The following is a 110682-nucleotide window of genomic DNA, read 5'->3' as shown; positions in this document are numbered from 1 at the left end:
CTCAAAGGGGATTTTTTAATGGTACCTTTTGTAAAGTTGCTACCGGCACCCTTGCATGAGTGATCGTTTATTTTTATTGTTTATTTTGTTACTGTTATCCCAAAGCATTTTGTTATCCCAAAGTTGCCAGATACTTGAAAGTGTTTGTACAATTTATGATTCAACGACTAGTTTTATCAATCACTTTTTCAAAATGATAGGCTAATGTTTTGGCATAACCCGGGGCATAACTATCAGAGATTTTATTTATGCTGTTTCAGCCTCCTGACAAAACCTAGGAAATAAAGCCGTTCATAAATCATAAGTTCATAACATGATAAGGTAGCCTGCTTTGCATTCACCAAAGAAACGCAAGGTTAATATATTTTCATTTATTGCCTGGTGAACAGTGATATTCTGTATTTAATAAGTGTACAACAAAACATTGGCAAAATTGCATTGGTGGTTCATTTTAAAATTTATTGGGATTGTACTCTCTTCATGCCATAGCCCATAGCTTATTTTCAAAAACATTATGCTGAAAGTCAAATCAACCTCAAATCGATGCAGCTCTAATGCAAATTTTTCCAATGTTTTCATTTTTGCTTGCTTTTGATTCTATTAATAGGGCTCAGAAATTACTTCTAGTTTTTACAAGAGCCTGCAAAAATTCCAATTTTTTTACATTCTAAATACTGTAGAATAGAACTAATTTGAACTTGAACTTGGTAGAAAATTTTCTAAACTGGCAACCTTTGTTTGATCTATTGTAATCGGTGAAGCGTAACCCTGCAATCGTGCGAAATTTGCTGTGTCATGATGAGTGTGATCACTGACGACCTTTGGTTTCTCATGTGAGCTGCCAGAAAACTAAAAAACTTCTAATATTTTTATGTCCGATCAGTGTGCTGTTTTAAGCGTTCGCGGTTTCCTTAAGAATATGAAAACGAAAGATGTTTGAAAGGCAAAAGAAACACTTGTACAGACTCAACGTTTGCAGATTTAGGTAGGATTCACTTGCTGCACCCTACTGTTGCACATTTGTTGAGCTGAGCTTTCTTAGCATTATCATCCATTCGGGCATAATCCGATACCATTTACATAGCCTTTTCAGACCATCCCTGTTCCCTGTCCATTATCAAATTTGGCATTATCATATTTAGTAGGCCTACGGTATATAACAATCTTTTGTCTCTTGATTTTTAGCGCTACCGCTATGCTATAGGCTAGCCTATGTTGTACTTGAAGCAGATCTCAGGTTACAGTTGCAGTGTCATTTTTTTGAAAGTCTATGGCTACCATGAGCAAGGTTAACAGTTGCCAGAAGATATTACATAGCATGATACCTGATAACTTAAAAAGTAAGAAAGGGCGATGTCAACTCATCAGGCCTTGTTTGCACAAGGCAAATAGGCCTACTGACTACATACTGGACTTTTCTGTTTGTCAGTCCATGTGTTTATATAGGACATTTCTTTTATGCTTATTCACTATTATTAGTAGTTTCGTATGGCATTTTCACACTTGAAGCTCACTATCTTTTAGCCAGTTTTTAAACAACTTTTTACATTATTATTTACTGTAATTCTTTCAGGTTGACAATTTGTATAATTGCTATTAAAAACTTGACTTGTGACAGTAGAAATTCAGGATCACAGATAAAACGAGAATTTTTAGTACAATACCAACCAAAACTTCAACAACTTGTCTATACAATGTCTAGTAAGTATGCTACCATCTTCTTTCAGTATCAAAATAAGCTGGTTATTTTTGTTAGTGCAAACTTGCTATGTGTCCTAAAAAGCTGAGACTATCTGAACTATCATTCTGGATCTAATACTTTTCAATTAAATGTTTTGACTACAATGTTCTGCAAGAAAACGAAATAGTTTGACATCAGATTAAATGAGCCAACATAGTCCGCCTTGATAGCTCAATTGGTGAGCGTGTGACTTCGTAAACAAAGAAGCTTCAAGATCAAGCAGTGCTGGTTCGACTCTCCATTCCGCAGCACTTAATGAATGGAAAAATTCTCCGGCAACAACACTTCAACAAGCGGAAACTTCACTCTGTCAATCTCGATGACTGGGTCTGTGTCAGTAGTTCAAAGCTTCTACAAGTATGTGAAACTGCAAGGATTAAGCTCTGCGAGAAGCTTTCCTAGTCCAAGAATAAAGATTTATATAATCAATCAACATAACTAATATTCAAGTACCATAACTAATATTCAAGTACCATCTTCAAGCCACCTAACGGAGTGGAAGGTCTGCGCGTCATGGATGATGAAACTAAAGACTGGCTGCTCTCTAGCAGCCTTCCAGTGTAGTCCGGGAACATCGTGAATCTGGGGTGGTAAAAGGATAGACCCTCGGCCCCAGAAGCTCAGACGACGACGACGACGACTAATATTGTGATACGGTAGGCCTACTCAAATAACTTAAATCCTAGGCTATAGATTAATATAAATCAAAGTATTTTTCTTCTTGCGAATGGTCTTCATCTTTTTCAAGCATTGTGGAATTCAATCAAAAAGCTGTGTGAACTTTTTTAATTTTGAGAAATGAAGAAGTAGAAGTTTTGCAATATCTGCCTCACCTTTAGAGTTCTGTTGCATACGAAATGTCGTTTTTAAGCTTGTTGCCTGGTTTTAGTTTGACTTGACTGTGCAACATGTAGAATGTAGTTAAGGTCCTATCTTATCATGTTGAACATTTAGATCAATTTGATCTTTGCGGTCGGCTGCATGGCCGAGTAATGAGAATGTCTGCGCGACATTCAAAAGAATGTTAAAAGGACATCACATCTGCGATCACTGTGTAATGTATGTTGTCACAATGGGCGCAAAATAAAACAAGATTATTATTATTCAAATAGGCTCAATTATAGGCTAACCATGTGCTTTTAATCTAAATTGAGGAAGATTATGCATTATGCAATGTTAAAGAAATTCTCTTTGGAAGCTTATTTCCGGCATCTACATAGAGGCTTGGAGGCATACTTTTTACATGCTTCCGCTATTTTTGCAGTTACACGAATTGTAAAAGGAATGGTACAGAGCGATGTGAAGTTGCTTGGGAAGACTGTCCTGGTCACTGGAGCAAACATAGGAATTGGGCAGGAAACTGCGCTGGACATGGCCAGAAGAGGCGCTCGAGTCATTATGGCTTGCCGGAATCTGGAGAAAGCAGAAGCAGCAAAAGCAAAAGTAAGCTTTACTGGAGTAATGGTTTTATTTCCGAGATGAGTATGGTAAGAGTAGAGTATCTTGCGGCACTGAAAGAAAAGTTGATGCTTTTGTCATTTTTGTAAAGCAGTTTGTTGTGGAATATAGTGCTTAGCCAAATACTTCATGAAAAGTATTTTTCAGATTGTAGATGAAATTAAAAATGAAGATTCACTCAACATGTCATTATGACTCAACAATGTACTTAAAATAACAAACACCTTAACATTTCAACTTGATTATATATATTCCTTGCTGTTCGTCTTCCAGATCTTGGAGGAAGTTAAAGAGGCTGATCTTGTGATTAAGAAACTTGACCTGAGTTCACTTGCGTCTGTACGTGCATGTGCTAAAGACGTGAACGAAAGTGAACAAAGACTTGACATTCTCATCAATAATGCAGGTACCGTGGGTTTGCGTTTATATTCGTAGTTTTGATGCAAATTTTAAGCAATATTAACATTGTACATTTATTGCATGAGGCACATTTCACAGTTTTTGGTAGTTAGTGCATAGACAGGTCAGACTGGCTTGTTGTAGTGGTGCTTTGTTGAATGTTGATGGAAAGCATGTAGAATTGTGAATAAGGTCAAAAAATTGGCTCAGAGGAGGACATATGAGTGCATGTGTCCCAAGCTATATCTGCTGGACGCCTGAGTAACTTTACTTGAGATAATTTTCCAGATGATTTATTTGTTTTTATGTGAAGTTGATTTATTTTGTGCCTATTGTGACAAGATACAGTCCAATGTGGAAGAGCATGTTTTCTATTGATGCAGGAGTAATGATGTGTCTGTAGGGATTTGCTTATGTCCTCCCTGGAAGACGGAGGATGGATTTGAGATGCAACTTGGAACCAATCATATCGGCCACTTCCTTCTCACCAACCTGCTGCTTGATTTGATCAAGGTGAATTGAAAATAGTTTGTAATGAAGCAGAGGCATGTAATAGACCACTAGACCATCCATCCAATGTTGTAGGTTATTGAACAAGCCAAACTGGTTTTATTATTGCTTTGAGTTGATTGGCTCGAGACCTAAATGTAAAGATGGCAAGGAAACAAACACATAGGACGGTCATTTATTTATTTTTTTGATGCAATACAAAACGTATATATATATATATAAAAAATATAAAAAGACCTACAGTGTGCACTGTGCATTCAATAAGAAGTTGCAAAATACCGTAGCCCTAAAAAATGCATGAAAAACTTTAAATTTTACAACACACAAAAGAATTAAAAGTGACAAGTTTCCCGAACTTTCAACTTTGAAAGTCTCACATTCAATAACTTAGTTGTGATGTCATTGGAGACGTAGTAAAGTAAAATATAAGAAACCGCCTCAGTGCGACCATGCAGACTGAGGATTCAGAAAAAAATTAAATAAAAACAGAGAGGTAATAAAATACAGACATACTACTTCTGTACTACAGACATACTAATTTTGATCAATCAATTCCAGTTTCAATTTCCCAAGGTTTTACAAAAGTTACTAGTGAAGTGAATTTTTTGGCGATTTTATCCGCATAAATATTGGACAAGCAAACAAAGTAACCGTAGCGGGTTTAACATGATCTATTGCATACAAAACAAATAACATATTGACTCAAACGTTTTCGACACGTACGTGTGTCCTCATCAGGCATTAAATCTGCAATAAACATAAAATGAAATATACGGTAGTAAGATACATTTGACTTTGCACTTTTACTGTAACGACACTCTGGACTAAAAAGCACAAACTGAGCAAAGGATACAAGAATAATTACGAGTAAATTATACGGCGGGAAACAGATCACATGAGGTCAAAAGTACTTTCAGCTACGAGGTTTTACTTTGGTGTAATATTTCATGCATGTTGTTACATTCCCCGCCTAAACCAAAGCTATCCTTTATAATGCCACAAGCAAATTATAGAATTGTCGTTTGTACTTTTTGCTTTCAGAAAAGCGCTCCCAGCCGAATTGTCATTGTATCCTCACTCGCACACAGAGCCGGCAAGATGAACTGGAACGACATGATGCTGGAAAAGGATCACAACTCTGCCCATGCTTATGGTGCCAGCAAACTTGCTAATATTCATCATTGTACTGAACTCAGTAGAAGACTGGAAGGTTGGTTGAGCAATTTCGAAAGCTTTGTTGCTGAAATTCTACAACGTTTCTGTTGTTTGCAATCTGCATGATACTGCGCATTAGTGCGCAATGCACATTACAGATTTACTCTAAAACACTTCACACCACGAGTAGGGTTAGTTCAAATATCAATATTACTCCCATTCCATCTGCAACGTTTGTTGGATCGGGTGCAAGCAAGGGCGTTGATGCCAACATCTATTCTTTTGCTTGGCCTGCTTGCACCCGATCCTACACATGTTGCAGCTTGGAAGATGGTGATATTTCAGACAAACCCCAATGTCCATTGTCCATGAAATAGACCTGTGGCTGTTTCTCCAAGGATTTAAACGAGAAAGCCCAGTCTCGAAATTTTTAGAAATCGTTTTGAACGAACCCCAACAAATCTGACCTGCAACGTTGAGGTGCATTCAAATTATAGTTTGTCATCGTTCTTTCATTAGAAGCCACCTTGCATGGAGTGTGACGATCCCGCCTTAACATTCGGATGTTTGTTTCAGGAACTGGTGTCACCTGCTATTCCCTCCATCCTGGGACAGTGAAGACCAACCTTCAACAACATTTAGGTGATGTTGGTCACTTGCCTTTCCTATGGAGGGTCTTCATGAAAGGGGTCCGTCCTTTCGTGAACCTCACAGGGTTGACCCCCAAGCAGGGGGCGCAGACAAGCATCTACTGCGCCATCGCCCCCGAACTTGCCAGCGTATCCGGGAAGTACTACGAGTGAGTAGATTAAAAAATTGAGGAATGTGATTCTGGCGAGTTGTTAATTGTCCGGCTTCAACATCTGACTATGTGGGGAGCACAAAGCGGTAAGATCAAGGGACGATGGTTCGACTCTCCGGGTGTGCGCTTGACTGGTTGCTTTTATAATCCAGTTTATCCACCTCCCAGATAGAATGCCGTGCACGATCCGAGGCTCACCTCACGAGTTTAGCTACAAATTAAAAACCATCTTACCATACTTCGTCCAGTGGAACTAACAGTCGCTGTTCGGCGCATCTTGCAATGTGTCGTCACAACCACGTTGATGACGTCATGTTGTTCAGATACTGCGCCGAGAAAACACCTTCGAGCGATGCGAGGAAGAAGGAAGATGCTGAACGACTATGGAAGTTATCGGAAGAATGGACGCGAGAGAAGACCGCGGAAGGATCCACAGAGGACCAAAAAGTGACGAAAGACACCGTGGAAGTTGAAAGAGCGAGAGGAGATGGCCTAGGGGATCAGGAAGAAGGAGAAAAGAGAGTTGTTGAAGATGAGAAAGCATCAGATGGAGACGCGGATCATAAGATAGAGAAAGAAGGCAAGCGAGCAACCACATCACCATGAACAAATTATTGATGAAGTTCATTGAATGTTCCCGTACGCACGTACACCATTGCAGGCGTTTCTGCGTCTTCAGCACATTGTTTACAAATATCAGCAAAAGCACGCAGTTCCCTGTTCTAGTGTCTGTCACGCATGACTGCCTTACGACAGACACGTGACCATGACGTAATAGTTTTATTTTGCGTCACCTGAATTGCTTTGCCACTTAGGGATTGTAACTTAGATCATGGGGATGGGAAAGTACATCTGCGTTTGGCTTATCCGCAACACCAGAAGGGCAACACGTTTTTTTCTGATTTTCAAAATAATGCGCTTTTTATGGGTGATAAAAGAAGTGAAGTTGGTTTTACAGTAATTTAAGGTTTTTAGTTGAAAGCAAGCCAGCAGCAAAGTGAAAAAAATGTCAAATTGGCAATTGACCCTTCTAGTGCTGGTAAAACGATGAAGTTGCGCGTCCCTTAACCCTTTGAGGACCCTGAGGACCGTTGGTACATATGTGTACCATGAACTTTTTCTACGATGTCTAATCATTTTCTTGTAGTTATCAAAAAGTATTTGTCTCTAAACGTTTCTTAAATAGATAATCTACTTATAAAAAAAAAAATTTTGGAAATTTTATTTTGTTTAAGCTTTGTTAACTGGTTTTGTTTGGTGAATTCGTCAGGGTTTGAAGCGGTAAACTTTGAAAGATCAACAAGACAAGAAAAAAATGTAAAAAAAATATAATTTTTATTCTACATCAATGTTTAATGATTAATCTGACTTATCCCATCAGTAAAACCACAAAAAAAAATTGAAAAACATGTTGCTAGACAATGCTAAACTTTTGTGGTACACATATGTACCAAAGGTCCTGAAGGGTAAATTCTATTAGTCTAATGGAGGGATATAGTGATGTGGGAAAAACATAAAAATTAAGACTGTTGTTGTGAAATTTTAATGTAAATAGCACGTAATATTTTAGGAATGTATTTTAGACCTAAATCAAATGTAGTTATTACTATCTGAAGCCTTTACAAATTGTTTCACCTAACGGATCATCATCTATTTGAATAAGACCTTCTGATGATCCGTAAGGTGAAACAATTTGTAAAGGCTTCAGATAGTAATAACAACATTTGATTTAATTCGCTCTGCTTTGCCTTTTTGCTTGGCATTGAGCACTTTTTGTAGTATTAATAGTTTTCATTGTTTTATTTTAGACCTACATGCAAAGGTAAATTTAACTGATAGCATTATTTCCGGTTGAAAATTTTCAATAATTTGGCGCGAATTATGTCAATACTGTATATACAAGCAATTATGATTTTCGTCGTCGTCGCCGTGTGAGCCTCTGAAAACAGCCCTACCTAACCAAATAACTTTACAGACTTTTTGAAGTTAGTTTTTATTTCGCAGAGTAGCGATGAGCCATGAATGTAGAAGTGTTAGCTGTAGAGTTAGGGTATTCAACAGGTTATAGGAAGTGCTAGTCCAGCCTAGGGCATCTCAAAATCACTTGAACCTAGTATGCAACGGCTAGGCTAGTCAAGACTAAGCTCAATACTAGTAAAGTTTGTCTCCAAAGTAATACTGTTGGTTTTTTTTTAAATACAGCTTAGGAATATCAACTTTTCAACAAAGTTTGAAAGCATTTTTAAAAATTTGGGGTAAAAACATGCTCAGAATGCACCAAATTTAATGCGATTTTTCTGGGAGGAGACCCCCCCCGCGAAGTCGTTCGCCTTCGGCGAACTCAGTGGCGGGCTTCGCCCCCCCTTCACTATTCATTGCAGCCCCACTGCTCACAAACAGCACCAGCCGCCACTGTGTAAAACCATACCAGCAATGATGCTAAACACATTACCCTTAAAGGACCGATGGTAGGCTACACATATGTACCACAGCGTAACTTCTATTTGAAATAAAAAAAAATTATTTTTTTTTCGAATAGGCTACCTCTTTAAAATGATAAACCTGTAGTACAAATCATCAATATTTCAATAAAACATGTCTCAAAAGTTTATGGTCCTCAAAGGGTTAATGTACTGTCCTTATTCACCATTCTATATTCCGGCTGCTAATATTTAAAATATGTTTGTATTTTCTATCCATACCACATAACGTTAAAGTTTCCAGAAATGTTGCCGAAACCCTTGTGCCTGAATGTGGAGCTAAACCTTATTTTGAGAATCATAGTTTCTAGCAAATCCGATTATTAAAAGTGTTATCGTTTCTTCCCGCCTTTTGTGTTGTGCAACCAACCAGTACCACTTGGTCAATCCTTGCAACGGTTTGTCATCCTACCAAGCAACTGCAATGCTGTCGTGTTGTTCTGTTTAGAAGCAGCATCGTGACGTCACTGGCATATTGTTTCAGACACTGTTCAAGAGTCGTCTGCTATCGATGTTGATTTGGTTTATTTTGCACAGCATTATGTTTTCTGACAACGTGATTTTAATTTGCCACGAATTAGCCTTTCTAAAAGCGATTGTCGCAAAAGACAAACCTTCCACCTCAACTGATCTTGACACGCGTGATCTCGGTAGGCAAGCTTTACACGTTATCAAATTTCCAACTTTCTGCTTACAACTTTGGTAGAGATTCAACCAAAACATTAAACCAGCAACATTAGAATTACCGAGGGTAGCAAGAATTCACAGGATGTCAGACTGAGCTTATCAGGCCTCGCCATTGGAGCCTTCAACCACTGCGGCGATTGGTAGTTCAGTCGTAGATTTCTCGACCAGCAGTGTTGCCAGTCGGTTGAATTCTTAGCTTATTGCATGAAACCAACCAGATGGCGCGTTGTTGAATCTGTGTGTTTATATTTTATTTTGTGCAAAGCCAATTAAGGAATTATTGGGTTTGTTGGACGACTTTATGTCCGTTAGAAAATTAAAGAGAAATACAAAGTTCTGTCTGCTAGCCAACTCTTTTTGCGCCATCCAATCCATGGTTAACATATTTGGTGTATATTTGCTGGTCTATCTGCCATTCAGTGGCGCCGGCAGGGGGGGGGGGCAGGCGGGGCAGCTGCCCCCCCAATGTTTTGGGCATCATCTTTTTAATTTTTTTTTTATTAATACATATTAATATTATTTTTTAATATTTGGATCCCAACCTCAAGTAAGTCAACTCTAGTTGCAAGGGGGGTGGGGGGTAAAGCTCTCTCTCTCTTTAAAAAAAATGTTTAGGGAAAACCTTGATGACTAAATTGTACAGTAGATAAAAAGATTTTCTACAGAAGCAAAGATATAGACTTTTTAAAGTTTTAACTAACGTCACATTGATGTAGAAAAATAACAACCTGTTAAATTTTTGATACCTCACACTCCCATGACTTCTTCCGCGCGCATTTTGGCATTGGTTGCTTGCAGTGATTCTTTCACACAAAACGTTTTGTTTTAGCAGTTTTGAGTTGTTCAATTCTTAAGTTGTTAAGGAGACTCAATTTCTCCAATATTTATCATTTATGTTTCTTCTTTAATCTCAGCAGAGTATAAAACTTGTAAAAGTTTTTCATCCATACAACGTCATAAATGAAATTATATCTCAAATCGGCGTTATGACGTGACATCATCTAAACATTTTACCGAATAATAAATTAACAAATTCGATCGTCAAAAGTGGTTTGGTGGTGGTAAATATTACGTAATGAAAAAAATGTGATAAGGTTGGAAGACATTACGTCATGTATTTTCAATACAAATTGAAGTTTAAAATTTATTCTTTTGTTCATAGTCGTAACTCGTAATCCACCTTCAAAGCGGTACTACAAAGAACAATTTTCGATAAGGGGGGCATCAAGAGTAAGTCGACATGACTTTTAACCCTTACGGCCTTAGAAGGTTGGGCTCCTGGAGTCTTGCTCAGTTTGGGGGGGGTGGCAGGCCCGTAACTAGGGGGGGCGAAGCCCCCCCTGCAAAAACGTTGGCACCCCCTGGAAAAAATTATGTTAAATTAGCTCTGTTCGCTGACTGTTCAGTTTTACACTCAATTTTCTTGTGTTTAATTGTAAACATTGTGTGTTTAAGGGTGTGGTAGAACCGGTGGCGTAGCCAGGGGGGGGGTGGGAGTTGCAACCCCCCCTTTGTCACACGTGTGACGTCACGATATTGAGATTGATGCTTAGTCTAAAAAAAAATTGCCTAATTTTATACAAAACTGTATTAAAAGAGCGAGTTTTGCCAATACCAAACATCTCAGCCAGGAATTAGCAACAAGAAAACATAGAGACTTAGCTTTATTTCCGAAAAATGCCAAAAAAAACATGATCTTATCCTTTTGCTATGCCACCGGACAGCACCATTTTACAGGAATATTCATACCCACATTTTTGTTGAAAATGCTCTCAGAATGCACCAAATTCAAAGTAATTTTTAAAAAAATTTTGGGGAGGCCCCCCGCCGCTGCGTCGTCAACCCCCCCCCCCTTTCAAAATTTCTGGCTACGCTACTGGGTAGAATGTTGTCTCTAAAACAAAGTTTGCCTAATTTTTAAACGAAACTGCATTAAAAGAGCGAGTTTTGCCAATACCAAACATTCAAATATCTCAGCCAGGAATTAGCAACAAGAAAACATAGAGACTTAGCTTTATTACCGAAAAATGCCCTAGAAAACATGATCTTATCATTTTGCTATGCCACCGGACAGTACCATTTTACAGGAATATTTATACCCACATGTTTGTTGAAAATGCTCTCAGAATGCACCAAATTCAAAGTAATTTTTCAAAATTTTCTGGGGGAGGTCCCCCCAGACCCCCCGCTGCTGGGTGTCGCCTTTGGCGAAGACGCTGTTGGGCTTTGCCCGCCGCCCGTCAACCCCCCCCCTTTTTTCTAAATTCCTGGCTACGCCACTGATTGTTTCTATGATAAACTAGTCTAATGTAAACGTTGTATTAGGCCTACGATTAATGTTCTTGCGTGAATATACCCACATTGTGTACAAACGTCGTTTTCGTACATGATTCGGAAGGTAAAAGTTGGGCCCCCTCTAGAATACTTTTTGCCCCCCTGCTGCTCCAAGCTAGTTACGGGCCTGGGGGGGGGGGGGGCTGTCGATTCTTCTTATGCTTGAGGAGTGATATCTCTGTTATTTTGGCACGGTTTCAAAATTTGGGATTCACTTTGTAAAATTATTCACGCTGAGCATATCCGAAAATTAAAACTATGTGAATTTTAGAACTGCTCATATACGTTGTAATGTTGAGGTCACTTATGAATGTAATTTGTAGCGTGAGTTTACACATTATTTTTTGGTAGAGTAATGAAGAACGTGCATTGTAATGTTGTGATTAATTTTTTTTACATTATTTTACATACAGCCAATGCCCTTCACGCTGTGAAACAGTTAGGATTAACAAGACATGGGCCAAATTAATTACTTTCATCCAGCTGGTGGGAAAATGTTTCACAATAGAATATGAAATATTTCAGAGAATGTGCTGAGAAATGCCTTATATCTTTCAATTTATAACCTTTATTCGCTCAAAATTTCAGTTCAATAGAGGTGAATAAAAGTTAGGAAAAGTCAATAAATCTCGTAGTCGCAGCCTCAGTGGTTTTAGAGATAGGCTACAACTGTTGATACAAAAAAGTTGAATTGACAGGCCACCCCCCAACCTTCAAAGGGTTTGCATTGAGTCAACAGATCTATGCCTTAAGGTTTACGTCAGCCCCCGAGGTCAGTAAAATATAAGGTTATCATTATCGTGATTGTAAGCCGCGGGAAATTTTTTCTTTAAAAAACAGATTCCCGGGAAGCTAAACATTTTTCCAGCCCTGGTAGAAAACAAGAGAAATTAAATAATATACCATTGTCTTGCACCAGTGGCGTAGCCAAGGGAGGGGGGTTCGGGGGTTTCAACCTTTCAAATTGATATAATTTCTCGTCAAACTGTGCAAGGATGCAAGCCATCTGCAACTACTGAGATCGCTTGTTCGATCTAGATTGACATCTAAACAGCTATTCGTTATACAAAAATTGAATATATCAGAAGTATAGCCTAAAGTAACTTCATTATCTCAAAGCTTTTTGTTTGACACTCATGAAAATGTATGACCTCCATGACGTTACATTTTCTAAACTTTAGGTTGATTTCAGAGCATAAAAGTTAGTGACTTACCGGAATAAAATCGCTTTTTGAATCAACCAAGGAGAAAATTGATAAATAATAAAACTGTAATAATCTCGCAAAAAAAAGCAATCAACCTAAAACAAAGTTTGCCTAATTTTAAACGAAACTGCATTAAAATTGCGAGTTTTGCCAATACCAAACATTCAAATATCTCAGTCTGGAATTAGCAACAAGAAAACATAGAGACTTAGCTTTATTTCCGAAAAATGCCGAAGAAAACATGATCTTATCCTTTTGCTATGCCACCGGACAGCACCATTTTACAGAAATATTCATACCCACAATTTTGTTGAAAATGCTCTCAGAATGCACCAAACTGAAAGTAATTTTTCAAAATTTTTGACTACGCTACTGTCTTGCACTGTCAATATTTTGCCTCCCCATTGTTGAAGGTCTGGCGGCGCCACTGCTGCCATTGTTAATATTTAGTGTTGGTTCGGTTTATTATGAGAAGTCCAAACACTGTTTTTGTCCGACTCAGCGTTGCCGCAGTAGTTTTAATGAATTGGTAGCTTCCGATTGGCCTTGTCATATTTGACGTCATAGTTTTTGTTTGCAAATTATCGTTTATAATAGTTTGATCTTGACGATCAAAATACACAAGTGCGAACGAACTGCGTGGTCATCTGGCACTGTGCTATCACAAACCAGTGCAGTCCAAAACGCCGTTAGAGCAACAGACTTTGTGAGTCGTGCAAGGCCTGGTGCGTTGCGCTTGAAATGGCTTTGCCCGTGGTAGGATTTCTTTGTGGGGTTTTCTTTGCCTGCCTTGCTCTTTGCTATGAGCTAAACGCATCAAGACGTGTTCCCCTTACGACCATCAGCACTCTTGATAACGCACCATGGCCGATCTTCATAGCAACTGTCCATACAAATCTTCAATATATCAGCTAAAGTTATGTAGGCTAATAAAGTTATAGCCTATATATGTTTATTTGTTTTGTAACATTTTTTATTTTTTTTTTCCCTTTATATCATAAATTTTTCTGAAGGTGTTGCGACCGTGCCAAATTTTTTTCAACTCAATAACTTACTTCGATCACAAGCACGTTTTAACGTTTGCGTTTTGTCGCTTCTACCTTTTTCTTGACCTTTGCTATGTTGATGTGTATTGTTTTGATATGATGGTCAGAAATAAAAAAACAACTGAACTGAGACTTATTCTAAAGACGGACGAAAGGCACTCCCCTCAAAGTTCAAATACATAAAGAATAGTTTTGTCAAGTAAAGTTGTTGACTGCTATACATCACTCAATGAAATCCATATATCGCAAAGTCTTTGACAGGTTTTGTAGCAAATTTAAGCCATTAACGTCCAACCTGTCTAGAAAGGGGAAGAAATAGCGAAATCTTAAAGCAGGAAGTGATGTCACGCGTCCCTGTTGTTCATGAAATGAACATCCAGTTGCAAGATCAATCAACGCTGGTTCGACTCTCGGGGTGTGCATTTGGCTAATGCCCTTCCAGGGTTAGGCTTTCTATCCAACTGGAGTTAATGAACTTCACAACACCAACACTTGCGTCTCGAACTGCCTCGTCACATTAATATCAGCGAGCTTTAAATCTCTTCTCGCATAACTTCAATAATAATAACTTGAATTTTGTAAATTTGCATTTAGTCTACATTATGGTTTCTCTGTTCGCGCGCTTTCTCAGTTCGCCCTCTCAATCTCAGCAAGCCCGTTTTCATAAGAGCTTTTCTTACAATGTTTAGTTTAAGTGACTTTTTGTTGCTTTAAGTTCTGATCGTGTGAGACTGGTTTACTATGTTCGTTTTATATTTATGGCTTCGGTCGGGGTTTCGGTTTTGCAAATGTAGACTGCTTCATTTTTTTATTTCATGAAAGTCTAATAAATGGTTGTCTCACCTGGTATGGATTGCAAAGTCTAAAATAACACTGAAGCTAATAAAAATAACTAAAGGAAGGTCTCCTTCAATCCGGGTGTCCTGATCTGCCTCAGCACTTTAAATATCCGAGGAACGAAAGGTTCGCACTCGAATCAAACCAAGCAATGATCCGGTGACGTAAGATCAATCATTTTATTTTTCGTCATTAATAGTCCGGGGGCAGAGATGATTGACCTTGCATTGTTGTATTAAGTTTTTTTTACTGTTGATTTTGGTAGCCAAGAGTCTCTATTTTCAGAAACTGCTTGATGACATGTTGTCACCTTTGAGCAATTTGAGAAATTCAAGATGGCGTCCAAGATGGCCGCCATCACCTAGAAATGACCATAACTCCCTACCTATTCACATTAAGAAGGTGATTTCTGTCTCTATACCTAGGTTGTAGAGGTCAAGCTATCCATTAGAACTAAATATTACGTTAATATCGTATTACATAATAGTAATTTCCAAAATGGCGTCCAAGATGGCCGCCATTACCTAGAAATAACCATAACTCCCCACCCATTCACTTTAGGAAGGTGATTTCTGTCTCTATACCTAGGTTTTAGGGGTCAAGCCATCCATTAGAACTAAGTATTGCGTTAATATCGAATTACATAATGGTAATTTCCAAGATGGCGTCCAAGATGACGTCCAAGATGGCCGCCATTACCTAGAAATGACCATAACTCCCTACCCATTCACATTAAGAAGGTGATTTTTGTCTACCTAGGTTGTAGGGGTCAAGCTATTCATTGGAACTAAGTATTATGTTAATATTGTATTACACAATGGTAATTTACACAAGAGATTTGCCATGTGATGATAATGCAGCAACAGTATAAAGACGTCGGTGTCATCGGCAACAACAGTGATTTTTCATTTCTCATTTTGCGCGGCACAACTCAAGACCAGTTGGACATTGATGTTATCTGTTTCTTCGTGTGAAGTTGACAGATCTGCCCGTGAGATGACAACTCCACCTTCGTTGATTTCGATTGGCACCGGATCTGCTCCTGTTGCCACTAACTTATGATGCTGTGTGTTGTCCTCATGAAACTTCTTATCCTGGACAAAATCATCAACTATCAGTTACATCAGTTGCTTTTTGTTTTTGAAAGAGGTTAGTAGAATCTTCTGCGCTGGAAGTTTACTGTTGACTTGCAACTGACGAGCCCTACTGACACCAGTTGCCCTAGATCCTCTGGTAATACTCTTCATGCTGTAATCATAATATCTGTCAAATATCAGATACACGTCCTCGACCCGTAACCTTTTTCCTATGGCATATATAAAGTTTGATATACAGTATAGTCTTTCACAGACCAATCAATCAGTAGGCCAAGGAACTACTCAAAGTATTGCTGAGCCATCGAGTACACTAACATTTGCACCACCAGCAACTTTATCAGACACCTCAACTTGGAGAATTTTCTTCAAAGTAGATTGATATTTTGCAAATCGCAATCCTCATATCTCCAATATCATCAAACATGGACGTTGAAACTGGCGCAAGTTCATGACCAAGCACATCCTTAATGTCAATGTCCCGCCCAATAACCAGTAAGCCAATCACCCTTGCGCAAATCAAATTGGTATCAAATACTTTCACAGCTCCGACCTTTACATGCTTCCTTACATGATCCATAGTAACAACCTTTTTCGTGATGGTTTCATAAAGTCCCTGCGGTAACCGACTTTCAGAAACTGTCATTTGTTCAGTCGTGATTGTGACACTGACAGTATTGTGGACATTGACTTTACTTGAACCGATCTGGCCGCTAACTACATTGACTATACCACTGGGGTGTGCCGCTAAATCTAAAGGATTAATGCAAGTGTCGAGTTTTTGTCTGATTCCATCTCGGTCTTTCTTGTCTTTAGCAATCCTGGCTTTTGCCTCTTCTTTGTGTGTTATTACCACTTCACTCTGAGTGTCCTCATCCATCATGTCATCCAGATCAGATTCCAACCTGCTGCATGCATGCAAACTAAGGGCCCATACTTTCAGCGTTACTGGCTTAAAGCGTGATGCCAACTATCGCCCCAGGAGCATGCCCATACCGCATGAAGGTCGTCTCAATCATCATATCGCTCCAGATGCCATTCCATAAGCCAGCAGAATGGTGCATAACATGCTCACCCTTCATAAAGTGTGACAACACCTCGTGGTAGCCGTTCCATCTCACGAAGGTAGCACAACCTATATCTCGCATAGTTCATATGCCCCGCAGCAAAGAAGTATGGTAGCATTTGCTTGTAGTTTGCCAAATGATGGGCCAGTCACTTTCGCGCTCAGTCCGTACGAAAAGCATGGTGAGCAGGACAGGTTTAATCAAGACATCGATCCAAAGTTTGGTAGTTTGACTCTTGCTGGCTTTGGTTTCGAAAATTTGAGGTCACCACTGCAATATGTACATAATGGTTTATCTTGAATGATTCCGCGAAGTGCCTCTTCAGCTACCATTCGCAATGCTCTGACGTTCTGGGGAAACTTTTTCCTTGTGAGCATTTTCAACACACCGTCAAACACAGAGGACATTATATCTGACAGACCGGTATCAGCCATCAGTGACCCGATAGATCCAATGAAGCTCATTAGAGAGTGCATCCCTCCCTCCAGTAGAATAACAGTTGAAAACCTGTCTGGATAAGTCCACTGAACTTTTAGAGCAACCTTGTACAGCTGCAGATCACAAGTAAAAACTCCGAACTGCGTTGCCCGACATTGCGTGTGTAGACCTGTGCACAGGCCTTTGATGTCATCATGGTATCTGTGTGTGACGGGATCATATCTATTAAGAGAAGGTAAACAGCCGACGTCTTTGGTTGTGCTAAATGACCCTGTCGACGTGCATCCCTAGTATTGTACCCATTGTACTCAGGACAATCTGGTGCGCTGTTCATGTCTTGAAGGAACGCAAAGTCCATCTCACTGGCTCTTCCCTTTGAAGTCCCTTTATTGATTCCTTTTTCAAATTCAAATTCCCTTTTGATTTTTTTTCAATCAAGTTCCCTTTGATTGTAATTGTAGCCTTATTTTTGTACTATATTTCACATAATTTTTTTATATCTGTTTTCTAGGTTTGGTGGCTGTGCAAATTATAAACAGTGACATCCAAACACTATTTTTGCATATTTTAAACCTTTTGGTTTTGCCATCTTTCCCTTTTGTTGGTGCGAAATTCGTGTGTTTACTTTACCGTTCTCTACATGTTCGCGCCAGCAAAGAAAAATAAAATTGAATTGAATCAAATTGAAATTGAATTGAAATTACTTGTGCCAGCATACGCAAGGGATGAACTGATTGTTTGGGGGTGTTCTGTGACATCGGAGGCTTCTTGGGACCATTATATCTCTTTATTTCGACGTCATACTCGAGTGCCTTAATCATATCTTCGTTTTTCACACGTCTAATGGTGTCTTCTTGAACTGTTTTACTACTGTTACTATCTGGTTGTGTGATCAGCATGGCAAGGGAATGGGTGGATGACTTTCCGTTGGGAGACGATGTTCATCTTGGATGCCATCTTGGAAATTGCCATTATGTAATACGATATTAACGTAATACTTAGTTCTAATGGATAGCTTGACCCCTACAACCTTGGTATAGAGACAAAAATCATCTTCCTAAAGTGAATGGGTAGGGAGTTATGGTCATTTCTAGGTAATGGCGGCCATCTTGGACGCCATTTGGGACGCCATCTTGGAAATTACTATTATGTAATACGATATTAACGTAATACTTAATTCTAATGGATAGCTTGACCTCTACAACCTAGGTATAGAGACAGAAATCACCTTCCTAATGTGGATGGGTAGGGAGTTATGGTCATTTCTAAGTAATGGCGGCCATCTTGGACGCCATCTTGAATTTCTCAAATTGCTCAAAGGTGACAACATGTCATCAAGCAGTTTCTGAAAATAGAGACTCTTGGCTACCAAAATCAACAGTAAAAAAAACTTAATACAACAATGCAAGGTTAAGGTAAAAAATGGCATTTCGCTCCCAGACTATAACGCGTCCCGGACGAAAAAGATACTAACTACAAAAATCGATAGGATAGACCTACCTGCACGTTAATGAAAGGGAAAAGGTGGCAAAACCTTGAAAGGTTTAAAACGTGCCTGAATGAAAAATTACGTAGTAAGCTATATAGCCTATCAGTAGTTAGCACGGCCACAAAGCCCAAATAGCAAAAACAGAGAGAAGCACACATGTGGTAATGAATGACAGCCAAATGAAAAGTGAAAGCATCGATCAGAGATTAAACCGAAGAAGTAAAAGAGAATTTTCAATACGAGGATAAAGATCTTCGCATGACTGCTACCATTTTATACGTAAGAACTTGAACCAAAAAAAATATGCATTGGCCGGGAATCGAACCCGGGCCCCCCGCGTGGCAGGCGAGGATTCTACCACTGAACCACCAATGCAAGAAATGTTCCTACACCGGGAATCGAACCCGGGCCGCCTGGGTGAAAGCCAGGAATCCTAACCACTAGACCATGTAGGAGACAACGTTTACAACGCGACGCAAGGTTTCTGATGCTGAAGGAAACGATCAAATTGCAGACGCCGCTTGAAATTATATTTCTCAGTTGGTTTGCCGTGAGATGAAGGACTGAAGGTTATTCTATTACCATTAGTTCTAGCTGATGGGTCGATTTAAAGATTGAACTTTTCGTTGGTGCAGTCGCAACTCGCAATTATTAAATATCGGCAATATGCTGTAATCATAGTTAATATTTATTAACTATGCTGTAATGTAATTCAAGTGTATTTTTCTAGTCCATTTTATTTTTTTATTTTTGACTATCAAAGCGAAGACATCTCAACAATTCCAATACAAAATTGTTTTTTAAAGATATTTCAATAACAGACTGAGATGTGAACAGCCCAAGGAAAGCATAGGATAGCAAAGCAGGCTAATTACAAAATCAACAGATGGCGATGGCAGAGTTAGTAACTCCAAATATTTCATACGGTCACGATTAAAACGAGTAGGTAAAATATTGATTGCAACAACTCTATACAAATCTTTTTAATTGCCTATTCAAACACGTCAAAACAGAAAAAAACAACTTTGGCACTAACAAACGGATAGGAACAAACAAAATTAAATACGCAATGCAATATAAAAAACAGCTGAAAAACTTCAAAACAACCCATACGTTTTCTCAGCTATCAAACAACCGTTGTGTAAGAAAGTGGCCCATTTAGTGGCTTAGTCACTCCCAAAAGACCAGACAGTATGTAATGGCGTTGTGAACAACAAAAAAAGACGTTTAAATTTCGCATATTATCACGTCATGTTGCATCTTTGTGCTGCAACATTCTCAAAATTAACACAAAACCATCTTCAAACTGTAGGCTATGTCTTTTATTTTGTTTGTTTTTATTTGAATATGGACATTCTCGTCTGATACAAATTAATAAGAGGATGGTGATACAGTTCGTAGGGTGGCGGTTTTTGCAACTCAGGTCAGTTTGTTGTTATATCTGATAATCACAACGAAAAACAAAATATATGACAAACATAGCAGAGGTCTAAAAAGTGGAGCGACAAAACGTTGACGATATAACGTGCTTGATACCAAAGCAGGACAATCAGTTCAAAATATGGCACCGTCGCAACACCTTAAACAACCAACAACAAATTACGGAAAAGTGTGAATGACACTACAGCAGCAAGTTAGTAAATGACGTCATCAAAAGAGCACGTTTGAATTAGCCTACAAAGCATAAGAGCCTATTTTCGTGCGTCATAAACGTTTTTGCAGGCATGTAGGACGTAGGTGTCTTAAAAATTTATCATTATTTCACAACTCTGATTTATCACTTATCAGACCAAGTACCTGGCATAAGCAACTTTCCAGCCGCCACATCGGTTGATTCAACGTCTGCAGATGTTGAATTAATGTTAAACAAGAACTAGTTTGCTGACTGAGCCGCCTCTTCAAATTTGTTTGCCAGTTGAGAAGTCTTTCACAATTTTTGAAATACAATTACGTTGTGTCTTCGGCATTACAACGACACAAAGTGATTCCTCTTAGGGAATCAATACAATGGCAAAGCATGAAAACATGACGTCAAATGCTCTCGAACCTTCCGTGAAAACGTGAATTTAGATTGACATACATTATGAAAATTATTAACCAATAATGACAATTTTTTGGGAGCCATGTAACATGACGATGAAGGAGCAATATGAGAGACGACATATTTTGTCACCAATCCCTGAGTACGTCACGTGATATCTGAACAACTCTCTTCTCTACGTTTATTAACAACAACAAATAAAATAAAATTCTTTGCTAAATCATAATTTTTCTTTTACGCCAAAACCGGAGGAAACATAACGGTTGCAATATAGCTTCTACTTGACGTTACTTCTTCGTAAACTACTGCAAGTTTCATAGAGCGCTTGAAAAGCAGTTGATAAACATATATGTGCGAAGCTCCACAGAGCTTGGGGTTCACAAACATGTTCTCAAATGTAAACTTTTTGCACAAACAGAGAGTATGTGTTGGAGAAATGATCCTAAACAGCAAATTGCAGACAGTCTGCAGATAATTCTATAAAGTTTAACGTTGAATCAATGTAAAAACGACTGATTTGCTGTCTGGGATGATGGCGATAATGATGCACCAGAGGCAACATTTTGACAATTTGAATTTTTTTTCTTGGGTCTGACGGGTTGACCAATGTTACAAGCAACATGTGTAACCTACACTGCAGTAGTACCGCACTTGGATTGCTGCAGTACCGCAATGATACAAAAAAAAAATATCCAAGGTCATGAACTTGGAACACAGCCTCACACATACCTTGCACACTTCCGGCCCGGAGTTGAAAAAAGTGGCCAGAGTTTGGCCGTAGACGGAGGTACAGTAGTTCCATCACTAGATGGCGATAAGTGATTTCTAGTTGCCACGATGTCACCTTTGCTTGTCTGGTCGCACAGATAAAAGCATCGCCGAAAAGGCTGAATTTTCGTTTTCAGTTAGTTTTGAAGGGGCGTCGAACTCAACAATGTGACCTTTGTCCAACACAAGCACTCGATCGCAAGTCATGAATGTGGACAAACGATGGGCGATTGTGATCATTGTACTGTGGGCAAACTCTCTGTGGATGACTTCTTGTACTATTTCTTCTGTTGCACGGTCAACTGCTGCAGTAGCTTCGTCTAAAATTAATACTTTGCTCTTACGAAGCAAAGCTCTTGCCAGACATATCAGCTGTCGCTCACCAACTGAAAAGCTGCTCCCATTTTCTGCGACCACATGGTTGAGTTTGTCAGGCAGATTTGCAATTGAATCTTTCATGTGAGCTTGTTCTAAGGCAGTCCAAACTTCAGTCTCGGAATATTGTTCAAATGGATCAAGATTGTATCTCACACTCCCAGCAAACAACACAGGATCTTGAAGGATAATTGATAGGCGAGATCGTACACCTTTGAGTGACAGCTCGTTGATATTAATCCCATCAATCAAAATGCTTCCCTCTGAGAGTTTAACCAGTCGGAAGATAGCAACAGCCAAGGACGACTTTCCAGCCCCAGTTCGACCAACCACTCCAATCTTTTCATGGGGCTTAGTTTGAAACGATAAATCGTTGATGGCTAATGGCAGGCCCTCCCGATATCTCATGGAAACATTTCGAAATTTAATGACTCCTTCTTCCGGCCACTGTGGACGTGGTGCCCGAGAAAAATTCGACGTTTCTTGATCGGTGTGTGTGATGTAATAATTGATCCTCTCTGCACAAACAAAACGAGCTTCTAATTCTGTTGAAAGCCGAATGGTGAGTTGAAGTAAGGCGCCAAGGGATATCGCCAAAGTCAAGGCAAGTCCAGCAAACGCTGGGGTGACCGATCCTCTGTCAAACACAACAAAAACAGAAGTGATAACAGTGATGCAAATAGAAAGAAACTCAAGACGAATGGCGAGCCATCGATTGACGCATTTAAACAAATAGAACGCTTCGCCATTTTGATCCAAAACGAAACAAAACTTTTTGACAAATTGTCACATTTCTCATAGGCTCGTATTGTATCAAGGCCTGTTATAGTTGCTGTAATGTGAGCAAACCAGGGAGACCGACATAAGATGTCCAGTCGCATCATTTTCCTTGATGCAGGTTTGAATAAAACATACATAATAATAAAAATCGGCAGTATGACAATCAATGCATACCCAAAAGAAGGAAAGATGTATATGATTAAGCCAATAGAAAGCAGCACAATAATGATGTGCAGAAATACGTGTTCCATGACTCCAGGCAGAAAAATATCGAGCTCGTCCATATCCTTCTGAAATCTGTTGAGAATTCGACCAGTAGGAGTTGTTTCAAAGAACTCCATCGTCCCATGCAGCATACGATCAAGCAAAGCCCGATGCAAAAGGCGAGAAGCATGAGTGGTCATGCAAATGTAAACATTGCCTCTCACTACACATATCACACCTGCTGAAAATATTGCCACGAGGTAAACTATCAAGTAAAAGCTAAAGTCTGGGTTCAAAAGAATATTTTCTGTGTTTTGGTTTGGCAATAATGATGTTGTTTGTGAAGGAATCAACAACGACGAATTTTCAAAACGTGCAGAAACATTTAAGTAATCACCAGAACCTTGTTGTAACCAGTATGATAGGCAAAAGTTACTGAATAGCAATAAACTAGCATTCAAAATCAAGACTAATGTAATTAATATCCGAGCAAAAACACCCCCAGAGGATTTCAAGTAAGCACAATAAGTTGATAACCCAACCGCCTTGCCTCTTTCTTCAATAGTCATCAACTTTCCTGTCTCAAGGTTTTCTTCATCCTCTTTTAATCTGCCAGAATTTAAAGAATTTAAAATTTAAAGAAGAGTGAGAATTTAAAGAAGAGTGAGAGGGGGTTTCGGATTTAAAAAAGAAATTAAAGAAATTTTCAGAATATAAAGAAGAGTGAGAGGGGGTTTCGGATGGCGAGTGGCGACGGAAACCAGCTGATCATCGTTATTCCAGTCGTTTTTAGAACTTTTGAATGAAAATATTAATAAAATTTTCTTTAATATTGCTAAAAACAACAATTCCCTTTTTAAGACAAAATTTCCTTGTAAAATTGTTAAAAATCTCTAAAAAATCCTTCCTATCTTCATTTCCCTTTTTTATCCTTCGAAGCGTTGAAAAATCCCGATTTCGGGATAAAATCCTTCAAAGTGGAAGCACTGTCCCGAGTACCGGTATTCATTGAAATAGCCACAATAGCGTTGCCAGATAAGGAATTCTGCCCTAATTTGAGAAAACTTTAAAGCTGTTGAAAACAAAAACTTGTATTTTGGAATTTTTTTTTGTCCTGGGCAAAGATCAAAACCCTAACTTTATTCCTAACTCTGGCAACACCTGATTGTAACCATGGTAAAAAGTGGGTAAAAATAGCCACTTCGAAAAAAACGCTTTTTAAGCATCTTGTTAATGAACTAACTAAAATTAAAAGTCGGGCAAAAAGCAGTAGCCTATTTTCAAAACCAACTGAACATAAACAGTAATCAACCCAAAAAATTTTGAGTATTAACCATTATAATTTCTGTTTTACCCAATAAAAAGAAAACAACCCAAAATGTTGATTGCGTTCGCGTAGATGATAAACTGGAAATCGATCCAAAAATAATAGCTGATAGTTCTAACACCTTTTTTTTGAGCCACCTCGCGGAACGAGCCCTAACTGATAAAACAAATAATTTTGAAGACTTTTTAAGTAGGCTAATCGTATTTCCTCTTCTATTTTCCTTGAACCACCAGACGTGTACGAAACAATAGAAGAAATACACCATTTAAAATTAAATAAATTAGCAGGGATTGATGGCATCTCGCCTTATTTCCTTCGAATCTCTTCGAGTATCATAGCCTTGCCTCTATCCATCCTTTTCGACCACCCATTTTCAAATGGCATACTTCCAGATGTTCTCAAAATTGCTAAAGTCATTCCAATTTATAAATCTGGAAGCAAACTTGAAACAAATAATTATAGACCAATTTCTCTACTCGATATTAACGCCTACTCAATATGACTTTCGTGCCAACTGCCAATTCTTCAACGAGTCATCATGAACTCGCGAGTCGCGACGCACTTAGGCCCAGTGGCGTACGCAAGGGGGGGGGGGGGCATTGGGCCATGGCCCCCCCCTTTAAAATGTTTTAGTAGTTAACCACGTAGATTAAGGCATTTAATATGTCTTGCATTGCTCTGTCAAAGCAATTACTGTAACAATGTTTTTTTATAAACTAAGCCAATACGAAATACATGGCCCAATCCACCTACACCACCCCAGATATGCCAATGTAGAATAGCGTTCTGTAAGCCTATTATAGTGATGAGAGAGAAATGAATAAAGTCTAAACTAAAACCATACTGGGATATTATGAAGACGTCTGGGATATCAATGGCCAGTGGCGTAGCCAAGGGGGGGTTGGGGGTTACTTACAACCCCACTTTGGCACGCGTGTGACGTCACGATATTGAGAATGATGCTTTCAGTCTCTTTATGCTTGGGAATGATGCTTTCAGTCTAAAAAAAACTTGCCTAATTTTAAACAAAACTGCATTAAAAGAGCGAGTTTTGCCAATACCAAACATTCAAACATCTCAGCCAGGAATTAACAACAAGAAAACATAGAGACTTAGGTTTATTTCCAAAAACTGTCAAAGAAAACATGATCTTATCTTTTTGCTATACCACCTGACAGCACCATTTTACAGGAATATTCATACCCACATTTTTGTTGAAAATGCTCTCAGAATGCACCAAAATCAAAGTAATTTTTCAAAATTTTCTGGGGGAGGCCCCCCCAGACCTCCGCCGCTGGGTGTCGTCTTAAGCGAAAACGCCGTCGGGCTTCGCCCGCCGGTCGTCAAAACCCCCCCCTTTCAAAATTCTTGGCTACGCTATTCTCAATGGCTCCCCCCTTGAGAAAATCCTGCGTACGCCACTGCTTAGGCCTATGCCGATTGATGACATTGACGAAATTATGTTATGAGCTTTATGTTGGCAAACCATCAAAAATTAGTAATCTATATGTTGTTTTGATATTTTTCAATAAATTTTATCAAAAATCAATAGAATATTTGCGACCGTTACAAAGAATTTCTCCCTTTTTTCATTTCTAATCAATATTAAATCGTTATAATCTTTGTCATTGCAAAACTGTGAGCGGTGAGAGAATGCTGAGTAGGCCTAACGTTTGCATTTCTAAGTTAAGCAATTAAGCATTGAGCACTAGATTGCTGTCTTAAAAGAATTAAGTTGAACATAGCCTTATTAAAAAATTAATTCATTTATGATATTTTTTTGTTAGGAAACGAAACCTATGTGCAATGTCTTTTGAAAGTTCGAAGGACATCACACCAGCTCTTTGGGAAGTAGGCTACAGTTTGAAAATCACGGTAGGCTAATACACAAATAAAGCACAACTAACTAATTTTTAAATTTTGTAATTTATCAATCATGGTGAAAACTCGGAATCTTTCACGGACCCCCTGAAATCGCTTCGCGGACCCCTGGTTGAGAACCACAGTTGTAGTGTTTCGTCATAGAACCTATGTCTATGTAGTGTTTCGTCTATGACGAAACACTACAACAGTGATAAAAAAAACTCGCTAACAAAGCTCTATAATCGAATTTTTGATAAAATATAAGGTATGATTAGGAACTTAAAATAATCTTTATGCAATAAAACAGATTAACCAAACACAGTAGCACCTTGTTACTGTGTTTCTCGGCAGTTGAGTTACTCGAGTGTAGCAAGAACTCAGCGATAGACACGTGTTTCGCCCATGAGGCTGGGCCCATCAGTCAAATACAATGCTCGCTGTTCTATAGTGAGTAGTCAGGTAGGCTAGTGCTGGCGTCAGGAAGATTGCTCCTTCTCGATCTTGTTACTGGTTGGATAACAGTTGAGTTTTCATTTGCCTTACATTTGACAAGAGGTGCTCACATTTTTTGAGCGAGAAGGACTGTCTTGGACAAATTCATGCAAAATGACAGAGCACCATTAATGCTTGGCCGTCGATTAAGATTATAATATAGCAATAAACCATGGACTTCTAAATAGTATCAGGACTGGAAACTCAGTTTACAACAGTAGGCCAAACAGTTGGTACAACAGTTGGCCAACAGTGGGCCAACAGGGTTAGTTACTTGGCTGTTGGCCCACTGTTGGCCAACTGTTGTACCAACTGTTTGGCCTACTGTTGTAAACTGAGTTTCCAGTCCTGATACTATTTAGAAGTCCATGAATAAACTGAACAAAAAAAAAATGAAGGATGATATTTGATTAGCTGAGGGGAAACTTGTTCAGCGTTACAGAAACGACAAACAATAAACAGGTTTTGTTTGATTTACGGATTTCTGACAATGAGGACGATGTTTTGTGAAAACAAATTAATTCTCTCGAGCGTTCATTTGTTAGGATTGCACGAAGTTTAGATTTAACAAACTTCATTTCAGAAAACAAAGATTCACAACAATATGTTCTGCTATTTTTAATCACGTAGCTGAAAAATCAGCCAAGTCCAGTGAAGCATCGAAGAAATTTGAGTTTAATTTTGTTCGTAGCTGCGTATCTCGTACAGTAAAAGCACTTTTAGAAATCCTAGATTCTAAACCAACCAAACCAAACCATCCCGGGGAAAAAATTAACAATTTGTGAGAGTAAATTCGAAAACACTGTGGCATGATTCGCAAGAAATACCATCGACACTAAACAATGTTTTCACATCTTGATTAACTACAATATTGATGATAGGCTATAACGAAATGTTTTAGTTGGTCAAACACAGCAGCTTCTAATCAATGCTCCTTCCTTTAATAATCTCTGACGACTTTTACATTTTCATTTCTGCCGCATCTGATCAAATAAAACAGGAAAAGAATTCCCATCAGAACCAGAGCACCAAGGATAATAATCCAATCCATCATCCAATCCGCTTTGTATTGAATGACCTTGAGCAAGGTTGGGTCTGCAAAGTAAGCCAAAAGATGCAACATTTAGTTTGATATTACACGATTTCAATTGAATTGCAACTTTGAACCTTTCAAGAGTTAAAGCCTCAACCAAATACCGATGTAATTGTAAGGCTTCAAAGAGAATAGGGTACAGTTCATTATATTTAGCTGAATCATGACGAATGTGATCCTTGAAAAGGTAAAAGAAGTACTTGGACTGTCCGAAAGGAAGGTTTTTGTCCATACAAAACGAAAGAAAATCAGGGAGAAATTCAACTTGATACGAAACTTCATCAAAACAAAAGTTGCGCCGAAAATAAATATTTCTAAACTTGAAGCGTCTTTGTTTCTATCATTGTTAAAATAAACATTAAAGCATGAAGTAAACACCATTGAAGATTAAAATAAAAAAATTATTTCAAACTTTTGCATTTTCTTGAATCACAACTGAAACACTTATTTTCGTTTCGTGATCCCTGGAAATAAAGTTACATGTTAGTTAGCAAGATCAAGAGGCGCTGGTTCGACTCTCGGGGTGTGCACTTTCTCAGTCCAAGGACAAAGAATAGATCATTTAACCAAACATAAACACTAAACCAGAAACAAATTGCTGCATGGGCTTACCATAGCAAGACTTCATGTCGTTAGCAAGAAGTCTTCCACTGGAGCAAGAACACATGACGTCATCATCGACCATGACACAATCGTCCGAGCATCCTCCATTGTTCTAAAAGAAATCAAAACACGAAGTCTTCACCAATCAACTAGAGGTGAAAAATGATTTCAAAAGTTTTACCTGCAATCTCTCGGAAGGTTCAAACTTTTTCACAAGACGGCTTCTATCGCTGTAAAGACGGTTTTAAATTTCTACCATTTGTTCTTGAAATTCCTCAGTAAAAGTTATAATTTATGTTGTGGAATCGATTTACCTTTTTTATAGAAAGATAAAGAAAGAACTGCGCATGAAAGCCTAAGCCTGGAACAGGCATGGTACACAAAAAAGAAGTACTGATACCAATTTATTGTAATTTTTTGGTTTCGATCCGGTTGTGCTGAGGTGTCCTATTGGACGGAAACTGGTTCCACAACATAAATTATAACTTTTATTGAAGCACTGTTATGGGTGTCATCAGTCTAGCCAATTTGTTTTCTTAGTGTTTGCTTTTTTGTATTAGATAGACCGCCCATTTGAGGAAGTGTCTTAATACCAGTTCGTCTTTTTCAGTTAGTTTTTTCCACTTTTAATTAAAGAATTCAATAAAGATTTATTTTCGTTTTTAAATCAATTTTCTGCTTTCATGCCAAATGAAAGAGGTTATGGAAAATAATGTTGTCAACCGCGTAATGTGCGCGGCCTCATACGTGGTGATGCAATGAAGTAATAACAATTTGAGATCAACCTGGCCATGCGACGTTTGTACGAACGTACGTCATAACAAGTTTCGCCGACGTCAGCTTTTGTTTGTTTATTTGTTTATCTTTATCCTGCATTGAGGGAAAGCGGACTTGAGCGCTATGCATCGGTGTACGCCTTCCGACATACACCTGACCCACGCTGCAGCCGACTGCAATGTCTGTTTCCGGTTGTCTACTCTACTTATGACTTAAATTTGGTACTACCTATTACTCGAAACCGATCACTAGGTAGAGGCAATTATCGTAAAGTTTCTTGCCCAGAGATACAACAGCAAGTGCGGGTGGCTGGAGTAGAACATGCAGGCTCTCGACTGCGAGCCCAACGCGCTAACCACTCGGCCACGGTCAGCAACTGTGATGTCAGTGTGATTGACACGGTTCGACTACTATCAAGATCCCGGGCCGTTGAAAGGATGATTGGGCTCGGTGCCAATAAAGTTTTGGCCTCCAAATCAAAACACCTCTAATGTATACTTGGAACGGGGCTCCTTGGAAAAACGAGGTGGTTTCTTCAAGCATCCGGGCCCCTTGGAAAATTACAGCCCCTTTACTCACCCCAGACCCTGGTTTAAAAATCCCTCTTGGACCCCTCTGTCAGTGCCACTGTTGAGCTCTTGTGACAGTTGGACATGAAGACCAGTGCTGGTTGGTTTAAATGGTCAAAGGCTCATTTAAGCGATACATCAGCCTACATACTTAACTGACGAAATGTGTCCGATGAACTCTAAAATTTGTTCTGATGAGTGTTTTACCGTTTGGCAAGTTTCTTTCGTTGTTTGGAAGACGGTAATCTTCTTCGAAACGATCAATTGGTGATGCTCCATAGCACTTCGTCGTTTTTTACCAGAATTCGGACAAGTCTAAAGCAAATACTTCTGCATGAAACATTTATATAAAGTTGCTTGCTAAAGTTATTGCTGAACTTACAAAAAAAATGTCATGCTGCAATGGTAGTCAAAGTATCACTATAAAGTAACGTATTTTCAAAGCGTGACTCAGGATCAGTGGATGTGGGCTCAATACCCTGTCGAGTTACAATAAAGACTTTTAAAAGTGGAAGTGAGTTTTGTTTCTGCTGAGATGGAGCTAAAGTACCAACGCATTCTGTTGCGCCACCGCTTGGGTAGACTGGAACTATCTGCAATCAACCCAATGAGTCGAGATCAACAAATATTATAAATGTGCTCAAAGATCTATCAAAAATATGTCGTTCGTGTATATTTGTTGCTAACTTTGGTTTCACAAATTTGGTCGGTTGTGTTAAAACAAAGAGATATTTCGCAGTGGAGGAAGATGTTCAATGCTGGATTTTGTGTCCAAGTGAAAGACATGAATGTAAACTCAGCTCTTGGTCCGTCGAAGTTCTTCTTTATCATCACTCTGTCGTTTGCCTTGCACCTACAAACATTAATTGATTATTAAGATCTAACAGTGTACTGCCGGTAGTAGTTCATGTCTTTCATCATCATCAGTTTGTTCCTTCCTCGTCTGGAGGGTTGGATACAATGCGCCATTGTTCTCGACCATGAGCTGTGCGTACTGCACATTCATAAGTTAATTTTGTCCATTTTGTGATGTTTGTTGTCCAAATCATTCTTGGTCTGCCGTTACTTCTTTTACCGTTTATCTTCCCTTCTATTAATGATCTTTGTAATGAATTTTGCCTTATTGTGTGTCCGAAATACTTCAATTTTCTTCTTTTGACTGTTTATGTCTTTATTCAACTCAAATTCGATTTACCGCGAGATGTCACTCTTAAGCAAGTTATGCAACAACCAGAAACAAACTGATGAAAGAAGTTGTCCGGTTTGAGGGGAATTGAAGATCTGAGTTGAAGAACTACTTCAAGTCAAAAATACGACTTTTGAGATAAAGCAAGTTAAAATTTTTTCAACGTTGTTTAATTTTCTATTTCTATGCAAACATCAGCGTGCAGGGTGTAGTCAGGGGGGGGGGAACGGGGTAATTTTTTTAAGCTTTATTTCAATTTGTGCCCCCCAGACTCCCTCATTGGGTGATTCTCCTTCGTTTGACTCGTTGCCGGGTTCACTCACATGTGAAAAATACTAATTTGCTTCCCCTGGAATTTTATGCTGGCAACACTCCTGCCAGCGTGTGTAATAGCGACCATCATGCAACATATTTTGGTGATAACTCAGTTTTTACAAAGTGTGGCTTAAGTAATTCTACAGCAGATCTTCAATTGTCAGAATTGAACCAATTGAGCAGAAAATAAAACAAAATCGTCTTCACCCGTCATCTATGAGGTCATATCGTGGTTCGCTGTTCGGTTGGCTCATTGTTGATGCGTAACAATCCATTATCTGAAACAAACTTGCAATCATCAGCTATAGTTGTTAGCAGAAATAATTGTTTTCTTGTTGACAACCAAAGTTTGGCAGCTATTGGTGCCGATAGGTGTTTATGGGAATGTTATAGTTTTATTTATTGTCGCTCTACAACTGCTTAGGAGTTTTAGCGACAGGGTTCTTTTTTAACTTTGCATCAGGTTTACGGCGTCATCACATTATTACCCGACTTATTCTCATTGCGTTATGCAAAAAAGAACACAATCGATACTGTTTTAAAGTCTTCGGTATGACCCGACCTGGAATCGATCTCAGACCTACCAGCAGTGGAGCAGAGGCGAAACCAGTTTGACCATAGAGCTGGTTCACAATAGGTCTTAGTGCGTTGTGAATAATTCCTCATAGTCTGCACAAAATATTGAACACTCTGAACAGCAATATTTGAGCAACTTTTCGAAAATCTTTTAGCTCACTTGCACATTGATGTCGTCGTTGCTAGGAGACGACTCTTCAAACTTCACTGCGACGAACACCGGGTCAGGGACGGTCACCATCACATTTTCTATCTCCACATCGAATGAATCGCTCGTGAAGAAGCAAAGAGCTAGATCAAGAACTGATTCCACGGACGCGGGTGTTAGCTCGACAACGCTGCGATGCAATGATCAGTACAAGTTCAGACCAATCAATAGATTTCCTGCTAAGAATCCAAAGATGATGATAAACAATAATAACAATAATAATAATAATGATGATGACCATCTTGTTTGCTTTCATCCAACTGACAAAGTTCTTCAGCGACAGCAAGTAAATTTTGCTTTTTCTCATTTCTTTTATTTCATGACATGTTACAAACGCCTAGTTTGCTTTCTTGGTCCTTCAACTCATTTCGACAACCGGTAAAGTTTCTAGCATAAGTCAGGGGTTTTCAACCTGGGGTCAGGGCCTCCCAGAGAAATCAGACCTGGTCGAGAAACAATACGAAACATGGGCCCCAAAAAACAATTTCCAGCAAAATAAAAGCAAAAATTTGTATCATGCGTTGCATCATGTCTCTTATGCTGAACTTGGCCTATTTTCCTCAGTGTGAACCTGAATTTCTTTGAAGGTTAGAGTTTTACAGCGTAGCCTATCGTTATGAAAAAAAAACTTCTTTCAATATGAAAATCAACCAAAATCATTCGACTACCTTGCAGTAAAATGCACAACCTGCAAAGTTCCTAGCATGCTTGAAGTCAGGGGTTTTCAACCAGGGGGTTGCAACCTCCTTGGGGGGTCGCGTGCCGTTTTTCGGAGGAGCGCAAGCGCTTGAAAATCCAGTATATTGCTTTCAAAACGTAGATTATTCTCATTATTTTTTTATTATCCAGCCAAGCTTGATAGAAAATAGAAATAACAATCGGAGGAATGATAATGAAAGCCGTAATAACATCGCAAAAAGATGTTTTTGGTTTCAAAAGTTTACATTACAACAGCGAAGACATAACTGGATGTGGGCATGAATTACATTTGGTTAAATTTTGCATTAAATATGTTTTTGTTGAATATTTTTGTGGGGGTCGCGAGGCTACGTTGATTGCTCTGAGGGGGTCGCGGTGAAAAAACGTTGAAAAGCCCTACTTTAGGTTGTAGGGATTTGATATTTCATTGAGCTTCCCAATAATTTTGTGACTGTGATTTAAAATAATTTTAACATTTGAGGCACCAGGTTTCACGCTAATTGATAATATCGAACATAGTTGAACCTATTCGCTCAGCTGGCTTTGCATGTGGCGCTGTGTTATTGATAATGATACTATTATTTGAATAAAAATAACTCAAAACATAATTTAACCACAATCTACAAAAACATTGTTTAACAACTACCGGAAGGGCGGAAGCTTATATTGTGTTTTTTCTCACATTAAAGATTCTCACGACAACTGAACTGTTTGAAGAAACATTTTTAAAATATAGAATCCAAATATTTTTTTTATTTGTAATCAACTTCAGCCTTTTGTTATGAAGGCTTGTTCGCGGTGTCCAGGCTGTCTATGTTTAAACCCCACAAATATAGCACCAACTGTCTATTACGTCATTGAATTGTTACCTCACAGCGGGGACGATTGGAACGCTCGTCAGATTTTCATTGGCCATAAAGGAACAGGTCAACCTGATGAAACGATCTTTAAATCTTTGGATTGGAGAGGAAAGGTTTTTCTTGGGTTGATTACGTACAATATACGTGACGTTGATGACATACTCATCTTGCTGCAAAGTTGAATTATTTGGTGTTTACTAATCTTTAAAGAAATTATGTCAGAAATCAAATATCTTTTAACTTTCTTGTATCTAGAGTCACTTGTAGCAACTGAAGATAATGAAGTGAGGGAAGCTCTATCTTCGAGAATACCATTGTGCCTGATGGCCAAGACGTTGGCACTTGCTATGACGTTGAATTTGTGTTCGTTTTCAAACTTGGTTCCACAGATGACGCGTTGTCCGTCCTGACAGCTGAATTGCTTGAGCGCCAGACATTGTGCACAAAGATCAAGCAACGCTGTTTCAACTCTGGGGTGTGCGCTTGAGCAAAGGTTTATTAGCGATGCCTCTTTATTACATTTTCATGTGTTGTAAAGAAATGGAAAATAAGATTTTACTAAACTTAGTAAAGTTTTTGCATTTGTTCTTAAACTGACTTCGAACCACAAGATATGATAAACAGAAGACAAAGACAAAATTGCAAGAAATCGCATCTTATACCGTCACAGTGGGGGAGCAGTCGAGCAGACTTATATTGAAAACGGCGACATTGCCAGATGGTCGAACACACTCAGGAGGTACTCCATCGCTGCTGTCTAACCGCATAGGAGATATCACAACTTCTTCATCATCTCCAACAAGTAGATCATCCAAGTCATCGCGGTTTAAACTAAATAAAAGTTAAATTCAATCCATGGACACCACGATCAATACGCAATAATTTTCCAACAATTATCGGGTAGAAATAGCAGGGTGCTTCGACCCTTCAAATAATGAATTCCATCGGTAACGCGTCGATTACGTAGCCAAGAACACTGGTAGTGGCACTCCAAAGGGCGCCTCGACACCGCTCAAGAATATACTGTTGTGTATTTGGCAGGAAACTTAAAGGCATTCCTGAAGGTGGACAGGAATATTGGCTTCCTTGCTTTCTCGTTCACTCGTTTAATTTAAATCTTAAACCACCGGGCGTAAATCTGGATGCGAAAAAAAATGATAACGTCACAAATTATAATAAAATTTTATTGTTACGTCATCTGTCAACTTTTGATGTCAACTGTCAACAGAAATAAAAAAATTAGAAATTTTATCTCCGACCGAAGTTGATTGACGTATAGGTCTAGATACGGTCCATAGATAACTCATGGCAAACAAAGTGCTTGAGAAATAAGTCATTTTTATGTTGAACCTCACCTGAGTATGGTTCGTTCACCGCATTCCAACGAACTTTCAGCTACAAAGAAGCAAGTTGTTAGTTTTAGGTCACTGTAAATATGACCGAGCTATGCAATAATATTACGCTACATCTCCTTTATTGCACTTGTGCGCAGTGCTAAAGTGCGCATAATCGTAACAACGATTTTGTGAAGCATGAATACGAATTCATTTCTGCCATCATTCTCCATGATTTGTCTTAACTATTTACTTAAGACAAATTTTAGCAAAAGTGCGCATATTGCATTATCGCAGGTTTGGCGTTATTTTTCATTCCCTTGACTGGTGCTGTTGAGATTCAGTAACCTACTCATTATTTTGCAAGTGGAATTCCATAAATTGTAACTTGTTAATGCCCAGACAATTGCGTTCATGCCATCTAACCTGGTGAAGTTTCTACCTATTTGCAAATAAGTTAATTCCAAAGAATGTAGAATAGCTGAAGCAATAAAATCAAACCTTTGTGTTGTACTGTATACTTTGAGTAGGTATTTAAGTATATAAAGTCTGAGACAAACATTGAACTCTTAAACTAAACAGTAAATACTATTATTAATACAACAAAAAGTGTTCAATGCCAAGCAAAAAGCCAAGCAGAGCGAAATACGGCGATGTTGCTTCGAGTCTAGACTCTCGCAACAAAGTTTTGAATAATTATTTTAAAAAAGCTTCTGAAACAACATAAAGAGAAAAAAAGACTACATCATTAATTGTATTATTGTTGCCACAGCAAAACAGTAGAGTGCATTCAGAAACAAAAGGGTATTGTGTGGTTGAATCTGCTATCTGCTATTATGTCGTCAAAAATACTAAACGTTGTCAAAGATAGTAATTATTTATTTATACATCAACACTTACATTGGGCCAACGTTCCGTGAAAGAAAATTAAAACTATGATGTATAATTGTGACGTCATCATGTTGGCTTCACTTTTGGTGGAAATTTATTTCAATGTTTTTTAAATTATCTGCAAAATATAACAAACGTGTCAAAAATATTAGCAGAACGCTTTGCATCTGTGACATACGATCCCATTCTTCACAAACATAGGTAATTTGAAGTTTGCCGGTAAGGATTGTAGCTTTCGCAAAAGGGTCTTCTTCAAACAGTATTTGGTGATTTTGTAACAACTTGGAACTTTCACAATTTAGACCAGAAATATCTCTTGAGCTGCATCCACATGGGATGTTTCTCTTAGCTATCTGCTGCACAAGATGGAGAAAGGATTTGTAATTTCCTGGCATTAGATCAACTGATCTTATTTTGTTGTTCGGTGAAGCAGGCCCAGTTTGTCTTATGAAAATCGAACCATGGTTGAAAGGAGCGCTTCCACTATCATCTACAGAACTGCCAACACTACCAACTAACTGCACCAGCTTCCAACAAAATTTCAATAAAGTTCGGCAACGGTATGTTAACACCAAGATTGACTTGCCCTTTCATATATCGCTGCAAATGATTGTTACGTAATAATAGTGTTTCATCATTCTTGAAACTTGAACATTACTCGAAAGACAACGTTTGTTCGTAAACTGCATTGTATGAGCACACACCATACACCAGCCCTCAGTGAATAAATGCTCCATCCGCAAACCCGTTCCACAGCAGCAAAGCAAAAGAAAAATTAAGCAACAACATTTCCAATCTCTCGTAAAGCATCTTCAAACGTCCGTAGACGTCGGTTTGATGCAAAAGAATCACTCGCTGAACAGGATTCCGGTAAAACTCAAAAAGGAAGCTCTCGGATTAATTATGTATTGTCTTGATATTGTTGCAGAATCACATCCTGCAGCTACAACTGACGATGATTCAAGCTTATCGAGCTCTATCTGTCCAATGCATCAAGGAATATTGGAGCATTATATTTGCTACATAGAAAAATTGTGGAAAAGAACGAAGACTTTGATTATTGCGTGAAAGGGGTCTCCCGTATTTTGTGGTGCAAAGTCCTGACATTGTCGGGATTTGCAGTCCATGTGTAACTTTCAGTTTAGAGACAACTGTGTTGGTGGATTTTCGCCTGATCTGTGTGTCAAACGTACCATGTTTATTTCTCCTTCAACACCTACAAAGACAATAGTGTTATCAGATAGTTTAACAGTAGGCTAAATTTCATGTTTGGGTGTTGAGAATTCAAGAGATTTAAAAATTGGGAACAAGACTCACCATCGTCAAAAATTGCAAAAATATCGTCAACATGACGTACACATATTTTTAGATAAAAATCACAAAACACTTTAAATATTTTCGTTTCTATGTGTGCTAAAAGGAAGTTGGCCAGTGTAGTTTTCAGTGTAGTTTTTTGTTTTCTGTGAATGCTGTAATAAACTGAAATATGTTAAATTTGATTACGTTTCTCAGCTTCGTATGCTTATGATTTAAGACAAACTCTCTACCAAAGCTCTATCACAAATATAAACATGGATCACAAACCTCCATAGCAACCGGCTATTCCACATGAAATTTCATTGCAATAGCGGATGTTGTGTGATTGGTTGTTTCACGTCAACGTCAGCCTACACGTCACTGCGTTGCTGACGTCATGATAACACTAAAATACTTTTGAAAAATGCGTCTGAAACATGCCATTTTGTTCTCCAGATCGCGTACCACAGCGTCGTACATTGTTTCATAGCCGCACGAGACCAAAACATTTTGGGGGCAAGACAAAGCATTGCCCAAATTGTGCAACTTTAATGAAATTGCCCAAATGAACATGGAAAGAGCTATCATCTGAGCTTAGCAACACATATATTATAATTATTGCAAACAAAGCCACTTTTAAACTGGCTGCTGCGTCCTGGCTAACAGAAACATTGCACTTTACGTTGAATTTGCTGAAAAAGAAGAACCCGATAATAACACTTGAAACTTAATAATGCTAACCCAGAATAACATTTCAAAGAAGAATCTTCTCCAATATTTCTAAAGATTAAAGTATTTTCATGCTGTTTTTCAATACTCTTAACAACAGAGTTGATATCAATATTATTTGCAAAAAGTCTTTCAATATTTCTAATACTAAAATAAACTTTCCTATTTTATAAAAAGAATTAACGTAAGTTTTCAATCCTTCTAAAAGTCAACGATCTTTTACCTGAACGAGAAAAGCAAAAATTGTGGCCAGTGTTTTTAGGCATATGGATGAAGTTTGGCAAATAATTTTATATGCGTGGTTACAGATATTAGTTTTCTATTATTAAATTGTAGCGTACAAGTAATAAATCAATATCTTAAAAGTTTGCATACAAATGTTAAAACATGATGCAATGTTTTTGGAACTTCTGTGAAGCTGCTTTATGAGATCATATTCTTTAAACTACGTTGGTTTAATGGCTGCCCAAATGGCGCCATAATGCATAGAACCTGCATTGCACAATATTTATTAGTATGACGGGCAACAACGTCATATTATTTTGGTCGGAGGCATCAAAGAATTAACCAGAATGAAATAATTTAATACTTTGTGGGAGCCCAAACAGCCATGGTACAATTATTCAAACAAACAAAATTAGACATTTGAAGCAGACGCGTCATGTTGATTTGGGCATTTTCATGAAAGATTTGCTCAGATGCAAGTTAGCTTCTTATTTATGGCTTCTCAAATCAGCGTGGTACAGTTTTGAATACATAAAATTACGCTTTTGATTTTTTGTCACTATACAAAACATATAACCCACGAATCTGATTCTGCCAAACAAAAATTTTACAGTTGCCTACATATTTTTTGCAATTTGTAAATTTTCGAACTGATGTAATTAAAGGGCATTTTGTTTCCTAACCTTTTCCCAAATAATCGTAGATTTTTGCCTTAATTTGATACTTTTTTGAGCAGCTTTCCCCCTGCCACCGGCTCGTACGCCTATGCATCATTTTATTGTTCCGCTGCCCAGACGTCACCGCGAAGATGCTTCCACGCTTTTTACTCGATCTAAGTGTAAGAGAAATTGCATCCAGACGTTTTCATATCAAATAATATGATGTCTTTAACTGGACCCGGCCCCGATCAAGGGTCCAGATCAGAGGTCACCAAACTACGGCCCGCCACGTGGTGTGGAAATAACAACTGCACTACAACTGTTAAGGAAAAAAAGTTATCAAACTTTTCGTAAAGGACTGACGTTGCATGTTGGGCTACACGCAACTTGCTAATGATTTTTCCATATTGATTTTACATGTTGGTGTTCTGTTTTTACCATTAGGCCACCACAAATGGGGACAGCCTAGGCCAAATTTGGAAAGATGTAATGTTTTTCAAGAGCTCGATGCTTTGTAGTGTACCACAGCAGGGGATAACTTTTCCAGCAACCTTTCGATTTTCATCACAACTTTGCTATTCCACAACTGACTTTGTTATTTATTGTGCTCAATTCAAGTCAATGGAGATTCTAAATAGATGTATATCTTTTCGTAATTTGCACCCGGCCCGCAGCTGTTAATCTTGCAGCAATCCGGCCCTCAGACAAAAAAGTTTGGTGACCCCTGATCTAGATCATTTCTGCCAAAATTCTTGCACGCAATAACGAGAGAATGATTGATTGCTGAGTGTGATATCACAATTACAAATAATGAAGTGCGACAATCAAGCTGTTTGAATTGACAATCTTGAATTTATGAAGTGACAATCAAATTGTGAAAGTCAACAAAATACTTCATCTTGTACATTCTACAAATGATTATGCTAAAATTTACAACTCAAATAAACAGAAAATTTTGCTTGTAACTTCCAAACAATATAACACAGCAGCAATTAGTTGCATTATTATCTGAACAACCTTTTTGTTGAAGTTTTACTTCCTTATTAGGTAGTGTTGCCACTGCTGATTTAATTTTAATTGTAAATAATATTGAGAACCTTATGAAAGGACAAGGGTAATAGGTTCAATTAAACTGCTGTTAAATTAAATACTGGGTTGATGCAAATGCGTTTAAAATTAAAAATATTTACCCTATGAAATTTGATCTGTCTACTCTCAATATTACTTTTGAAATATGCATTTAAATTTCGTCGGCTTTTATTGAAATCGTATTCTGATTGGCTTCTAACATACACTTCGGGTTGCATCAACAAAATAAACTTTGATTATAGGGCTTCTGATCTAGTAGCTTTGGCTTAGGCTTACTTATTTATCACAGAACTCTACACTATTTTTTTAAACCATTGCAGGCCTTGTTGCTATGTAGTATACAAACCATCCACACAACATACAATAGGAATACTTGGTCTATTTAATTATTCATCCGAGGCCATCGATGCCTGGTTCAGGCAAGGCAGTTAAAAAAGTAACAAACCGAATAATTCGGTCTGAACCGAAAGATTCAAACAATTGTCAATAACCCATGGACATGTAGCTCGGGAAACCAACAAAATAGCGTAAATTTTACATCACGGAAGAAGAAAAATTATTTTCTATGCAACCCCAAGCTCGTGCCATGACCTCAACATGTGAGACTTTTTGCTGCGAAGCAGACTTGACAAACTACAGTAGAATTCGCCTATAGTGACTTTGGCTATAGTGACACTTCGCCTATAGTGACACCTGTTGCAAAGTCCCGTTTGCATACGCAACAGTTGAGTAGAATTCGGCTATAGTGACACTTCGTTTATGGTGACACTTTTTCCGCGGTCCCTTCAGGTGTCACTATGGGCGGATTCTACTGTACTTTCATCATAAAACTTTATTTGGTTTGAAGCGCTTAGTTTCGTGTGATCATGGTCAATTATTTTGAAAACAATCAAAGGTGTTATGTTGGTGCAAGTCGTTGTGATGCTATCAAAAAGCGTTGTTTGTTTTATCAGAATATCGTCGGTTTCTTTACAGCGCGTCTTATTGCATTATTACGCAACTGTGAAGCGATGCAAACGACTTTCCGATTGTTAATTAATCATTTTGAAACAAAACTTCGCAGGGAAGTGGCTGGCGACTGTTAAAAAACATTTTTGATAATTTCGATTATGACAAACTACAAATTGACCCAAAATGACCCGTTTTTTGCAAATTTAACGCGTAAAAAGCTAAAAATATACGCTTTGCAATTGTTAATAGATTTGACGCATCGAAGCGTTGAATTGGTGAAGATGCATTTCCCAAGACAAACTCTTGAAGCTGCTTTAATTCAAAACAGCACTTGGCTTGAACGAAGATATTTAGTTTGCCTCGTTGGAACCAAAATTTTATAAATGCTGCCAACATCTGTTCAAAGCTGTCAGCGGCGCACTCGAACGCGCCATATAAGTGAACACAATCAAGTTTGTCTTCAATTTTTCAAGAAAGCCTCAAAGATGTCGAACACAATTCTACTCATCATTTCAACCTCTCTCTTGTTCTGCGCTTCCAACGCCAGATGGATCGCTCTTCCCAGGAATCGTAAGCATCACTTGAGCTTTATAAACTTGAAATAGATTAGTGTTTTGATATAGGTTACAAACGATTAGTAATGGTACTTTCAAAACCAGTTAATCTTTGCCGCTTTCTGTTATGTTGTCATGACACAAACAACAAAACTAAAAGTATTTTGTGCTTCAAAATGAGCAATATTATTGAATGTTGTGTAGGCCTAACAGTGAATCAGTTTAGGTTAACTGATCAACGATGGTATTTTTCTGCATGTAGGTATAGGGATTGTAGATCATAGGGATGCGAAACTTCATCCGCTTTTGACTTATCCGCAACACTAGAAGGGTTACGTTCTTTTGTAATTTACAAAATATTTTACTTTTATGGGTTTTATAAGAAGAGTGAAGTGGGTTTTAAAGTAATTTAAGGTTTTTAGTTGAAAACAAGCCAGCAGTAAAGCGTAAAAAAAATGTTAAATTGGCAATTGACCCTTCTAATGTTGAAGGAACAACGGAGTTGCGCGTCCCGTAATGTACCGTCCCTAATGTAGGTATTGAAATATAGGTGTCATTGTAGTAGACAATGGCACGACGTTACGCCCTTCTGGCCTTGTCAGTGCAGTACGTACGTGAGCATGGTCACCGAAGATAGATACTCACGTATGATGAATCATAAACTACTATTGTCTAGGAACAATATCTTATTGTAAATAACAATATTGCTTCCCTAGTTTATTACCCTCTTGACATTACTTTCAGTTAATTGCATCGTCTCAACGGTAGAAGGCCAGTGGGGCTCCTGCTTCTTCAAGACATACCAGAACGGAACCCGGTTTCGAATCAGAACCAGGGAGCCGGTGATTATTGCTGAACCAAGGTTCAATGGGGCACCATGTCCTCTTCCGGAAGAAGATTTTATTTGTGAGCATAAAGGATAATTTATGCATTAATAATATCGAAACAATATAATAAACTAATCAAACAGAATCTGATCCCATTTGGGGCTCACATGAGAAATCTTGCGTATGGAAATTAAATTTTAGCTAAATATAACTGAACTTACTCGACAAAACAAAAATTTTTTCCTACAAAACTTGTGGCTGGGTCGAGATATACTTTTAGTAGAAGATTAATTTGCTTTTTTAAGCCAAATTATATTTTCAAGCTTTGAAGCGAGTGATATTACAAATAATGTCCATTATAGAATGTGAGTAATCATAATAGTATCTTAAACAATGAAAACACTTTTTTATCACTTTTAGATTGTAATAACAATACAGAAGAAGATGACACGATTTTTGCGGTGAGAGCCGGAGAGGTTTCACTTTCGAGCACAATTGCCCCGAGTGTTGGGGGCGTCTCCAAATCACCAACCCCTGGAAGTAAATCCCAAACTTCTACCACAATAGCGCCAACTTCTCGGAGTGGCCAAGAAGTGACAAGCAATGGCGGAAACTCTGCACGCGGTGGTTACTTCTACCACACGCGGGAGTATAACAATAGAAACGCCGGTGATGACAATGATCCATCGCGAGCCCGTCTTCGAGCCTTGCTGAGAAGGATGCGGCAGAGAAGTCGCTACAGCCAAAGACAAAGATGGCCGACATCGTACCATTAAAGTACGATGACGTATTGAAATCTTGAAAATCTCTAACAACTTCAACGTGACGAATTAATCACTTTGAAAGAAAAAAAAAGAAATCTTCCATTCTTTATTGGATTGCGTCACCTGTCTAGTGTCTATCAATGGCAATCTATTTGGCAACGCGACACTGGTTATTGTTTTTAAAGCAAAATATGAATCACAAAACTGATTTGTGATGTCACAAATGTTTTATTCTTTTAGTATGCCCTACGTCATAATTATGTTTTTGTATAATAAACGTTTTTTACCATTGTCCTAATGTAAGTAGCATAAGTTTTGAAGTGTGCAGCAGGCTGGACATCGAAAGTCATACACCATAGGCAGCTATAGCAATTACATGATTGATAAACCGACATACTGTAGTTATGTGTTTTGAAAACAGCACAAAATAAGATCATCAAAACTTTAGTGATGTTATCAAACAAAATGATCATGCAGAGGGAAACCATTCTTTGCAAGCTTCTACTGATCGCAGTTTCACATTAATAACTCTTCACTTAATATGATGAAATAACTTCAACAACTCGGTGCCCAAACAACCGAAGGCGTCTTGTTTGACTCAACGAGAAAAATTAGAACTCACGCCGAGCTTTTTAACTCGAATCTAAGTGCATTGCGACTGCGCAACTCTTGACGAAACAATCAGAGGAAAGAGCTTCACAATTTACGTATCCAGGGATTATTAAAGAAGAGCTTGAAACAAATTCAATGTTGACGTAGTAGATTTGTTTGAAGAAACCCTGGCAAAGACATTTCGATGTCAAGCATGACTGGGAATACAGGCTGCATTAACATTTTGTTTGATAACAATATTAACCGCTAGAGTGCAACAAAGAGCTCATCAGCAAACTCAAACTCTTTTTCTTAACTCACCCTGGAGCCAAGAACGAGATCACTTGATTATTTGTTTGCTCATTTAACTGTACTTGAACTAAGCTTGAAGAAAACATGAAAATCGGCTTCACTTTGTTTATTCGATTCCTTGCGAGTGGGATCGCGTGTTAGTTCGTAATCGCGGTGTGTTCAGAATAACATTGTTTTGTAACAAACCTAGCCCGTCATGAGATGCGTGTTGGTGTGAGCAGCGCAACATGCAATCGCTAGTTTAAAGGAAAGCAGCACTTTTTCTGCTTTGCAAGTTATTTTAATTCAACTTTTGTCGTAATTGTGGATAAAATGAAAATCAAGTTGGATATTTGTCTTCTAGTTTGAGGTGACGTCATGACTGTTCAACGCGTTGTCGATTTGTGAGAGCTATTTTTGAGGGGTGTGGATTTTATTGAGTACATTTTTGTGAACATGTTTTTCATCTTAACTTGGTAGAAACACGATTTCAATACGTTTATACATAGATGACTTACAAATAGGTAATCTCTGGTTTATTCGTGCCAGAATATTCAATAAAATAATCACAAAAGTTGTTATGACTTTGCAAGGCATTTTCTCCTGCCAACAATTCGTAAAGTTGTGACATTTGAATTAATTGTAGGGTGACTTTAACGAGTCCTGCAATCAGTGAAAGTCTCAAATCTTTGTCACGTTAATTTGCAGAGGAAGCGTTACCGCGTACCGAAAAGACTGCACGACTTAGAGAACGTGAGAAATTATCACTATTGTCATATGCAATCGCGGCAAATGGGTCTTTGACGCTTTTCATGATGATTTTCATTTTCATGAATTTGTAACTAGCCAAAAAGTTTTCTTACAAAGTTGTTACTGGGATTTAAGTTTGTTTGCAGCAGCTTGACAATATGATCGTTTCTAGCTAAATCATCAAGTTAAATTTAAACGGAATACTTAACTTTAAATAATTTTCTGTGAAGCGTCTCCTTAATGCAGAGCAGGTTGTGGAATTCTGCCTAAAGGCTTTGACTTCCACGTATAATAACAAATCCAACAAAGTTCATTCAAATACTGAGCCGTTAGTCTTCAATGAGTTGTCCTTATTAGCACAAAGAAGTAACTTTAGGCAAATAAGAAGTAATTCGTTCTAGTAGGACTACTGGACAACCTATATTTGCAAGTGCGAAGACCAAATTAAGATTCTTTTATCATATAATTCCATTTTTTCGACATGTCAGGCAGTTGTCGCTCTCCGCTTGTCTTTACAAAGAAGATATCACGTACAACAGCTTGATTCTGTTTTATGAGTGCCGTCTCTCCAGATCAAGCGCCTAAGTATGAGACAATACACCAGTGGTGTACAACGACGTTTTTTGGGTGTTCAAACTTTTAAGTTTTAAAAAGTTATTAAGATTCCAGAAGAAGAGAATAACTCGCCTATGATACTTGCCAAGACAAGGTTGGGTCAAGAAAAAATATTGCCAAATGTTTTACTATGCTTTGTAAAATGCATAAACATTAAACAAACCAGCTCAAACGCCTAATGTGTTTCACAAAACCCAATTTATTGTTTCTGATTGAAAGTTATTCTATTTTTATTTAGACTACAAAATGCATTGAGGTGCTTGGTGATCATTTACTGTGATTAGCAGAATAAAAAAGTCAAGCTCTTTAGCAATAGTTTAAAAAACAAATTTAAAAATACACAAAGATAAATTTTTGTTTTTATAATTTCAGAATAAACTCAGTTGCTTTAATTTGGTGATGAAATGACTAAACAAAACCGTCAATGAGGTAGCCAATGGTCTCTCCTTCTGGTCATCACAATTTATGCCGAATTTCAAACATCCCACACTTTCGTGCTTGTTGATTTGTATCAGCTAGAGTCTTTATCTATTAATCAGGAGACATGAAGTTGCTGTTTATTGTTGGGTTTGCCATTTTTTGCACCATTCCAGACCAAGGAAACTCATCTCCTCCAGAACACTCTCCCCATCCTGGACATTCCATTCCTCCAGGCCACTCCGCTCCTCCAGGACACTCGCCATCGATGCATGAACCCCTACGCATTCGTGAGTTTTAACTTATCATGGAAGTATTAATATTTTATTTTTATCATTGCCGCAGATAGAAACACAATAATATAGTACAATATATGCTATATAGCTATATATACTATATAGGGGAAGGTTACTGCGTGTTCCTTGGACAGCCAAAGTAACAAATGAGAAAGTTCTCAAACAAATTAAACCGGACATATCCCTAGAAGCCAGAGTCGTCAGGCAGAAACTTTCATATTTTGGCCACATAATGAGAAGCAAATTAATGGAAAAGGACATCATGCTTGGTTTGGTCAGCGGAGGAAGAGAAAGGTGGCGTCCAAAAACAAGATGGCTTGACACAATCGTAAATGACAGTGGTATGGGAGTGCATGAATTGAAGGAGGCTGCGCGGGATCGAGAGATGTGGAGAAAGATGACATATAGAGTGACCGAGAGTCGTAAACGACTGAACGGATAAAGAAGAAGCTATATAGCAGCAAACCAATCAAAGAGGAAATGACTAACCCTCACAAGATTTAAAACATGCTTTATAAGTTCACCGTCATACGTCCACAGGATGGAGTGGAAGAACAGAAGATGTCACACGACCATAGTCTGATTTCTTTGAAGTTGCCTCTCAATGTGGTCCAGAAAACAATTGTGTTACTCTTGGCCCTTACTCTTGGCCCGAAGATTCATAGAATCACGATGTTGGAGCAATACTTCACATAGACTACACTTATGTTATGTGTCACTAGAGTTGTGTTCCTAGGCGTTATGTGTCACCAGAGTTGTATTCCTAGGCGTTATGTGTTACCAGAGTTGTATTCCTAGGCGTTATGTGTTACCAGAGTTGTGTTCCTAGGCGTTATGTGTTACCAGATTTGTGTTCCTAGGCATTATGTGTCACCAGAGTTGTGTTTTTAGGCGTTATGTGTCACCAGGGTGTTGTGTTCCTAGAAGTAACTGAGATGGGGGTCCCGGACCATAGTGATGATAAAAATTCCGATAGAATTTTGATATAATAGAACTTGGAAAATTGTTTTTATTGAAAGAAAGAGAATATTTATGTTATATTCAAATTCAATTCAAGCAAAATTCTCTAATAAACACAGTAGTCAAAAGAATAACATTGAAGTATTTCGGACACACAATAAGGCAAAACTCGTTACAAAGATCATTAATAGAAGGAAAAATAAACAGTAAAAAAAAGGCAGACCAAGAATGGTTTGGAAAACAAACTTCACTAAATGGACAAAATTAAGTTATGAAAAAGCAGTACGAACAGCTCATGGTCGAGAACAATGGCGCATTGTATCCAACGCTCAATACGAGGAAGGAACATAATGATGAAACACAATGATTGAATATATAAAATGAATTAAATCAAATACAGTTATTACTATCTGAAACCTTTACAAATTGTTTCACCTAACGGATCATCACAAGGTATGAAAAAACATGCAAACAGCAAAGAATCGATAATTTTGAAAAGATATTAAATATTACAACTGTAATTTAATCTGCCAAAAAAAATCTCTAAACCTGTACTTCCTGAGAAGATATTAAATATTACAACTGTAATTTAATCTGCAAAAAAAACCTCTAAACCTGAATTCCTGAAAAGATATTAAATGTTATAACCGTAATCCAATCTGCAGAAAAAAAGCTTCAGAATTACTAAGGACAACCTCCATCCGCCACGACAAAGTTTCAATCAATTTGTCCCAATGGAAACCAAGCAACATGATGGCAACATCTATGACATCATAAAGAAGCAAAATGCATGTGTGATGATCAGCGCAACCTGTAGTAACCTGAACAAAATGAATAAAAATTGTTTTTAAAACCTGTAAAAATTAAATGAGATTTATAACCTGTAAAAATCAAATGAAATTTAATTTTTTCAAAATTATAACCTGTAAAAATCCCAAGGAATTGTGATGATGTAACCTGTAGTGACCTGAACAAATGAAATAAAATCTGTTTATAAACCTGTAAAAATTAAATGAGATTTATAGCCTGTAAAAATCAAATGAAATTTAAAAAAAAAAAACCTGTGAAAATCAAAAGGAATTTATTTTATTTTGAAGTACTTGAGTTTAAATTTGTTTCTATGACGACATTTGCCGACCAGTTCCGAACGCTTGTTCAAAAGGTGGCCACTATCAGCCTTCAGAATGGCCAGCTTTTCAGCCAAACATAGGCCACAATTGCTACGACTACCTCCACTATAAGGCCGAGCACAGCTGTGGATGGACCAAGTTATTTTAGGATCAACACCCTTGTCCTTAAGGTCCCAAACTGCCTTGGATAGTTCGGTGCTGTTTCGTTTAAAGCTATCCATGAAGGTACATTTATGGTTGGAAAAACGTTTTTTAAAAGTAGTTTCACAACAACCAATGTAATTAAGAACCTTCGGGCTGTTATCAATGGTAGCTTTGTAAACAACGGCCTTCTGCAACCATTGCCCATTCAAAGGACAATCTGGCCTCACCCTACAATTGCAACCAGGCTGCGATGGTACATTATCAGCCTGCAATATTGCTTTATTGTGGGAAGATATGACACTTGCAACATTCGGAGTACAACTGTAGCTCAGCTTAATAGTATTACGGTTGAATATTTTGTGCAATCTATGATGGGGTGGAAAGTGTATGGAAACAAGTTTGAAAAATTTCTTACCAATATTGCTATCAACCTGCAAGCTGAAAGAAGGGTTAAACCATAAAATTTTCCGGCTCCTTTTCCTAGATGTTCGTAAGTTATTAGCAGGGTTGTAGCAAACTCTCTCCGCAAAACCACTTTTCAAAAGGGCATCATTATAAACAGATGCGGTCTTATCAAATTCATTTTGGCCAAATGATGTGGCGGACAATCGCTTTGAAATCATAGTCGGGATTTGTCTCTTAATGTTGGGTGGGTGATTGGACTGGGCATGGATGTAAATTGGATCAATATTGGGTTTTCTATAAGGCCAGAATTTACCAGATAGCAAATTCAAAGCGACGTCAAGAAAATCAGTTTCAATTTTAAGCCATGTATTTTTAAGCCATGTCAGTAATATTTAAGCCATGTTGTTTAAATAATTGAATGACATTCTTTCTCAAACGATCAATCTTAGGGCCGGATAAATTACGCAAAATAGCCAGACCATCATCACGATATAAGCCAAGCATGTCTCTGTCAACAACAGCAGAAAGTTCGTTTAAAAGAAACAAGCCGACCAACTCACAAATCTCAGCACCATCAAATGAGCCCATTGTAACATCAAACAAACCATCTTTCTTAGCCAGCCCAAGTTTCACCACCATCAAAAAGCAACGATTTCCTAGCATGGAAAATTGTTTGTATGATACAATCATCCAAATCCATAAATGGTTTGGCAAAATCAATTGTTTTACACAAAAGTTCCTCCGTAAGGGATGGATAAAAATCAACAATGTCAAATTTCATAAAGGTGCATTGACGTTTAGATGGAATAGCCTTAAACCAGGATAACACAGAGTCTGTGTTTTTCCATTGATTCAGTCGTGATGCATCACGGATGGTTACGTTAATAGAGTCCAAGTATTGTTGTTGTTTACAAAGCTACCATTGATAACAGCCCGAAGGTTCTTAATTACATTGGTTGTTGTGAAACTACTTTTAAAAAACGTTTTTCAAACCATAAATGTACCTTCATGGACAGGTCTAAACGAAACAACACCGAACTATCTAAGGCAGTTTGGGACCTTAAGGACAAGGGTGTTGATCCTAAAACAACTTGGTCCATCCACAGCTGTGCTCGGCCTTATAGTGGAGGTGGTCGTAACAATTGTGGCCTATGTTTGGCTGAAAAGCTGGCCATTCTGAAGGCTGATAGTGGCCACCTTTTGAACAAGCGTTCGGAACTGGTCGGGAAATGTCGTCATAGAAACAAATTTAAACTCAAGTACTTCAAAATAAAATAAATTCCTTTTGATTTTCACAGGGTTTTTTTTCAAAAATTTCATTTGATTTTTACAGGCTATAAATCTCATTTAATTTTTACAGGTTTATAAACAGATTTTATTTCATTTGTTCAGGTCACTACAGGTTACATCATCACAATTCCTTGGGATTTTCACAGGTTATAATTTTGAAAAAATTAAATTTCATTTGATTTTTACAGGTTATAAATCTCATTTAATTTTTACAGGTTTTAAAAACAATTTTTATTCATTTTGTTCAGGTTACTACAGGTTGCGCTGATCATCACACATGCATTTTGCTTCTTTGTGATGTTGCCATCATGTTGTTGTTGTCATAGATGTTATAGATGTCATAGATGTTGCCATCATGTCATAGATGTTGCCATCATGTTGCTTGGTTTCCATTGGGACAAATTGATTGAAACTTTCTCGTGGCGGATGGAGGTTGTCCTTAGTAATTCTGAAGCTTTTTTTCTGCAGATTGGATTACGGTTATAATATTTAATATCTTTTCAGGAATTCAGGTTTAGAGGTTTTTTTTGCAGATTAAATTACAGTTGTAATATTTAATATCTTCTCAGGAAGTACAGGTTTAGAGATTTTTTTTGGCAGATTAAATTACAGTTGTAATATTTAATATCTTTTCAGAATTATCGATTCTTTACTGTTTGCATGTGTTTTCAGACTTTCTGATGATCCGTTAGGTGAAACAATTTGTAAAGGTTTCAGATAGTAATAACTATATTTGATTTAATTTGCTCTGCTTTGCCTTTTTGCTTGGCATTGAGCACTTTTTGTAGTATTAATAGTTTTCATTGTTTTAAAATGAATTAAATATTATTATGACGTTGTTATACGGATGATGTTATAACATTATATGGAAATCGATTGCATTCTATCCATCACGATTCAAATTCTCATTAGACCTAATAAATGGTACATGGTTAGCCTGCTGCAACAACAACTAAGTTTTGACAAACCCTCTTCCCCTAAACAACGTGCTACAAAACCCCCCGTGTCACTGTTAATTGGCCTAATGCTGATACCTTAATTTCATGGTAAAGTGGCTTCTATCAAATAACTTGTTTTCATTTCAAGCGGGATTTGACTGCTTTGTATCGCATTGGTCGAACTGGACACACTGCAGGCTGGATGAAGATGACCCAGCATTCTTCGGAATTAGCACAAGGATCCGACGAAGAAGTGTGCTGTTACCTGCGTATGGCGGGAGACCATGTCCAGCGATAAAAGAAAAACAAAGTAATATTTTAAATGTAACGTGGCTATAAGTTGTTATCTAACGTTTAAGTTACGTCGTTGCAGATTACCAACCTTTGACATCGGCTCTCAACATTTGCATTTGAGATAACTTTTATGTTTTAAATACGGATTGATTGATATGGACTGTATTAGTATTGTGTCTGTGTACAAGTCTCTACTCTGTGTGGTGGTAGAGATGAGCGTAGGTATCCACAGCAACACTGCATCCATCAATATAAAAAACAAGAAGTTTGTAAAAACTGTAGTTTATTGCAAGAAATGGTGCATTTAGTGCGCCCCAAGAAAGAGAACGAGCCAAGTAGCCAAGTGGCTTATTTCGAAAGTTGCAGTTTAGTAAATTAATAATCAACAATGTTGGTTGGCCTTCAACACTGTTTGAAAAGTGTTTAAAATAATTATGCATTAGCAAAAGGCAGAAAGAAAAGCGATTTTGCACTTTGAAACTGCTGTATTTTTTTGCTAAGTCTTCATCTTTTCAATGTCATATCATATGTTATGGGATGTTTTAAAATTATTTTTTAAACATTTTTCTTTCAAAAAGCACAAATTGGAATCTACATGATTGAAATCATAAAGATTTTGTTTCGTTTAAATAAATTTTACTTCTTCGGTTTTGTTTAAACTGATCTGTTTTTTAACCCCTACCTTCTGTTCTTGTAGTTTTGTTGTAATTGTGACGAAAACAAAATGCTCTGTTATTGACAATTGCATCATATTATAATGTAAGATGTTAGTGCTCCAGTTGAAGTTAGACACTTGAATCATAGTGATATTAGTATCATTATCATGGCGCAACATCAGTATTATTATGGGCTGATGAACCTCCAACTCCCTTCCACTCTGTGGCTGCCCCACTTGAAGCTCTCTGGCCGAGGGTGATCAAAAGACTTAGTCAGATATAGAGAAGAATCAGCAGCCGAAAGACAGAAGTCGAAAAAATGTGCGAATAGATGCAAAGTGTAGGCTGCAGGCTCGTTCTAGATATTTAACAATTTGGGCTGTTTGAAAACAAAGATGAGTGTGAGCAAACAAAATGGACACTTTCGTGATCAATTTCCTTAAAACAAAACAAACAACGCAAAGTTGAAACAAACCCTGCTCTGAAATCATAATGAATTATCAGTTGAACTAATGCTTTGGAACTGTACCAAACCCAGCTGAACACGACAATTAAAGACTGCTGTGTTTCGATTACACAGAAGTTAGAACTTCTTGGCTGCATTCCTCACAAATGACAAATTCTATGACAGAACAATACAACATTACGTGACAAATTGTTTCGAAACAATGCTGAGAGGAGATAGAGTGATTATGTTTTTTCTGGTAAGATTACAGCTTTGTGACGTACCTGAAGAAATTATTATGAGCTAGTCAAGGAAATAGAGGTGACAATTTCTAATTCTAATTGCGTTGCATTTTAATTAAAGGTTCCAAGAAAGATTTGATCAAGGAAAAGCCAACACTTATAAACCAAAATGAAACGCTTGCGTTTACTTGCTTTGGTCAGTCAGTCATTTATTTTTGTTCGGATACGAAACGAAACGTAGGTTACATAAAGAAAAAGAAAACATACAATGTGCATCCAATAAAAGAGTGTTATTTAACAACAAAGGTAACTTTGTTTCTCTGTTTTAGTTTGCCGCTCTCTCGGAGATTGCCTGTTGAGTGAATGGTCCAGTTTTGGGCCCTGCATCAACTTTGATGGTCTGGCCATTGCAGAGAGGTACCGAGTTGTTTTAGTTCCTGCATCCTTCCACGGCCGGTGCAGTCCGGTTAAGTCTCAAGTTCTTCTAGGTAAGAATCTCATTATCATTCTTTGTTTGTTCTAATGATTGCAAGTGCTAAATGCATTTTAATCACCGGGCCTGAGTCAGTGGTTCAAGACTTTAACAAGCAATTGCGTTGACAGGGGAATTCAGGGGTAGGCTACCTTTAGACCAGGGCCCAGAATAACTTTATGGGCCTGTAATCTTTCAAGGGGTCTGGAAACTTGAAAAAACCACCACAAATTTTTTGGATATAGGCTAATGCGTTATTCTTAGAAGTGTCTTGATTAATTGATTTGTGGCCTGAAGATCTCATTGGTAGCCTAACGGGCCTAAATTATCCTCTCAGCGGCCCTGTTTACCAGTATCCGAAACCGATAGGATTTAAGCTCTTAAAGAAGTTTTCTCATTCCGAGGATGAAGATTCCCGCAATCAGTCGAAGTCCAACCTCACACTTCCTGTTTCAACGCTATCACAACAAATCACTTCGCAATCAACTCAACATTAATAAAACAATGTTGTATTGCAGGTTGCATACCCGGGCTTCCAGTTCCGGCCTTTTTCAACCCAGCCAATCTTTTCAGTTTCGACAGTAGCTCTCAACCCACCACCCCAATCTTTACGTTTGGAGGATTAGATCTTAACACACTTGGGCAAACTGCACCGTCAAATCAAAAAAAGAAAAAGAAATGTAAAAAGAAGAAGAAAAAAAAGAAAAATTCCAGTGATAGCAGTGACTCCAGCGACTCCAGTGACTCCAGTGACTCCAGTGACTCCAACGACTCTAGTGATAGTTCAGATTCTTCTGATAACCGACCCTGCATCTCCAGAAACTCTTCTCGAAACCGCTCGTCGAGTGAAAGAAGAAGAGGCTCCGGATCTAGTGGCTCCGACTCTGACTGATAAACAATTTAAAATCTGTACATGAACAAAAGTTATAGTTTCCGCAGGACAGAGCTGTTTGGAGTTGAGAAGGATTCTTTTGAGAGTTATGGGCTATAGCTACAAAAGTTGCAAAAATATTGTCGTTTTATCAATTTGTTTTACTTTTTGTCAAAACTTTCTCTCTAAATTCAAGAAAAACCACTTATTTGTTTTATCCATGAGCTGCCGCAGAAACCAAAAAAATGTATTGAACTCTTTTACTGATGCAACTTTTGTTTCCACCTTTTTCTTGCTACAATCTTGCTTTGTTTATTGTTACGTCGTATTTGTCCGCCTCCTTTTCTATGTTTAAAAACTAAATTCGGATTCCCTAAGTAGCACCTGGCAACCCCTGCTGTCTCACCTCGAGGTGTGATCGTTACGTCATAATTACATTTGCGCCTTTGCGTTCGTTACTACGTTTCTTTGTGCTTTGAGTTTTGTTAAGTGGCAGTAGGCTACATGTAAAGATCAGCTTAACGTTTACAGCAACTATAGTTAGCGACTGGTAGTTAATTCTAGCTATTTAACGGTGCTGCTGTTTTTTAGTTGAATAAGAGTTAGCCTACTGCGTTAATGTACTGTGTGGTTGAAGCATAGTTGAACTCTGTGCAGCAATTTCATCTGTCGTTGCCGTTGGCCTATGTGGCCAAATCAGTGATTATCACAGTTCACGGTAAGCTTAACATCCTACTGCAACCTTTGTGATAGGCTAGGCCAATGTGAATTTTAGTGTCAATGGTTAAGTGTAATAAGTACCTCGTCTTATTTCCCGATGTTTAAATCAAGTACGGGACACACCTATGATGTGAAATTTATAGCATAATATTTTACTGTTTACCGTTTATATGTTCAGTTTCGATCTACAACGGTAGAATTTTCAATTGTTGGGTTTCTCCCTGTGCTGTTCCGTGCGCCACAAAATAGTCGGTAAGAATTCATTAGGCCTATAATTCGTCATCTGTAATTCCGCATTAGGCCTAATTCGTAAGTTTTGTTTGCTAATCGTTGTTTTGCTGTGTTGTCACAGAAACCTTCTTCTTCGTTTGACCTTCTGCTTGTTCGTTGTCGTCGCTGTCGTTGTCGTCGACAGTTGAATACATTTACCGTCACTCTGTGTGCGTGTTCGTACGTTACATTTATGACTTCAATGTTGTAGCCTAATTGCCACACAGCTTTGAGGCTGTCCGTCGTGTGTGACGTCACAGACATTGTTGGGCGCAACAACAGAGCGCTTAAATGGGTCACGTTTGGCTTATCGACAATTTGAAGAAACTAAAAATGGCATTATAGTTGACTGAACTTGTATGAATTTCTGGTTCTACACACTTGGAAGTTGATCACATATAGCTCAGTGGTTACGCGCCGGGCTCAAGATCACACGGCGCTGGTTCGACTCTCGGGGTGTGCGTTTGAGCAACGCATTGCAGGACTGCTCTCCATTCAGCGGCACCTAGTGAATGGAATAATTTCTCGGCAACAAGACTTCAACAATCGGAAAAACTTCACTCTGCCAATCTCGGTAACCGGCCCTGCGTCAAGTGCCTCTACAAGTATGCGAACAAGTACCAGGAATAACCTACCAAGGCTTTGTCAGTCCGAGGATAAAGATTCAAAGCCAAACCAAACCAAACCAATCTTTGCAAAGTTGCTTTAAATCATGATAAGATATTAATTGACCCAAAGATGTTTCATCAATTTTTAAATGGAAGTTTCAATGTAGCGACCGTGCCAAATTTCTTTCAACTTATTAACTTTTCGGTCACAAGCACGTTTTAACGTTCATGTTTTGTCTCTTCCACCTTTTTCATTAAACAACTGAACCGAATCTACTAATAGCCAAGCTTTTGGTTTAAAATTGGCTTTAAAGCAAACAACTGAACTGTTTCTGTGCCAATACTTCGGCGCTGTTTTAGTGAAAAGAAGTCTGTTTCTGATGAAATTTGTATGATAATTTTCCTTGAATGTTGCACAGCTCATCCCTGGTGTTGTTGTGGCACAATGGCAAGAATAAAGTTGTAAAAACAAAAAAGTTGGAGGTCAATTAGGCTCAGAGCACGGCGAATATTGCGATAATATTCTTGAGTATAAAGGTAAGATAGTAATTTGCATTGTGCAGGTCGGTATAATGGTTACCGCACTCAACAACACCCGGACCTCGTAGTACTATGGTATTGTCTCATATACAAAAGAAACATAAAAACGGGTCTTTCATTTGTGGTACGAACACAAAATAAATTTTGAAGAGAATTTGTTTACAGTAGGTTCACTTCCATTCCATGTCGAGGCAAACTTACTGACATCCAGTAAACACGGTGGGATAATCTCGTTGTGAATTTTTTTTTAATAAAAGAAATCGATTGAAATGACTTTATTTTTTCGAGCATAGGCAATGACCCTTTTAGGATTTCGAAAACTACAATAGGCAGATACTTTAAAAAAAGAAATGTATGAAAATAGTTTTACAAAAAGGTGTTTTTTCCTCAAAAAAGCAGATGTCTCCAAAACATGGATCGGGTGCAATGGCAATGCAGCATAGTAAAAATTCGCTGAAAGCCATCACCTTTATCTTTCCGGGCCCTAGAAAGATTCCTGGCCCTTAAAATTATCCAGGGCCGATTATAAAAAGCCCCGAATCCCATATCAACGCTACTGCCAACTTTACATCCAATTAAGTTGGCTGCTTGGCCGAATGATGAGGGTGACGTCGAGAGGGCCCACGGTTCGAATCTTACTAAGAGTGCGCAAAGGATCTTTGCAAAGCATCTAGTTATTAACATCTCAGCATCTAATCTATCTATCTAGCATCTAATTAAAATAATCGGCTACCAGATGGTTGAAGATGTTGATCAAGCGGGTGGTAAGGCAAAGAAGCAAGCTTCCACCTCCAAGCATGTTATTAGGTTCTAATATAAAAAAGTTTTTTTGAGTGATTGCTCGTAATGGAGAACAGCATTTATTTTTTAGCGTGGTTGTGGTGCCGCGATACCCCCCGAAGTATCGCATATGACCCCGGGGGTAATTTACCCCTAGGTTGGGAACCACTGATCTAATAAATAAAAAGTTCGATTTTTGGATCATTTCATTCATTATCGATAGCTCAGTTGGTTAACGCGTGTCTTCGTGAACGAAGAGGCTTCAAGATCAAGCGCCGCTGGTTCGACTCTCGGGGTGTGCCCTGGAGCAACGCATTCTAAGGACTACTTTCCATTCAGCGGCACCTAATGAATGGAATAATTCCCCGGCAACAAAACTTCAACAATCGGAAACTTCTACAAGCCTCTACATTCTACAAGTATGCGAAACTACCAGGAATAACCTCCGTTAGCTCAGTGGTTACGCGCCCAGCTCAAGATCGCGTGGCGCAAGTTCGACTCTCGGGGTTCGACTCAAACGAAGACTAAATAACAACAGTGGTTCGGCTTTCGAGGTGTGCGCTTGAGCAACGTACTTCAGGACTGCTCTCCATTCAACGGCACCTAATGAATGGAATAATTTCCCGCAACAACATTTTAACAATCGGAAAACTTCACTATGTCAATTTCGGTAACCGGCAGAGGTGGGCAGTAACTAGTTAAAAAGTAACTAGTTACATAACTAGTTACTTTTTGAGTAACTGTAACTGTAACTTCGTTACTTTTTTGAAAAAGTAACGATAAGCGGTAACTAGCTACTATTTTATCGTTTTTCAACAGTTACTAGTTACAGTTACTTGATTTCCCCAACAAAAATTGGTCGTTTGTTTTTCAGTTTATTGCAGTTTTTTTGTAGTGGTCAAATTATTTGTTTGGAAGAGATTATAGGCATTTGGCGACAAGAAGCGAGGTTGTGTACAGAAAGGAGCTGTGTAAACTGCGAGATAGGATTTTGCGGTGTACCAGCGACAGAAAGGAGGCCGCGTAAACTGCGAGGTAGGATTTTGCAGTGTTCTATACGGATTGATGTCTGTGACGCCACAATCCGCTGTTTGTTCCCCCACTAAGCTGTCTGTTTTTAGAAATTTCAGCTTCTCCTTTTTTGTAAAGCGATTCTTTTTTTGTAGATTGTGGTTATATAGCTTTGAACACAGGTAGACGCGGTAGTCAGTAGTGGAAAGTCAATATGGATTAGTTTTTGTCTAAAGTATCAGAGACTGAAACAAACCCCACTGGTAATGCCACCAATATGCCAATATCTGGACATTCTGCAATCAGAAGAGAAGGCATATATGGGCATGACGAGGAAAAGACTACAAGAACTTCGAAACAGCGACAAGGTGGCTGTCTGCCTGCCATTACAACCCGATTGTTGAAATCTTTGGAAAACAGATTTGGCCATGTTTTTGATGATAGTGACTGCCAGTTAGCTGCTGCTTTTCACCCACAATTCCGACTTTCTTGGCTTTACAAGGGTGAAGAAATGAAGACGCCTCTACATCCCTAAATCGTTAACCTATTACAGAACCACAGCAATTTCAACATCGACGATGCAGCAAGCAACAGCGACACTGATGTTGACAGGCATGCAACAGATGACTTTTTTGCTCTGTTATTTGAAAACACAAAAAAAAAGGAAGTTAGTGCCGCAAAATTTTTAAATGAATTTTTCGAACGTAACCCAAAAAAGGCAGTTACGTCTGATGCATTCCCCAATGACGCCATGAGGCGTTTGTTCTTGCGTCCGCCCCGTTAGCTCAGTGGTTACGCGTCGGGCTCAAGATCACGCGGCGCTGGTTCGACTCTCGGGGTGTGCGCTTGAGCAACGCATTGCAGGACTGCTCTCCATTCAGCGGCACCTAGTGAATGGAATAATTTCTCCGCAACAACACTTCAACAATCGGAAAACTTCACTCTGCCAATCTCGGTAACCGGCCCTGCGTCAAGAGCCTCTACAAGTATGCGAACAAGTACCAGGAATAACCTATCAAGGCTTTGTCAGTCCGAGGATAAAGATTCAAAAACCATTCAAAAACCAAACCATACAATACCCCTATCCCCTCCAGTGCTGCTGTTGCAAGACTGCTCTCCCTTGGAAAGGATATTTTGGAGCCAAAGCAAGCTGGACTTAGCGATCAACATTAATTTTGAAATATTGATGTTTCTGAAAAGAAATTGATGTTGTGACTCTTCGTTCATTTTAGATACCCGTATAAAAACATTGACACGCTCTATTGCTTATCACGGAGTGTCCTGTGCATGTCGTTTTTTTCAATTTTTTATTGTTTTCTATTCGGTTGGCGGACGTTTTGGTTTTGGGGTTAGATTATGGATTCTTAGAAGCATTATAGTATGTGGACAGCTAGCAGAGTGGTCGCTGTTTTGCAGTTAGGCAACAGCTACGAACAAAGTATCATCTTGCCCTTTATCATGTATTTTTCAACTTGTACTTCATAGAAAGAAGAATAGTTGTAGATCAGTACTCATATACATCCATTTTCTTTGAAAAGTAACTGTAACTAGTAACTGTAACTGTAACTAGTTACATTTTAAAAAACGGTAACTGTAACTGAAACTAGTTACTTTTTGAGCGAAGTAACTGTAACTGTAACTCAGTTACTTTCAAAGTAACTAGTGCCCACCACTGGTAACCGGCCCTGCGTCAAGAGCCTCTACAAGTATGCAAAACTACCAGGAATAACCATCAAGGTTTTGTCAGTCCGAGGATAAAGATTCAAAACCAACCATTATTATCTATCATCACTGTTTTCAAAGAACAACAGTGACAAACTTTGGACACAGACATTCACTGCTTCAATGAGATGTTTGCTTTTGTGACGTTTGGTCACGTCAAAACATCTTGATATATTTTACGTTTTAGTGTTGACTTCTGCAAAAACTAGCTACGATATAAAACCAGGGCCGTAGCCAGACCGCAGAGCAAGGGGGGGGGCCAACTTTTTGTTAGGGGGGGGGGGGCGAAAAAATTTAAATGATTTTGGCATTTAACCTCTTAAATACCGATATCCACAAAAATTGCAATATATCAGATTAGTGTTAAGACCAAAATTGGTCGCTTATTTTATCCGCTAGTTAAATCACGGCAACCATATTACAATGACCAACATAACACAGCAATTGTTGACTTGTATAAATAGCGGTACTTGTTATGAGCAAAAACTTTAACTGGCTCGAAGAAGCTATAGTGCCGAGGATTTTGATATATATGATTACATTCCGCCTATACACCCGTGAGCTAGTCTATTGCAATTGCAGTGGCGGATGTTTGGATGCAAACCGTCTCACAAACAAGTCTAAATCGATAGATTTCGATACAGAATGTTCAAAGGTCATAAGCACCAAGTTTGCCTGTCTTGGTTGTAACATGCTCCGTCTAGTGGGAGCGTCAACCCTTGGTTAACACTGAGAATCCACACTCACAAACGGCAGTGCTAGATTCAAATGTAGCAATATCTGCTGCAAGGTTGAACACTTCACAGATCAGAAAACTAGAAACAAAATTTATTTACACTGATTGGATTGAAGAGAAAAAATAAACACTGCTTAAAAGATTACGGGTTTATATTTTGTATGCGTTGTCTTCAAAAACCACTTGCTTTACCACTGCACATTTTGCGATTTATCACTGCACAAATTTGGTTTATCACTGCACAAATTGGTTATCACTGACCCTTAGAATTAGGTATGGTACCGAGAATAGCGACAGCTGATATCAAATAGCCTAATTTGTACCGGTTTGTAGGCCTGCTGGAAAACCATTCCCTCTTTGTTAGGTTATCATTCTTTCCCAAAACATTTTTATTTTGCACAGTTTCTGACAATTTTTCTACCAACCTAACACGTGTTGGCCTTGGTTGAATTGAACATGTTGAGGTTGCCAAAGGAGGGGGTAGGGTGGGGCGAAATTGTTTAATCATCTTAGCTGTTAACTAAACAAAACAATTGTAGTTAATTGGGCCTGGGTTGGAGCTCTGCAACGGGAAAGATGGGCAAATCATTATAATTGTAGCTGTTGCTCGAGAATGTTGGGATTTTGCCAGGGGGGGGCGAATTTTTTTTCTATAAAACAAAAGGATTTCCCAATGGATGAAGGCAGCAATTAATTTGAAATAATTGACTGAAAATACGATAAAAATTCTTGTTAATTGAAGATAAGACTGAGATAGCACACCCGCACATTTTCTAGGAATCCGGATGTAGCACAAAGGCACTTAGTGAGAATTGCAGGGAGGAATAAGTTGAATGTTTGTTGCCATGGTGAAGGATTAGCCGAGGTAGTAAGATTAGAAGTTGTTTAATGTCAAAAATATTTGGGAGACTCAACCTCGTGCAGGAATGCGTAAGTATGGCTGACAATACCTAAAATAATAGAAGGTGGCTGCTGCATAGCCGAGTGGTGAGAGCCGACGAACGGCAATCAAAAGGGCGCCGGTTCGACACCGCTCAACAGCATGAGGCTGTGTCTTAGGCAGGACACTTAAAGGTATGGACACTTAAAGGTATGTATATGAAGGTGGACACGAAGATTGGCTTCCTTGCCTTTCCATTTACTTAATCTAAATCTTCAACCACCGGATAGAAGGTTACTATTCGCTGTTTGACTTTGTAGAAGTTGCCATCAAAAATAGGCGAAAAATAATCATGTTTCAAGATTACATGCAATGTGACGTCAACAAAGCGTCAAATTCAAACTCACTAGCACCACCGCGTGATAACATAAACAAATTTAAGTTTTTTCGTGTTGGCGCTAAAGAGCACGTGGAAGCGCAGGAAAACATCAACACAAGGTTCAAAAATAAATTTGTTTTACTCGTTGGCACCTCTTCGATGGCTCAGTTGGTGGAGCGCTGGACTGTAGTGATGCTAATCTCAGAGATCTATGTTACTGGTTCGAAGAAACCTTTTTTCCGCCCAGAATATTAGTCAGACATAAGTAGCTGTTGAAACAGTGGAAAGATGTTGCCACTAAACTTATCCACAAACTCACAACTTTTGATTGTTTTACCCCGAAACAAGATTCATCGATGGCGCACATTGAAAGTAATAGCAAGCCTTTTAAACTGCTGGGGAAAACTTGATATCCATCGTACCCCATCCAATGATCATAGATATCCATCGTAGCCCATCCAAAACTTGATATCCATGATACCCATCCAGTACCCATCGCACAGAAACGTGAAGTCGACAGAAAGTCAATGAACCGAGTCTTGCAAATATTTTCTCAGGTGAAACTCAGTAAACATCAGATTTAAACAAACATAGCAGGAAAAAAGTAAAGGTGGTCCCATACTTGATTCAAGCGTGTACGTCGCTATAATAGCATCTGGACTGGAAGCCAAACCCTGTAGGCCTCCTCTTGCACGGCAGACAGGGTTGCCATTAGTGGTTTTAACACCAAATTTTAGAAACTTGTTTTTTATTACATTTTCTGATTAAAGTGTGGCACAGTCGCAACACCTGAAGTTATGGTTGTAAATGTAATCATGTTGTTGACAAAATCAGCCCAAAATACAATATTATGTAATGCATCATCAAGATTAGAGAAAAGTTGCCTTTTCAAACCTGATGGATAGGCTACTGCTCATTGATAAAACAGAGTTTTTTGAACTATTGACAATGCTGAAAATTTTTTTAAAAAACGCCAAAAACATATCAAAATGCCAAATTTAAAGTAGCCTGCCAAACGCGTTAAAAAATGCTCAAATTTTTAAAGTTAGGCGTTAAAACAGCCAAGATGGCAATCTTGTTTGCCGTGCAAGATGAGGCCTAGCGCTTGGCTTCCAGTCCAGCTGCTATTATAGTGACGTCCACAATCCAAGTGTTTGATATGAGAAGACAAGACTCTTATCGTACTAACGATTAGTACGGTTAGTTTTGGCACTAAGGAAAGTAGAGTGGCCAGTTTCTTTCTCTTGGCCGCCTTTCCTGCAGCCAGATGCAGCAACAACCAGCTGAAGCCTGGAGTCGAACCAGGTTTGCATAATTGAAAAGCTAACGCCTTATCCGTTGCGCCATTCCACCGGAGGAAATATTTTTTAAAAATTTAGAATTTTCTAAAAGTTCTCTTTACTCAGTTGCGCCTCTACACAGCTGCAATGCTGCATTGACACTGTCTGCTTTGTAAAGCGCTGAGGAGCAACGTATTCTGCGATGGATACAGCGCTATATAAAAACAATCATTATTATTATTATATCGAGCAAAAAATAATTAACAACTATAGTCTTTGTGTATATTTTGTGTGAGAAAAAAAAGTGTGGGTTTCGAAAACTGGAAATACAACTTCTTCCTTGTCGATTCTATGATCAGGTTCTAGTATTTACAATTAGGAGTTTTGCAATGATTCTGTGATTCAGTGATCACACTTTGGCAATTTGGATTCTCAAAATTATCATTTCAAACAAATATAAAGTGAAGTTAGCTTGAAGTTTAAAATCGAAATTACATTGGGCTTCAGTCAGGCCTCCAGTCCGCACCTTGTCAAGGTATGTGTATAGTAGCCTGTATATAGATCGCTATGGTAACAGCTATAATACAGCTAAGCACCTCTCCACTAGACTTTGTTAAAATTTCTAGTTTGATGCAACGCCTATGGATTGTTGATCACGTGACGTTGTCTGAGCTTCTGCATTGTGACGTCATATTTGTTTCAACAACATAGTAATGTGTCGTTATCATGGTCGTTACTCCAGCTCAGGTGATCAATTGCATCGATAAGTCTATTTTTGAATGTAATTGAGATAAAAACCTTTTTAATCTCTTGATCAGAATGAAAGCAAGCAGAATACTTTAAATATATGCGATTTCTTTTCAAGATGTTTTCGTAATCCAACGTTTATGTTAAATTACTACTTGACTTTGTTGGGTAACTCCTGCAATTTCTTTCTGGAAAAGATACAGTATACACAACAAAAGTTATGCAACAGGTTGAGCGAGAACTAGAATTGCTCATTACGCTGATGACGTAACAAGAGTTTGACAACATGATCCCCAGATAATTACCAGGTGGATTTTATTCAACTAGAGTAAAAAACATCTTTTTATTTGAATAGAAAAAAAAAAATCTTTCTGCGAGATGACATGTTTACATAGGCAGTTCTCAGCAATAACAGCACAAGACGCCAAACTCGAATATTATCTCAATGGAACGAAGTATTGATGAAACAAATGCAATAAACAACTATTCAAACTTCCGAACGCACCGAGTAAAGACATTGTTGTGGAATAATCAGAAGAGACTTTAATAGTCCGAGACTAAAGATCCGTACAACCGGTCACGCTTGTGGTTTCTTGCTGATCAATATAGTTCTAGAATTATAAACCGCGATAAACAATGCAAGGACATGGCTGCAGCCTCCGCTCCATAGAAGGTAGAAAGAATAACCGACTGTGGGGCTGGATCCCTCAAGCTGAGAAAGAATAACAAATCCCAGCCCCATTATCTTGTGGGGTGGCCCTCGGGGCGGCCTTCGAGGGCCTCTTCGGAGTTGCAAAGGGCTTTTAGGGATTCGTCTTCTTTTTCGTTTTCTTTCTTCTTGTGATGATGATGAGGAAATGGAAGTGAAATTGTCGTTTAAAATGCCAGAATTTGAAGATGAATTATTCAATACCTCGTTGACGACATCACCGCTGAATTCATCGTCATCAAGACTGATCTTTGTAGCATTGTTATCAACGCGATTAGACGCGATTTTGCTCCAATTAGCGTCGATGCTGTTCAACTCTACAGAGTTGTTGTCAGAAGTGATCACAACGTCATTTCCTTGTGAGGCAGTTTCGCGTTTCATGTCGAAGACAGAATCGAATCCTGTCATCGCGCTGTATATCTGCAGCTCGAATTGTTTAGCGTCACCAATTGTCTTGATCTTGTGGTTGGTGTACAGAGACAAGCCGGACAGAAGAAGTATAACTAAAAAAAGCACAAAAGTATTATTCGTACGGTTGCTATACGGAGAGTCAAAGTCGGAAGCATAACCGAGTAGGATGAGCCATGGTTCGGCGCTCACAAGGGCGTTGGTTCGACACCGCTCAAGAGCATGCGGCTGTGTCTTTGGCAAAACACTCAGAGGCATGCCTGAAGGTGGACACTAAGATTGGCTTCCTTGCCTTCCCGTCCACTTAATCTGAATCATCAACCTTTAAGCGTAAGGTTGGATATGACAAAACGTTTAAGTTAAAAGATAAAATTGCAAACGGTTATCACTTCAGTTTATGGTAATTTCACGATCCCATACAAGCAATGTAGTAACATCAAGAGCATATGATGTAATGAACATATTCAGCCAAGTTTAAACGAAGACCAAAGAACAACAATGGTTCGGCTCTCGGGGTGTGGTTTGTATCTTATCAAGCAATTCCTTACGTAGCAAGCAAAAGGGGATTTTCTGTAAATTCTGAAAAATCATTTCAAATTAGACAAAACATTAAAACTTATTTCCTCACCACTTATGGCTTGAATGACAGCTCCTGTGATATTTCGTTTTGTTGCCATAAAATCTAACTTCACTTTCTTGTCGGGGGCATAACATGAGGCAACTATGAGGTACAGGGCCGCCACAACTGTCCCCATCCCACCAACCAACAGCAAGCCAGCAATGGCCCGGATAATGGAGCTCCTCTTTTCCACTAAACAATAGAAGAAGTCAGACCTTACATGCGTGATTATATGCGATGCTTCTTTGTTGTAAAGATTAAACGCCATGTGAAACAAGACCCAACAAATTTTGACCTGAAGAGTTCGTTTGTGGTAAATGTAAAGGTGGTCCCATACTTGATCCAAGCATCGGGGGGGATGAGAAGATAAGGTTCTCATTACTAAGCCATCGGCACTAACGAGAGTAGTTTGGCCAGTTCCTTTCTCTCGGCCGCCTTTCCTGCAGCAACTACGCCCACCCAATTTATTACACTCTAGGTAGAGGTGAGCGATGTTTGTCAACAACCAGCGTAAACCGGGAGTCGAACCAGGATTGCATGATTGGAAAGCGAGAGCCTTACCCGCTGCGCCATCCCACCGCATTTTGTTTCGTTTGAAGAATTCGTTTGTGGTACAGAATGTAAATATGGAAGAGGGGAAGTGTGTCATTGCTCGAAGTGGCTGCAGTACTTTTGTCAAATTTACTTGAACTTCATTTTGCCTTCAATCTCCTGAACAGAGTTTGGCCTACTGCAGCTTCGAGCAATATTCAATGTAATAATCGACGTAAAAGTAGTTGAATAATTGTTTGAAACTTACGAGGAGTGGGAAAGTAGATTGTTCCGTCTGGGAGGTCAATACCAAGGAAGAACAATCCCTGGTTGACACAAAGGAGGATCGGCTCCCTCTTCCTCCTGTTCATGTTCCGGAAGGTACTCCGGAATGGAGAAACAGGAGCGCGGAGTTCCTTGCAAGCCTTCACAAAACATCACTTGGTGTTTGAAATGGTTGCTTGCAATTTCGGTGGAATTGGAACTTTATTAACTTCGTAACGAACTTCATTTAAAAGTAAATGGGATATCCAGACAAGTTAACTCTACAAAAAGTAAGTTCCAAATTTTGCATTAGTTTAGTTCTTTTAGTTTTTCTAGACCTCTGCTATGTTTAGCATGTATTGTTTTTGTGGTGATGGTCAGAAATAACAACAAACTGAATTGAGTTTAATTCACCATATCTGATCTTTTCAAACAAAGAATTGAAAGCAATTTTAATTCTCGCCACGGAGTTTCCAAAGCATAAAATAAAGTCGAGCTAACTCAATGAATGAAATAATTGCATTAGCACAAACGACATTTTAATACATCCACCTCTGTGCCAGAGTCTGATGGTTCAAGACCTTCGTTGCGCCAGACTAAACTTTCACGACCAAACTTAATTACTTTCCACGTTGCTTTTACAATAATCTCCACCAGCTGTTCAAACTAACAAGCTTCTTCAGCACCAATCAAATGCCTCACCTTCACTACGCTTGGTGACGTCATACCCGCGATCAGGAAAGCCGTCCCTGTGACGACAAGCAGCGCAGAAAGGGCGAGAAGGTTCTTTGCCATCCTTGGGAATTTTCAAACTGAAGTCGAATAACTTTTAAAAAATCAATTATTTTTGTGTTTTTTTTCAATTTATATCCGCGCGAGGCTAAATTTAAATCGACGGTTGTTGAATTTTGCGCCAATTTTATCGCCTGAGGATGACGCCTGAAGCCGAGTCATTGATACGTCACAAAGCTAGGTGGAAACCATGGCGATGCAGATTTGCAAAGAAGCAAAATAATCTGCAAAGTTAAAACATGAACGGCAGTGGCAAAAGATTCCTAAGGAACCAAAAACTAAAATTGCAACATGACAAAAAAATTACATTGAGACCTTTGGTAAGTTTTTTTAATTAAATTTTTTATTTTTTATTTAAATTTTTTTTTTTTTCAAAACTACAGTACAGCTTAACTTTTGCAGCCTAGGTCTACATGTAATGGTGGAATGTACAACCAAGTTATAAACATGAATACGGCATAAGGTTTTTATTAAATAAACAAAGTCAACCATAATGCATGTCCTCTTGGGGGGTCAACTGTTTCTCATGGCGGGGGAAGGGGGGCGGGTGGCGCAAGCTTTAGTCTACAACAATAAATGATAATTCGGATAATTTGTTTACAGCTGTTTTCCTTGGTATTGCCAGTCAGGTTGCCAGCATCGCTTCATTTCATTTTCACTGTATGAGTTTGCAAAAATACAGCAACACACGTTTTAAATTCTCCTTTAAAAAGTTTGGCATGTGATATCCGGGCTCTAGCTTTGCTGAAGCACTCAATAGTTTATTTCGCAATGTAGATATTAACGACCTGTTTTAACCTGATGCTTCGCGTTGTCTGTGGAAATAGCGAATTGCATTAACTTTCGAAACACAATTCCCTAGTCATGTGCTGTGACGAATCAAGCTAAAATCTTGTACATTGCGAAGCAAGCAACGATCATGCTGCCAAAAGCGAAACTCAATTTATTGCTAACTCAATAATTATGTATCAGAATTGGTCAAAAACACAAGTAGACCTACTTATGTGAAGCATTAGTCTGTATACCGAGCTAGCAAAATCCGTATTTTTTACATTTGTCTGCATACGTTGAATCAATGTGAAAGAGACAGAGTTCGCTGACTGTGTAGGCTACAAGCCAAGTATCACAGAGTATTTTGCGGCATTTCTGGTACCACCGCACATGTTTTTACATGTTTTTACATTTCTGGTACCACCGCACATGTTTTAACATGTTTTTACAAGTTACTTGAAAATAGATTGGATTCCAGTTCAGGTCAAACCGAAGACTTTAAAAACAGTACCGATTGTGTTCTTTCTTGCTTAACGCAGTGAGGATAGTCGGGTAATGATGTGATGACATCTTATAACTGATGTAAAATTAAAAATGAGCCCTGTCGCTAAAATACCTTAGATGTTGTGGAGCGATAAGAAATGAAACCATAACATTATTATTATTATTCATATATTTTTTTGGCGCAAACATGTAGACCTACAAATAACACTAAATAAAAAACGAAATCCAGCAGCCTCAGCTACAGCGCAATCCAGTTAAAAACTGAAGATCTGTCAACGGCGACTACGTTGTTGCGAATTGCAAGTAAGCTATAATAGAATTATATTAAATCAAAACTTAAATTCACATAAAAGGAAGTTTTGATCTCTCATTCTCCTTCCCTGGCATAGAGGGTGCGCATGAAGAACATGAGACTGACCAACAAACGATAACAAGACAATATTGCGTGAAACTGTAATAATATTGAACATAAATAGAAAAGACAAGATTAGAAATGAAGTCATCAGAAACAAAACTGGTATCAAAGATGTCATAGAAACAGCAACAAACCTAAAGTGGCAATGGGCGGGACATGTAGCAAGAATGACAGACAACAGATGGGCCAAGATAACCCCAGAATGGACACCAAGGTATGCAAGAAGAACTAGAGGGAGACCAAAAAGAAGATGGCGAGATGACATAGAAGAAAAAATTAGCACCACCTGGATGAGAACAGCAAAAGACAGAATGGTGTGGAAACATTGTGGAGGCCATCTGCCAGCAGTGGCATGACCGGCTGATGATGATGATGATTGCGTGAAACAAAATCGACTTTGAGAATCTTTACATTGCTATCTCTGCGAATACATGTCTCCTACATGGTCTAGTGGTTAGGATTCCTGGCTTTCACCCAGGCGGCCCGGGTTCGATTCCCGGTGTAGGAACATTTCTTGCATTGGTGGTTCAGTGGTAGAATCCTCGCCTGCCACGCGGGGGGCCCGGGTTCGATTCCCGGCCAATGCATAATTTTTATTTAAATTTAACGTTATTTTGTTTTTAATATCCACTACTTTAGAGCCATTATAACTCACCAACTGCAGAAGAGTTAGAAAAGCCATCGTCGTTCTCATAATTCCCTCAAGAAGGCACCACACACATTCTTTTTTTTTAAAGCTGATTCAAGTGATCTGTGTAAAACAATACAAATTATTTCTCTATGTTATGAGCTAAACGCATCAAGACGTGTTCCCCTTACGACCATCAGCACTCTTGATAACGCACCATGGCCGATCTTCATAGCAACTGTCCATACAAATCTTAAATATATCAGCAATAGCTACAGTATGTGGGCTAATAAAGCTATAGCCTAAATATATGTCGTTTTTGTTTTGTAACATTTTGTTTTTTTATTTTCCCTTTATATCTTAAATTTTTCTGAAGGTGTTGCCACCGTGCCAAATTTCTTTTCAGCTCAAAAACTTACTTCGGTCTCAAGCACGTTTTAACGTTCGCGTTTTATCGCTTCTACCCTTTTCTCGACCTTTTTGCTATGCTGACGTGTAGCCCTATTGTTTTGATATGATGGTCAAAAATAAAAACAACTGAACGGAACTGAACTGATCTCTCTATGGTTCAAAAATACAAGTTTAGAAAGATTTTGATGCAATCATAAAAACACTCATTGTGACAAACAAACCCTTGATCACATTCTGGGTTACAAAAAAAGAGCTGATCGAGTTTTCAATCCAAACGTTGTGAGTGTTGGGGATAATTTTGGCATCAACATCTGTCTTTTCTACTACTTCAACGGCTAACAGCAACGTCTGGAAAACACTTTGGAAAAATCCTTTCGAACCGGATTGTTACCCTACGTCTACGTCCCTAATCGCTTTTTGACTCCAACACGAAAAACAAAATTTTTAAACTTGTATTTGGCGCTGGTGTTGCTAAACTATTATTTCTATTATTTCTTTTATCCTAAACACTTTTAAGCGTAGTAAGCCAACAGATTCATGTTTTTAGTTAGCACAGCCACAAAAACCAAAAAAAAGCAGCAAAATATCAAACAGACACAAAGATAAGCACATTATGCAGCATTGCAACAGCCTACTGGAAAGTGTTGTGGATTGAATTTGTCAGTTTTTGTCAGAATTTAAAGCAACAATTTTCCAAAATCGCCGATAGAAGAGAAAAGAAAGCAGAATTAATGTCGTAACGGTTGATATTAAAGTTAATCCAAGGTCACTTTTACTATTCCACAACACAAAAGAAAGAAGTTACAAGACTACTTTAAACATGACTGTCACATTTCGTTTGTCCCAACAACGACCAAGTGTCATCTAATAACTCTGTATCATCATCACCATTAAGTTCTTTCCTCTCGTCGAGGGTTGGAGGCAATGAGGCGCCAAGTTTCTCTGTTGAGAGGTTTTTCTATTGCAATTTTGTAATTAAGTCCTGACCAGTTTTCAATATCGTTAGTCCAAATTCTTGGTGGTCTGCCTCTATTTCGTTTGCCGTTCATTTTTCCTTCTAGTAGTAGTTGTCTTTGAATAGAATTATTGCAAATCATGTGGCCAAAATATTTCAATTTTCTTGATTTAATTGTTTGTAGAATTTCCATGCTGGTTTGTATTCTGGATCGTACATCTTTGTTTGTGATTTTATCCATCCATGAAATTTTAAGCATTCTTCTATAAATCCACATTTCAAATGCCTCAAGTCGTTTAACCATTTGTGATAATAGTGTCCATGTTTCTGCATTGTAAAGTCACGTAGTCCAGATATAGCATTTCATAATTCGTTTTCGAGTGTTGATGTTAATTTTGCGTGTTGTTAATGTCTTTTCATTTTTACGAAGTTGTTTCTTGCTATTTCTATTCGTCTCAATATTTCCGTATCGCATCTGCCATTTTCAGTTGTTGTGTGTCCCAGATAGGTAAAGCTTTTGACTTGTTCGACCAGCATTCCGTCAATAGTAATATTAAAACGTGGTACAATTTCTTGTAATAATCATCGTTTTCGTCTTAACTCTGTATCAGGCTACCAATAATGAGGAATTAAACCGAAATCAATTCTAGTAGTTGTCGTCTCCTACATGGTCTAGTGGTTAGGATTCCTGGCTTTCACCCAGGCGGCCCGGGTTCGATTCCCGGTGTAGGAACATTTCTTGCATTGGTGGTTCAGTGGTAGAATCCTCGCCTGCCACGCGGGGGCCGGGTTCGATTCCCGGCCAATGCACGTGTTTTGCATCGCCCCTTGGCTGCTTTTTTTATATCATAGAACATAGACACATAATAGAACATAGACACATAATAGAACATAGACACATAGACACACATAGACACATAATAATTGACCGTTGTGGAAATCAAAATCCACGTCGATGACCTCACCTCGTCAGATCAACGCCGGAAAAGGTTTAAACAGTTAAATGGCATCCATCTTTTGACAAGGTTGTAAACTTTGTCATCATACGTCATCAAACCTCCTTGCAGGATTGGTTGGTCGGTTAGATTGCAGGAATCTTCATCCTCGGACTGACAAATCATCTGATGGTTATTCCTGGCGGTTTTGCATACTTGTAGAGGCTCTTGACGCAGGGCCAGTTATCGAGATTGCGATTGGCAGAATGAAGTTTTCCGATTATAGAAAGGTTGTAGTCTGTCAATTGTCATACACTACGTGCCGCGTTGAATAAAAATGTTTTGTTTTGTTGCCATGGAATTATTCCATCCACTATGTGCCGCTGAATGGAGAGCAGTCCTCTACGTGCGTTGCTCAAGCGCACACCCCGAGAGCCGAACCAGCGCCGCTTGATCTTGAAGTTCCTTCGTAAAATCAAACGAGCTCTCGGGGCGGCCATCATCATCATCATCATCGTCGTCATCATCATTAAATATCTTGTTCTCGTCAAGGGTTGGAGCCAATGAGGCGCTAAATTTCTCTGTTGTAAAATTTTTCTATTGCAGTTTTGTGATTGTCCTGACCGCAGTCTTTGATATCATTAGTCCAAATTCTACTACCTCTCATAAACACCCATACACCCCTAACCTTATACATCAACCTCATGCACCTCTTACACCCCACCTTGGGGCGGATAAATGGCAAGAATTATTTAAGTTTCACTGAAATTAAGATTGTTAAAAATAAAGCAGATGTGGTACTTGGAATCAAGTTCAGACTTCTGAATCAAAGCCAAAGTAAGATCAACAGAACAACTTTGACATATTTTGTTTCCAGTAATCAGGATTCAAAGTACATTGGAGACCCCGTGATGATTAGTAAGAATGACAAGACAAAGACCGAACAGTTCGGTCATAATTATCACAACTTTTCTGAAAGATTAAGCTTCAATTGAACAATATTATTCTTCGGAAGAAGCAAAAACATGTTTTTCAGAAAATAAAAGAACTGTTAAAAACTTGCTGGAAACAAGTTTGTTATGAAAGCACAAACAACATAATTAATGTAACACGAAGACATGTTAGTACCATTCTGACATAACTGCACGATTTTGGCGAAAGCGTTGTACAATTAGCTTGAACACCTTTTGCATGGCTCGCCTCGGGGTAAAAATAAATTACCATCTCAACAAGTGACGGCTGGGTTGCCAGAAATTAGATAAATTCGATTTTTAAGAAAATATGTACAGGATGAAAAAATGCCTGCCAACAAAACTCACGTCGTTGAATGATTAAACATTTTCGTTGATTCTACGTTCAACCATGTTGTAAAACCGAAAGCAATGGTGGATTTTACACGTTGGCGCATGGTACAGACATCGAGGTCTTCTTTATATAAAGAACAAGCCAAGCCACAATTGAGGCATAAGTTGCAATATCATTTATTGCAAGATGCCGAGAATATTACTGTGCGCCGCATTGCTTTGTGTGTTTGTTGGCCTGAGTGAGGCCTGGAACGTGAGGACAAGGCCGAAGAAAGAAGAGAAAAATAATCAACCAAGTGAGTTAATTTTAGTTATTTTATTTGAAATTGTTGTAAATATAAATTGAAATTAAATTTCATTTTTAAATTACCGTTTTGAAATTATTTTATAGAAAGTTTAAAAACTATAAATTTTCATGTTAAATAAATTTGTTTATATTTGAAAAATAATGCATTTTATTAATACAAAAATAAAATTACTCAAGAAAATGAAATATATTCTGACAGGACATGGAACACTTTTATACTTTACTCTTTCGTGCCATTTATCATTTATTTCGCCTTTGATTGTTAGTCTTTTCCATTAATTCTTTAACGTAACAAGAGTGAAACGTTTCTATTTGAATAAGCTTAACTGAAGATGATCTAGCTGCTAGCTGATCGAAATCGAATACAAGTATGCGAAATTGCCAGGATTAAGCTCTGCAAGAAGCTTTCCCAGTCCGAGGATAAAAATTCAATCAATCAATCAATCAATCAACTTTGCATGATTGAACTAACCTGTGTGAAAATAAATTCGCTTGCACAAACATAAAATTATATTTAATATAACATTCAAATAATTGTTTGTAAATATCATACAAGTTTTCAACACTGTAAGGTACAGTCTATGATCCTTCCTTTCCATTAATCGCCTTTTTTTCATTATAGTTTCCTGCAACATTTCACTTAGTCACATGCTACACCCCCAAAACGGAGAAAATCGTGTGATATTTTCGTGTTTGCAAAATTTCACCGTTTGCTCAACTGCACTTCGTTAATCCATTCAGAAGCATTTTTGAGGCCTAAGAAAATAATTCAATATTTTGAAATGAACTGCTTGTAAACTTAATTATTAACATTTAAATTAACTTGTTCACAAATGTACGAAGTGGAATGTACCTTGAATAGGGGTCTGTTTACTATAGGGGTGAGAATACCTGGAAAAATTTTCACAAATTCACAGAGTCACTTCACAAACAATACCTACAAGAAAATACTAAGATTAGTCAAAAATAAATTATTGAAATCTTTTGTGATCGTGAAAAAATATTTGAAACTTAACTTCAATTTCAAAGGAACCCGGTAGACTGATTTCAACTTTTAGAAAAAGCTTGTTTGTTAAGATTAGTCAAATACAAAGTTTGTGTATTAAACAATTATTGGAACTAAAATAGACAAATAAGAACAAAAACAGGGAGAAATAAAACAGAGCAACCTTAGCGGGTTTAACATACTTTTTTTACACACAAAAAGAAGTACGTTAAACCCGCTATGGTTGCTCTGTTTTATTTCTCTATGGTTCAACAAAGCAAACTCTCTACCGAAGCTTTAACAATAAAAACAAATTAAGATATTTTAACATTTCCCAGCTCCCGAGCAAACTAGTTGTGTTTTGTTGATTTCAACGTTTCCATTTTCTTTTAAACAATTTTGTTTTATTGAAACCACGGTGCTTCCCCAACTTGCTTTCTTGACGCTCTACTGCGGATGACGTAGGATAAGTACAGGACAAAGGCACGAATGTTACAAACATTTGTTTTATCTTCCAGTCGACTGTGAGGTGAAGGACTTGGAGGAATGGGGCGACTGCATGAAGCAGATGGTCGATGAGGTGACCGTCTGGTTGAAGGAGAGAAAGCAGATTGTTGTTACTCCCCCTGAAAATGGGGGAAAGCCTTGTCCACCCCCTGAGCAAGAAGGTGAGTCACTAAAGTGTTTATAGCAATATCAATTCATCGTTGTTGAACAAGCGAATTGACACAAGATCCATTGAAGTAATTTTCAGTAACAGTTTACAAGTTAGATCATCACATACAGGACCGTTGAGCGGCTAATTTGACGATTCTATGAGACTCTAGGGTCCAAATTAAGACGTTTCTAAAATAGGCACTGCACCCAACAATTATGCTTTTCTTAAGTTTTTGGGCCCATTGTAAAAGTAATGGTCACCTGAAACTATCTCACGCCCGGGTCCGAAAGTAGGTCTGGGCAGATCCCACATAAATCTCAACGCACCGTGGTCGTCTCTCTTACTATTGTGACGTCAAAATAAGACATAGAAACATTTTGTTATAACAAAAGTATAGGTGGCGATTGGCCTCCAAACACGCTTTAAAACTGAACCGCCAATCATCAGACATTATTGTTTTTACACGTTTTTCAGTATTTTGTCATATTCAGTCTTTTTTATTTCATCGCTGCTGAAACAGTCAAGTTGCGTCGCAAATACGTTTGATCGCTCTTCTTCCACGATTGTTACGTGGTTGTGATAATAATTGTTAAATGAGCATAAAAGTCAACTTAACCTTCTGCAGCAGTTCAAAATTTTGTAATTTTAAAGAAATTTATGAAAAAATTAAATTGGAAACACTAGTAACTTATGCTACTATTGTCCATTTTATGGCTTTTGTGCTGATTATTACGTCACATTATTTTTATTTTACCAGAGTGTCTGAACGCCACGGAGCTTTTCGATTTGGAGATTGTCTTGAATGGGGAGCATAAAGACACTGAGGAGGAGGAAGAGTTTACAAACGATGTCCTTGTCCAAATGGGAGCTTTAGATGTGAATGGTGGACTAGCTCGTATGTTTAATCTCAAGAAATTAAAAGGCGGATGGTCAAAGAAGAAGAAGGGAAAATCGGGAAGCTCCAGCTCTGGATCCGGTAGCAGCTCCGGGAGTGGATCCGGTAGCAGTTCCGGGAGTGGTTCAGATAGCAGTTCCGGAAGTGACTCTTCTTCTGACAGCAGCTCCGATAGCAGTAGCTCCGATAGCAGCAGCTCCGATAGCAGCAGTTCCGACTCTGAAAGCAGTTCCGATAGCGGCTCCAATACTTCGGACAGCAACTCCGACACTTCGGACAACGGAACCGATAGTGGATCCGATACTAGCGCTGGTGGAGGAACCGACAGCAGCGCTGAAGAAGATAACGGAGGAAGAAAGCCAACACCTTCCCGCCCTCCTCGTCACTATTATCCTTGGTAAATCGATCAATCTAGAAAATTCGATCAATCAAAATTTTATGAACAGTTTGAAATCAATAAGTATTACTTTCATTAGAACGTGTTTAGTCAAAGCTAAAACTTTGATGTTTCAAGTTTCAATCAAATCAACTTAAATTGAAATAACTTTATTCAAAATTGAAATGTTGTTTGATTGTTTCCATTTTATGTTTTCCACAATAAATTTGATGACGCATAAAAGTTTTGTTGCTAACTTCCTCACCCAATGTGCGGCCATTGTTACGTCAATAATGACGACAAAACACAATTACAACGCATGGAATACAATTGTCATTGATGAGCATTAAAAACTTTTTATCGCTGAAATGAAGTGTACTTGAGTGTCAAGCAATGAAAGAGAATATTTCCGTGCGTTGCATGAAATCGGGAAACAATTGCCTTCACAACCCAGAGCCAGGTGGTTTCAGCGAGCGTTGAACCCATGTCCTTTAAACTTGTGTCAAAAGTTCTAACGCTTCCTAAGCCACAGACAATTTTTGAAACTTGCTTTTGAATTTTATTTTTTTATTTAAACTGCAAAATTAAGTTTAACATAAAACAACAATCATTTTGTTGATGAAGCCACTTTGTCCGAGATGACAAACACAATCAGTTCCTATTTCAAATTCTTTGATGAATCTTCCCTACAGTCGAAAATAAATGCATCACAAGTGGTGAATCATTGAATTGGTATAAAGACCTGGGGTTACAAAGACATTGCAGCTTCGTGTTGATGATAAACGTACAAGGAAAAAAGAGAAAAAGTGTAGGTGCTTGTAACATTTCGACTCAACCAGCAAATCTGATCATTTCACATTGTTTAACATCTGAAAACATTGAATCAATGTTAACAAAGGCTCATTTAAAAGGGGGGTATCTGACAAAATTCAGCGTGTCCTCAATGGCATAGGAATAAAGGCTGGGAGGAAACCCTATCTGACAATAAGTAAATACCTTCCCTCGGCTAAAGATCCCATGAAAGAAGGTGAAGTTTCTGGGTTGATCTTCCAATTATCGTGTCATGACTGTGATTTAATCTACTTTGGACAGACTAAACGTGATCTTAAAACCCTTTAACTGCCACGGGCGCATTAAAGTGCCCAAGCCCTAAAAAGTACACACTTTTTGCAATCACCATAACTCTGGTCTTTGCCAAACTGTATTGGTCTTACTTTTTTAGAAAGAGGAAAACTTGTATTGTCTAAAAGTTGAAAAAAATTACTAGGTTTGTATTTGAACTTTTTCTGCAATTTTCAATCATTTACAGAAAATTTTTATTTTTTGTGCAAAGTGAAGTGTATGCGGCCATTACTTCGCATAATAACACATAAACATTAAGGTGTGTCTACACGAGAAAGTGTTCTTGCTTAGAAATTCTTGCGCTAGTGATTAAACTCGTTTCGTCTACACTGGCAACCTCGACGAAGATTTTGCTTGCTTGAATCGCGGTCACGTGAGTATCTAATCCCCAATGACGTCACGTTTTAAAAAGTTCGCGCCAAAGCATAGCAGTTCGCGCTACAGTACAGCAGAGTAGACCAAGCAACTGACTGTTCTTTAACCATTTGAAGTTGTTGCAGTCTTTCAGTCATGGCTTCCCAGAAGTTGTGTAAAAAATGCTGCAAAAAGCGAAGGATGCAAACCCGCAATTTACTGCTTATTGAAACATTCAGACACCTCAGTGAGGTTGAAATGTTGGAAACAGAATTTCGTGTCAGCGTGGGTGACTGGTAACAACCAGCAAGATCATTCTTCCGCTATTTTTATTACCCGCTGTACAATGGCAATGGTTTTCTGCTGAGATCTTGTTTTGGATTTGAAATTGGAAAATATTGTGCTTTCTATGAGCTATTTCGAGTACGGTCACCGCCAGTTCAGCCCGCAACATTAATAAGAACGGGTTGGGATCAAAACTTAACGAAATCCTTTAACGATACCGCCCTGCCCTGTGTGGATACTGAGCTGAGAGGAGACCTGAGATTTTGGCGGGAAAAACATTTCTAAGCAAGAGAACTCACTTAAGCGCCCAGTTTTTCGCTCTGGAGCGTATTTTTTCTCGACGGTTCGCTTAAGCGTCGTTCACACTGTTGTGCCATGTCTCGTGCTGTTCTTTGAGACGTTTTCGCTCCAGTGGTTTTCAGTGCGGCTGTTCACACTGTGCGGCTTGTGACGTGGTTGCTTGAGACGTTCTTTGCACGGTTGAGCGAGAATTGCAACGGAGCGATTTCAGCTCAAGTCACAAGCGAGAACGCGAGATTTGTAAACAGGGTTGAAAGGCAAGCAGGACCTTTGTGGGTGCTGTGACATCACAAAAACTGCTTTAAATGAAAATTACTCCCATAAAAGGTTTTGACTTGAGATAGGAGGCAAAATATGTCATTTTATCTAAACTTCCTTGCAAGTGCAGTGCTTTTCTCGTGTCTGCCCTCCATAGGTATACAAGCTGCATGATCAGGCTTAGAACAGCAGAGTGGAGAGATGAAATAGGCCTAGGCTTTTACTAATACAGAATCAAGTTAAGTGTAGGGTGACTAAGATTTTATGTACCGGTACGGTACCGTACATTTACATGGTAGAAGAAAAGCTGCTTTGCAATTTTAACTTCTTCAGCAGGCTTCTTTAAACATGTAGGCTAATCATTAAAAATGATATACCGGCACTCCTAAGTTTTGTGACTGGTTGATTACGCTAGCCTAGTATCTACATGCTATGTCAGTGTCATCTTCTGTAAACTAGGCAACTAAACCTGCATCTACCAAAGCTGTGGAGACTACAATTGTAAAGCAAAATTTAACATATGAGAAAACTGTATGATATGAAGAATGTGTTATGTTATTTTGAAATGCATATCGGCTATATAAAACACTGGTAGTATACTGCATGTTTGAGTATATCAGTCAAGCGTGACGGTTTCCACTAGCAACACCCGCTTGTCAGGACCTGGAGCCTTGTCTGGTACATACAATGTAAACCTACTTTCACAATGCTCAAAGCTCCGCTCAATACAAGGCACAGCACAAGCCTCTCAGTGTGAACAAGGCTTTACTCTCCCATTTTCTTAAAAGTAAGCGGCACAAACTGCGATTAACTCAAAGAAACAAGAAGTTTGGCTAGCTTAAGCAAGAAAACAGTCGTCGTGTAGACGCACACGACGACTGTTTTCTTGCTTAAGCTAGCCAAACTTCTTGTTTGTTTAAGTTAATCGCAGTTTGTGCCGCTTTCTTTTAAGAAACTGAGCGAGTAAGCGAGTGCCCGAGAAAAAATACGCTCCAGAGCGAAAAACTGGGCGCTTAAGTGAGTTCTCTTGCTTAGAAATCTTTTCGCGGCAAAACCTCAGGTCTACACTCAGTAGTCTGGCTGCTAGTCAAGCAACTAGGAAGTTTGTAGTTGTTGTTTTGTATTTGATGCTTCCAGTGTTCTCTGGCCACGCCTGTTTCTAACTTTTTAACTTCACTAAGGTGTCGGAACACTTCTTTCTGAAGTAAATTGCGCGTTTGCAACCTTATCTTTTTGCAGCATTTTATACACAAGTTGAGTTCAGTTGCTTTTATTTCTGACCATGATCATCGCAACAAAAATAACACACGTTAACATTTGAAAGCCATTATTAAATCATTGAATGACTGCAACAACTCAAAGTGCCAGCTCACTGCGACTGCCGACTAGTTGTTAAAAAACAGTTGGTTTACGCGCGAACTTTTTGAAACGTGACGTCATTGCGGTTGAAATACTCACGTGACCGCGTTCAAGCAAGCAAAATCTTTTTTTGAGATTGTGAGTGTAGACGAAACAAGCTTAAAAACTAGCTTAAGCAAGAATTTCTAAGCAAGAACACTTTCTCGTGTAGACGCACCTTTAGCCTGACAACGTCGCGTGGAAAGCTTGACATTTGCCTGACATCTAGCGGTGAAGTTTACTGCAGTTTAAAAGTTTTTTTTTCAGATGTCTAAACTTCTAAACGGAAACAAAAAAAGTAAAAAAACACAAAATTTTTGTAGTTTGTCAAAAATTTTAGTCATTTAAGGCATTTAAAAAAAAAATACACAAAATTTGTAAACATATTGTAAAAGACTATGTTTCTCGGCAGCCGATTTGTAGCAAGAATTGACAGCGATAGACACGTGTTTCGCCCATGAGGCTGGGCTGGTTGGCGAATCGCAGCTGCTCGCTGTACTAGTGAGTGCTCAGCCTTGTGCTGATAGCCGGGAAGAACGCCCCTTTCTTCACATATTGTAAAAGACTGTTGAAAATGCAACAACTTTAATGTTTTGATTTTTTTTCTGGCAGCTACGTTCTCAAAATACAGCAGTTCAAAATCAAAGCCTTGCTCAAGTTAAATTCTGAAAAATGCATAAAAACAAAAACGTGGCAGTTAAAGGGTTAAATGAAGAATCAAAGAGCACCAAAGAGCTTTTAAATTTCAACGCCCGGAGAAATCAGTTCTTTGCAAACATTCTATAACTTCAGACCATAAAATTACTCGGACCAACGCTACTATTCTTAGAACTGAAAAGGATTATACAGAAGGTTGGTACATGAACCAAAAGGCACGACGTGTTCAATGTTCTTTCCCTCTATTTACAAAAAATTATATTGACTTTGCTCAGAGCTTTTTCACAATGGTTGTTATTGCTAATTTACATCTTATAACATTTCTGTCTTGCCTCATATTATTTCAACGTTTCTTGACGTTGAAGAGATAAATTTACGCTGCCGGATAGCAGCCTACTGTTTTAGGCATCACTGTGTTATCAATTAAACTGAACAGTAATCTTGTTGCGTTTTTTAACTCTGATTCTTGCTACTTTATTCATTTCATCAGTAGGCTATGTTTTTATGTTGGTGCATTGGTTAAAGAACAGGCTATTGTTGTCTATTGTTGGAAGTTTTTACGTAATTTAACGAGGAAAGTAACCGCTCACACATCATTGGCCAATTTTTTAAAATATTGCGTGTTTTATTTTTTTCTTGCCTTCAATCGCACTGCAGTATATAACCTGGTGAAATTTTATTTTGTATGTTATTCACTCTGAGGATGCGCATTGTCATGGTGCGCGAAACGTCAGTGAAGCAATAAACCATCTTGTTTGTTGTTAATTTTACTTTCAATTTCATCAGATGAACGTAGCAACTAGTGCTAGAAACGATAATTGTCCTGATGAACAGGGAGTTTCTGAGTCGATAAGACGAGCATTGAATCGCGCCGGAGTTAAAGTCGCTATGAAACCATTTCGAACCATCGGCAATATTTTATCACTACCAAAAGACCCAACCCCTTTTGACAATAAATGTGGTGTTGTTTATGAAATTCCTTGTAATGATTGTGACGCAGTTTATATTGGCCAAACTGAACGTAGTATAAATTCCCGGGTCAAAGAACATCGCAGAGCGGTCAAAAATATGGAACATGAAAAGTCAGCCCTTTGCTCACATATGTTAGAAGAGGATCACAAAATTAACTGGTCAGAAACAAAAATTTTGAAAAATGAAAGTAATTATTATCAACGCACCACCGCAGAAAGTTGCTTCATCAACATCACATCCAAACATTGCAATGTACTCAACCGGAACGACGGAAACTTTTTACCAAAACCTTATAAATCATTATTGTCTCGACGTGCAGGCTTCAAGCCTACTGAAACACAGTTGGAAACGTTATTGCAATCTAATTTTGTCTCGAATTTCTAGTGGTCTTCAGTGCTTCGAATTTATGTTTATTGTTGGAAGTTTTTACGTAATTTAACGTCGAAAGTAACCGCACATCATTAGCCAATCTTTAAAACATTGTGTTCTATTTCTCTTGCCTTCAATCGCACTTTTCCTGTTGGTCGTCACCGCTTCGAATTTTTATGTCTATTGTTGGAAGTTTACGTAATTTAACGTCGAAAGTAATCGCTCACACATCATTGGCCAATTTTTTAAAATATTGCGTGTTTTATTTTTTCTTGCCTTCAATCGCACTGCAGTATATAACCTGGTGAAATTTTATTTTGTATGTTATTCGCTCTGAGGATGCGCATTGTCATGGTGCGCGAAACGCCAGTGAAGCAATAAACCATCTTGTTTGTTGTTAATTTTACTTTCAATGTCATCAGATGAACGTAGCAACTAGTGCTAGAAACGATAATTGTCCTGATGAACACCCAAACTTTTCAGTATTCAGGTTATGTTTACCTGTTTCAGCCCCCCTTGATAAAGTCACTCGTACTGACTGACGGAACGTCGGTAATAAAAGCTAGGTATCATCCTTAACAGCAGGATGTAACCTAGCAGCCTATACTATAGTCACCAGAAGAACACAAGTCACTTTATTTAAAGGCTGGTTTGCGGTTGGGTAGAGATGGGCACCTGACTTTAAAAATAAAACAAAGTAACTTCAGCGGGTTTAACATGATGTATTACACACACAAATATAACATAAATAAAATAAACTCAAACGTTTTCGACACGTACGTGTGTCCTCATCAGGAATTACATATCTGCAATATAAATAAATCTCAACCGGCAGTTATTCGCCTGTGGCTCATCGTTCCTCTTGTGTGTGTTCTAATTGTTTGTCAAATGCCTGTAGTTTACACCTCATGTGATTTGTTTTCCACCGCATTATTTACTTGTAATCATTCCTGTGTCACTGGTTCAGTTTGTGCTTTTCAGTCTGGAGTGTCGTTAGTATACAGTTACAGTTATAATGCAAAGTCAAATTTACCTTACAATTTTCATTTTATGTATATTGTAGATATGTAATTCCTGATGAGGACACACGTACGTGTCGAACGTTTGAGTTTATTTTAATGATGTTATATTTGTGTATGTAATACATCATGTTAAACCCGCTGAAGTTACTCTGTTTTATTTCTCTATGGTTCAACAAAGCAAACTCTCTACCAAAGCTTTATGACTTTAAAAAGATTAAGATAAGAGATGTTTTTCTAATTACGAACTAACTTTTGCTCCATTGATCGCTGAACTGTATTGGACTTCCCTATCAAAGCGGCACTAGGGCAGGCGAGTCTCAGACTAACAGAGTTTAAAAAGAGCAGTCCGATTAATTGTGAACTTTCAGGGTGTTAAAGAAATGAAAATTAACAGCGCTGCAATAACCATTTTGGTAGCGGGGTTTTGTTTCTTTGTTAATCAAAAAAGGTAGAAGCGCAATCTTCCTGGTTGCATGCACGTTATAGGGACTACATAAAAAACAAGAGTTTCATCTTTTCACGATAAGCAATACTTTATCCACAGCTTAAAATTTCCCGAACCGCGAAACTTACTATCTTTATCTAGCGGTTGCTTTTTGAACTTTTATTTGTCACATGGCGCTAGAGGATTACTTCCCAATTCCATTGATGTTTTACTGGTCATTCTGGGCTCACCAGAAGAGAATTTACAGCAAAGTTAGTTCAAACCGTTAGAAAGTTCTGAATTTGATTTGGGAAAGGTTTTTGGGCCTAGGTCAAACATTTGATGATTGCTGCAATCTGAAAAGCGGTTTTGGTATAATTTTTGGTGCAGAAATTGGGATAGCAATCTTCTTACCTGTGCCATTTCAGTTTTTGAGTTTAAACAAACATTACTTGCTTATTTTGAAATTCGTGTTTCGGGTTGTTTCACTAAATGTTCGTGGTTAGGGAAATCACTATGCGTTAGACAAAAAACTAGTAATTTATCCTGAAAAGCAGACTATTGTTTAAAAACAAAAATATGTTTCTTCGAAGCACATACCAGTACTGCATATGAAATTGATTGCCTGACCATTGACCAACCATTTCTAAGAGGGATCACGGACATTGTGCTAGTTCCTGAAAAGATATTTTATTACAATGGATTGTATCGATAAATATGGAATGTCTATGCTCAAACAGTCAAAAACATGATAGACTACTATATTCTGTTTTTACATACTTAGACTAAACTAAATTCTTATTTAACTGTTTGGTTGCTGAAGTGGCTGTTTTACCACCAAAGAGCTGAAGTGGGCCCAGTACTCGAAAGGGTGCCTGGTACTTTACAATCTAACAGCTGAAGTGGCTGTTTTAACCTCTGATGGCAATTCTTTAGGCTAGATCTGATTATATTAAGATCTTGATAAGTTGCGGGAAATCTTTTAAATCCGGCCCCCTAAATTTTCTGGGCCCGGGTCCAAAAGTACCACCTAGACCCCCCTGTCAACGCCCCTGTTAGTAAGAATGACAAGACAAAGACCGAACAGTTCGGTCATAAGTATCACAATATTTCTGAATGATTAAGTTTCAATTGAACAATATTATTCTTCGGAAGAAGCAAAGACATGTTTTTCAGAAAATAAAAACAAATGTTGAAAACTTGCTGGAAACAAGTCTGTTATGAGCGCACAAACAACATGATTAATCTAACACGAACCCATGTTGGTACCATTCCGACATTACTGCACGATTTTGGCGAAAGCGTTGTACAATTAGCTTGAACACCTTTTGCATGGCTCGCCTCGGGGAAAATAAATTGCCATCTCAACAAGTGACGGCTGGGTTGCCAGAAATTAAAGATAGATTAGATTTTTAAGAAAAAATGTACAAGGTGGAAAAATGTCTGCCAAAAAACTCACGTCGTTGAATGATTAAACATTTTCGTTGATTCTACGTTCAACTACGTTGTAAAAATGTAAGCAATAGTGGCTTTTACACGTTGGCGCATGGTACAGACATCGAGGTTCTCTTTATATAAAGTACAAGCCAATCAAGCCAAGCCACAATTGAGGCATAAGTTGCAATATCATTTATTGCAAGATGCCGAGAATATTACTGTGCGCCGCATTGCTCTGTGTGTTTGTTGGCCTGAGTGAGGCCTGGAACGTGAGGACAAGGCCGAAGAAAGAAGAGAAAAATAATCAACCAAGTGAGTAAATTTTAGTTATTTTATTTGAAATCATTGTAAAGTATCAATTGGAAGTGAAGCATATTTTTAAATTAACGTTTGGGAATTATTTTATAGAAAGTTTATGAAAATAATTTCTCGTTTCATAATTTTTTCTATTTCACTTACCAAGTATTTTATTTCATTAATATGAAACAACTAAATTTAAAATAACATTCAAATAAATTGTGTTTTACGTTATACAAGTTATCAAAATTGTAAAGTTTTGTCGTTGTTATATATTTTATTTATGATCCATGCTTCATTTAATTGTCTTTTGTTTTCATTATAATTTCACTTGGGTACGCGTCACATCCTAAAATCGAAAAAAAAACATGTGATTTTTTTCGTCTTTGCAAAATTTTCTCGCTGCTCAATACACTTTGTTAGTTTATTCAGAAGCATTTTTGAGCTTTTGAGACTCATGAAAGTAACTCACTATTTTGAAGTGAAGACTCAATTGTTAACTAATTAATAACATTTAAAATTAGCTTATTTATGTGCTTACAAATGTACCAGGTGAAATGTGCCTTGTATAGAGCCTATATTTATTATTGGGGGTAGGAATAATCCAATCAAAATGTAAAGATGGGTAGAAACTAAACTTATCAACATTTAGGGCTCTTTATTTTTTAATTAGATGGTCGTTACCTAGGTGTTCCAACCATTTTTCTTCTAGACTAGGAATACCCGGACAATTTTTTAGAAATTTACTGAAAGACTGCACAAACACTGCATACAAGAAAATACAAAGATTAGTCAAAAATAAATTATTGAAACCTTTTGTGATCGTGAAAAAATATTTGAAACTGAACTTCAATTTCAAAGCAACCAGGTAAACTGACTTCAACTTTAAAAGAAATCTAGTTTATTAAGTTTGGTCAAATACAACACTGTGCGTATTAAACAATTATTGGATCAAAAATAAACAAATAACAATAAAAACAAAGTAAGATGTTTTAAAATTTTCCAGATGACCAGACTCCTGAGCCTACTAGTTGCTTCTCTGGGTTTTAACGTTTCCATTTGTGTTTTTTTGAAAGTACGTTGCCGCCGACTTTGCTTCTTTGACCTACTACTGCGTATGACAAGCACAGAACAAAGACACGAATGTTACAAACATTTGTTTTATCTTCCAGTCGATTGTGAGGTGAAGGACTTGGAGGAATGGGGCGACTGCATGAAGCAGATGGTCGATGAGGTGACCGTCTGGTTGAAGGAGAGGAAACAGATTGTTGTTACTCTCCCTGAAAATGGGGGAAAGCCCTGTCCACCCCCTGAGAAAGAAGGTGAGTCACTAAAGTGTTTATAGAAATATCAATTTATCTCGGTTGAACAAGCGAATTGACACAAGATTCATTGAAGTAATTTTCAGTAACGGTTTACAAGTTAGATCATGACCTACAGGGTCGTTGAGGGGATAATTTGGGCCGGTATCTATGAGATTCTTGGGCCCACATCAAGATGATTTTTACACAAATCGAAATGACTTTTTTACCTTGTTTTACGATAAAACCAAGATCAAAAAACTGTTTACGGCTGTCTTGTAACATTTTCATCGTGTTTAAGTACAATAGTGCATAATATTTGAAATTGAAATACCATAAACAAAAAATGACGTTTACGCAATACACAGCAAGACAATTTTACGCGAAAGTAATTTTCAGGGTAGGGAGGTTTTTGGACAAAAATTTCAAAAAAAATTATACCTGAGGTCTTTGAATATACTAGGCTATTGTATCCTACAAGAAGGGCTAAAGTTGAAATTGAAATTACCTCTCACCACCTAATTTAAGGCGCTTTTTCCTAACTTGCCCATTTCTTTACGATCTCGCATGGATCTCAGTGCAGCGTCATCGTCTATCTTGCTATTATGAGGTCAAAATGAAATGTAGAACTATTCTGCCATGACAAAAGCACAGTTGACGATTAGTCTCCAAACATGCTTAAAACATGAATCACACACTACTGCTTCTATGTTTCTTTCAGTATTCTTGTCGTATTTATTTTATTCAGTCTTTTTTCTTTCAGTGCAGATGAAACAGATTACGTCACAAATACGTTTTCATAATTGCTTTTTCTGGTTGTCACTTAGAACTATTCTGCCATGACAAAAGCACAGTTGACGATTAGTCTCCAAACATGCTTAAAACATGAATCACACACTACTGCTTCTATGTTTCTTTCAGTATTCTTGTCGTATTTATTTTATTCAGTCTTTTTTCTTTCAGTGCAGATGAAACAGATTACGTCACAAATACGTTTTCATAATTGCTTTTTCTGGTTGTCACTAAGTAATTGTTAATGAGCACATGAGCACAAGCGTCAACCCGAAAATTTGCAGCAGTTAAAAGTTGTTATTTTTATGAAAATCTATAAAATTTTATAAAAAATTTAAACTGGAAACCTGTGTATTTTATTGCAACTAAAACTACTATCTTGTGTTACAATTATAATTGTTATGGTTGCTTTTGCTCTAATTGTTACGTCACAATCTTTTCACTTCACCAGAGTGTCTGAACGCCACGGAGCTCTTCGATTTGGAGATTGTCTTGAATGGAGAGCATAAGAACACTGAGGAGGAGGAAGAGTTTACAAACGATGTCCTCGTCCAAATGGGAACTTTAGATGTGAATGGTGGACTAGCTCGTTTGTTTAATCTCAAAAAAAGAGGCAAGAAGAAGAAGAAGAAATGTAAATCGGGAAGTTCCGGCAGCAGTTCCGGAAGTAAATCTGGAAGCAGTTCGTGCAGCAGTTCTTCTGGAAGTAGCTCCAATAGCAGCAGCTCCGATAGCAGCAGCTCCGATAGCAGCAGTTCCGATAGCAGCAGCTCCGATAGCAGCAGCTCCGATAGCAGCAGTTCCGATAGCAATAGTTCCGACTCTGAAAGCAGTTCCGGTAGCGGCTCCAATACTTCGGATAGCAACTCTGACACTTCGGACAACGGAACCGATAGTGGGTCCAATACCAGCGCCGGTGGAGGAACCGACAGCAGCGCCGCTGGAGCACCTAGCAGCGCTGAAGAAGATAACGGAGGAAGAAATCCAAGACCCATCCATCCATATCCTTCCCATTATCCTTGGTAGATCATTCAATCCAAAAACTTCGATCAGCCAAACATTTTAAGAACATTACTTTCATTAGAGTGACTCTGATCTGAGCGAAAGCTTTGATTTTTTTCGTTTCAATAATTAGAATATTGAGAAGACATTGTTCAAAATTGAAACCTTGTTCTCTTATTCCAGCTTTATATTTTCCACAATAAATTTCATAATGCATAAAAGTTTTGTTGCTAACTTGCTCACCCATTGTGTGGCCATTGCTACGTCAATAATGACGACATGACACAATTACAACGCATGGAATGCAATTGTCATTGATGGGCATTAAAAACTTTTTATCGCTGAAATGAAGTGTATTTGAGTGTCAAGCAATGAAAGAGAATATTTCCGTGTGTTGCATAATTTAGGGAAACAATTGCCTTCACAAGCCTGAGCCAGGTGCTTTCAGCGAGCGTTGAGCTTACGTCATTTAAACGTTCTTGTGTTAAAAGTTCTTAACGCTCGCTTATCTTAGCTTTAAAAACTTTCTGGAACTTGTGTTTGAAATTTGTTTTAATTCAAACTACAAAATTAAATTAAACATGAAAGAATAATCGTTTTAATTATAAAGCCACTTTGCGGAAAATAAAGAACATTTTAAGTGCCAGTTCGATGAATCCCTGAAATGGTTGGTTGGTTTTGAATCTTTATCTTCGGACTGACAAAGCCTTGATTGGTCATTCCTGGTAGTTTCGCATACTTGTAGAGGCTCTTGACGCAGGGCCGGTTACCGAGATTGGCAGAGTGAAGTTTCCGATTGTTGAAGTGTTGTTGTCGGGAAATTATTTCATTCCCCAGGTGCCGCTGAATGGAGAGCAGTCCTGAAAGTGCGTTGCTCAAGCGCACACCCCGAGAGTCGAACCAGCGCTGCATGATCTTGAGCCGGGCGCGTAACCACTGAGCTATCGGGGCGGACGAAATCGAACATAAGTTCGAACCAAAAGTGGCTTTGTTACACATTTTGCCTCCTTGAGTTATAAAGACATTGCAGCTACTTGTTGGTGCTAAAGTAAAAATATCTAAAAAGGGGAAAAGCGGAAAAAAGCGTCGGTGCTTGTAACATCTTTACTTAACCAACAAATCAGATCATTTCACATTGATTAAACATCTGAAGACATTGAATCAATGTGAACAAAGGGGCTGGTTTGCCGGTTGCGTAGAGATGGGCACCTAGTCACGTGACTTTTCAAAGACTAAGACAAGAAATGTTTTTCTAATTATGAATTAAGTTTTGCTCGATTGGGAGTTGAACTGTATTGGACTTCCCTATCCCAGCGGCACAAGGGCAGGCGAGTCTTAGACTAACAGAGGTAAAGAAGAGCAGTCCAATTAATTGAGAACTTTCAAGATGTGAAGGGAAAAAATGAGCAACGCTACAATAACCATTTTGGTGGCGGGGTTTCCTTTCTTTGTCAATAAAAAAAAGGTTGAAGCTCAATCTCGCGCATGCGCACTGAACAACGCAACTAACTACAAGTCAACATTGTTCACATCCATGTCATTAAATTCATTTCAAGTTTAAACACCGTTTGCACCGTGCAAGGAAAAGTTATAGTCCGCCTGCTTCTTTTCGCTTCCCACAAGAGCTCGCATATGGAGCCACCCACCATATTCTGGATTGGTGTCATTTTGTCCTATCCAGGTTTAAGCTATGGTGAGTGCTTGAACATTTATGTCAAGTCTGCAAAAAGGGGAGGAATCCAATCTTTGTGTCCACCTTCAGGCATGTCTTTAAGTGTCTTGCCAAAGACACAGCCGCATGCTTTTCAGGGTGTCGAACCGGTGCCCTTCCGAATGTCGCGGACTGGATCTCACTACTTTGCTACAACAATAACAACAAGTGCGCTTCTGGTGGGCGAGGGGGCTAACCCGTTGCCCATAAAGTTGGGCCCATAACTCAGCGGCTTCAGATCAAACGTAGTGAGAAGAGATGTGCTGCTGGTTTCACAAAAAATTAAAGTCTTTGGTGGAATCAACAAATGGTAAAATGAAGCCACAGAAAAATGTGAACGACATGTAGGAATACGGCACAACATGAACCAATGTAAACAACACTCGTGAATACATTATGACTATTTGAAACGTTTCTTGAAGCAAAACTTAGTCTTCTGAGCGTAATGAATGCAGTTTATGTGCAAACAACTTCAACTTTAGTCGTTTTAAACTTCGTCAACATCCGTTGAAAAGTCTCGATGAAAATTCGCTTTTAAACCTCGTTCAGTCAGGAAAGTTTGTTAATTGTGCACTGAGGAATCACTTGGAATGAGCAATTCAAATCTGAGACGGGTTTTATAAAAAACAAGATTCTCGTCATCACGATAGGCAACACTTTATGTACAGCTTCATAGAAACAGATCTGCAAAAACTAATATAAAAGTTTTGTGTTGAAAGTGATAATATCATCTTCGATGGTGCAGCAAACGTGAATGTGTTTAAGGTTAAAGAGGATGAAACTTCAATTTCGAATTTGTTTGTCTTGGAATCAAGAAAAAATATAAGAGCAAGATGAGGTTAAAAAGTCAGAAAAGCTTTGCAAACCTACATTAGTTAAAGCCGAACGTGTTTTCAAAGATTTTGAAACGGACATATTTAGTTTTTTTTAGTTTTATTTTTGGCCTGCCTTATTTCAATGTCCTATGTGTGCCAACAAACAAAAAATTAACACTCGGTTTATGTCTAACGCAAAAACTTCAAATACGTTTTTCTCAAAACTTTTTGACAAAACTAAATAACTTTCAGCATTTTTTCATGTCTAATATGACGCCAAATAACAATTTCATTGTTTAACTTATTAGCTTTCATCTTTATGACTTCTCTGAACAAGAAATGTCTTTCTTAAAATAAGGCGGCAAACTTCCCTGACGAAACAATAATTACAGAAGAATCGCTACATCTATACGACTTGCTCAGGCTATGAAAACAATTAATAAAATTATTTTTCATATAAGGAATTTGCATCTGGCCAGTCTAGCTGCAGTAAATCTATGGCAACGGTGGGCAAACTATGCCGACATGTTTTTGTGATTCTTCTAACTGAATAGTAATATTCTAAAATTGAGATAGTGTTAATGAGCTTATAACTCAAAAGTTTATATCAGACACAACACAGCTCAGTGTTTTCAGTTTCCAAAACAAAGTCAAAGTTTTTCAAAGAGACATAGTCCAATGTCGAAAACATTCAGTCATTATTTACCAGGGTCAGAATAAGAACAAAATAAGGCTTTCCTAAAGAGGCAAGTTCAGACCACAATTTGGAAGAATACAAAAATAAATTGCAAGATATTGGAGGAGTTCCAAGGCAAACTTTTAGGACGTAACCACGCTTTGATATCTTGTAAATCCATTCAATATTAATGTGGTCAATGATATAGTTTGCCAAATCTTTGTTACAAACTCGTCTTTTGTAGACATGGAACTGATTAAAATACAAGACATGGCTCTAATAAGTTTCGGTTGATGTCGCTCTACAATTGAGTTTTTAAGGTTTCAGAAAGTGACGATAATGTTGTATTTAGCAGAGGCAGGTTGTTACAAACCTTTATCTTATTAAATGAAGTTTGTAAAATCAAAACATCGTGCAACTCCAACAAATAAACACTTGGGGAAATTAATTCGTACAGTCTAACAAGATATTGTCCATATTTTTAGATAATTGCAGATCATATAAAATCCTTATAGGTACTGTATTGTGATTGCTATCGTTAAGTTATTTTACGTAAAACTCCTATTGCTCACTTGTTTTACTGACACTAAATATTTTAAGCCTCGAGGGTGTTTGTAGATTTCGGCTGGTGACTCTTCCATTGGACAAGTTAGCCCACTCTTGATTGGTAATTAGTTAATTTGTAATTAATACCTTGACTTTTTTTTAAATTTGTAGGCCTATGCTTTTTTTGCGAACAGTTAGCAAACGTTGTTGCTTGACACTCATGGAGCAATTGCATCACTTGGAACATTTTTCTGACTAACCAAAAATCTTTACTATTACGTCATTTTAAAATGCAGGCCAGTGTATTAAGTTATGTCATTTCAAAATTGTTTTTTCCAATTTTAGTTCGAAAATGGAAATTGACGTACAGTAAAATAAGAACCGTCAGTGAAACAACACAACTGCTGTATTGTTCCTTTCACAAACAAATGTTGCAGCCATTTATTTTGAAATAGTTGAAAATTTATTTGTATTTTCTGGGAAAGGTCGAAATGGACTTGTGTCATTTTGTATTCGCATCTACTTGCTTGTACCAATCGCGGCACGGTAGTGCGCCCAGGAACGTTTGCAGATAATTCAATTGTGCAGAAAAAATATTAATTAAAACTTTGCAATTAAAACGAATGTAAGAGGATTTCTGCATTGTTCTTTTCGCTTGAGCTGCAAATCGCGTCTTGGCGCTATAAATATTATGATCATCGAAGTCTTCGTCCAACGTAGTGCCTGGACCGCGGTTTGGAGCCAGCCAATTAAATGAGAGCCAGTGTCAGAAACAACAAGACAATGCTGAGAACCGTGGCGAGGTTTGCATCGAAGAGTCACGCTCTTTCATCGACAACAATCGCGCATATGTCGTAACAAACAAAACGCGCTCGAGTGGCCTTTAACCGCGTTCCTTCGCTGCACGGATAGCGGAGGGAAATCCCACAATCACGAAACCAGTTCTACAAGCATGGCCCGACAAGAGAAGGACCAAACGAGCAAACTAAAAACACATTCAATTGCAGAATATTCTTAGAGCAAAGTATGAAGTAGAAAGTTAAAATCTTTAAAATCGTCTTCAAGTTAGACAAATGGGTCAGTGAAGCAATTGATTGTTTGTGGCAAATATAATTTAGAAAACTAATAATTTTTAATTGAAGTTTCAACTAGACATTTTTTAAATTTCTCATTATTTTGAAATGTTTGATATTAAGCATGAAAGTTTGAAAATGCGATTTAAACAAATAAAAAAATTAAAAAGAATTAAAAAATATTTTACAAAGAAAAGTTATTAAATCTTTGTTTAACTTTTTTTTATCTATTTTGTACAATACAACAGGCAAGTCTTGCAAGTTGACCTCCGATAAATGAAAACTTTAAACAAGGACACAATTTCACCGAAGTGACATATACAAGTCGCGATGGTCGCTCTGTGGCATTGTGACGATTTCTTGCTTGTTTTAAAGAATTCTCGTTCGAAGAAGTGATAAAGCGAATATGAGAAAGAAATGACTTTTTTGAGAGAAAACAAAGGATTTTGCTTGATATGAAACTTCTTGGTTGAAGAAAGTTGACCAAAAAAATTATGATATTTTCTGGTAAAATTGTTTGTGACATTTTCAAGTTATCAGTTTTTTTCAAAAAGTTTTTTTCTCAGTTAAGAAAATTAGTCTGTAAAATGAAAGCGAGAATGTGCAGAAAGTGCATCGCGCGTTTTCGCGATCATCTGCGACGAACAAAGAAGTTTCGACGCGATCGATGAAGAAGGTTGCTCAAAGCGCGGCTGCAGCGAGAGGTTTATTAAAGACATTTCATCAAAACTTTTAATTAGCTGAATAGCTTGTGCGGGGATTGAACCTTCAAGATGAAGCGGATGTTGCTGTTCTTTTCAGCGGTTACACTCCTGATCACTTCCGTTTATGGAAGTAGTGTATACTCCCCAAAAGGTGATTGTGATGATTGTATAGTCATATACTGTACAGTAGTTCATTTATTTTGTGCAGTTGTTTTAACTAAGAAGAAAGTTGATTGTTTATGGTGATGGTATAAAATCACCAAACAACGTAAAAGTGATATCTGCCGACGTAATTTTTAACAGTGTCATGTGGATAACGTATTTTTAATACAAGGTTAGAAGACATGAAATAACTAGAAATGGTGTTATCGACGACTTAGCGGACCTTCCTGAATGTTGAGTGAAGCTGAATTATTTTAGATGCTTCTTGGATTTACAAAATATATTCATTGCTAGTTTAAGATTGGTGATGATAATGCAAAATGTCGTCTTTTAATTGACTACTATTTAATTTTGAATATGCTTCCATTTGGAGACAGGGATTAACATGCTGGAGGTTTTCCCGGGTACATATAGAATTAGCTTGCTAGATTTACTACGTTTCCATAAATTTATTTAAAATTGTAAAGTTTGCGTTAAAGCCGTGACCGAAAGTTTGAAGCTTAAAACTAAATCAAGTCTGTGGCTTAAAATACTTCAAACAATATCAACAGGTTTGTTTTTCCTTTAGTGAATTGTGTGTACAGAAAAGAATGGACAAGCTGGAGCTGCTGCTTCTGTCACAGCAACAATGGAGTCGAAAGATGGCGACAAATAAAAAGTTACGTCATAGAGACCTATCCCACCAACGGTGGAACCTCTTGCCCGATCCCACGTTTCCGAAGTAAGTTAAAATATTTAAATGGGAAATAACAAAGGTTCGCTCTTCAATAAAAAAAGTTGACCTGATAGAATTTCGACTCTTTCGCGCCCATCAGCATCATTTCGAAATGATGCCCCTTGAAAAGTTCTGCTTGCAGCAGAATATCTGAGAAGTTATTGATTTCTTGTAAAACGAGTGTTGTTTAATAGGAAATCTCAAGGTTGTTGGAGATAAAAACTGGATTTCTACATTTTTTCATATTCTAGGAATTGTAGGCTATAAGAAATCGAGCTATGCAAAACCGCTTTGGTTTTTCAATCAAACTGAGGAAAAACGCTGCTTGGCGTAAAAGACACATAAATTGGAAATTGGTCTTGATGGCATGCAGAGCTGTCATCAGCAGGAAAGAGTATTACCCGCTGGCAAAACTTGCATCGGTAAGTAGAGATCTTTCTAGCCAGCAGGGTTCACATCGGCAAGCAGGAATACCACGAGAAGGCAAATGTAAGTCAGGAGGATTACACCAGCTAGTTATCGGTGAAAATTGTTTTGGGTGTTCACAATGTTTCAAACACACGCTTGATTTGCACAGTGATTCTTTATACCACATCAGTTTATTTCGATATGATCTGAACAGCTATTGAACAAACTGCAAACCTGTGTTTGTTTGAAACCTGCTGGAAAACGTGAACACCCAAAATATAGTCACAGTACACCACTGGTATTTATCAACATCCAGGCTGTTACCAGACAGTATTGTAGTAGAAGTAATCAGAAATCAGAATAGACTTACAAGCAGACAATTTTACTTGGAATCCAACACTGAACTTCACTTATCAAAAGTTTTTGCAATCCTTTTCAAACTTTTCAGTTAACTATGATGATGACAATTTCTACCAAAGAATATTGATAATCTGGTATGGCAATCACTGAATCATCAATACTGAAGTAGACCAATTGAACTAACTTTGGAAAATGATGATTGCGATAATTGCTTAAGATAATATATCTTCTGGTGAACCAATTTGAAATATAGTTGTAAAAACATAGATTCACCGCCTGAAGCTGTGGCCTAAAATCTTGACATAATTCTGGATGCTTAATGTAACCTCATTTCACAGATGTGCAATGTGCATAATATTTTGCAGGTTGTATACAACTCAGCTTGACTAAATGTTTTCTTTTTCACATTTTATTTTTAAACAATTTTTAATTTTTTTCTTATTCCAGAATGCCTTGGAGGCTTTTACAAAAAAGTGCGAGCATGTGGTGGCTTAAGATCATGTGAACGTTCCACCTTCTCCATGGCTCTGGAGGACACAAGAAGATTCCGTCCAAATACTGATAGGAGGAGACCCAATAGAAGACAACAGGACTCTGATTCAAGTTCCGGAGACAGCTCCAGCTCTGGAGACAGCTCAAGTTCCGGAGACAGCTCAAGTTCTGGAAGCAGCTCAAGCTCTGGAAGTAGCTCAAGCTCTGGAAGCAGCTCAAGCTCTGGAAGCAGTTCTGGAAGTAGCTCAGATTCTGGTAGTAGCTCAGATTCTGGAAGTAGCTCAGATTCCAGAGGGAGACCCAGGTCAAGTGGCAAGCAAAAGAAAAAGTGCTTCCGAAAGAGAAGAGGAAGTGGCTCTCGGAGAAGAAGAAGCACTTCAAGGAGGAGGAATTGTCAAAGATCACGAGGAGGCAGCAGCGACAGTGATTAGGGAGGATCCAAGAAGTTAATAAATTAACATTGACTGCTATCAATGGCAACCAGCATCAACGTCGACTGCGCATGTCACAATGGCTTTTATTTTATGTCTAAAAATATCTTTAGAGACATGCTACTTAAATGTTTTTGCAAGCGATGTGGTTCTTTGTTCTATCTCATCAGTTTTTTCATGATTTGCGATTGATCATGAATTAACCTAAACTTCCAACAATAGTCTGTTTCTAAAGAAAACATTCTGTGTTGTTGCACAGTGGCTATTCATGCGATGATTGTTGTTTCAGTTCTACCTGAATAAACGAGCTGCTGCTTGACCTGGTTGCAGTTACTTTGGTTTCTATTGTTACCTGAGTTTTAAAACAAAGAGTGTCATCTTTAGTGGGCTAATACGTAGAGAGCTGAAAGAGCTCTGCAATGTCAGAGGGCTTACCACAGGAGCTTTATCACAGATCCCTACAAGTTCAATCGTTGGAATTGAGCTAGGAGGCTGATGTTAGAAACTCGTTGGTAGTGGAAGTCTTTAACTTGGGACTGAGAAAGCTTCTTTGAGCTGAGATGGGCATCTGCTGCTTTGAAACTAGCGCGCTATGGCTACAACATGCTAAAAGAGGGGCGCTCCTGCCATGACTCGATGAAAAGTATCGTGCTAACCTTACTCGGATCAAAAGTAGCGAGCGCTCCGCTGCTTTTACGCGAAGCTTCTTTGAGAGCTTAATTCTGACAGCTTCGCATATTTGTAGAGGCTTTGTATCATTGATGCAGGCCCGGTCACCGAGATTGACAGAGTGAAGTTTCTGATTGGTGACATGTAGTTGCCTTTGGTTGGCTGGTTTTGAATCTTTATCCTCGGACAGACAAAGCCTTGATAGGTTATTCCTGGTAGTTTCGCATACTTGTAGAGGCTCTTGACGCAGGGCCGGTCATCGAGATTGGCTAGGCCTACCATATTTTCATCGCCTAAAAAGAGGACAAGTTTTGCCAGCAACTGAAACGCAAGTAGAATATCACGTTTAAACACTTTTTTGGATAATTGTAGGCCTATGCAGCAAAACAAAAAACAGACGCATAAAAAACAAGACAATTTAGCTGATTTGTCTGGTTTGGCATATGAATATTTTACAGTTCCCCACCCTGATTTTTTACACTCTATAAAACTTTTCGAAATTTTCCCAATTTGGTAACGTTCTACATGAAATTGTTAAAAATGATATTTTAAAATATATTTGCTCCCTTCCTCAGGTGACACTATGAGTTTCAACATCACAAGGATTGGAAAAACGATAATAGTTCGATCCACAAAATTGCAGTCAGACTATTAGCCACTTGCTAACAGTCTGATTAAAAATTTTAACTCACTTTTCTTCAATTTTTTATTCCTTTCTTAAGGCAACAAAAAGATTTTATATTATTTGCAACGATCGCAAAAATCTATAAAATAGCCTATGATAAACCAGGCAGCATTTTCAGGTAGCCATGCCTTAACTGTTTTGCAGTGAGTAAACATCAGCTTTAACAAAACTATAAAATTGCTTGCACGAAATGTGATTGAAATTTAGGCTACACATTACACAACCGTTAAGATGCCAAAACGAACTCAACTAAAATAAACTAGCCTTTTTCTTTCCTTGCACTATTGTGGATGCATCATAATTTATTTCGATTTGCTTCAAATAACAAACAAGTCAAACTCTTAAGTTGGTAATGAGCAACGTCTACAAGAGTGAAATCAATATAAAATAAATCGTAACTTACCATAATAATACGACCGTGATATATAACTACCACAAACATCTTTGCAATTGTTTGGTGTTGAAGTCTTATTTTTTGTCTTACTTCCTGTTTTTTGATGTGCCCAATTCTGATTTCGTCACAAATTTCATTTTTGGTGAATTTGTTCATCAGATTTCCTCAAATTTAGAAATTTTCTGCCTGACTCACCTGCTCGCACTCACCGCCATTACTTACAATAACCTCAAAACAATGGCGTTTAATACGTTAGAATGCACGTCTAAGAATGTATGAATCAACATGTTAAGCCTACATTAACAAGTTTACAGCAAATTTTTGGAAATCAAAGACAATCTGTAGCCGAAGTCAATTTGAATAAGGTTTGATACAAAGTAATTAAGTAGTAGGCCTATAACAATTTTTTGGGGCTTTGGACTGTAGATATTTCGGTTTCGTCACAGTTGTAAATCTGGCCTGGGTGGAACTGATATTTTTCCATTACTTCATTGAGGATGTGGAAATACTTGCTCACATTTGCTAGTTTAAAAGCTGTAGCTCGACCATATGATGTAAGTTCGGGACATCGCAAGTACAGATGATGCCTGTTCATAAAATTTTGTAGCCATTTTTACCACCTATTTTATCTTTCAACCAGCTTGCTGGACAAGATTGTTTTTAAGAGCAAATTCGTATCCAAGAGATCGAGCCTTGTCTCTTGTCAAACCATAAAGACGATCGCATAAAGAAGTTAGGCTATATGTGCCGCCAAGTCCGATTCCACCTTTCGAGTAAATGCTTTCCGATCACTACCAGTTCTGACCCGCTCAATATGTCTCGAAAGGGTCATCCTGTTAATGGAATACTGTCTAGCTGCACCAGAAATAGAAGCTCCTTCACTAACTTCCTACGCTGCTGCTTTGAAAGTTTCAATTGGAGTAATTTCTCTATATGTTTTCCTTGCCATTTTTTGAACAGCCAAACCTGTTTGATATTATATAACCAAAAGGATTACAGCCTATAGCCACTATTTGATGTAGCCTGCATGGTGCTGTTTTAATCTGATATTTCGTGTGATGACTGTTAAAAATTTGAATTCTATGGACTTATTGTCTTATGCAAATAAATAAAATAGCCTAAGAATAAAGTCCTGTTGAAAATATAAGCAAGAAAACTGAAAATGCCAAAAAAGAGGACATTTGAGCATTTTTGAGTGTCCTCGGAGGACCTTTCGTTTTTCTTGAAAAAAGAGGACAAATCCTCTTATAAGAGGACATATGGTAGCCCTAAGATTGGCAGAGTGAAGTTTTCCGATTGTTGAAGTGTTGTTGCCGAGGAATCATTTCATTCACTAGGTGCCGCTGAATAGAGAGCAGTCCTAAATACGTTGCTCAAGCGCACAACCCGAGAGTCGAACTAGCGCCGCGTGATCTTGAGCCGGGCGCGTAACCACTGAGCTAACGGGGCGAACTTTAAGTTATTCCATCCACTAAGTGCCTCTGAATGGAAAACTATCCTTGAAATGTATTGCCCAAGCGCACACCCGAGTGTCGTACCAGCACCGTTTGATCTTGCAGGTCTTCTGGTCGCAAAGTAAGGCGTCTAGCTAATTGAGCTTTCGGGGCGAACGATAAATATCAATCCTTCAGCGCCCACCATACCTGCAGTACAATTTACAAAAAAAATGACAACCTGGCAACTATGGTTTGTTGAACACAGTTTTGGCCAAAAAGTTTTGACTTCTAGCCCGCTTAGTGCTTTCTGAATTTCGCTGGAATTCCATTTTCTTTGACTCATATCACACGATACTCTTCCTTCAAAGTTGCTCCTCATCAATTCGCTGTTTCCGCATTACCAACTCAAAGCACCTCAATCTGAAAACTCCATTTTTTCTTAGCTGTAATAGAATATGAATTATTATTTTGTTAATTGAAAACCTCTGCAAACTCATGCCTAAATTTTAATTTTACAACGATGACTACTTCCGGTTGAAATATTGACATGGCAACTAAATTAATTCAATGCGATCACCTTTCATTTTCCTTGGGGTAAGGCACAGAGCAGCAGTAATATCATCCGCGACTGTGCCACCTTCCACCAGTCAGCCGGGGTAAAAGCAGGGCTGTGGAGTCGGGCGAAAAATAATTATAGGACTCCAACTTCAGTGTTGCCATATTTTACAAGGTTGCCAGTTTTTTTGAAATTTTGTAATCAAAATTGAAACGGCGACTTTCACCAAAGTGACAAGAACCAATACTTTTATTTTTTGGTAAAGGTTTGAAGCTCAATACAGAGAAAAAGAAAAGAGTAGGCTATTGCAAACAAAAAGTTTTTTATTTATTGTTGTTTATCAAACCGTAGTCGGAATCGGCCGTTTTTTTTAACGAATTGTTCTTGCTAGTTTGTTTTATTTGTTTTTGTCATTGTTTTCAATGTCGTCAAATTATAGACTATCTATTTTGTGAGTCGTGCAAGGCCTATGGTGCGTTGCGCTTGAAATGGCTTTGCCCGTGGTAGGATTTCTTTGTGGGGTTTTCTTTGCCTGCCTTGCTCTTCTTTGCTATGAGCTAAACGCATCAAGACGTGTTCCCCTTACGACCATCAGCACTCTTGAAAACACACAATGACCGATCTTCATAGCAACTGTCCATACAAATCTTAAATATATCAGCTAAAGCTATGTGGGCTAATAAAGCTATAGCCTAAATTTATTTGTTTTTGTTTTGTAACATTTTCTTTTTTTATTTTCCCTTTATATCTTAAATTTTTCTGAAGGTGTTGCGACCGTGCCAATTTTTTTTTCAACTCAATAACTTACTTCGGTCACAAGCACGTTTCAACGTTCGCGTTTTGTCGCTTCTACTTTTTTCCCGACCTTTGCTATGTTGACGTGTATTGTTTTGATAAGTTGGTCAGAAATAAAAACAACTGAACTGACTCCGTACACACCAAAATCCCACCGACTCCACAGCCCTGGGTAAAAGGTTTGCAATGATGACACAGACAATAGGCTCAATAGTATTGTTTCTTTAAAGTCACTGTAATGGACCCAATGTTAAGAAGTGGGGTGAAAACTAATTGGAAAAACAGCAGTTTATTTATAAATCGTGGGAAGCCTATCCCATTGAGGCCACTGCATGCTAGGCCTACCATCACAGTAGCTGATTACAGTGATTATACAACGTGCTGTTTTTCGTCCATCAAATGAACCAGAAGGCCGGCATGTTGGGCAGAAGATTGACTGCCGTGTAGAGTCTTAAGTGTAGTCAGACAACCTAGAGTGGTAACAAAATAAACTTTTGGGCAGTTTTTTTTTTTCAACCCGAGTACGTGAACCCCTTACAGGTTTTGTTTAGGCTTAATTATTCATTATAAATAAAAATTATACACTTTGCCACCAAGGCTGATCCAAAACTGTTTTACAAGGATTCATTTTGAATGAAGTTCAAGAGGCTCAGGCAAAGAAATCACTTTTCAACATGCGGCCTATTATTGATCCTGCCATTACCTTACCAAATGACCACAATTAGGCTACATGTTACCATTTTTTTGACTTTTTAAATACGGCGCAATAGGCTATAGCTGGAAAGTCAACTTCTCAACAACATTTCTAACACTCCTGTAGCCTACGTTGGTTTGGTTTTGAATCTTTATCCTCGGACTGACAAAGCCTTGATAGGTTATTCCTGGTAGTTTCGCATACTTGTAGAGGCTTTTGATGCAAGGCTGGTTACCGAGATTGGCAGAGTGAAGTTTTCCGATTGTTGAAACATTGTTGCTAGGAAATTATTTCATCCATAAGGTGACGATTGGAGAGCTGTCCTTGCACTGCGTCGTGCAAGCGCATACCATGAGACTGAGAGTCGAACCAGCGCCGCTTGATCTTGAAGCTTCTTCGTTCACAGTCACTCGCTAACCAGCTGAGTCGCGTCGGACAAAATAAATATTCAATTGGGCTACACATCCGTTCAGTTTATTGTCTTTCCGGCACCAAAGTCAATTTGCGCCAAAACATTGAAGTCTGGAAAAAAGGTAGAAGCGACAAAACGAGAACTTTAAGGCCGAAATAGGTCAAAAATATAATAATGTAGAACCAGGGATATCTATAACTACGGGATTGGAAACTCTATCCAGTGCTATACATCAGTAGGGTCATCACATTACTACGACTACGGAAAGATTAATAAAATACCGACTAAAAGATAAACAAAATTCCATTTTACGATAATAATACAAAATGTACCCTCACATTAAAACTTAATTGATGTATAAAAGTATATTTACGCAGATAAAAAAAAAAACGATGAATCCAAAAAATGAATTAATGCAACGAGGCCAAAAACTGCCTACTGTTCTTTAGTATTTTGGTTACTGCAAATCGGATCAGAAGTAAATGAGGAGTGTTCAGCAATTAGTGAAATATGTTGTTGTATCATCAACTTGTTCACTGATCGATCCAGTATACGAAACCAATCCGTTTACGATGTCATCAGAACTTAAACCAATATTCATTCTGGAAATTTCTTAAGCGGCAAACAAAATACTAGGGGAAACTCGTGTAATTTGGACCCCTTAAGCAAAATCTGTGATCATAACGAAAGTCCTTGATCGATTTCTTCCAAACTTCACTTGTTTATTTACATACATGAAAGGTACAACATAACGAAGTATCGGGCTTAAATCATTTAAACTGCAGGTAGCACTGCCAAATTTAATTTTTTCATGTGAGGGTCCAATTTACACAACGGTTGGGTAAAATGGACCCCTTTCATACCTGGCCAACACATACAACTTAATATACAATTTTATTCAGATAGCACCTATCATCACTCTATAAGTTTCTAATTCAATGGCGCTTGCAGGTAAATAGTCAATTTCATCTTTTTCAAATAAGGGGTCCAATTTACACAGTGTGATTGTGCAAACTGGACCCATCGATAACTCACAAAAATAGAACATCCCATGCACAAGTTTTTGTTACAAAAACAGAAACAGACATTTATGAACAGTTGTCGCAGTAATAATACTTGGAATCTCGAATATCAGCACACGCTTCATGGGCCCATTCCTTACATTTTTTACACTGAATCCAGTCTTCATCTGTGGAATCTCCACACACCAGGCAGATGGAATTTTGTTTGTTGTCTGTTTTTCTTCTCCTCTTCTGTTCAGCTTTTTGCGCACCGCCTCTTTTCCCTTTAGGTGTTGCAATTGTCATATCACTATCTCTTATTTACAGAGTGTTTTTATGAGAACTTGTCAAAATTGTGGCTTTTGATGATTTTCGCCGTTTATAATAATCATTCGCTATCTCCGCTTGCAGCAGATTGCGCATCAACATGGGTTACTTGACAGGGTTCCATGTGATTTTATGAGCCCTAGGCCTACTGCTTCCATGCTGGCTCAAGGCAGATTGGAAGAGGGTGATATGTCACCAGATTATTACCCGATTTATCCTCACTGCGTTATGCAAGAATCAATCGGTACCTTTTTTAAAGTCTTTGGCATGACCCGACCTGGAATCGAACCCAGGGCTTTTAGTATCAGGATTTATACATCGGAATCGCTTTGGTAAAGGGCTGATATCTGTTACAGATATATATCTGCTAACATATCTAAAGTTTAATACTCCAAGAAAATAGTTTATGTTATCTGCCTCCACGTGTAATTTGGACCCCTGGGTCCAATTTACACATTTTATTGGGGTCCATTTTACACAACCTTAAGCTAAAATTTCTTTCAGGCTCGTCACTAACATCTCAAACTGAGAGTCTAATACTGTCATGGTAGAGTATCTGTGAATGTTGTAGTTGTCTCGAAACGTTAAAATTATTTTCCTACCTGCCTCTGGCCTCCGATTATATCGAAATAACGCATGAACCGAAATAAGATCAAGCACCCCTAATAGTTTACTTGCGTTTTCGTAACTACGCCACAAAAGAAATGAGATCAAACGCAACTGCTACCACGTGATCTTGCTAACCTCTTCCATGTCACGTGATCTTCATGACTTCACCTACCGCTATTAGTCTCAAATCAGCCGGGGTCCATTTTACACGAGGGTCCAATTTACACCACTTTCCCCTACATGACTGCACTGATAAAATAAAACAAGTAAACAAACCAGGCAAGCGTAGACCTTACAATTTACAGCAGGTGAATTGATTGTTACACTATTGGTTGTTCGTTTAGCTACTACTTGCTGCCATTTGAGGTCAATTTACGTGATTATTTATCATAGCAGCGCACAAAGAAAAGTGACCTACTGGTGTATAAAATGGTTTTCAGTTCCACAGAGTTTCCAATTCCGCAGTTATAGATATCCCTGTGTAGAACCAGCGTAACACCTTCAGAAAAAAACTTAAAAGTGCATAAAATGTGGAAAACATATTGCGCGAACTGAGAAAGCCTATTTCCTGGCCTTTTTACATCCACTTGGCAACGGAGAGACTTTGAACCACTGACAAAGACGCGGTTACAACAATTGACAAAACAAAGTTGTCCGATTGTTAAAGTTATTTGTAAATTATTCCATCAACTAGGTGCCGCTGAATTGAGAGCAGTCTTTGAAATGTATTTTGGAAGCGCACACCCCGAAGTTGCACAACTGCAAAAACCAGACAATTATGGAACGATTGTGTTAAGCGTTCAGCTCATACGAAAACAAGCAGTAAAGTAATCCCCCCGATAGGTCAGTTGAAGAAGACCGAACTTTGAAAAAACAAAAAAAAATGCAAGATAAAGCGGTGCTGGTTCAACTGCCGGGATGTGAGTGACATCTTTTAATGACAGTTCTCCGTTCAGCGGCACCTAGTGGATAGAACTTTACAGACAACAACCACCAGGGGAGCACTTGGTCAAGTTTCCAGCTGGAGTTACTTTCATTATCAAAACAAAGAAACACAAAATGTGAAACATAAAACGTTGTTGGCCTACCACGTGCATTGTAGGTTTCTTCATGCAGCTCGATGTTTGAAGAAGCAACTTTATTGCTCAAATCAAAGCATCATCCATCAAAACAAGGAATCAGTAAGATTCAAATTGAAAGCGCATATGCAAATTGTTAAACAGTTTAAACTTTTCACAAAATTTGTCACTTTTTTGTAGTCCCCGTGAGCAGTGGCGGCTGGTGAGGTGTGAAAGTGGTGGTGCTGCGGACGGGCGCATCCCGGCCGTGTCTTCGCCGAAGGCGAGTAAAACGGCGGGGGGTCTGGGGGGCCTCACTCAGAAAAATTTGAATAATGACACTTTTGGATGATGGGATGGAAGAAAGATGGATACCATCATGAATTTTCTAACACGGTGTCATGAAATAACTTACAAAATTTGTAAAACAACTAGTTGAGTAAATGTTCCGTTTGAACTCAACTATGATAACACCAGTTGGACGCTATTTTGTATCCAACTGGTGTCAAATAAATTATTATTGCTATTTAACAAGCGCGACTGTTGTCGGGCGGTTGTTCGAGAACGAAAAGTCGACAACATTCACACTTCGTGAGCAACATAGTCTCACTTCAGTCATTTAAATACGTCGAGTGGTGAGAACCCTGGAGCGGCAGTCGAAAGGGCGCCGGTTCGACACCGCTCAAGAGCATGCGGCTGTGTCTTTGGTATGACACTTAATGGCAAGTTTGAAGGTGGACACAAATATTGGCTTCCTTGCCTTCCCGTCCACTTAATCTAAATCTTAAATCACCGGGTGTAAGTCTGGATACGACAAACAAACAAACAATTTAAATGCACTATATCGCTCTTGAATGATTCTATATGTGTAAACAACCTGTACAATCAAACAATCTTAAAAACAATAACATTATGTGGCAGAATGCAGAACGCCATTTAGGCTTTAAAACCAAAGCGCTGGTTCTGATCTAGGTTTTTTTTTCGGTCATTGACCGATTTTTTAGCGAAAAGTCAGAAAAAAAGTCGATTCAGTCAAAATGTCAAAAAAAAAATCCGGTTTTGCATGTTCAAATAATAGTCAACTTTTACAGAAATAAAGCACTATGGTCGTAGTTTTCTTGATAGGCAGGAAATATCACAGCATATGGTGTATATATCAATATAACCAGTTTATCAACAAGACTACGTCATGGTCTGGTGGGTTACGCATAAAGGAACAAAGTTTCTGGTAAATCAATGTGATTAAACATTCATGATAAACTCGGCTAAGAATTAACGGAGCTAAGAAGTACTGTTTCCATTTCGTTATTTTCTCGATTAAAGTGTCAGCCAGAAATATTACAATAGCATGTGGTGGAATGCACATTGTACAAGTACAGAAATCACAAAATTTGCGAATAGAAGAAAATCTCAAGATGGAAAAAAACTCTGCCATTCCATCAGAAGACAAAACAATTCTACAGGAAATCCAATATGAGGATGAATAAAAACATCAATCAATGAGGAAGACTGAGAAGGCGATTGCGGTACGTGAAAGTGAATCGGGCCACCATCGGGAACGGATCACCCGATTAAAACTTGGCTACAATACTACTGGTAATGTTATACAATATCCAGGAAAACACATCCAGCGAAACACATCCAATAAATTAAAGGTTTAACTTAAAATAAACTCAAGTGTCAATAGTTCTCAAAGCAGGTTCCCCTGCGTTTGGTTCATTGCGTAAGATTTCCTTAATTTTAAAACAACTTAACAACATTAAAAAGTTTATTGCAACCGACTGGACAAGATGAAGCACATAAAAACATAACAATAGACCTAGTCTAATTCATCATCGCTTAATTCGTCAGTTTCCCTTATTCGTCACACTTTCGGCGGCCCCGTTATGATGCACAGGAGTTTTGATCTGTTTGCATAATTCGTCACTTTCTTCTAATCCCTTTGAGGTGACGAATTAAGCAAATTCTACTGAAACAACAAATCGAACGTCTTCAAATTCAGGAATGTTTGCAACAATTTCCCAAATATTTCTCTCTGGATCATAAACCTCCACAGCATCTGATTCTCCTCCAGCGACGTATATTTTCCCATTTAAAACACAAGCTCTATGACACTTTCTTGCATAATTCATCTCTGCAACATTGCACCAAGTTTGATTCCGTGGATCAAACCGTTCGACTGATTTCAGTTTTTTATTCTTGTTGTTGTATCCTCCTATTGCGTATATTTGACCATTGAGAGCAACACCTGCAAGACCGTACCTTACAACTGTCATTGAAGGAACAATATTCCAACCACCTTGACGAGGATCGTAATGTTCAACTGAGTTTAAGCACTGACGTTTTTTATAACCACCGATTGCATATATTCCTCCGCTGGTAGAAACCAAGGCAAAGCCACAACGTTCTTCATTCATGTCATCAATCCTGTTCCATTTGTTCTCGTCAATGTTATAACATTCTCCAGATCGTAGACGAACCAACCGATCCCATCCACCACAATTGTAAATACAATCATCAAAAACAACAAAAGCACCAAAACCTGTCCTTACATTTGTAGAAGCTAATTCCTTCCAACCTGACTCCTGGTCGTCCAAGTCTAATCTTTCCATTACCTTGGTATTCTCTCTACTTATGAAATAAACTTTTCTTTTGTGACTCACAAATGATCCACTGCTGTGATTACGCAATGTGTTTGTCAGATTATATGTTTCTTTCTCTATGACGTCATATTTCCACATTTCATTTCCAGCAAAAGCAATCAAATATTTTTCTTCTTTTTGTTGGGAAACAATAGTTTGATTGTTTTGTTGCAATCGAAAAACTGTTGATTGAAAACACATTGTCATGCAGTCTAATGACGTTTTTATCAATTCTTCTTGGCTGACAACATTTTGTAAGAAATCTCCAGATAAATTTTCAAGTTTCAATAAACTGAAAAGCTCAGTCAAGTGTTGCTTACGTGCATCGACGTCATGTTTGATCCATTCAATCATTCCATGGAAGACAATTTCCTCAGACATCACTTGTTTATCTTCTATTTCAAATATTTCCTTGATGTCTTCAAATTTCAATTCATTGAATCGTTTTTCCTTGATTAGACTTTCAAAGTGGTTTGCAATCACAAAATCTGCTTTTTCTACAAGCTTGTGAAGATTATACAACTTCGAGTATGAACGAATACGGAGACAGTTTGTTACATCAATTTCCTCAAGTAAAAACTCCACACAGTATTCCTTCACGTGCGGAATCCCCATGTAATTAGCTGCTTCTATTAAGTTGTACACATTCTCACTTGTGATTGTGATGTCACAAGTGTAAATGAAGTTTAAAACAGCTTCAAGTGTTTCTTCAGTCACTCCTTGGACATTTCCTTTTCTTTCATACTTTTCTCGCATTTCCACAGAAAACATTTTTGAGAAAAATGTTGAAAACACTCCGAGGATACATTTGTGTCCAGCGAAGTCGTTAGATTCAGCAGTTAAAGTGACATCACAATAGTTTTTCATTTTGATTCTGTCATTGTTCAACATTGACAAAATTTCTAAAGCGTGATTACTTTTATAGTTTTTAGACTTCATTGCAACTTCAATGTTAACTAAATGTATTCCTGCAAAAACATAAATGACATGGAGTTAGACGAGCTTTTTTTTTTTTCGGTGAGTGACCGATTTTTTAGCAAAATGTCCGAAAAAAATATGGTCAATTCGGTCAAAATGTCCGAAAAAAAATATTGCTTTGCTGACTTTTAATGCAGAGAACGCAACCGTAGAACGTGGATTCAGTTTGCTTTCTCGGTTGCGAATTCCAACAAGAAATCGCTTGCGTTGTTGAACTGCAGATAAACTTATGCGTTTGAGGTTAAATGCTGCATCATACAAAACATTCAATTATGACGTGGCATACGCGCACTGGCACAGTAAGGCGAAGCCAGCACGCTACAACGTGAGCGGTGAAATTGTTGAAGAGTTAATTTACTTTGTAATGGCGAACCATAAGAGCGTAACGTTTTTTTTTTATTTGGTCATTCTTACTTGTTTTTATTCCTTTCCGTTGTACTGTTCAGTTCAATTGTTTTTATTTCTGACCAACTTATCAAAACAATACACGTCAACATAGCAAAGGTGTAGAAAAAGGTAGAAGCGACAAAACGCAAACGTTAACACGTGCTTGTGACCGAAGTAAGTTATTGAGTTGAAAGAAATTTGGCACGGTCGCAACACTTTCAGAAAAATTTAAGATACAAAGGGAAAATAAAAAAAAGAAAATGTTACAAAAAATAAAATTAAACAACATATATTTAGTAGGCTATAGCGTTATTAGCCCACATAGCTTTAGCTGATATATTTAAGATTTGTATGAACAATTGCTATGAAGATCGGCGATGGTGCGTTATCAAGAGTGCTGATGGTCATGAGGGGAACACGTCTTGATGCGTTTAGCTCATAGCAAGGCAGGCAAAGAAAACCCCACAAAGAAATCCTACCATGGGCAAAGCCATTTCAAGCGCAATGCACCAGGCCTTGCACAACTCACTAAATAGATAGGCTGTGACTTGACAATAAAAGATGTATATATGCGGCCGGGTGTTGCAAGGTTGAGTTTCGCTGATGAACGTTGAAGAAACGTTTGTCTGTTCTTACTTTTCTCAGATAAAACACGACAACATTTCTCAGCGAAACTTAATGTTGTAGCCAGTCAGGAAGTGCAAATTTTGGTTTGTATCAGCTACTTGAAAGGAAATATTTTCATCTGAAAAAATGACCGAAATAAATAAAAAATGCCCGAATTTTTTCAAAGCATTTTGGACAAATGACCGAAGTCTCAGCGAAAAAAAAACAAACCAGTAGACGAATTACTCATGAACACAACAAAAGTAGTTTCAAATGGAATGTGTTGATTTCTCTGTGTCTTTGATGAACAAACAAAATACTAAGGGAAATTTTTACTTGAGGTCACAACAAATGCGATTACTACCTGTCTAGCTCATGAATGGCATCACACAAGAACGCAACAAAAGTGTTGAAGACTAAACACCAACATCAAAAGTTTGTGTAAAAGGAAACACATCCGCTGTGCATTGCTTTGTCATTAAATTTGGCCCCTCTAACCTAAACCAAACTTAACACGAAAAACTTCTTGGCGGTTGAAGATAAATCGCTATGTAGAATCAACGCATATAAACATAAAGAATTAATTAAACAAACAACATATTATAAATCTATTTTGTAAATCCTTCACTCAGACGTCTTCGTCATATAGAGTTATTCTAGAAAGAAGTTTTAGTGCCACTCGCTTTAAAAATATTTCTTCCAGATTTATTGTTGGTTGGTCAAAAATAGATATTGATAAATAAACCACAATACAATGCACTACGTCAAACAACTGTGACCAAGATGACATTGTGAAAATTATATAATAAACTGTTATAACAAGAAATCACGTGCATTGCAGGTCTCTTCATGCCGCTCAATGTTTGAAGAAGCAACTTTATTGTTCAAATCAAAGCATTATCAAAACAAGGAATCAGTAAGATTCAAATTGAAAGCATAGATGCAAATCGTTAAACAGTTTAAAGTTTTCGCGAAATTTGTCACTATTTTTGTAGTCCCCACCAGCAGACTATAAGATTTGGATGATGGGATGGAAGACAGATGGATTACATCATTAACTTTCTAACACGTTATCAACCATAACTTACAAAATTTGTAAAATCACTTGAGTAAAAGTTTCTGTTTGATTGCGTTTTTTAAACTTAAATAATTTGATTTTTTGTTCGTATTGAACCAGTGCGACTGTTACTCGGACGGTTGTGCGAGAACAAGAAGGCGACAACATTCACACTTCGAGAGCTGTTCGAGAGTACCATAGTTTCACTTTAGTTCAGACATTTAAACGCGTAGTATCGCTCTTGAATAATTCTATATGCGTGAACACTTGAACAATTAAGCAATCCCATTCTTATAAACAATAACATTATGCGGCAGAATTCAGAGCGCTTTGAAAAGCAAAACGTTAATTGTGATGACAAGATCACGTGATGGTCTGCTTCCAATAAAGGAGCAAAGTTTTGTGATTAAATGCTCAAGATAAAATTGGCCATGACTCGGCTGAGAAAATTAATGGAGCAAAGAAGTGCTGCTTCCATTTCGTTATTTTCTCAATTAAAATGTCAGCCAGAAACATTAAAACAACATTTTGTGGCATATACTAGTGCAG

At 38.1% G+C, this 110682-nt stretch overlaps 8 protein-coding genes, 1 long non-coding RNA gene, 6 other non-coding genes and 1 pseudogene across 15 annotated transcripts; 10 read left to right on the top strand and 6 right to left on the bottom strand.

Moving 5' to 3' along the window:
* Nucleotides 1-1577: 1577 nt before the first annotated feature.
* On the top strand, nucleotides 1578-7964 carry LOC145782737 (retinol dehydrogenase 12-like). Its single transcript, XM_082594497.1, has 7 exons — nucleotides 1578-1701; nucleotides 3006-3184; nucleotides 3473-3605; nucleotides 4002-4111; nucleotides 5150-5318; nucleotides 5840-6062; nucleotides 6389-7964. Exons 1-7 carry the CDS (start codon nucleotides 1695-1697, stop codon nucleotides 6669-6671), a joined length of 1104 nt encoding a protein of 367 aa, XP_082450623.1. The 5' UTR covers nucleotides 1578-1694; the 3' UTR covers nucleotides 6672-7964.
* An 11082-nt stretch (nucleotides 7965-19046) lies between these two features.
* On the bottom strand, nucleotides 19047-19117 carry Trnag-gcc (transfer RNA glycine (anticodon GCC)). The gene has a single exon. It is a non-coding gene; the product is annotated as a tRNA-Gly (tRNA).
* Nucleotides 19118-19125: 8 nt separating this feature from the next.
* Nucleotides 19126-19197, bottom strand: Trnae-uuc (transfer RNA glutamic acid (anticodon UUC)). Its single transcript has one exon. It is a non-coding gene; the product is annotated as a tRNA-Glu (tRNA).
* A 2426-nt stretch (nucleotides 19198-21623) lies between these two features.
* On the bottom strand, nucleotides 21624-23479 carry LOC145783583 (ATP-binding cassette sub-family C member 5 pseudogene; annotated as a pseudogene).
* A 3426-nt stretch (nucleotides 23480-26905) lies between these two features.
* LOC145782734 (uncharacterized) lies at nucleotides 26906-35823 on the bottom strand. The gene is made up of 10 exons (XM_082594489.1): nucleotides 35713-35823; nucleotides 34834-34873; nucleotides 34141-34309; nucleotides 33488-33648; nucleotides 31872-32049; nucleotides 31343-31413; nucleotides 30322-30487; nucleotides 29842-29949; nucleotides 28298-28400; nucleotides 26906-27687 (listed from the first exon to the last, which is right to left on the bottom strand). Exons 1-10 carry the CDS (start codon nucleotides 35771-35773, stop codon nucleotides 27533-27535), a joined length of 1212 nt encoding a protein of 403 aa, XP_082450615.1. The 5' UTR covers nucleotides 35774-35823; the 3' UTR covers nucleotides 26906-27532.
* Nucleotides 35824-45588: 9765 nt separating this feature from the next.
* Nucleotides 45589-53664, top strand: LOC145783582 (uncharacterized). Its single transcript, XM_082595479.1, has 4 exons — nucleotides 45589-45751; nucleotides 50773-50934; nucleotides 52591-52749; nucleotides 53252-53664. The coding sequence occupies exons 1-4, from the start codon at nucleotides 45589-45591 to the stop codon at nucleotides 53623-53625; spliced, it is 858 nt and encodes a 285-aa protein (XP_082451605.1). The 3' UTR covers nucleotides 53626-53664.
* Nucleotides 53665-53927: 263 nt separating this feature from the next.
* Nucleotides 53928-54754, top strand: LOC145782751 (uncharacterized). The gene is made up of 3 exons (XR_014290885.1): nucleotides 53928-54322; nucleotides 54503-54576; nucleotides 54677-54754. It is a non-coding gene; the product is annotated as an uncharacterized LOC145782751 (long non-coding RNA).
* An 8635-nt stretch (nucleotides 54755-63389) lies between these two features.
* LOC145782739 (uncharacterized) lies at nucleotides 63390-66611 on the bottom strand. Its single transcript, XM_082594499.1, has 4 exons — nucleotides 66511-66611; nucleotides 65813-65969; nucleotides 65023-65205; nucleotides 63390-64489 (listed from the first exon to the last, which is right to left on the bottom strand). The coding sequence occupies exons 1-4, from the start codon at nucleotides 66601-66603 to the stop codon at nucleotides 63855-63857; spliced, it is 1068 nt and encodes a 355-aa protein (XP_082450625.1). The 5' UTR covers nucleotides 66604-66611; the 3' UTR covers nucleotides 63390-63854.
* Nucleotides 66612-68726: 2115 nt separating this feature from the next.
* Trnae-uuc (transfer RNA glutamic acid (anticodon UUC)) lies at nucleotides 68727-68798 on the top strand. Its single transcript has one exon. It is a non-coding gene; the product is annotated as a tRNA-Glu (tRNA).
* Nucleotides 68799-68806: 8 nt separating this feature from the next.
* Trnag-gcc (transfer RNA glycine (anticodon GCC)) lies at nucleotides 68807-68877 on the top strand. The gene has a single exon. It is a non-coding gene; the product is annotated as a tRNA-Gly (tRNA).
* A 2068-nt stretch (nucleotides 68878-70945) lies between these two features.
* Trnae-uuc (transfer RNA glutamic acid (anticodon UUC)) lies at nucleotides 70946-71017 on the top strand. Its single transcript has one exon. It is a non-coding gene; the product is annotated as a tRNA-Glu (tRNA).
* Nucleotides 71018-71025: 8 nt separating this feature from the next.
* On the top strand, nucleotides 71026-71094 carry Trnag-gcc (transfer RNA glycine (anticodon GCC)). The gene has a single exon. It is a non-coding gene; the product is annotated as a tRNA-Gly (tRNA).
* A 1595-nt stretch (nucleotides 71095-72689) lies between these two features.
* LOC145782745 (uncharacterized) lies at nucleotides 72690-76107 on the top strand. Its single transcript, XM_082594504.1, has 3 exons — nucleotides 72690-72819; nucleotides 74334-74483; nucleotides 75231-76107. The coding sequence occupies exons 1-3, from the start codon at nucleotides 72711-72713 to the stop codon at nucleotides 75767-75769; spliced, it is 798 nt and encodes a 265-aa protein (XP_082450630.1). The 5' UTR covers nucleotides 72690-72710; the 3' UTR covers nucleotides 75770-76107.
* Nucleotides 76108-84521: 8414 nt separating this feature from the next.
* Nucleotides 84522-88335, top strand: LOC145782744 (uncharacterized). The gene is made up of 3 exons (XM_082594503.1): nucleotides 84522-84654; nucleotides 85812-85961; nucleotides 87184-88335. Exons 1-3 carry the CDS (start codon nucleotides 84546-84548, stop codon nucleotides 87756-87758), a joined length of 834 nt encoding a protein of 277 aa, XP_082450629.1. The 5' UTR covers nucleotides 84522-84545; the 3' UTR covers nucleotides 87759-88335.
* A 4966-nt stretch (nucleotides 88336-93301) lies between these two features.
* On the top strand, nucleotides 93302-96165 carry LOC145782747 (uncharacterized). Its single transcript, XM_082594506.1, has 3 exons — nucleotides 93302-93410; nucleotides 93990-94142; nucleotides 95352-96165. Exons 1-3 carry the CDS (start codon nucleotides 93329-93331, stop codon nucleotides 95825-95827), a joined length of 711 nt encoding a protein of 236 aa, XP_082450632.1. The 5' UTR covers nucleotides 93302-93328; the 3' UTR covers nucleotides 95828-96165.
* An 8324-nt stretch (nucleotides 96166-104489) lies between these two features.
* Nucleotides 104490-107972, bottom strand: LOC145783581 (kelch-like protein 12). The gene has a single exon (XM_082595478.1). The coding sequence runs from the start codon at nucleotides 107970-107972 to the stop codon at nucleotides 106419-106421; it is 1554 nt and encodes a 517-aa protein (XP_082451604.1). The 3' UTR covers nucleotides 104490-106418.
* Nucleotides 107973-110682: the final 2710 nt, after the last annotated feature.

The sequence above is a fragment of the Aplidium turbinatum genome, chromosome 14 (genome assembly GCF_918807975.1).
Source record: "Aplidium turbinatum chromosome 14, kaAplTurb1.1, whole genome shotgun sequence".
NCBI lineage: Eukaryota > Metazoa > Chordata > Ascidiacea > Aplousobranchia > Polyclinidae > Aplidium > Aplidium turbinatum.
Note: the sequence above shows the minus strand (reverse complement) of the source record. Positions and strands in the feature narration are given on the sequence as shown.

Excerpts from the sequence above, each read along its gene's own strand:
- LOC145782737 (XM_082594497.1), top strand. Across the intron at positions 4,112-5,149 it reads TGCTGCTTGATTTGATCAAG|AAAAGCGCTCCCAGCCGAAT; the intron begins GTGAATTGAAAA and ends TTTTGCTTTCAG. Across the intron at positions 6,063-6,388 it reads GTATCCGGGAAGTACTACGA|ATACTGCGCCGAGAAAACAC; the intron begins GTGAGTAGATTA and ends CATGTTGTTCAG.
- LOC145782734 (XM_082594489.1), bottom strand. The coding sequence starts at position 35,773 with ATGATGACGTCACAATTATACATCATAGTTTTAATTTTCTTTCACGGA. Across the intron at positions 28,401-29,841 it reads CGAAAGAAACTTGCCAAACG|AACAATGGAGGATGCTCGGA; the intron begins GTAAAACACTCA and ends GATTTCTTTTAG. Across the intron at positions 27,688-28,297 it reads CGACATGAAGTCTTGCTATG|ACCCAACCTTGCTCAAGGTC; the intron begins GTAAGCCCATGC and ends CTTACTTTGCAG.
- LOC145783582 (XM_082595479.1), top strand. The coding sequence starts at position 45,589 with ATGAAGTTGCTGTTTATTGTTGGGTTTGCCATTTTTTGCACCATTCCA. Across the intron at positions 45,752-50,772 it reads GCATGAACCCCTACGCATTC|CGGGATTTGACTGCTTTGTA; the intron begins GTGAGTTTTAAC and ends TTTCATTTCAAG. Across the intron at positions 50,935-52,590 it reads AGCGATAAAAGAAAAACAAA|TTTGCCGCTCTCTCGGAGAT; the intron begins GTAATATTTTAA and ends TCTCTGTTTTAG.
- LOC145782739 (XM_082594499.1), bottom strand. The coding sequence starts at position 66,603 with ATGGCAAAGAACCTTCTCGCCCTTTCTGCGCTGCTTGTCGTCACAGGG. Across the intron at positions 65,206-65,812 it reads AATCTACTTTCCCACTCCTC|TGGAAAAGAGGAGCTCCATT; the intron begins GTAAGTTTCAAA and ends TCTATTGTTTAG. Across the intron at positions 64,490-65,022 it reads TGTCATTCAAGCCATAAGTG|TTATACTTCTTCTGTCCGGC; the intron begins GTGAGGAAATAA and ends TGCTTTTTTTAG.
- LOC145782745 (XM_082594504.1), top strand. The coding sequence starts at position 72,711 with ATGCCGAGAATATTACTGTGCGCCGCATTGCTTTGTGTGTTTGTTGGC. Across the intron at positions 72,820-74,333 it reads AGAGAAAAATAATCAACCAA|TCGACTGTGAGGTGAAGGAC; the intron begins GTGAGTTAATTT and ends TTTATCTTCCAG. Across the intron at positions 74,484-75,230 it reads TCCACCCCCTGAGCAAGAAG|AGTGTCTGAACGCCACGGAG; the intron begins GTGAGTCACTAA and ends TTATTTTACCAG.
- LOC145782744 (XM_082594503.1), top strand. The coding sequence starts at position 84,546 with ATGCCGAGAATATTACTGTGCGCCGCATTGCTCTGTGTGTTTGTTGGC. Across the intron at positions 84,655-85,811 it reads AGAGAAAAATAATCAACCAA|TCGATTGTGAGGTGAAGGAC; the intron begins GTGAGTAAATTT and ends TTTATCTTCCAG. Across the intron at positions 85,962-87,183 it reads TCCACCCCCTGAGAAAGAAG|AGTGTCTGAACGCCACGGAG; the intron begins GTGAGTCACTAA and ends TCACTTCACCAG.
- LOC145782747 (XM_082594506.1), top strand. The coding sequence starts at position 93,329 with ATGAAGCGGATGTTGCTGTTCTTTTCAGCGGTTACACTCCTGATCACT. Across the intron at positions 93,411-93,989 it reads TAGTGTATACTCCCCAAAAG|TGAATTGTGTGTACAGAAAA; the intron begins GTGATTGTGATG and ends TTTTTCCTTTAG. Across the intron at positions 94,143-95,351 it reads CCCGATCCCACGTTTCCGAA|AATGCCTTGGAGGCTTTTAC; the intron begins GTAAGTTAAAAT and ends TTCTTATTCCAG.
- LOC145783581 (XM_082595478.1), bottom strand. The coding sequence starts at position 107,972 with ATGAAAAACTATTGTGATGTCACTTTAACTGCTGAATCTAACGACTTC.